Source organism: Nelusetta ayraudi, unplaced genomic scaffold (assembly GCF_046127955.1).
Source record: "Nelusetta ayraudi isolate G7.1 ecotype Tasmania unplaced genomic scaffold, CSIRO-AGI_Nayr_v1 ptg000004l, whole genome shotgun sequence".
NCBI lineage: Eukaryota > Metazoa > Chordata > Actinopteri > Tetraodontiformes > Monacanthidae > Nelusetta > Nelusetta ayraudi.
The window spans coordinates 7,458,319-7,600,519 of NW_027466054.1; the positions used below are offsets into that span (position 1 = coordinate 7,458,319).

At 43.7% G+C, this 142,201-nt stretch overlaps 8 protein-coding genes and 1 long non-coding RNA gene across 11 annotated transcripts; 3 read left to right on the top strand and 6 right to left on the bottom strand.

The window, feature by feature from the left end:
• The first annotated feature begins 16,086 nt into the window (after positions 1-16,086).
• LOC142892194 (calcium uniporter regulatory subunit MCUb, mitochondrial-like) lies at positions 16,087-31,554 on the top strand. Its single transcript, XM_076032188.1, has 8 exons — positions 16,087-16,449; positions 27,792-27,858; positions 27,978-28,145; positions 28,854-28,958; positions 29,079-29,239; positions 29,808-30,011; positions 30,747-30,863; positions 31,299-31,554. The coding sequence occupies exons 1-8, from the start codon at positions 16,342-16,344 to the stop codon at positions 31,374-31,376; spliced, it is 1,008 nt and encodes a 335-aa protein (XP_075888303.1). The 5' UTR covers positions 16,087-16,341; the 3' UTR covers positions 31,377-31,554.
• Positions 31,555-32,236: 682 nt separating this feature from the next.
• LOC142892205 (caspase-6-like) lies at positions 32,237-36,307 on the bottom strand. Its single transcript, XM_076032197.1, has 8 exons — positions 36,262-36,307; positions 35,940-35,981; positions 35,003-35,045; positions 34,748-34,897; positions 34,557-34,633; positions 33,946-34,121; positions 33,707-33,857; positions 32,237-33,055 (listed from the first exon to the last, which is right to left on the bottom strand). Exons 1-8 carry the CDS (start codon positions 36,290-36,292, stop codon positions 32,820-32,822), a joined length of 906 nt encoding a protein of 301 aa, XP_075888312.1. The 5' UTR covers positions 36,293-36,307; the 3' UTR covers positions 32,237-32,819.
• Positions 36,308-37,755: 1,448 nt separating this feature from the next.
• Positions 37,756-40,738, bottom strand: LOC142892221 (caspase-6-like). The gene is made up of 7 exons (XM_076032219.1): positions 40,630-40,738; positions 39,602-39,644; positions 39,358-39,507; positions 39,134-39,210; positions 38,753-38,928; positions 38,529-38,673; positions 37,756-38,307 (listed from the first exon to the last, which is right to left on the bottom strand). The coding sequence occupies exons 1-7, from the start codon at positions 40,658-40,660 to the stop codon at positions 38,072-38,074; spliced, it is 858 nt and encodes a 285-aa protein (XP_075888334.1). The 5' UTR covers positions 40,661-40,738; the 3' UTR covers positions 37,756-38,071.
• Positions 40,739-41,015: 277 nt separating this feature from the next.
• LOC142892231 (uncharacterized) lies at positions 41,016-43,448 on the top strand. Its single transcript, XR_012927397.1, has 4 exons — positions 41,016-41,108; positions 41,558-41,693; positions 41,847-41,939; positions 42,614-43,448. It is a non-coding gene; the product is annotated as an uncharacterized LOC142892231 (long non-coding RNA).
• Positions 43,449-43,918: 470 nt separating this feature from the next.
• On the bottom strand, positions 43,919-47,143 carry pla2g12a (phospholipase A2, group XIIA). The gene is made up of 4 exons (XM_076032208.1): positions 46,740-47,143; positions 46,114-46,190; positions 45,248-45,413; positions 43,919-44,591 (listed from the first exon to the last, which is right to left on the bottom strand). The coding sequence occupies exons 1-4, from the start codon at positions 46,948-46,950 to the stop codon at positions 44,473-44,475; spliced, it is 573 nt and encodes a 190-aa protein (XP_075888323.1). The 5' UTR covers positions 46,951-47,143; the 3' UTR covers positions 43,919-44,472.
• A 2,771-nt stretch (positions 47,144-49,914) lies between these two features.
• On the bottom strand, positions 49,915-57,084 carry dnajb14 (DnaJ heat shock protein family (Hsp40) member B14). Its single transcript, XM_076032183.1, has 8 exons — positions 56,903-57,084; positions 53,846-54,020; positions 52,451-52,596; positions 51,324-51,512; positions 51,146-51,231; positions 50,946-51,055; positions 50,225-50,397; positions 49,915-50,128 (listed from the first exon to the last, which is right to left on the bottom strand). The coding sequence occupies exons 1-8, from the start codon at positions 57,033-57,035 to the stop codon at positions 50,004-50,006; spliced, it is 1,137 nt and encodes a 378-aa protein (XP_075888298.1). The 5' UTR covers positions 57,036-57,084; the 3' UTR covers positions 49,915-50,003.
• A 1,974-nt stretch (positions 57,085-59,058) lies between these two features.
• Positions 59,059-65,507, bottom strand: LOC142892238 (tetratricopeptide repeat protein 39B-like). Its single transcript, XM_076032237.1, has 18 exons — positions 65,414-65,507; positions 63,664-63,689; positions 63,334-63,438; positions 63,101-63,232; positions 62,872-62,948; positions 62,257-62,386; positions 62,034-62,139; positions 61,851-61,916; positions 61,636-61,744; positions 61,456-61,523; positions 61,296-61,355; positions 61,048-61,209; positions 60,856-60,947; positions 60,642-60,762; positions 60,429-60,540; positions 60,227-60,344; positions 59,960-60,076; positions 59,059-59,843 (listed from the first exon to the last, which is right to left on the bottom strand). The coding sequence occupies exons 1-18, from the start codon at positions 65,441-65,443 to the stop codon at positions 59,729-59,731; spliced, it is 1,746 nt and encodes a 581-aa protein (XP_075888352.1). The 5' UTR covers positions 65,444-65,507; the 3' UTR covers positions 59,059-59,728.
• Positions 65,508-66,804: 1,297 nt separating this feature from the next.
• On the top strand, positions 66,805-74,559 carry snapc3 (small nuclear RNA activating complex, polypeptide 3). Its single transcript, XM_076032283.1, has 9 exons — positions 66,805-67,049; positions 67,763-67,846; positions 67,968-68,049; positions 68,208-68,312; positions 69,511-69,660; positions 70,110-70,192; positions 72,396-72,554; positions 74,029-74,136; positions 74,227-74,559. The coding sequence occupies exons 1-9, from the start codon at positions 66,814-66,816 to the stop codon at positions 74,372-74,374; spliced, it is 1,155 nt and encodes a 384-aa protein (XP_075888398.1). The 5' UTR covers positions 66,805-66,813; the 3' UTR covers positions 74,375-74,559.
• Positions 74,560-74,984: 425 nt separating this feature from the next.
• On the bottom strand, positions 74,985-84,601 carry psip1a (PC4 and SFRS1 interacting protein 1a). 3 transcript variants are annotated; one of them, XM_076032251.1, is made up of 17 exons: positions 84,439-84,601; positions 83,920-84,009; positions 83,710-83,786; positions 83,293-83,431; positions 82,936-83,025; positions 82,553-82,648; positions 81,653-81,712; positions 81,509-81,569; positions 81,321-81,414; positions 80,853-81,033; positions 79,770-79,849; positions 79,533-79,588; positions 79,109-79,179; positions 78,391-78,492; positions 77,339-77,540; positions 76,063-76,159; positions 74,985-75,669 (listed from the first exon to the last, which is right to left on the bottom strand). In XM_076032251.1, exons 2-17 carry the CDS (start codon positions 83,989-83,991, stop codon positions 75,639-75,641), a joined length of 1,509 nt encoding a protein of 502 aa, XP_075888366.1. In that variant the 5' UTR covers positions 83,992-84,009; positions 84,439-84,601; the 3' UTR covers positions 74,985-75,638. The 3 variants fall into 3 exon arrangements, with proteins under 3 accessions (XP_075888366.1, XP_075888374.1, XP_075888383.1); XM_076032259.1 differs by lacking the exon at positions 82,553-82,648; XM_076032268.1 differs by lacking the exons at positions 81,653-81,712; positions 82,553-82,648.
• Positions 84,602-142,201: the final 57,600 nt, after the last annotated feature.

Sequence of the window (142,201 nt, forward strand, 5' to 3'; positions counted from 1 at the left end):
CAGCGTTAGAGATGTTAATGTGAAACCCCCAGGAATTGAGACTGTGGTAGAGAATTAATCACCCTGGCTGTTAAAAAAGAGCACAATTTGTTGACCAAAGCTCATATTTTCAATTTGAAATATTTGACAAAGTCTTTGGCCGTAACTTCATGTCAAAGTTAAGCAAAATGCATTTCATATTCCACTCAAGTTTAATCACTTGCAGAAAGTGTGCATCCAACGTTCCTATGCTGCACAAATTGCCGCAAATTCTAAAGTCTCTTCTAAATTTGTTTTCCAAAAGTTCTTCTAAGTTGATGTTCAATGATCAATCAACAATAATCAATGGCCTAAAGGCCACAGATGAAGCTCTTGTTAGCAGTTAGCCTAAACAAATCACACCTAGGTATAATGGATAGACTGAATTACAAAGTAAGAGAGCAACACATCCATGCCCCAAAGGCAAGACCTCAAAGCTGATAAACAACTCTCCCTGCTACTCAATGATCTCGCAGGCACACATCAAATGCAAAAAACGGATGAAAGCCAGAGCTAAAGCACCTTCAACCTGGCTCCTGTATATGCCATTACATGCAGCAGGGTTCATTAAGTGGAGTATGTGGAGAAAGATAAAGGTCTCTGTTTTGGGGGGATTTCCCAATGTAAGCATACTGCCTGGACATGACCGCCAGTATCTTTGAATGCTGTACGGCTGCATGGCTGAGGGCATATTCCTCATCACACCTTACATCCCGCTCGCTTTTTTTCCACACATGGCTCGTCTCTTTCTGTTTCTGTCTTTTATTTAACTAGTCTGCTAGTTAAATACATGTATGGTACATACAGGCAGAAAAGTATGCCTTTGATAGGGCTGAAGAATTGATTTACGGCTATACTTTTATCACCACTCACTCATAACTGCGGCCTTCACGCGCTGCATGCTGTGGAAAGGTTTTTTGGGACGAAACCACCTGCTTTGATTTATAACCCCTATGGGTTAAAAGTGCTAGTACGGACTGCCAGTGTGTGAAATCCCTGACATCTTTTTTAAGGTTCACTCAAACTGCTGGGCTCGAGACCTTGAGCCTGATGGACTGAATTACAAGTCGGGCTTGAACGGGATGGCTAATGTGAAGAGCAAATACATGCTAACCATTAAAGAAATGTGATACACACTTTGGTGGGAAGTGGTGAAAGGAAGCAGGGAGCAGTTAAATAAGACAAGTTTATCAGTGTATAAGTGCAAAATGTACCACACTGGATTAAATCAAAATCATGCCACAGAAAATATCGTGGTCATATTTTTGCCTATATTTTGCTGATTTGTTCAAACAGCTGCAGCGCGACAGTCGGGAACTATCTCATTTAAAAAGAGACTAGAGTCAGCACGTAACAAGCTGTGGTTTTGCCTGTACTTGTCTTTACTTACATCTAATATATGCAACTCCTTTCAAGTTATTGTCCAATGAAATACCAGCTGACATTTATGTCAAAGAAAGTGAAAAAGTGGCTTTTGATTTGTGGTTCATGGGGCCATAAATCTTAATTTGTTCATGATGAAATATGTTTTTTGTTTTTTTCATTTGTCTCACAGTAGAGTACAGGTCAGGCTCCAGATTTCAGTCTGCATCTGACCGTATCCATAATAAAAGTACCTATATATATTGCTTAGAACAAAGTTAATGGTATGAAAGCGATTATGATTATTGACTGTTGTTGTTTCTGCAAATAATGTAACTACACATTTTAATACATATCTATTATCTCTAGGTTCTCAAGTTTTACTTTTATTGCACTGATACAATGCCTATATAGAACTAAAATGGTCCTTGTTTTTAAGTATTCATAAAGTCATCAGCCCACAGGGCCACAGACCCACAGATGGTATATCCTCAAGTGAAAAACACTGACGACAAGCCAACAGGGCCAACACTTAGGATCTACATTGGAAACCCAATTTGATTCCTCGGGCTGCTGGGGCTGTTGTTTCACGGCTATCTTGACACCCACTCACCAGAATGGAGGCATGCCGCAATGAACCCTGGGATCTGTGATCCTGCCACCGATAGGCACAGCAGCACCACAGATTCCATTAAGCTCCAAATTAAAGCAGGCACATCAAAGGGCCTGAAAGGAGGCAGCATGGAGATGTGACAGGGAAAGAGGGAACAAAAATGAGTGAGAGAAGAATAAAAAAAAAGCCTCATTTATGCAATCCCCGAACGTGACAGAGCCTAATCCAAATCAATATCTCTGAGTGGTGAAGTGTTGCTACAATACTCATGAGGAACATATTAGGAGAAGATGAAAGACTAAAAGTGGTTAGCTGGTCGAAAGGATGTGTTTTATATAATGAGAAATAACTGATAAAATTCAGGAATTGTGGCCTACATTTTTATTAATACGCTGGTAACAGTAGTTATCTTTCGACAATTTTGCAAGAGGAGACTCAGTGACACCTGACTGACAGCTCAGTTCAGGCAGTGTTCCTGCCATGGCCGCCAACACAAGCACATTATAAGCAATTACCTCAATGGGGTTATTTGACTTATGAAACCTTACCACAATTTCCGCAACGTTAAGAGCTGGCTGACATACCTATTTTAGGCAGTAGTTACAATTAACCCTGTGCATGTCCTACAAAGGTCATCCATTTGCATTTACTATACTGGTTTCTCGTCTCAGTGGCCTTAATTCTTCTTGCCCAATATCTGATATCTGATAGGCTTCATCTATATCTCGATGCATGGGGTAGCGTAAGGGGGACCAGTGGGATTCTATTGTCTCTGTAGATAATCTCTATTTATTTTTCTGTCCAGGGTGGAAAATTTGCAAGGAATCCCTTGGGTTTCCGTGAGTGTTTTATCGCTTGATGTTATTCATGATTAGGAACGGACAGAGAGGACTCTACGTGATAACGCCTGTATACGTCCCCAAGGCCCGCCGAAGAGCTTCCAGCATACAAACAACACCCTGGGAGCCCCAGACTCCTCCAAAAGCATCTCTTTATGGTTTTTGAACAGCAGAAGGGCAATGAGGAATATTGGACAGGAGGGGTGGGAGCACAGGGAGGGGGGGGGGGGGGTATCGTGGCCCTACAGCAGTCTGCCTGATTGCATCGCCACACAAGCGTGCCTTCAAAGCCTTCCCCTTCCCACCGCCCACTATGACCAGATAAGGGTCCCACCACGCTGTGGTTCAGCTAGGGGACAGGAAGACACACTGAGGGGTCAACGGTAGTGCCATCTGCTCCCTATGTAAAAACAAACACTATACACCTACGCCTCAAATACTTCGAACCCATCCTGCCCCACAGAGTCTCATTGTGATCGCTCTCGTAGTCTTTGCCATGGGGCATCGACGGATCACAAAGTTCGATTTCACACTTTTTAGAACTTGAATTTGGACAATGTCGCCTGACTCGCTCAGTGTTTTCTCTTTTTAAAAATAAGGGAGGGCTCTTGCCGGGAAGGCATACAGCTGCCAGCAGGCTGCCAGGTGTATACAGTGTTAACACTCTGTATTTAGGCCATGCTGATAAAGGTCAGCTCCCCCTGACACTGCATTCCTACGTGTTGCTAACTGCAATCACTCGACAGTGACTGACAGCAGGCGAAAGGCGCAAGACGACTTAGTTGTGCAGCAAAAGGCACGTTGGAATGCAATTTAATCCACATGTAGCGATTCTAAAAATTAGAGGCTGGTGTGTCGTTTGCCCCATGGCATTTGCGGGTGGGCATGCCAGGCCTGACCCCGCGCCGGCACACAACACAGATGCATTCAGCTAGCTATCCGTGCAGACAAACCTCTTGACTTGTTTCACAACCTAAGAGTCCACACATCAAGCAGTGTCTGCAGCTGTCACACTACGGCTGTATCGAGTTGCGCACTGGCTGCCAGGGCCAGCGCCTCCAGGTTTACTGCGCACTAAAGGGGGTTTTATAACGGCTTTTCATCTCCTCCTTTCATTTTTTCCAACTTGATATGTCTGTCTATCTTCCGATGCCGTTATTTCCCCTGTAGCCTCTCGGAACAGGATTTTGGCTCCCGTTGCTAAGACATTATCAAGCCAATCAGGGGATAATGACTATCATCTGGATTTATACTTAATTAAGTAGTTTCCAGTATATCCTAAGAGCACACCTCTGTATAAACCACAAGGTGCTCCTCATGACTTCACCTGAAAAGGTGGTTTCCAGTGTTTCCTAGGTTAGAACCTGAGGGCATTTGCCTCTCAACACCCCCTTCTCCACCCTTCCCTCCAGTTCAGAGACCATACTAAAACTTCAATTACTCTTGAAGGTCCAATCATTTGATGAATGAATGGTTTGCCTGCCGAGACACCAAAGACGGTAGCTGTATACAGTCCATACCAGTAACATCAGTGAGGTTTTCTGACTGTTCAAAGACAAGCAAGAACGCCTCCACAAAAGTATGAGGCTTTCCACAAGCATGCATTTCTGCAGTGAGCAAACTGTAGGGCCTTGTCAACAAGCCAAAGAAATCAGAATCAGCATTACATGTGGGAGAAAAGTTACACAATAGAGCCCATAATACCTGGTCAAACAAACCTGTGATTGATGCATCTCCGACAATGGAAGGGTTATAGAGTGAAAGGGATCATAGGACTGTGACCAAATAGCTTTAGATGATTTTACTGGGTGAGGCACTAGATGCGGTGAGAGCTTCACCCAACAGTAATGGTGTTTTGTTTGGAAAACCCAGCTTTATATTAAGACTAATGGCAAACAAATTGCCTAAACATGTAGTCCTCTTTGAACGAAGGGATTCCCAATACAAATCTTCCAGGCAAAAAAAAATAATAAATTCAAACAATTTTGGCTGGCTGATTTTCATGTCTACTTGGGCAGAGAAAAAAAGACAACAATGATCTTTTATCAGGACATGAAGATGAAGAGAAGATGATACTGAATGGTGGAAGACCACCAAATACTATAAGTACAGGGCGTCCCAAAAAATTTGACATCATTTTGCAGGCCAATAATTTGGGAAATTCTTGACAGCTCACATTTTCACAGAATGTATAGAAACAGATCAAGATTTGATATCAAATGTTTTATTTTTGTTCTGTTTTCAGGTTGAGCCATGCTGTTCACTCCCAAAGAGAAGTCATTTTGCCTCTTGGAATATGCTTGCACAAAGTCCATCAGTTGTGACACGGCACACCCAGTTGACGTGTGCCGTGTCACAGACGGTGCACATTTTGAACACTTGTGAAATCGATCCCACAATAAACTTTAGAGGTTCAACACCTAAACTGTTCAATTTCATTTGGCTAGACTTAGTAGTTTTTAAAATAATTGCTTTTAAAATGATTTGGGACACCATCTATAATACAAAGGCCATAGTACTGTAAACTAGTGAAGGAATTTTGGCCATACAGCCCAACCTGCATGCATTGAAGACAAAATTTGCAAATGTCCCTGTATGTGTATAGCTTTTTTTGTAAACATGCTTTCACGCGTTTGTATGTGCGTGCATAAGAGATGGGGAGTGCGTGCATGCAATTGTATGGTGAAAAGGGTGGAGCATTCAGCGGAGGCCCCGCGAGCCCAGACTTGAAAAGAGATTCTTTCATCATTGCTAATCTCCAAAATATAAACACGAGAGCATCCACACAGGCTCTCTCTCAGGGCCAAGAGGTGACCCTCCCATGAATGGTGGAGGTGAGGGACTGCACGAGTGCAGAAGCACTGTTTGTGTGTTTTGACTGTATCATAACAAATCACTTTTAGAACTGTCCAGTGCATTTATCGAGGTTGTTGCTGTTTTTGTTTTTTTGTTGTTTGTGTGTGTGCAAACACGTGTGTGCGTGCATGCACGCGCATTTGTCTACTTATGTAGGGTGTGTGTGTATACACTACTGATGGTGAGGTCTGCCTTAAAAACCAGGGTGTGACTTGCTGTGTAAGGCCATCATGTTTCCGCAACAACCTACAATTACTTCCACAATAACCATGCTGACCGTAACCGCATGAGGCTAAACTGGAAAAAATGAGTGTAACAATTCTCAATATCTGATTTTGTAACATTATTCTGGGAAGCAAAATTGGGCTGCTGTGTCCAACCAAAATGGAATGGGATCGTTCTGTAATGGTTGTTAAGGCTTTAGGAGCCAAGGGAAGCTGGGATGTGCACTGGTGCAAGGTGGCGCACTGTGTGCTGCTCTCGGGAATAATATGGACTGTTATTTCCTCGGCCTGTACGGCCTGCATGAAATGTGCTCAGCTCACATGAGACACACACACACACATGCGCGTAGACACCTCTGAGCCTGTGCACTGCTCATTCCTTATGTACAAGCCAAAGCTGTTTTTGCAGAGCATTTAAGAGATAAGGCCAGTGAGTTAATGCAGACGTACTCCTATAATCCCGTTTTCTCCCCTTCTAACTCCCCCCATCTCCCATCGCTCTCGTCTAACAGCTTCTGTGCACTTCAGCTGCCTATCTGTGACAGATTAGGGCAGATCACTGGGGATTACTTCCAGCAGATACAGCCTCTACACGTTGACCATGGTCACCCCAGCTTAACACCCCCATTGAGAGGGAGATTTCAAATTAATAACAGCTGAACTGATTGATTGCGTTGTAACGAAGTTCATCTTCATCTATTTTTCACAAATGCAGAGGCTGTCTTGCCAGCACTTCCTGTAAAGTGTGTTTAAGTGTGAGTGTGATTAGGTAGGATGCCCAAGGTACCTGTCAAGTCCTCTGCAGAGTCGAAATGGGTCTGATCTCATTTTGGTTGTTTGCCTTTGATAATTGAGTGAAATGTCTCTGCGGCCCTTGTTACCCGCTAATGAAAAGCCTTGAAATAAAAACCCATGCAGTTCTCTACAACCGATCAAATAACCTGACAGCGAAATTATTGTTTAATTCATTTACATTGTTCATGACTCTACTGCTTAATTTCCAAGCATCTCTGCGTCACAGTGGTGAGCTGTTTGGCTACTACACCCAGTGTGGATGGGCGCACGGTGAGAAGAGCTCATCTCTTGTACTTAGTGTGCGTATGGAAGTGATTTAAAACAACTTTCAAAACTACACTTTGATGTACAGTATTAAAGGCCGGATTCTTACTCATTAAATTTATTTATTTTCATTTCTTTCTGCACAACCGTTGGATGCTGTACATTGTTGTAATCCGCCACGGATATTTTACCCTTTTTGATTCAAAGTATGTCAAAATAAATAAGCAGCATCAAATACAGACAATTAACTGACTATTACTTTTTTATAACTAACAGTAACGTCTCATATGTTAATAAGTTAACCAGGACAGATTGGACACAATCGGCCACAGGTTTTTTAGATTCCAATTCAGATCCATCTTACACATGATTTAAGATTGACACATATCAAATGGTTTTATGTGCACACACGAAATGTTTGAGGAGGAAGACAAACCTTGAGCCGCAAACAAAAAGTTGAGTGTGTGTGTGTGAAAGAGAGACAGACCGAGAGAGAGTGAGAGAGATAGCGAGAGAGAGAGAGAGAGAGAGGTTTATGTAGCAGGTGTGTGTCAGCTAGACAGACAAGGGGGAGGGGGGAGGCAGTGAGACCCCACCTGGAGTCCGAACAAGCAGGGGACCAACTGGGGACACGGACACAAACTACAAAGGGCCGGCGGGGCGAGTTGCACGGACGCCATAACACAGCCATAGTCCCATTGTTCTACACTCGTTTCATCTCCCCTCCTTCTCTCCAAATATTTGGAGGAACGCTCTGAATAACATACTGGTACTGAGAATACTGCACTCTGTATATTGTTAAAAGGAACTACAGCAGTCTAAGCGCTTGGCTCTTCAAAGATGCATGCTTTGTTGTGTTTGGGTTTTGTTTGCTCCTGTATTTGAATTGTGCACTGTGACTTCGTGGATATCTTATTGTTCCAGGATTTGAGATTGTTGGTCGGAGGAGCGCGCCCACTGGCTCAATTATTTTCCTTGCGTCATGTGACTGACTGTAACCGCGACGCGCTGGGAAGGAAGAGCCGAAATGATGCAAAAGACAAAACAACCGGCCCCGGTTTCCTTCCCGCTGCCGCTACCGAGGAGCTGTTTTGTGGGTGAAGTTTCAGTCTCCCCCATCGTTAGCGTTTCAATTCGCTCGTTCTGATGTCGACTTCCAGGGTGCGCATTTCCATGCGTCCCGATGGGAAGTCAATGATTAAAAATACAAGGCTGCAGCTTTGCGTCGGAGTTCAAAAACACAGGGCCAAAAGTGTCGGGCTGCGCTATTAATCATGTGATCAATGGGGGATGAGCGTAAGGTCCTACGATGCGCGGTTACAACATCGTCTTCTCGGGTCGTTTGATGGCCCCTTTCTGGGGACCCCGGCGCTGATTGGGCCCTGAGGGTGCCCTGTGGCGCTGCCCCATCGCCGGGGCCTGACTGACAGCTCTAATGAAGCCTGCCATCGTCGGGATGAGGGACTGCTCGGGAGCATGCACCGTACTTCAATCGGCCCGTGTGACGTCCAAAGAGTTTTGATTTCTCAGCAGTGGCGAGGGGGTAAAAAGTACACCCCGGTGGGAGACAGGCAGCCTCGGCTCAGCCTTTGAATATTTCTCCGTTTACCGCATGTCAGTTCTCGGTGCTGGAGACACAGAGAAGAGAGAAGTAGGGGGGTAGTGGTGGCGGTGGCTGTGGCTGTGGTGAATTTTTCATAAGCAAAAGGGGGGCAGGGGGAGGACTCCCTTGGGATAAGGTTTGTAGCATGTCAAAGGAATGTCATTATGTGTGGCTGTCATTGTGCCAGTTGACAATTAAAGTTGTTTCCAAACAGTTTTGCAGATGCGCTTCAACAGGCAAAGCGAGCAACGCGGACGGTAACTTTTCTTCGGGAGTTTAGCGAGGACGGATTGAGAAGTTGCATCTATCAGCCCTAACTCTCGTTTTATCCCCGCAATGGAGGGATGTTTAAGAGCAGTGGAACCTCTGAAGGCTCATCCTCACTTTGTTCTATTATTCACCATCTCCAGCTTCAGAACTCTCCAGGATCTCCACGGGGTTACGCTCGCTATCCTGATGGAAAGACTCCTGCGCCACAGAGAGCCTGTTTACTCCCTGGCCCCGTCATCCACAGGAGTATACAAGCAGTCCCTTCACTTCCATGCTCACATCAGAGCCATCAAAAATAAATCAAACGCTGCCTGGTACAAGCCATTTGTTAAGCTTGTGTTCCCTGGCAATTTTTGAAACCAGCTTCACCGAGTCAAAAAATAAATAAATAAATAAAAAAGGAAAAGGGAAGTTATTTTTGAGAACGTCAGTAGACCTAAATCAACAAGCAAGTTGACATTCGGGGGAACGTCGCAGAAACAATCCAATCTGTCTTACACCGTCTTCCTTTTGTTCTTTTCGGGCGACACGGATCTGTACATCTTTGCCCAATATGATGCAATACCATCCATTCTCAGAATGCTCATTTGTACAAGCATAAATAGTTATTTGAAAGATAAAAGCAAACATGTTTGTTTTTTGTTTGTGTTTTTTTTTCCTCCCCTCAACTCCCCAAAGGCATTTATGAGCACTTTGGTAATAAGGACCAGAGAAGGATTTAGCTGAAGATGAGCAGAGGATGCTTTGATGTACTCTTAGACGAAGTGAAGTGTATGCAATGTCTACAAAAATACATGCAGCGTGTACACTGAGCTCAGCTAGACAGACTCCTCTGTGCTGGCCCTTCCTCTCTGGTCCCAAACCACCACAGCATTAAAGACGGTCTGTACGCTCGGTGGTAGCAGGAGACTTGTATGGACCTTGTCGACAGCTTTAGATGAAACATTCCCCAAAGAAACACAAGCTGGGGAGAAATGTTTTCCCCCCAAAAAAACTTGTTTTTTCGCTCCTGACCCAGAAATTTTCCCAAACAAATAAATCTAAACTTTTTCAAGACTGGGTTCACAGTTTTTTTCTCTGTATGAGCCATTAAAGGAATTAACAAGGAGGCAATGCTCTGAAGACCAGCTTTGCCCAGGCAACTTGACACAGTACCAGCAGAAGAGTGAGTGAGAAGAGGGGGGAAAGATAAAGCAAACTGTTTTGTAACTCAGCTTTCCCAATTTTTAATATATCTAAAATATTAAACATTGGCTGCAATGCAATTGGTTCTGCAGCAAGAGGCCACTAAAAGTCTTCTGTCTGACCTTTTCATATACATATACATATACGTGTATATGTGTATGTGCATATACATATACACATACACACAAACAAACCAACAAGCACAAACAACTAGCTAGCTTGCAAAAGGGTAAAGGAGGCAGGCAGCCAGTGTGGTATTTCTGTGTGAGAATGTTCAGATTAATTTCAAATAATTTACAGTAAGTAGATTTGTAAATCAGCACTCACTGGTAGTTCCCTGAGAAACATTTATTTGACATATTGTAACTGCTATGACTACCTACAGACAATTCAATTTGTATTTGTTTAGGGTGTTAATGAAAGGTTGTACGAAAGAAAGAAAGAAAGAAAGAAAGACAGAAAGAAAGAAAGAAAGAAAGAGCAAAGTATGCAATTCCAAATTAACTGGAACTCTACAAATACATATAGTGAGTATCCACTCCGTATGTTTGATTTTGCTGTGATCTAATGCTGACCTCTACTGGGCGGTTCTGCTGCTGACTCAAAATCCTAAAACTGACAGCATTTACTTGTGCCTCCTACATGCTGCACTCTAAATTATAATAAAAAGTTCAGGTTTTGAGAAGATAAGAACTCACAAGGACATTTTACAAGACTTTGGGTGATTTCTGGTGCCACTGCGGCAAAGTTTATTGTTCTTTTGTGTTGAACTACATATGGAGCCTTCGGGAATAAGAGGAACACATAATTAAAAAGTTTAGTCTGGTTACTGCCAAGTAGCCAATAAAACAGTTTGGGTTTTTTTTTTTTTTTTTTTTTTGGGGGGGGGGGGGGTTACCCTAAAAAAAAGTCTAACATTTTATATAAATGTTAAATTCTTATACCAAAAAACGTATGAATTTATACCAAAAATACTTAATTTGATAAATTTTTCCTTCATCACCCTTTTCTCAATACACTTACCTTTCCAACAACTCTAGTCCATTTGCCCTAAAGTGGAATCCCTACGGATACAAAACAAACCTATCTTGTTGTACTAAAAGTTCAGGGAGGGTCGAGTTCCTGCTACTGTAGATTCTCTCTCTCTCTCTCTCTCTCTCCATCTCTCTCTGCCCTCAGACACACACACACACACACACACACACACTCGAAGACGAGCTTGCAGCACTGCCACCCCACCCATGCGCAATTAACACTGTGGGTCCAGGGGTGTGAATTATTTAGTGATGAATTATTAATAAATAATAACAAAGGGGCTCGGGGGAGAAGCGGCGCGGTCAATTAGGAGAGAAGCGAAAAGTGAAGGCGAGCAGCAGGAGGGTTAGAGACAGGGGATCTGATCCAATGCGCGCCTCATCATTATCGCCGGCCGTCAGACAAAATTACCTCGGCGCTGCACTCTGCGGCACTTCAAACAACAGCCGGTCCCTCTGACTTTGACAGCCCTGCTCTTGCTGCTGGCTCGCTCACACACACACACACACACACACACGCGTGCACACACACAAACACACACACATACAATAACAGCCTATACACTAACTAAGTATACTGCTTGCTCATCAGAAGTTGCCAAATGACCTGATGAGAACTATTCTTATGACATCCAAACATTCAGCAGCTCGGGTCAAGAGTTCACGAAGATCCTGCTTTTTATCTGGGGTTTTTGGTTTATTTTGCTAATAATAATCAGTAGGAAATCACTTTTCTGTTCAATCTCTTGCCCCTATCTCTTGCCATGCATGCATCAAATGCACGCTGTCCTAAAAGGAAACACACACACACACACAAGTTTTCACTCTTTTATCATCAGATGAAACAAATTCTTAAACTGGTGCTTTGAGTAATTCTTATTTCACATAAATTGACAATTTCTTTGTGTTCATTGTTAATAAAAAAAAAAAAAAAGGAGATTGATACAGTGAGCTCAAAGACTTATTATAAACTACCGCTGTTCCACACCATGCTATGCTGCTATAAACTATTATTCATAATAGGAAGTCGACTGAGTAGCCTTGTTGAGAAGAAGCCATCAGCACTTATTGGAACAGAAATCAAAGATTTGCAAACGCACCTACTGTAAGACATGAATAAATTCTCTTGGTGCATTGAAATGGAGCAAAAGTATAAGGTGTAGGTGAATAACAAGCTCTTACAGATTTTTTTTGATTTTTTTTTTTTTTTTTTTTTCACTTACATGCTCCATTCTGTCTAATTAATTCAAGTGGATTTGACTTGCTCTGGTTCATCTATAATTTTACACAGGCCTTTGATATTCACTCTGAAGACATTAAAAATTCAGGGTTAAACTTTTCTCTGAGAATATGTGCCTCTATGTGCTGAACCAGCTCTCAATAGAGGGTTTGGACTATAGAGAAAGAACTTTAAGAACATTTTGTACAAATAAAGGTAGAAATGTATGAAATATATGAAAAACGACATATTTTATCCTTTTAAACACTGTCAAGAAACTGGGAATTAAATCTTTCAAACATGTAACCTTTTTCTGGTCCCTTACTTAGTTGAAATGTTATGCCAAAACAATGGAAATTTAAAAGAGCAATGCATGTATCTGTAAGTCTGTTAAACCAAACTGCTGTGTACAATAATAACAAAGCAGAAAGATTCAGGCGTCATCTTTACTCTTGACCAGAATTAAATTACTTGGAATGTAGTTTTGTGCAAAACCACAAGATGGGGTTAAAACTCACAAAATGTTTTACCTTCAGGGCATAAAAATAATTGTTTTGATAGTAATTTCTATTAATTCCATTGTAAAATAACTCCAAAGGTTAGGCTAATGTGCAGACTACTTCAATCTATGGTATGGCACTGCAACAGTGGCTGTTTTTTGTGATTTTGTTTTATTTTGCTTTGTTTTGTTTTGTTTTGAAATCAATGTCCTTGATGGTTTGGGAAAGTAACAAGAGAGTCCACATGGTGGCAATGTTTGACTTACAGACAAGAAGACATGGATGGAACCAGTGATGTTGTGCATGCTTTCTTTATCAATCTCTGCAACACAAAGAGGTTTGAATTATTACAATCAAGTTTAAAAAAGAAAAAAAAGAGGTATTTTCAACATAGAAGAAATTAGTTAACGAGTTCATGAACATCCACAGCTAAACAAGACTGTTTTAACTCTAAAAAGGTTATGCTCTTCTTACAAATGCTTTTGTATAACTACATGGAATACCGACTGACAATGATAAACTGGCAATTACGAACATAGTGAGAGCAATGTGTTTTGCGACTTCAGACCAGTTCCACTAATTAGGCAAAAACCGAGTCATTTGGGAGTGAAAAATGGGTACAAAATAGTACATTTGGACAAAGTCAATCTTGCTTGTAATTTTGCAAATAACATTAATGATTATACACTATTTTCTATTCACAAGTTTTTGTGTGCACACTACTAAAGCCAATGTAACAACAACAAAAAAAGTGGGTTTCCACATTGTACAACCTTACCGCCAGAACCATATTGATTGCATCTGGCCATTGTCATTCATCTCTCTTTCCCCGTTGGGAGTATCGATGACCCACCACCCTGTGAAGAGGAGGAAAACAAGTCTGACACAGAACAGAAGCAGCTGATTTATGAATCACCCAGACGCCTTGGAGATATGTGTTTTGGTATTATAAATTGGTAAATTTATACCATAATTTGTTGCTTCGTTTTCATAATTGCATGGCATGAATGCATACATAAATTGATGTGACCTAAATTTTAAGGGTTTCGGTCAGGTGGAATTAGAGAGGAGTAGCTCCATCACACCAAGTCTACACATTGAGGTTTCAAACATTAACAATTAGTATGCAGACAAACGATTTACTCTGCTGCTCTTGACGAAGTCAGCTTGGATTTTCATACAGGAATAATCATTCTCTGATTTACAAATTACAGTGATAATCCTATGCTGAATCACAATTGGAAACCAGAATTCTGATTCTTCTTCTTCTTCTTCTTCTTCTACCGCTTTATCCGGGGTCGGGTCGCGGGGGCAGCAGCCTTAGCAGAGATGCCCAGATCTCCCTGGCCCCAGTCACCTCCTCCAGCTCATCCGGTGGGACCCCAAGGCGTTCCCAGGCCAGCCGGGAGACATAGTTCCTCCAGCGTGTCCTGGGTCTTCCCCGAGGCCTCCTCCCGGTGGGACATGCCCGGAACACCTGCCCAGGGAGGCGTCCAGGAGGCATCCGGAACAGATGCCCGAGCCACCTCAGCTGGCCCCTCTCGATGCGGAGGAGCAGCGGCTCTACTCCGAGCTCCTCCCGGGTGGCTGAGCTTCTCACCCTATCCCTCAGGGTACGCCCAGCCACCCTGCGGAGGAAACTCATTTCGGCCGCTTGTATTCGCGATCTTGTTCTTTCGGTCACTACCCAAAGCTCGTGACCATAGGTGAGGGTGGCAACGTAGATCGACCGGTAAATCGAGAGCTTCGCCTTTCGGCTTAGCTCCTTCTTCACCACGACGGACCGGTACAGCGACCGCATCACTGCAGCCGCTGCACCGATCCGCCTGTCGATCTCACGCTCCATCCTCCCCTCACTCGTGAACAAGACCCCGCCCCGAGATACTTGAACTCCTCCACCTGAGGCAGGATCTCCCCACCGACCCGGAGAGGACAAACCACCTTTTTCCGGTCGAGAACCATGGCCTCAGACTTGGAGGTGCTGATTCTCATCCCAGCTGCTTCACACTCGGCTGCAAACCGCCCCAGCGCACGTTGGAGGTCCTGGCTCGATGAAGCCAACATGACCACATCATCTGCAAACAGCAGAGACGCAATCATGTGGTTCCCGAACCAGACTCCCTCCGGCCCCTGGCTGCGCCAAGAAATTCTGTCCATGAAAATGATGAACAGAACCGGTGACAAAGGGCAGCCTTGCCGGAGTCCAACACGCACTGGGAACAAGTCTGACTTACTGCCGGCAATGCGAACCAGACTCCTGCTCCGATCATACAGGGACCGCACGGCCCTTAGCAGAGGGCCTCGGGCCCCATACTCCTGGAGCACCCCCCACAAGATGCGGACACGGTCGAACGCCTTCTCCAGATCCACAAAGCACATGTAGACCGGTTGGGCGAACTCCCATGAACCCTCGAGCACCCGGCGGAGAGTATGGAGCTGATCTACGACCCGGACGGAATCCGCACTGTTCCTCCTGAATCCGAGGTTCGACTATCGGCCGTATCCTCCTCTCCAGCACCCTGGAATAGACTTTACCGGGGAGGCTGAGGAGTGTGATCCCTCTGTAATTAGAGCACACCCTCCAGTCCCCCTTTTTAAAAAGAGGAACCACGCGATGTTACAGAGACGTGTCAGCCACGACAGTCCCTGCACATCCAGAGACTTGAGGTACTCGGGGCAGATCTCATCCACCCCCGGAGCCTTGCCACCAAGGAGTTTCAGAATTCTGATTCAAATTTGAAAAGACACAGAGAGCAATACAGAAGTTTGACTTCAATACAATAAGATGACAACATTATCAACAATTCAAGCCTAAAATGAACACAACCGGTATTTTAAACCACTCAGGTCAAATAGAGTATGGGCTGATTTGGGGCATCTTTGAGGCTTGATGGAGGGTTTCTTATCACAAATCCTACGAAATCATATTACTTGCGTCTGTTTAAACATTGCTGTCATGATATATTACTTTCTTTTACAGTCTATTCTTTGCAGACTTAACAGACTTCATACCCTGGGCTCAAATTAAGATTACATTTTATAGCGGACGGTGCTGGTAGAAAAAAATAATTATAATATATAATAAATAATATTTACATCAGGATGAGCCTCGTTGTCCCGCTGGTTTACCGTATGGCGCGTGTTTTTGCAAAAAAAAAAAAAATGTCCAACGTCGTCTTCTTTTAACGTCTGCTATTATACATTTTGCCACCTAAAGGTTGCGCCCCCTGTCGGTCGGATACCGTAAAAGCAGTCCGGCGAGAAAAAGGAAGGAAGAGGGTTGACGTGAGGGAACGCGGCGGAAGGAAGTACCGAGCGAGCGCCTGTGATGTAGGAGAATTGGTATGCAGTTTGGGCTGGGCCGTTCCCGCCTCCGGCCGCCCTCCCTCCTCCTCCGTCCCAGATACCGACTCATCTGTTGTCACTTCCATAAGCAACAGCCCGTTTAAGAACGACAAGAGCGGGCGCCGAGAAGCGAACTGTGGAGCCGTTTATTTCTACGCGTAAACTGTAAATGCCTCGCCCGCAGAGCTAAAGCGGCTCCCCATCGTCGAGGAGGATGGCTTCGGTGCGGATGTTTCACAAAGTTGCGGCGAGACTTCTGGGAAGTGCCCAGCCTCTCCACGGCGCTCTAAAAACTCGCTGCTCGGGCGCGTTGCTCCAAAAGGTCAGTTTGTCGCGAACTTAATCGGTTTTCAACGTTGTCACACTTGACTGTCTTCAATGGCTCAGCCGCACAGTAGAGAGAATTAGTGAGATGCTCGATTCACGGGTTCTGGTTTTGGTTTTAACGTAACAGCCGCTAAACAACCACTTGGGTTTTATGAATAGCTGACACCAGTGTTTTAGCAGCGTAGTTCTTTTCTTGCTTGTCGTTTTACTGTCACTGTTTTTGTCTAACACATATAGCAAAACAAACAACATACAATGTATAGTTGTAGAAAAATATAATGTTTTTTTTTTTTTCCATTCATGCATTACTGTACTTACATGAATCTGAAAATACTTCCTGGATGTTCTAATCTATTTATATGACTGTCAGTGTTCTTTAGAAAGAAAAAATAGATTACTTAAAGTGCATTTCCCACACGTCTCATGACTGACGTGGCTTAAGAGGTCTTAATATCCGATGGAATATAAAGAGGTTGTGTTGGCATGAAGCCATATGGCTGTACTCTGCAACCTGTAATTTTTCTGTAGAGATTTGCATCTTGCATCCTCAAATCAAGTGCATGACTGTCACAACACACATCAGTATAAAAACACTCTTCTGCAAGGATGCAGTAAATATCCATCTGCTCATCCTAAGATGCATGCATACACGACTTTCTGCAGATGGGAAAGGCTGCAAAAAGTCGTGTAGATGTATCAGAATCTGCAACAAGCAACTCCAACGTTGCATCAGCTATGTTTCATTTATTTGAGTTGTGATCTATTGCAAAGGGATCTGCAGAGGTCGGGTGAGTCGTGAGCAAGCAGGTCCCTCGTTGATGCCTCCACCGGTACAGGGAGAGCAGTGGACGCTTTCCTGCAAGGCTCTGCTCTGCTCTGCTCCAAGTGAATAATGATAGTTTCCAATGTTGAAAAAAAATAGCATGTGTTTCCAGTTAGATGGGCAAGCTGTCATGAGTCACTCCAGTTTGCCCTGGTGACTAAGCTGAGTTCTATTTTTAGACACATCCCTATATACCATTTGAGCTGCAGTTGTGCCCATCTGATAGTGTTCTCGCGCAAAGTTGCATTCGACCACCCTCGATAAAACTACAGTCATCACGTCAGAAAGCTCAGTATTTCTTGCCACAAGCGCAGGTTTATAAAGATTTTTTTCATGTAATTAAATCCTAGCTCAGTTAATATGTCATGCTTTGCATAAGTAATGTAATGTATGCTGCATTCTTCAAGGGGTTATACTCAATATTTTTCCACCATGCTGTGGCAGAGTGGCTGCAGTTCCAAAGACGGGGAGAAAGGGCAGAACCTTTTCAAATAAGGCGTATGATTCAATACCATTAAATGAAGTCTCTTTGTCCTCTTTGGTGTGTGGAGGGGATGCACATCCAAGCACACATGCACAAGTTATTCAAGAGGAGCTGAAAAAGGCACTCGGAAGTGCAAACAGACTTTAATTGACTATCGAGCTGTTGTTGGACAACATTGACTAATCACACCTGAGATGAGTCCCGAAGGGGGGTGGTCAATGGAATGGGTGTGTTTTCTTTTCTTTTTGTCAACATTCATTTAAGCAATTCTCAAAGCCATCATTTACGAGGAGTGCACACGAGCCCTGAAAACAACACTCAGGCATCTGCTCCAGGGAAACAGAAATTGTTAGCAAACCATTTCGCTTTATTGGAAACCTTGATAGAGTCTGGCTTTATTGTCAGAAAGTGATGATGTTGTTGTGTAATTTCTTGACTGCAGTCAGTACTAGCAACAGTTAGCAGGGAAATACTTCCTCCCACAGTACAAGGACGTGCATGTTATGCTAACTCGGAATTCTAGAACAGGCTCCAGCACCTTGGCTGCCACAAGTGCATGATAAGCAGTGACAGAAGATGGATGGATGGACATCAAAATGATAGAGCCTGAACCACTACTGCGGTACTGAGAGTAGCTTCTGACAGACGTGCGGCTTTAGCATTTTTCTGCTGGTGTAGTGATCAGTGTCAGATCATATGTCAGTTTGATGGCTGTGCCCAACGTTAAGGGGCCGTTATAAAGATCCAGGTGGCGAAACAGAGCAAGGATCGGAGATATTGCTTGCTTATCCCGTCTAGAGGTAATTTTCATTAATAAGTTGCAAGTTTGCTTTATCCACCATTTGAAGGTATTGAAGAAGACTCTCTGGTGTTGCATTTTTAGGTACCGGAGGGGCAGGGCGGCACTTTTTGCAAATTACTTCCGCAATGACGGCACTCATAAACACAAAACGTCCTTCTGTTCAGTTTGGATGCAAATTTTATGCACAGTCGTCAACTCTGCTCTGGACAAAACCCCATGACACTGTGGTGTTGTGAGTGTTTGCCCTGCCAACAACACACAATATCAGAGACTGATACAGACACAATGCTACGGCCGTACTAAAAACAAAACATGAGTTTTCCCAGCACATTGGGATACATTACTGTTGTTTCCTGTCGCAGTCCCAGCTCTGTTATGGTTGGATGTGCAGATATGAATGAGCCCTACATTGCTGAAATGAAGGCAAAGTGTGGCAGAAATGAGCATAGTGGTGGAAATTTTTTTTTTGACACCTTGTGCTTTTGTGACATACTGGATCACACTAAGAATTGCTCTACAGTCTTCAAGTGCAGTTTATTGTAGTGCAGTCGCCAACATTTACCCACATGCTGCATGTGCACTGTTCCAGAACAGAAGGCAACACATCCAGAGGAAAGGAACGACAAGAATTTAGTTTTCTTATTTTTGTCTCATTAACAATAAACAACTCCATATTTTCCATCTGCTTTTGTGCCTCTGATGCAGCCAAATATTTTTAATCACAAAAAAATGTCTGGCAAATATTTAATGACGACTAAAAATGTACAACTGTAAATGATTGGCTTGCTGACCTGACAGCTGGCCCCATCTGTTGGTTTTGTAGCTTTCACCAGCATGACTGGCATTACACAGTAAAATGGAAGAGGTTTAGTTTCAGCACAACTGGCTGAGTACAGAGCTGCCCTGCCTCAGTTACCTCACAAGACCAAGTTACTGCACAGAGAACTGGACATTGTTTGGTGAGAGGCCTTTAAGGAGTGTTTCAGTACATCTAAAGTTACTTGTCACTTTGCAGTGTATTGATCGCAGGAGATTTGGTGCATTTAGCCAGACAGTTTGGTTTTCAGCAAAGAGATGATCAGCACACTGCAGGTTTCCAGCAGCCAGTGCCAGCGCACTGCAGGCAGAAGAATGTTTGGCCCTTTTGTCTCTTCCCAGAACCCCACCAGTCAATATGGCATCTTGGCAGGAAAGTAAAATGCAATACTTTTTTATTCTTGCACAAATTTTGAACTGACATCTTTATTGGGTTGTTTTTTTTCCCCCCCTCTGAACGATTTGCTTTCTCTCTGAACGGCCGTGGACCTCGACAATGAAATGTTTTTATATGCAAGACTTTTAGTCTGCCTCCTTTGTTTATTCATTCTTGATGAAATGATAGACTTCACAAATGTGTCATTGTCTAACGTTTACTGTTCTCACTTGCGAGACATAGACAATAATGACTTTGCAAACTGTTGTTTATCTTCCTTTGCTTTATTTTTGAAGTTGAAAGCGCTCTTTAGTTGACAACTCCACTACTGTGTTTCCCACTTCTGCCTTCCCGTGGTGATTAATGTGGTCCCGTCAACCTCCGGTGCTCGTCTTGACTCGGTTCTCTCTTAAATTGGTCTGCGGGTATAAGCTTGAATTGCCTCCGCGGCTCATTTGTTCGATTCTCTCTCGAGCGCTGCGTCAGACTTTAATCCCCGCCACTAAATAAAAGTGGCCGCAGATCATTTTGTGCTGCCCAAAGTGGTTGTTTACCGATGAGAATAACAACATAATTCTCTCTATACAGCCACCGGCAATATAAGGTCCAACCATCGCTTAAAAGCAGTGGTGATGGGGGACATACTACCCTGTTGTTTTAGAGACAATTTCTTTGTCCGTCACGACGTTGCCAGCTACAGTACGTGTACTTTTTAAATTTTCCATTTTTCTTTGCGTGTTGTCTTGGGCTTGCAACCGAATTTCGGTACTTTTCAAATGCTCCAATCCTACCCATATCCTACAGATATCGACAAATGAATCATCTTTTCAGTATCCAAGAAAGTCAATCATAGCATCTAAAGTCACTGTCGATTGGCTTTCACATTACAGCGACGTGAACTAAAGACACTCACAGTGAAAATTAGCATCATGCCGAAGAAGTCCAGAGCGTGACTGCACTTCATTAAGGTGGATAAAAATAAAGCAAAATACAGCATTTGTGCCGAAGATGTAGCAACAAAGGACGGGAATACAACAAAATTGACTTGGATGAAATTCTGATTTGAATCACCGGTGAAACCAGAAATTAATGTTTTGTGCTGTAATGAATATTCATTTTTGTAAAAAAAAAAAAAAAACTATCCAACTGAAGTATTATATTTGGCATTATATCAAAAAATGTTGAATGATACTCAGTTCTCCTCTTGTCTATGGATATAGTCCTTTGTTTTGTGATCTTCAGTTATGATCATCCCAGCATTATTTTGTCAGACTTGACCACAGGAGCACTCGCACCATTCACATGATTAAGATAACGGGTTGACTAGCAGTCACTATGATTCACTCAATGGCCACCAAGAAATGGAACCAGGTTCAACTTTACGCCCCAGACTAATCACCACTGGATGTTTCAGTTGCGGTGTTTATTGATTGTGGTGATAACAACAACAGGGTGGTATTGATCCGTCATTATTTCTGTGGCTTGACAGTGATGCGCCTTCGTATTCTGTTTCCCAGCGAGGGAGCTGGATAGCTTCCTGCTAAACAGCAGCATTGCACACACACGTGGAGAATCATAACTACTGTAATAAAAACCCATAACGTTCATAAAGCATCATGTAGCTTATCAGTTCTAATTAAAGCTAATGCAGGGACACTTGAGGAAAATTGAGGAAAAAATGGCCAAGTAATGATTGTAAATGGTAGAATTGTTCTTATTGTAATTGCTCTGTAATATTGAAAAGGCTATCTATCTGCAATCTGAAACCCATGTGATTATCTGTCAGCGCAGCAGTTTTCTGTCGGCCTTCCCTCCATTGTACCGTAACTGATGGTTGTTTCTCTTTCACCAACGGCCGTCCTTGCATTCTCCGTGCGAATCCAATCAAAATCTGCCTCTTCCCTCCGAGTCTCACCGCAGATCTGCTGTCTCGCTCCATTTTCTTTTCCTTTTCACGCTGACGTAGCGCATCCGTCGCCTCCCCACTTGCTTCGTTTCCTTCTCAGCTCCCCCTGAACCTGACAGGGTCATTATGTCGGTAAAGACGGATGCCTCGATGTAAATGATTTTCACGGTACGGTGCACCTGAGTGGCGGCGGTGGCCGGGCTCGGCTCATTTTCTGACCGTGGCAGCCTTCATTTTTCACAGCCGCGTTGAGGCCATTTGTCACTCACTGCGTTTCCCATCTCCACCTGCGAGAAGTCCCGGTGATACGGCAAATCACAGCGGCCGTCGCTTGCTTGCGTTTCCCAGACAAATGGCCCCCTCCTTCTGCTCGGTGGGATCAACCCTTGAACAAGAGGGGGTTGGGGTAGGGCTGGAGATGCCTTCAGGAGGTGGCGATGCAACAGGCCATAGCTCAGCTGTGACAAAGTTCACCGTGGCCCCCTGGGGGAATCCTTGCTTATTGTTGGGGGGTGGAACCCTGCCTGCTGTACTGCAGAGGAGAGACGTTGCATTTTTTCCCTCCCCCTCTCCCGTTGCAGTTGTTAAAATGGAGGATCTCGTAGCTTAAAGTGTGTAATATTTGGAGCTTTTTAGAAGTAACAGCGGACACCAAGTGGTTAGATTTTAGATTGCTGCGCTCACCCTCTCACCCTCCCTCTCCCGAGCTTTCCACTGAACTACGGTGGCCTGCGCTCACAAACCTGGATACCTCGTCCACCTTCTTCTTTGTTGCTTTATTTGAGGAAGCGAGCATTCACCCGAAATGTTTTGTTTCTTCAAATTTCAATCATCCAATCCACCAAACAAGAGTCACCAGCAGAATAAGTTGTTTGACTCGGCAGAGAAGATTTGTCACATTTTTCATGGGTGCAACCCAGATACTCACCCCACAAATGCATGTTCCTTACAAGTGTGGCACCATTTAAAAGGGGAATAAACAGGTTTTCCAACAATATAAGATTAATTTCCAAGAAGCATTGTTCATTCATTCATTTTTCATACCCGCTTAGTCCCGAGCTCAGGGTCACGGGGGTCTGCTGGAGCCTATCCCAGCTGTCATAGGGCGAAGGCAGGGGTCAAGAAGCATTGTTGCAACAAAGAAATAATCTACCAAATACAAATTTCCTTACTTTTTGTGTCATGTTTATAAATAAGAACCGTTCCAAGAGTATTTCATTCATTCATTCATTCATTCATAATTCTTAATGTTTTTATGGGCAGTATATTGAACTTTTAGCAATATGAAAATTGTAAATCAGGCCAAATGTTACACAGCGGACCTTTAAGGGGAAACACACACGCCCACTAATTGCCGAGAGTCAGGGAGGGAACGGTTGAGTGGGGGGAAGCAGACGTGCGCCGCCACTTCTCTCTGCAGAGCCACGCTGACTTCTGGGTACGTGTGAAGGACGACGAGTAGACGGCGGTGCACTCGCTGCATCTAGCTCGGTAATTGGCAAGTGTGCTCTGTTTTGATAAGCAAACACTTGTTTACTTTCAGGAGCCCTCGGTTATCGCAGACACTCCGATCCCACCCAGTGGCCCGTGACATCCTGGAGGCTGCACCGAGTGTCTTGTGACTCAGACTGGGTGCGGCTGCCGCAGCTTTTGTGTTTGCCGGGCCGGGACTCGCTCAGTCTTCAGCTCTGAGTCTTGCTCTGCAAGCCCATCTTTTACATGCTTTATTTGTAATGTGTGGGTGTGTCTCTGTTTGCACAAGCGCAGAGCATGTTAGACAAATGCATGGTACACAGCTTTTAGCTCAACAGACTGCACAGACTCCACAAACTGTTGAATTAATTAACAGAGAATTAATCTTCAGGTGCCCCAGTCAGGATTCTACCACTGAAGTGTAAATGCACATTTGTCTCAAAACAAAATGTACATACAGTATATATCACATCATTAATGATACAACAGGTTGTTGTCAATAAATAAACAGCTAAAATGTTGAGTAAGCACTGTAACTATACACCTGTCATACATCCTCTTCATCATGTGACTCCCTTTTTGTCACATGATCAAGGCTATAAAACAATTCAACTAGTCCTCCAGCACACTAAGTAGCGCTATATTTTGTAAATCACATTTTATTGTGTGGTCTAACTTCTGAAATACCTTTCAACGTTTACATTTGCCACATCTACTTCCTCTTCACGTTGTGCTCAGTAACAGCTACAGTCACGTGGCGGCTCTGTGCCGTGCCCCTGTAAATGTCGTCCTCGAAACAGTGTAGGGAATCACCAGAGATCGTTCGATTTATTATTTATTATGATATGTAGGCCACAGTACCATTATGCAATAGTAGTATGCTTTGTCTTACCGTTTCTGCTGCACATTTTGAAGCTTTTCGCTGGCATGAGTTGCATTTGTGTTGACGACATTTCTTTAAAATTTACGACACATCGATGTATTATTATCACACAAAATAATGCAGCATTATGTTGTTATTATCATTGCAAAAACAGAGGAGATGCCTCTTGCAGAATGACGGCTTGCTGTTTAGTTGGGTAGCGAAACAACACAAGGAAATATAAACTTTAATTAACAACTTTGGTTTATGATGACCCTGGCTCAAAAGGAAGCAGCACAACAAGTCACACTCCAGCAAGCTGACGTGTTAAGATATTTATTAGAACACATAACGAAACTGAAATGAAATAAATTGATTAGTTAAGGTCTTGGCAGCAGCAGCAGCAGCTCATATTCTGACTTGGACCTGTAGCAAAATGGAGACAGAGAGAGAGAGAGAGAGAGAGAGAGAGAGAGACCTGTAAAAGCTCAATACAGTGCACATAAATACATTAATAAAAGTGTATTCTCGCAGTACAATAAAACTAATTTGGTTTTCCTCCCCTTAAACGGTTCTCATATCAATTCTCGGATTTCAGAATTCTGCCAGTGATGCATGTTGTCGCTTCTCAAATTCAGTATGGAATGCAAACGCCTTTGCTTCAGTACCTGATATACGACGTGCGCTAGGTTATGACGTAGCGCATGTGACGCGCAACGTCACCCCGTGCGGCAGGTAACAAAGGTGGTGTTGTCCCGGGTGTCCCAATTCCATCGCAAGCCGATCGGTGCGGAGCCGATCGGTGCCGATTATTACCCGGGTCGCTTGCCGGGTTGTTTGACCCGTTTCGTCGCGCAACAGCACGGCTCGGTGAGCAGATTCCACTGCCACCAAATGCCGATTAGTAGCGGGACATCACCACGTTTTTTGGCCGGTGGAATTGGGGCTATACATATATGAGAATATGCACAGAGCAAGGGTCTTGCTCTCACTTGCCATCTTGCACTGTCATATTTCTAAGGGAGCCCGGTTTGGACAATCCAGCCAACCTGAAAACAAGTTTCATATTTGGGGTGAACTCTCACGTCCTCAAATAAACTAATGAGAATTTGAAGAAGAACATGAAGAAGATGAAGAATAAGGTGTACGAGGTCTCCAGGTTTGGATGTGCAGACCACCATAGTTCATTGGCAAGCTCAGGAGAGGGAGGAGGAGGAAAATAGTGCTGCAATCTAAAATGCAACCTCTTGATGTCGCTTTTTCTTCTTCAAAATCACCAAATAACACACACTTAACCTTCAAACGAAAGGATTGGACCAAAAATGTAATTAACAACGCCACCGAGTCTAACGAGGCCGGCGGTGCCTTCTGCCAAACTGTCCCTCGGGGGTTCCGTGAACACCAATCCCCTTGCTGCACTGTCACTGGCTGACACATTGTGGTTAAACGGTCACTTAATGTTCCAGCGCTGAATGGCTGGCGTGTGTTGCTGCCGCATTATCGGCGGCAAAGTGCTGTGGAGAAAGACGGCTACTGGTCACGTTCCTCTCCGGCTGCCTTTTGTGCCACAGTGGCCGGCGTCTGTTTGATTTATTTTTACGCTGGAGTGCGGTGTGAGTGTGGCACGTGCGTGGCATACTAAACTGGCCAGAGTCAGTCAGCTGTTGAATTGATTCCGGTCAATGATTTTTACAAAGACAAACGCACGCACACACACACACTGCCTGATGCTGCCTGGCTCCACATTAACAGCCTGTGACCAGACTGTCTTGAGCTGTTTGCTTACAGCAAGAAAACACAAGGTGTTGTTTATTTTCTTTTGGAAAACATCTGGCCACCCACTCGCTGCATTAGCTGTGCTTGGCCGCCCCTGCCTCTACATTTTTCCATATGGTAATCTCCATCGTGAGGAAAAACTGTCTTCTGCGGGACTGGTGATGAGTGAGATGCTGCTCCGGGGCTCCCGGCTGATGTGTTTGCACCGCTGGAGGTTCAGTGTTGAGAGGATGGCGTTCTAGCGTGGCAGCCACGGTTATAAATGTCTGTACATTAACCGCAGCGCCACTAAACGAGGACAGATTGGATCTCCCGGGATGAGAATGAGATGCATCCGTTTTCTCCGCGTCAGGTTAGACCTTTTGGTTCTCACTTGCTGAGGCGTGAGGCACTTTAACAAATCACTGCTACATTAAACCGCTGCACTTCACTGGAAACCGCCTTTTTTAAAAGGTCGTGTGGATGCGACACGCATGCAGTGAAACCAGTGAGTCATTTATCTTTCGTAAGATTGTAGTAAATGTCATAAACACATGTTGGAATCTTATTTGTTTTGGTTAATGCTTTGCCATTGAAGGTTTATGTCCAGAGGAGCCACCGGTTATAATCCACATTAAACAAAATAATCCAGCGGATGTTCTAATAACGGTCTATACATCAACATACCTACTGTCAGCACTTGTATTACAAGCCCACAGAGACCTAGAATCCTTCACACAATCCTTCCCAAAGATAATCACAATTTAGATCTGCCACTTCAACTAACCTGCACGACTTTGGACTGTGTGAGAAAGTCCAGCGACTATGCGGAAAACACAACACAAACTCCGGTGTGGAGGATTAGATTCCCGGTGTTACACTGCGAGCTATGGAGGACCATTCTCTGACGTTTCAGAGTTTGTTTGTTAGTGGCGTGTCGCTGTTTGGGACACAAAATCAACAAAAGTCAGGTCTTCCTTCACGGTGCAGTGCACGGCCTAATGAGCAGGCCGAGAACCCTTGTAATTCAGCGTCTCCTGCTCACGTTCAATAACTTCCTTTTCACTACTGATCATTGTGCCGATGCTCCGTCCCAACGGCTTCTCCTCTGCCTGTCTGGTGCCGGCTCAGTAAACGCTGGCCTCTAGACGTTGTTTTCCTCGGCAAAGCGTAGTAAAAACGAGTGGCTCCCCCTCCGCACAGCAATGTGACACTTCGAAAGCTTTACAGGTGGATCCTTCTTCACTGTGGATGGTGCTCCAGTGGATTCCTCTCCGGGGAGAAACGGCTGCACAGTGGTTCTGTTTTACAGGTTCGGAAAACCGAGGTGATCCAACCCCAGGACGCCTGTTTGTCGCACATTTTTTATGGAGCTCTGTTCATATAAAATTCAGTACGTGAACGTATTTGTTGTCACCGGAGGCACAGCAGCATAATTCACCAGCAGCTGCAGCAGCGCTGGGAGACGCTCGCGGCCTTGTGCTCACCTCCAGAGTTGAGCCGTGTTGCATTAATACAGCGGCACCCGGAGTTTAATTAACGTAATGAGAGGAAAAGGTTCACGTCAGGATTTTGCACCATCAGCTGCGCGGTTAAATAAAAGTGGTGTTGAGAAGAAGCCAGCCAACCAGCTAGATTAATGTGGCCGCTTGGCAGCTTGCTGCTCCTCACATCCCGCCAGGTTACTGCGGATCCGTTTGCTCTCTGCCATCAGCTGAAATGACAGTTGACAAAGGGCGGGGCGTAAGGGTCGAAGGGGGGAAGGGCGGGGCGGGAGGCTAACAACAAGAGTTAGCACGGCGCTAACGCTTCTCTTCTTTCCCTGTGTTTGCTTTGTTGTCTTACTGGGGGGTAGAACGAGGCGGGAGGCTAACAACAAGAGTTAGCACGGCGCTAACGCTTCTCTTCTTTCCCTGTGTTTGCTTTGTTGTCTTACTGGGGGGTAGAACGAGGCGGGAGGCTAACAACAAGAGTTAGCACGGCGCTAACGCTTCTCCTTGTGTTTGCTTTGTTGTCTTACTGGCTCTCCTGGCTTTTCAGGTTCAGCTCAAGCCCTCGCTCAGAAACCCCGCTGTACTGTTTTGCAGCACACTAGCGCCCCCCGACGGTAAGACATTGATATTACATATATTTTGTTTTGCATGCTCTTTGCATTTTTTTTTTTTTTACTAAGGAATAAGAAAAAGACAAGTTGCATTAAAATAGGCTGCAACTCTTCTATAGCAGACGTCTCCTTGAAGTACAAATACGGCCGTTTGGTGCTGGAAGTCCCGCTGCCCTCCAGGAACGAGAAATGTCTTTTCTTCCTACGGCCCATGCTGATGAGCGTGGGAGACCTCATCGAGGATGTGCAGAGAGAAGACCCTGGAGTCACCGCCTCCGTCTTTTCCAAAGGTGGGAAGCCTCAGCAGTTAGCACGCACACACACACACACACACACACACACACACACACACACACACCTGACAGACTATATTGTGCTGGCAGAAAAGTGTGCGAGTGTTGCATTGGCCCATAATGTCTCCTGCAGTCAGTGAGGGAGGGGTGTGACCCACATTCATCAGACTTGAAATTCACGTTTTGTTCTTCTTTGCTTTTCAAACAAACCTTATCTACGTCTGGACCTCGCAGCGCTGAAACGCTGGTACCTGCTTTACTAGTTCCTGGAAACAGTCCAGATTTGACAGTCAGGATTCATTCAGATACATTATACTGTATGTCTGAATTACATTATAATTCAGATTCGTTATAGGGAAGGGAAAAAAACATGTTTGAATACTTGTTATGAATATTGAATATTTAAGACTGCACAACTTCTATCTTTTTAGTTGCTCAGAATTGATTAAACTGTACAGTAATACCACATGTAAGTGTACCACATCTGTATCAACTGAAAATCAATGACTTCTGCTGCAACAATGAAATCTTCTTAATGAACTCCATGTCTGACCTGCTAGTGCCTGTAATTCATTTTGTCTCATTTGTGGAGGGTTTTGGATTTATTCGGGCACCGTGTCTGAAAACTGTTCTGCTGGGTCACGAAAAAAAAAAGAAAATGAAATGGCAATTTAAAAAAAATGTTTCCTTGTGTGTCGCCGACAGACGGAGAGCGTATAGCGCACACCACGCTGATTGACGCCCTGCTGGAGAAGGACTTTCAGCTCGTCATTAATAACACAGTTTACAACGTTTGCTCACCGCAAAAGGGTACGGCCACCCGACTGTCTCACCTCAGCCATAGCTGCAAGGGTCCGACATTCATCATCTGACAGGCTGCTTTTTTTTTTTCTTCTTCTATTCTTTTTTCCATCCCTCTGCTGCACTCAGTCTGCACGTCCAGCGAGCACGCCATGGAGCTGGAGGACATGAAGCACGTGGTGCACCTGCTGCACACGGCGCTCCACCAGCCCGAGCACCACCTGCTGCAGGAGAGGCAGCTGCTGGAGAAACTGGACAACCTCAAGCAGCAGCTGTCCCCCATGGAGAAGGTACATTGATTGACTGATTGATGGATTGATCTGTTTATTTAACCCAGATTGGTGCCCAGCCCCCATGAGCTTATAAGACACTGATCAATACATTTGTCGATAGAATTCTCACAATTACATCCATGATAGCCACGTGACTACAGAAAAAAGCAATCCATCCATCCACCATCCATCCATTTTCAATACCCACTTCTTCCTGGGCTCTGGGTTGCAGGGGTCAGCTGGAGCCTCTCCCAGCTGTCTTAGGGCGAAGGCAGGGTGACACCCTGGACATGTCGCCAGTTCATCGCAGGGCCACATAGAGACAAACAACCATTCCCACTCACATGCACACCTATGGACAATTTAGAGTTTCAAATTCACCACACATGCATGTTTTTTTGACTGTGGGAGGCAGCGCTAACCACTGTGCCACCTTGCCACCAGCAAGACATAACACAACCTATAGAAATTGGAACATGTACAAATAACACAAGACAGCAGCGCCATGGCGTCTCCATCACCGTGGATTTAACCGTGTCCACTGTTCACTCACCCGTCACTCCAACCTCTGTTGCTCCGACACCAGGTGAGGGCCCAGCTGTCCAAGACGGCCGAGGCCCAAAGCTCCAGGGTGGTGTGGACCGGCCTGGCCATGTTGTCAGTGCAGGGCGGAGCTCTGGCCTGGCTCACCTGGTGGGTGTACTCTTGGGACGTCATGGAGCCAGTCACCTACTTCATCACCTATGCCACCAGCATGGGAGCCTTCGCCTACTATGTCCTCACCAAGCAGGTTGGTCTGAGAGAAACAGAAAAAAAAAACATCCATCTGGAGCCTATCCCAGCTGTCATAGGGTGAAGAAAACTGGATAATATTGCCAAGGGTGTGCATTCAGTAGCCCTGCAGTTCATCACAGGGCCATATAGAGAGAGTCAACCATTCGCACAGTTTTCAATTCACCTCACATGCTGTGGGAGGAAGCCGGAGAACCCATGCAAACACAGGGAGAACATGCAAACGCCACACAGAAAGGTCCCATGCCTGGAATTGAACCCACAACCTTCTTGGTGTGAATTTCTGCGCCACCGTGTCACCCCAGAATAAACAGTCTCACTAAAATCCAATGGTTTCTATATTTCAGATGTAGTAGCATTTAGTAGGCGGATAGCATATCAAAAACGATGTTAATCAGTGTTTTCTGATGTTCGTCTTTATTATAGCACGTCAGGGTAGGGCACGTCCACCGTTTGGGCTACTGTGTATTCGGAGTGGTGAAATAAGGCTGCATCGTTACAAGTGGACCCACTTTTTTTACCTATGAAATGCTTGCAAACAGAAAACAAAACATATTTCTATTGACCATCTCACTAAAACATTAACATGTATTGGTATAGAGCCCTTGAACACTGTACAGGTTACGGGTTGTGACGCTCATCTCCTCCCCTTAGAATAGAATGGAAGCCTTTAATAGTCCCACATTGGGGAAATGTGCACGTTTATAACAGGCGTCTGTCTTTGTTCCCACAGGACTATGTTTATCCAGATGTTAAAGACAGACAGTTTCTGCGTTACTTTTACAAGGGTGCCAACAAGAGCAAATTCAGCGTGTCAAAATATAATGAACTGAAGGATGAACTTTCTCAGGTGGGTTCATTTTTTTTAATCTGAACAGTTGCATTGCGGCTTGTCGTCCACATCCTGTCAAAAGGCCCCGACTGTATTTGTCTCCTTTAGTCATTAAATTTCTGTTTTTCTGTTTTTTGTTTTTTTTTAATTGGGCTGAACCAAGTTTTGAACAAACACAAGTCACTAATTCAGAACCATAATCAAATAATTGAAATCCATCCAACACTTTTCAAACATTTCACAAATATCTGACCCATAACTACAAATGGAAAAAAATAAATCCTCAAGTATCACAGAGAGAACCTCATTACATGCACGCCATGATAAAAACAAGTTGAAGGGAAATTTTATGCAATTAATTAAATTTGAATAAACAGTCAAATTACTTTACAGTGGTGTAACCAGTTGAGCGCATAGATGTGTGACTGCATGTCTTGTGTGTGTTGTTGTCAGGTGGAGGAGGACCTGAGGCGTCTGAGAAATCCCACTGAACTGCAGCTCCCTCTGGAAGAGATTCAGCCCAAGCCGTGAACCACGGCCACTGGCACCAGGAAACGCCGTCTCTGCTTTATTTTGATATTGGCAACTTTTTACTCGGTATCAAAAAAATCGTTGTTGTTTTTTTTACAGTCATTCATGATTCCAGTTAATGTCTTTGAGAAACAAACAAATAAGACTTTTGAAATAAAAGCATTCAACCCAACACTGAGATGCTCTCTTGTCTGCCAGAGTTCATTGTGCTACTTGGGGCGGACAGACAGTCAGACAGACGTTTAAAGAAATGACATGAAATCACAGTTTTGCCACAAGCAGAATTGACAATCGTGACCAGCAAACTGCTGACCAGAGTGTCACTCTTACTTTATTACACAGTCAAAACAGCAAAAAGACAGGATTGATAGATGTTGGTCGCTTTTAGTTCCTGAGTCAAAGATCATGTGACACAGCTTGACGTTTTTCGATGGCCAAGGCACAGTTATAAAAAATAAAAAAAATTAAAATAACACACCCCTTCCTCCCTGAGGTACATATCATACTGGTGTTTATCGCTGTTTTGGGTGCAAATGCGCATGAAAATGTCCATACTGCAAACTTGTTCAACACAAATAACAGCACGAACAGAAATTCCCTTTTCGATGGAGCAACTTGAAAGACAAACAGCATATTTATGTGGGCTTAAAGAGGGTTTGCTATGTGGGCGTGACACATCAAAGAAAAGCGGTTTTCATTGTTCGGCTACCAAAGTAGAAATCATGGCGTCATCGGGCTCAGGAGGTTACGTCACTTTTGACATCCCAGCAACTGACTGTAGAAACCATGTAGACTAAAGGACAACATTTCTAGCTTTCCGTGAGGTGATGTTCAGTTTAAGCAGTGGCAGCCAGTTTAAGGCCAACAGGAATGTCAACAACTTGTGTTTTATGGTCATAAACCGATAACGAAGCACACCAGCCGCAGCCTTCGTGGTGCAACTGGAGTGCAAACGAGCAAAGACGAAAGGAAGGTTTGCAAAAGTGTCATTAATGAAGAGATGGTCCATAATGCTTTGACAGTTATTAGTGGTGTGGCTCTGAAAAGTGCAAAACATATGTGCTATTGTACAGGAAGTGGATGAATAAGGGGAACAGCATCGACCACAGCGCAACCAGAAATTGGCCTTGTTTTTTTTTTTAGTACCATATTTCACATTTTAAAAAGGTCTTAAATGGCTTTTGATTTCACTAAAATATATGACACATGATGTTTAAAAAGCAAAATATCTGCTCTTTCACCCAAAATGCTGAACTTGAGGGTGTGAAGAGTCAAATATGGTCACTCAACATGGGACCACTGCACCCTCGAGTTGCCTCGATGGTACATTGAACTAAAGAAAAAAGAAAAAAAACAGATGAATTTTGACACTTCCTGAAGTAGACATGGTTTCAAGGGCAGTCAGATAAAACCAGCACACTTTGCCGCACAATTCTGATTCTGCTACTTTTTCGGCCGGAAATACAGCTTTTTTGTGAGCATTGAAGCGAAGCAGGGCACCTGCTTCTTCCCGATGGCGTTGGTGTCCCGAGAGTTGCCCACACTCCTCATCGACACCTTCCTGTTGACCAGGGTGAGCAGCTCCGTGAATTCCAGAGAGTTCCCGTACTTCTGGAGCAGCTCGCATAGATCCTGAACGTACCAGGAGCCGTTTATGGTCTCCCGGTGGGAATAGTAACCTGGATTGAAGTGCAACATAGTTCCTGGTTAAACGCTGAATGGGTGCAGTAATGTTGCAAGCAACCAGTGAATAAGCAGCTTGTGCATGAGTAAAGTGGAGGTGCTGGAAACTCTGGTTTCTCCAGCAGATGTTTAACATTGCAATGGCACATTTAACTTTACCGCAGAAGTTAGAATTCAACGCGAGGGAAAGACATTACATTCGACTTGGAAACGTTCCATTTGCACTCCAGCAAATTGAAATGGTCTGTTGTTTGCATCAGAGATGTCTACCTTGGTTTGCACAGAACGTCACAGTACAGTGGCTGAGACATTTTACTGGCAGTAAAAACAGGAATGTTCAGATGATAAAGGGGTTGCTGGATGAAACTGCCTTTTGAGGGAATGTTTCTGATAATATCAGTGAGTCATGAAGCGAGTCAAACTCCGACTCGTAAGGTGAACATTAGCGGGCGCCACTTCACGGACGCAACTGAATCAAATGGAGTGCAAATTGACGGCCGCAGACCAAAGACACTCCCAAAATCTCACCTTTGGGAAAATGAGGTAAAAACCATGTTAAACTGTACAGTACAGAGTCCTCAATATTCCTCCAGCTTCACCAGAGGAATCTAAATATGATGCTTCTCCATCCATCGACACCACCTCACCTTCAGCCACAGAGTAGCACATTATGAAATCCGCGCCGGCGGGAAGGGTGTGCACGGCGCTGGCGTCCACCACCACCTCGTTGGTCTTCTGCTCGCTGTCCACAGCGTCGCAGGCCGTCACCGGCTCGTCGTGCTTGTCTCCTCGACACGCCTGGGGGGAAAAAAACGCAACAGTCGCTTTATTGCAACGCAGACGCGTGCGGATGTCTTCGGTCCGCCTGCCGCTACTTGACACGCGCCTGCAAAATGAAGATCTTGGGCTTCCCCACGAGGCTCTGGCACTTGTCCCCTTTGAACAACGCCGTGATGTCCTGTATGCTGATCTTGCCGTCGTAGGTGTAGACGTGGTCGTTCTCGCCGTGGCTCAGGAAAACCAGCAGGAAGCAGTCCACGTCAGAGTGGTCTTCCATTGCCGCTGATGGAGGGTAATAATGATTATTAGTACGATTAATAGTATGATACCGATATCGGTACCGACACCGTTGCTCGTCGCTGTAAAATTAAAATAGGAGCCAATACCACAACACGGATAGCAGTTAAATCCTGTATGTACGCACATGAAAATTTTTGTTAAATTTGTTTGTACTGCAGTGAAACTTGTGACAGTCGGTGTTCTCTAGAACAACATGCTGAGGAATGTTGTTCAAATAACAGAACATCTCTGGAAAAAGAAAAATCCACGTAATTGCAAAGTAATGCAAGTACTCGTACTCTACTCGTTCTGTCTAAGAGTGGTATTGGTGCATCCCTAATCATTACAATAATTATAGACAGTTGTAAATGAAAGAGGCCGTGACGTCACACGCTGGATGGTTTCCATGTCAGCAAATCTGACTCCTGACATGCGCACCTTCGCCAATTTTATCCAGCACTTCCTCCTGTTTGTGGTTGTCATAAACCTTCACCTCGAAGTTCAGCTCTTGCAGCCTGACGGAGAGATAAAATAAGATGAGTAAGACGGAGGAGGAATTCTTCCAGATTGCTACCCGGCCGCTCAACAAGCGCCCCAAGTTGAGAATGACAGAGTTCGCTCCGACTCACCTCCTCTCTAAGTTGTAGCGGTCCGCGTTGGTCCCGTGCCTGTCGCTGAGCCCCAGGCGCCAGAAGAATCGTTCCTGGTTGAAGATGAGCGCCAGGCCTCGCCGCTTGGAGTCCATCTTGTACTCCTCCGCGGGGTCCAGGTCCATGGCGCTGTTCACGTTGAGGTAAAAAAAAAAAAAAAAAAAAATGAAAAGGGATCGTTTGAGAGACTGAGACCTCTCAGTCAGATCACATAACCAGGAAGAGGCAGCTCACCTTCTGATGAAGGCATCGGTTTCCGTCAGGTTCTCCGTGCACGCTGTGACAAAACAACACCGCGTTGATCAGTGGTGGTGTATTCTATTCTTTAATTTGCAAACATGTGGCTTTGGCCAACTTGAAACACCACAAGTACGCCAAATAAAATTTGCACAAATAGTGAAAATGTCTTTGTTGTGCTAGTTTCTGTTGGTGGGGGGTTGCTGCTTTGTCTACAGGTGCCACGGCTACTGCTGTGGGGTCAAGCAGCTATTGTTCAGCCAGATTAGAGTCCTCGTGGCCCTCAATAGTTTGGTGTCAGGTGGAGAAGGTTGGCAAAGGTTGCTAAAAGTGACACCTCCGCACTACACCCTACACAGGAAGGTGCCTTTGGTACACATAGCTCTAATTGCGCTGCCAGTTTATCTTAACTCATGTTCCACGGCAGGTAAACCTGAACTGAAAGTGGAACCGTCTCATCGAACGTTCCCCTGATGAATCATAGTTTAATTACTGTCTTTATATCATTAACCTCTGGTCAAAGTGGTTGCACTTCCTTCCGAAGATAAAACTAATATCCTCGCAGCACATTTATGAAATTGAACAACTTTAGGTTAGGCTTGATGTTCCCAAAAAAAAAAAAAAAAAAAAAAAAGGAACAGAAAACACGCTGATGTACATGTGAAGACAAAACAAGACTGACTCATGCAGGTTTCACTCCGCCCAGAAGAACTAAATTCCAAGACCATTTTCTTTGTGACTGACAAACAGGAGTATTGGACAGGGCATACGAAAAGCCAATCATCGGTTCAGTTAATAATTAATCTCACTCTTGACTTTGAAAGGCACTGAGACAACTTTACAAACGCAAGTTGTCGGTTTTGGCTTGACAGGACTCATAGAAAGCGCAGAAACATGATTCCTTGAGGAAAACTTGATTGTGTCTGTAACTCACCCGCCCTGTCGGTCGCTGTTCTGCTGTCCTTAGCAACACTTCCTAGGAAGAAAAGAGGCAGACACTGAGCCACTGAAAAAAAAATTTGGCAAACCCGCAGCCGTGCCCTACATATGTTGTGTTACTAGTCTGAAAAGCAAGGCGGCGGCTTTCAATAAGACCGCCGTAAGAACACAGTAACGAGAGTAAACCACTTCAGTGAACTTGTTACAGAAGTTTCAGCGCTTATCTTGGGCATATTTTGCGAATGTACCCAACTTGACATGTGCAATTCAAACAGAGAAATATTAGCGAGAGAGTTACGCGAGTTTGAGAGTGTTACCTCCACTTCTGTCCTCACCTGTGTTAGACATGATCACAGCTTCAACTTCTCCGTTGTCTGCTTTCTACTTTTGCTTCGTCAATCCAACCCCTGCGAGCCGAAGCTAAGTCCCGCCTCTCCAGGCATCCTATTGGTTTGATGTGACAAACAGAATGCACGGTTTGACCTGACAGCCTGTCGTCATTGGTCAACCTGCTCCTGACTTCCGTGTTTTATGCTACGTTTGCGACGGGTGCCCCTGTCACATTGAGTTCTGTCACCGCCTGAACATGACATGAAAACTGAATTTAAAAAGGATAAAACTTGGCTTAAAAAGTCCTCTGACGAACCAACTCTTAAGAATTAAGTCGTATTGCCAAAGTCACATAAGGAGCAGTTACTTCATCTACTTATTAATTAAGCACAGTCTCTATAACAGATGTTGTGGGAATGTCCACATTTGTGCCAGTTATTTTTATGTACATTATTGCTTGGGATTATTTTTAACATTTCAAAAACGAGTACAGGTTACGTTTGGTAAAATTTTATACCTAAATGGAAAGTATGACCACTCTTTGTATAGCATATAGAATTAGATGCTTGTAATATGGACCGTTTCTGAAAGGTTTGGTAAAGCAGCTTTACAAGAAATAATAAAATAGCACTACTAGTTTATCACATTAAAAAATTATAAGAGTTACTTATCAACACCAGTAATAAAATAGATAAAATACAAATCGTTGACATCATAAACAAAAGATAAGTGTTGCATCACATTAAATAGATGTAAATTATAAACTCTCTACAGAGGGAAAGGTGGGGGGATTAGATGTGTGCTAAAACTTCTCGACGAAATTGGAATTCAGAATACACCTAGAGTCATCACATATCAACTAAGTTTTAACAGATTTTATAGTCTTGTATATATATTAACTATGATCTAATATCAGTAATAACGTACAAAATAAACACGTTGTTTTAATGGGAGTCATTACTGATTCTGATACAGACGGGGGGGAAATAATGACTATCGGTTTTAAAATGGGCTGTTTCCCTCTGCTGGACATAAAGTGTAATAGCCCATTTTTTAACTGAATTAAATTAAACTGAATTAAATTGAGGCCTGGTGGCGCCACAAGGTGGTTTAGTGGTTAGCACTGTCACCTTACAGCAAGAAGGGAATGGGTTCGATCTGGGGACCTTCTCGTGTGGAGTTTGCATCTTCTCCTTGGTGTCTGTGGGTTCTCTCTGGGTACTCCGACTTCCTCCCACAGGTCAGAAACATGCATGTCAAGAAAAGTGGGAACTGTAGATTGTCGGTAGGTGTGTGTGTGTGTGTGTGTGTGTGTGTCAAAGGATGTTTGTGTTTGTTTGTCTTTCTTCGTGGCCCTGATAGCCCCAGGACAACTGAGATAGGCTCCAGCAGACCCCTGTGGCCCAGGGGGAAGCGGGTATAGAAAATGCATGGATGAATGAATGTACCTTGATGAGTGAAAAAAAAGAGCCACTCGACCATTTACACATTTTACTTGGTCCTGAAATTTAATTTATTGCATTCAATTTAGCAGTGTAAGCAGGGTAAGAAAAAGGTAATCAATACAGAGTGTGATCTATGATGAGAGCTTTGATAGTTTGTCTGAAAAATGCATGATTTGGTTGTTGTATAGAAACAACCATCAAAGTTTGATTCTGTTACCTCAGTTCAGTTGTGAAGTTACATTTTGTCACTCAAGCATATGATAATTCCTATACATATATGACAAATTACATTTGTAGGTGAGGTGCAGGGTTTTTGTTATTGTTGTTATTCAGGAAATTAGGTCTGATTCTGCTACTCTTTTGGTCGGAAGTACAGCTTCCTTGTTAGCATTGAAGCGAAGCAGGGCATCTGCTTCTTCCCGAAAGCGTCAACGTTCTGACACGCAGTCAAACTCCTCATCGACACCTTTCTGTTGACCAGTGTAAGCAGCTCTGTGAATTCGAGAGAGTTCCCATACTGTTGGAGCAGCTTGCACAGATCCTGGATGTACCAAGATCCGTTGACTATCTCCCGGAAGGAATAATAACCTGGATTAAAGTGCAAGATAGTTACTGGTTAAATACTTATTGAGAGAGTGAAATCAAATTATGTCTGAAACAGAAAGGAAGTCAAGCATAAACCATGTTAATCAGTAGTAAAGAGTCCTCTAGATTCCTCCAGTTTCACCAGAGGAATGTAGATATGATATGCTTAGATGGCAACTTCATAGAGTGAAGTGATGGTTCTCCATCCATCAGCGCTACCTCACCTTCAGCCACAGAGTAGCACATGATAAAATCAGCGCCAGCTGGAAGGGTTTGTACACCGCAGCCATCCTCCACCTCCAGTGCTGGCTCGCTGTCCGGACCAGATGCAGGAGTCACTGAATCCTCGTATTTGTTTCCTCGGCACGCCTGATGATTCACACAACAATCTTATACATACATATACATACAACAATACAGCACGGTCTTATATTTCAGATATTTGTACCTGAAAAATAAAGATCTTGGGCTTCCCCACGAGGCTCTGGCAATTGTTTCCTTTGAACGGCGTAGTAATTTCCTTAATGCTGATCTGTCCATCGTAGGTGCTGACATAGTCATCGTCACCGTGGCTCAGGAAAACCAGCAAAAAGCAGTCCCTATCAGAATGGTCTTCCTTTGCCGCTGTTGGAGAATAATAATAGTGAAAAATAATGTTGAAATAAAAGCTGTGCAGCCTTGGAAGGGACATGCTTGATGTATTTTCAGACACAAAACAGCATGAAAACAGATGTCAAGTACATACGCGCTGATAATGCCGGATTCAGAATGAATGAATGAATAAATGAATGTCATTTAAGTGTCTTTGTGTGACAATGAGCCTGCACACCTTTGTTGAGTATATCCTGTACATCCGCCTGTTTGCTGTTGTCATAAAACTTCACCTCGAAGTTCAGTTCTGTCAGTCTGATGGAAAAATCATAAAATAAGCTGGACAAGCTGGAAGAGCAGGTTTTGCACATTGCCAAAGGAAAAGACAGCGCCTAAACAAAGGCCCACATGGTGTTGATCACACACAGTTCACCCTGACACTTGGATGTGAGGTAATAATACCTTTGGACCAAGTTTTTACGATCAGCTGTGGACCCAGATCTTTGCTTCAAAGGACGATCCCAGTGGAACTTCTCTTGGTTGAATATGAGTGCAAGGCCTCTCTGCTTGTAGTCCATCTTGTACTCCCGTGCAGGGTCCAGAACCTTGGCACTGTTCCATGTCGGAATGAAAGAAAAGGGAGTATTAGACAAGAGGGGAATTAGGTCATTCAGTTAGATCTCACAAACAGGCAGAAGCTGTTTACCTTCTGGAGAAGCCATCCGTTGTTGTAAGGTTCTCTGTGCCCGCTATCAGTGGAAAAAAGATGGGTGTGTGTGATGCAGTTAAGATGCACACAGCTATTTCAAATAACCCACATAAATAACTGACTGAACTTATAAAAAAATAAATAAAAAAAAAATTGTTGAAAATACAGACAAGTTCTTTGTTTTGGTTGTTCCTTCTGCTGGCATGTTTTTTTCTGCTTCGTTTGGTGCCACTTCTGCTGGTCAAGCAGTCATTATTCAGCCATAGCAAAAACCTAATATTCTGAACTGTGCTCAAGAGTGATGGATACAAAGTCCAAAGTGAAAAGTCGGTTGGTTGCGCTGTTTAATCAGGTGCCACCCCACAAAGAGGAACTAAACACCTTTTGTTCCGTCATGCACGTGGGCAGGAATATACGACAGTAGCAAAAGTCAATGATTAAGGGAGTTCATGTCCAGTAACCTATCATCGACTTTTACTTTCACTTTGTTATACATAATTATAAACAGCATTAGAAATTATTATTAATATTCAGGAAATTAGTCCATCATGTATTATTTTGTTACACATACACACACAGCTCTGGTTGTATTTATTTCGCCTGCCATTAAATGACTAAAACAGACGTTGGACAATCTAAAAGAGGGAAATCCAAGGCACTCTTCTTTAAATTTATATTCAAAGAAGATCGCCTTCGATTTCCCTTTTGTTGATATCTTTGTTTTGTCACGTTTTAGATGAATGAACCTTCTGAGCACTCTGCACTTCCTTTTTTGTCTGAAGACACTGGACAATATTCCAAGGAAGTTTTAGACAAGAGTTAAAAAAAAAGAAAATAAGGCAATAAAAGTTTTTAATTAAATTAAATTAAATCATCAATTATTCCTAAGTCACTTATCATTTGTTTAATTTTTTCCAATCATATCCTGAGTTTTATTAGGTTTTATCATTGTTTTTCTGTGTGTATTAATGCTTTCAGATAAAATAAATTTAAAAAAACAAAACATATAAAGTTCAAATTGTTACCTCGATGGCTGTCTTCTGTAGTCTCAGACATGTTTACGGTCCCAAGATGACGAAACACTGAAGGCTCAAAATGACTTGCAATGAGCTGAAGACAACACCTCCTGCTAGTAAAAAAAATTGGATCCTGGAAATTTGGTCCCTCCCAGTTTTTTCAAGTACACTGTTAACCCGAAAGTTCATTCTATGTAAAAAGATTGAGTAAATACCACTTTAAAATATTAGTTTTATCACCTTACTCAAAGAGTATGAGTACATGAAGAGCATATGAGACCAGTCATTGAATGTACTCATTTTTCTAAGTTTAACAAACTTGAACTATCAAGTTTTACCTCAGGTGACGTAGTGCCCTGTTGTGATTGGCTCAAATCTCAAGACAAGTCTGGGCTTGTTGGAGTCCGTTTGAGAGCTGCGCCTTGTCTTCCCGCTGTATTTTTTGTCTTCGCAAGTTTTCCTCGCAAAACATTTTCTCCCCGAATAAGGTGAGTTTCCTTTTACATTTTCTTTCTGTGGAACATTGTGGAACAGCATACAACCGTCGCGCTACCTGCACAAATTAACCATATCGTGGCCACGAGATAGTAACGCGTGGGCACGCATTCACCATGTCGTGAGCACGCGTTTATTATCCTGTGGGCATGCGTGCGCACGATGTAGTAATGCGTGGCCACACGTTATTATTATTTTAATCCATGTTAACAGGGTGGCTACGCACTACTCTTGTTTGAAACGTGTATTTGAACGTGGGTAGGTTGACTTTAGCAGATTCTGAGCGTTGAACAACTGCAGCGTTTTTTGTTTTTTCCCCCAGAAAAGCTAGCGACTGTTAGCTACTATATGTTCGCTACAGTTTTGCAGTGTGCTGCAGAGTTTTGTGAAGAATTTTAAAAATATGTGCTTTTGATGAAACGTTTATACCCACTTTTAACAGGGTTGCTGGTAGAAATCTTAAAGAAGAGTTTTTTGGTGTTCTTGATGGTTTTTGCCCAATCTTAATGGACATCTTCAAGAGGAAGACAGGAGGTCGGATAGGCAAACAGTTAGCTGACCTGCTACAACAGACAGCGGTGAGTTCATATTTCTGTTTTCTTCTTCTAACGATATTGATGTTAATAGTGCATACATATTCCAAGAAATAATTTCCCCACCTTCCCTTGTAGTCATTTTCTATATGAACAAATATGATGTTATAAATGTTCATGTCTTATGTCTCTTTGCAGAGCACTGAGCCAACAGCTACGAGATGCCTTATCCTGAGAGGACTTCCCATCTTTCTTGGTGATGATCCATCCATGTTTTTTAAGAGCAGTTTGGTGAGTAAAGTTACGTAATTGCTGTTTGACTCAGTTTTTCTGTTTTCCTATGTTTACCTTATTTGGGATGATGGGTTGTGATAATTAGTATTAATGAAGATGTTTCATTGAACTTTAGTTGATTTTAACAAGATAATGTGTCTCCTTCTGTTAGCAAGAGTAAATTAATTGCTGCAGTTTGGACTGCAAATTATGCAAAAATTCAAAGGGCTTGCATAAATCTAATCCATTGAGGGGCTGATGCTGGAAATTGGATTAATCCAAACATTTCTAATATATTTCTATTATTTTCCCTTATTGACGAACACACACTTAACCCAAAAATAAAATTAAAAAGAAAACGGCTCAAATTAGGCCAGACGGGAAAAAAAGAAAAAAAAGAATGCGTGCTTCTCTATGGTCAGCACCCGAAACATAATTAACCATTTCTCTGTTTGTACCTTTCACATATCAAATTGTCCAATACACCACCTACTGTCAAGACATGAGATCTACACCACAACGGACAGCTATACACAAACAGACAAAAAAATAGCTTGTTCACGTAACATTGTCTAGAACAAGATTACTGTGAATTATGAAAATCACAATATTAATGTAGACCACACAACTGATTACAGATAAATTGCTGTTAACCAGAATATCCTCTTTTTGTATTGTTTCTTCTACAATAGAATGACTCCCTGGACATTCCAGTGGGAATTGTGTGCTATGAGGACACCAGCCCTGAACACCCAGGAAGCTCGGCATCGCCACAACTAAACCCCACAAAAGTGGGGATCATCCTTGAGGGCAGTGTTGTGATGGACACCCTCACCAACTTACCTCAGGCAATGTGCCTCTTGTTTGGCTTTACTTATGCGCTCCACCTGCAGTACCCAAAGTGCTTTAAAAACACATTCGTCTTCATTCAGCAGGTGATGCTAAACTTGGGTCGAAGTGAGCTACCTCCCAAAGTTCAGAGGCTGAAAAATGATCTTGCAGTGTAAGCTCATGCCACAATTTGTGATATCTGTCCGAATTTTTTTATGCACTCTGTTCGCACTGCATAGTTTTTTCTCAATGCTGCTGTTGTTAATGCACTTTATATTGTTGTGTAGCAAGAATTTTGTTTTGTTTTTTGTTGTTGTTTTTCAAAACATGGAATGTGAAACACATTCATGCTCATGGCACAATTCTGTATGTTGATTGCTGCACAAATAGACTGCACTCAATGGAGAAAATATTCTTTCAGTTGCTCATTCAGTATGTGATATTTATAGTTTAAAATAGATCTAGTGTTCTACTGAAATAATTCTATTGGACACATGTTAGAAAGTCAAAGTTGGTCTTAATGCCACTCTTCTTGTATTTTTGTGTGGCACACCAAGCATGTTAGTGTTATATTTTTTTATTCTTCTTCTTATTTTTATTTTTTTTAAGAAGCTTGCATTGAAAACACAGGATACATGGTAGAAAGCTGCCATTTCAACATGTGCCCAACTTAATGCTTGCGTGTTGTGAGGCAAAATAAACAAATAAAATAAAGTGCATTGTGTGGTCATTGACAACAGAAGAATTAAATTGCAACTTTCTTATCCAAAATATAATATTTTGAAATTCTATTCCTAGTTTTGATAAAACTAGAATTTTAAGTTCATTTGACTCATTTTATTAAGTTATGACTGTACTAGTTTTGAGTAGACTTACTTAATTAAACCATTTAAGTATATATAACTTTTAAAATTCTGACTATTGCACATTTAAGTTGAGTAAACTCAAACAAAATAATTTTCTCTGCTGTCAATTACTTAAATCGTTCAAGGCAATCACTTGACGAAAGTGGTTTAAGTACAATCAACTTATCCGGGTTAACAGTGTACTCGTGTTACTTGTGAAACATTAACTCATTTATTTATTGATGGAAGATGAAGAAAATTAGTTTGATACTTTGTTGACATTCAAAAACAACTTTTCTTGAGTAATGAAAGATACAATAATTTTATGTTACTTTGGTTTTATTCATTTAAGACAAATCACACATTTTGAGGATCAATACAGTAAAAAAAAAAAAAATAGGTTGGCATGTTTAGTTTCCAGATGAACTTTGTTGAAGGAAAAGCATCTCTGAAACCTAAATACCCTTCTAATCTTTAATGTAGTTTAAAACCGATTTAAAGACCTGCTGACATATATTATTTAAAATGCTCTGGAAGACTGCTGTACACTAAACTAAAAGAAAAACCTAGTTACACTTGTCTGTCATTTGGAATATCTACTAAAAAAAAAAAAAAAAAAAACATTTACAAACCTCCAAAACTATGTTGTTCTAGAAGAAAAAGAAAGACAGGAAGCGCACAGTCATCTTAAAAAGCACAAATCCACTTCACAGTGTTGACAAAATAACAATAATTCATTTCATAGACAAAATATAAATTTTACTCTGACAGCGAGTGTTCTCACGTTACTTTGTCCAATAGATCTCTACGAAAGGGAAGAGGACTTGTAGCGCCTTCGAATGAGTCAGTTCCACGGTCCTGATCCTGTGGTCGTGTCACAGCTCCTTCTTCACCTCATACTGACACACACAAGCAGCTCTCTGGCTGTCCATGTAGGGTTTACATCCCAAGTGCATCACAGCATCAAAGAGCAGAGCCACTGTCGATTCACACGCTGCAGAGAGGGACAAACACAAAAAGAGGAAATAGCAGACAGGCCTTACAGGAAGGGAACATTGTTCAAGAACAGCTGCTGAAAGATGGTTCTATTTTTAAATGACTTTTAAATCAGAACTGCCAGCTGAGCATTGATGGGATTGAGAATCTAATGTGGAATAAATACTCACAATTGTAAGCTAGATTCAAAAACATCACAAACAAATTGAAGTAGGAGTCACCGCTAATGAATAACTCAAAGCTAAGGTCACTCTGATCTGCTGGATATAATGTGTACTTAAAAAAAAAAAAAATCAACACAACAACCACACTATTCTATCTTTGACCTGTGACAGAAATCAACATGTTTATGAGCTAAGCAAAACTCAAGCCAAATCGGTTTCTGATAGATTTGTGAATGCTGTGTGTTTTACAATTAACAATGCAACTAAAGCTACAATGGCTCCTATTGTGACACTACTTGTATGAATGCTGCTCAAAAAAAAAAAAAATGCAGCCATTTCAAGTTATTCTAGCAAAGAGAAAATTAGCAGCATTGCAAGAGGTCTCAAAAAGACACAACAATGTAAATGTATTTACAGTCACCTGCGTAGCGTCTACTGTTTCTGGTAACCAGTGTCATCGGGACAATGTCATAGCGGCTCCGCCTCTCACCTTGGACACTCTGGGCCAATCCCAAAGTCCTTTGAACATTCCTGCAGATGGTTTCGAGACAGTCCTGGAACTCCTCATCACAGTCGTGCTTCTGGCTGCCGCAGGTGTCGTAGCAGCGGTCGTGCTGGTTACAGCACTTGGTCATGGAGGGGATGCCCACGTCGAACTGGAAACAGACAGGTTTGGGATGGGCTATAACTGAAGTTGACAATGGTTTCAATGGTTATGCCTCTACAGGGTAACATTTTGATTAATAATAAAAGAAAGAAAGAAACCAAGACGTGGGATGTGACAGGGGCCAAAAAAGAAAGTTGATTATTGTATGATGAAGAAGATACACTTCTGTTATAAACAAATTCCCATGCTTTTCAGTAATTTCATTCTCCTCTATACCTGAAGTGAGGATATATATAAATATATATGCAGTAAGTTTTTCAATACATTAAGGGGGCTCTGTTATAAAAACTGAATTTTTCCGCTCTTTACCATGTTTTGCATTACTTGTATGCCAACCAACACACCACGCTGCTTTTTTTCCGTGCTACTGTACTGAAACGAGTCATTTAGATTTTGCTCAACTTCCTACGTCAGAAGGAGAGTTGATTTTCATAGTTAGCAGTGAGTGGCTGGCCAATGAGCCAAAGAGTGAGCTGCTCCAAGGTGGAGCCCGGGATGAAACAGTTCGGAGAAGTAGGAAGAGAGACAAACAGACAAACAATTTTAAAGGCCTTTGAAAAAGAAATATGCTCTTTCAGAAAAAAAATAAAATAAAAATGACAGCCTGGCGACGTCCAAATGAACTGAATGTGTAAAAGAGGTAGAAAACATTGCTAACTGCAGACATGAGCACGAGACACCCAACCAACCTTAAATCCAAACACCGGGGAACCGCAGCCATTGGGTGGTGGGTGCTTGTACCCGGGGCGAGACACCGGCTTGTAACCTGTGGGAGAAGAGCAAAGGTGAAAAGGTGTCTTGATATAGTTGGTTATCTGTTATCTTCTCAACTAAAACTACTACTCGTTGTCACGGATAATCTCATCAGTGCAGACCACTCCGCTCCTCGCTGTGCCACTCGGTTCACCCGATATAATAATAGGTTCACCCATAAACCTACGATATCAGCTTGATGCTACTATCCTGCAGTTAGGGTGAGGGTTGCATTAAATTTCTTCTTTAAGTGTCTTATTGTCCACCAAGAACAAAATCCAGGTCACTTATCGCATTAGAAATACATAGGGGGGGGGAATACGTGGATAAAATATACTGTCAATTTATCCCCTCCATCGGCCACCATTTACCACCACGTAGCTCCGCCCCTGCCCGTCGTGGAGGAGGAAAAAAAAAGTTAATCCCACTAATTTCTCAGGTGTGTAAAAATCTACACGACTGAACGGCGGCACACCGCTGTTGCTGATTAACTGTTCCAGGTACATGCGTCGACGGGATGAACGTTCACCTCGGAGGACTGTAACCGAGACGTTTCGCTCACCATCGCTACACCTGTAGTGACACAGGCCGTCATCGCCTCCGAACAGGTCCAGCGCCGCGTTCAGGTACGTGTCAATCTTGTGTATTCCATTGCGGATAGTTTTCAGCGTCATCCGCCAGTCTGGAGTCTCCGGTTCATGTTCGTACGCGGCAAAACACCCCGACAGGTAGAACGCCAGGGAGAAAACGCCAATAAAACTGTAGTGGTGCATAGTCCGCTTCGTGTCCCAGGAGGGTCCCGGTGTCTAGCTGCACATTTGTTTTTAGCTTCCCCCAGTTATTGCTCTTAATGTTCTCTTAGTGTCATGACAGGTGTCAAAACTGCTTTTCATTTCAGAAGACAAGCAACTACCGAGACGGAACCGACGGAACGCGTCAGTTTTCCTCCAGTAGTGGCTGTGGGGGATCACTTCCGGGTACTGTCACGTGACTGATGAGGTAATAATTTTCAGCTGGCTGGCAACAAAACTCGCAATGCCAGACAGGTGTACCTACATCGGCCTGTCTCGGAAACTCATTCATACAAAAATTCTCTCCATACAAGCCTCTTCTTTTGAACAACGGTGGCCTACATATTTAGAAAAAAGAAAAAAAAAGTATATTTTTCTTTCTAAAATAGTTCGATGGAGAAGTCAATCGTGTACTCCTCATGTCAATCTGCAACTTTCTAATTTCTTTTTCAAGAAAATGGCACAGTTCCTAGTGGAATTTTGCCGTCCGATTAAAAATATATGCTATGGTAATAGAGGTATTAAACAACACTTGTTTATTTTAAATTGTGTGGAACTACTGGATTAAAACCTGCAACTACATGCATTTCCGACAATATAATCAGAAAAAAAGATTGGCGATCCTTAATTATGGACGTGTATTGGGGGGAAACATGGTTAAATGAAAATACATAAATATTGTATCTCTAATAGAGGCAAGGACGTCCAATTTAAACCCAAACATCTTTAAATAACTCCACCAACAGTGTCACCGCGTTAAATCTTGCTTAATTTTCTAGTCGTTTAATTGAATTTGATTGCCCTTCTACATCCTAAAAAGCCCTGTACATACTTGGATTCTCACTTCGGACCTCTTGGAATATAACCCACTCGTTCAATTTGTAAAAACATTTAATTTTAGTTTTCCACAAGATGGCGCTAAAGTATCTGTAATAATTACATCACTCTAAATGCCAAATTCTTTATCCACAAATAAAAGTTGTAAAGTCAGCCCTAAACCCTAAACACTTTGCTTTGGAATTTGCCTTTGATCTTAAAAATAAATGAGAAAAATGAGAAGTTATCATGTGCCGTCGTTTCTGAATCCTCTGTTATTGTCCCAGCCCTTTGTTTTTTTCTGTTATTTAACTACTGTCTACAAAGCAATCCTTATGGAAACTTGTGAAGAATTATTCCCGAAAGTGATTGTGCACTATTCTTATACAATGGTCAGACCAAGTGCAGCATCTGATTTTAGCAAGAAACCATTTCAGATTTAGTTGATGGGAAGCCATGTATCTGATGTATGTAAAAACACTTGTGCACACAAAATGCATTTTCGCTGTTGTTTACACCCAGAGCTTAAAAACATTTGCAAATGAAAACATTCATTGTACGCAGATAACTCAAGTCCTTTCCTTTTTTAGAAAGTGAACCTGTTGTACTGACCTTGTAACTTCTGACAGTAGACAACATTTTCACCTGGCAAAATGACAGTTTCAAGATTTAAAACTAAGATGTTGAGGCCTCAGGATAATTAATGAATCACATACATTTCAAGCGGCTCATATTTGGTTTCTCTTATACAGACCTTGTTTGCAGCACATAACTTTGTTACATTGGGCTTCGCATTTTCCAAGAATAGAAATGAATATGATCTAGGTTACAGTCATTCAATGTAAATAATGTTTTGTTTCATTTGTAAATACCAATAACACTCAATATTTACACGAAGAGTAGGTCCGCTTGTGAGGAGGCAGCCTCATATCGAAAGTCGGCCAAAACATGGATCTGCTCAGGGTTTCATGATTTTACCCTGACATCAAAGCAAGAACAAGAAAGCCGTGAGCAAAAGCAGAACATCAGAAAACCGATTAACCTTGTGTGTAATATGCTTTCTTGCCATTAGATGCAAGATGTTTGGCATATCACGTTAAATGCACACTGTGGTAAACTCCCATTAGCCAATTACTATTGCCATGAAGCAGACAGCCAAAAGGCTAGGGCAGCTTTAAAGTCCTGATGGCTCCCTCCGGTGGCCACATAGTCATAATGCCAATTCAATTTAAATCGTGTTTCATGCCCGCAGCCCTGTTATGATCAGACTGTGTATTCAATACTTCATTCCATTTCGATTGTGATCTGATTCAGCACCAACTGATGACCAAAGAACCAAGATAACTAACAGGGCAGTCAGTGGGAAGCAGAGGGATTTCACAGAAGAATTGGAATTTCAATTTTAAAAATGTGATGTGTAAAATTAACATATGCCAAAAAAAATCAAAAACAATTACACCCAGTGGTCTAATATTAATAATTTTAGTTTATTTAAATGATTATTTCAGCATTGAAGAAAAACAGTTTCTTCTATAGTTACTTAAATATCTCCATTAACTTCAAACATTCAAAAAAATGAAAATGTACAACCATGAACAAAGTTTCATCAATGTCCTTCAATGTTTGTCTCAGCCAACTTGACATTCTGAAGCAGACAACATCACATGTTCTCATAGTGGCATAAAAAGAGTCCCGTCTCTATGAACCATTTGTCTTCTCTCGTTCGGAAGTGCGCAGAAAGCTGCAAGGAACTTCATATTTCTTTCCATCCTATTTTTCTGCATCTTCTGAGGGATGGATCTGACCGGACGACCACGAGAGCAATCTCCAAAGTCTCCTGATGTCACCAGGACAGTTACTGATTGTGCGAAAAGCCTCCTTGGTTCCCCATTTGTCGAAGCACATGCTTTAACTATTAAGTGTCCATGTACTTGAATTCAGGAAAGCAAAAAAAAAAAACAGCGTGAGGGGGAAAAAAAGTGAAGTGTTTTCTACAGTGAGCGTAGACGGCATCAGGAGGACGTGACGGGGCAGCATGTGGGATCAGGCTGGAGCGAGGAAGAGGAGGAGGAGAGGTAATGTTTGAGAAGACTCAGTGTTACTATGTTACTTCAGTAGGTTCTTTTTCTGCTCCTAGTGTGAAGACTGGTACTTTAAAAAAAAAAAAAAAAAAAACACAAAATCATACACATCTACTCATAGACATAATCTAAAATGACTTATCCTCCTCTGAACAGGTTATTTAGTCTGTCTAGCTCCCTGCAGTTGTCCATCGTCATCTGCTCGGCCTTCTTGCGCATTCGGTCGTCCCTGTACACCTTAGCAGCGTACAGCAGGTCTGTTTCTGGGTGAGACAAGAGGGAAGGAAAACCGAGACTTGAGACAAATTGGGGCTGGAGGAAGAAAAGCGAATGAATAGCGTGGAGCGATTGGTACTCACTTGTCTGTCTCTCTTTCCAGCAGTTATTTCTGACGTTGGATACGTAGTCATCCTCCACATTTTTCTCAATCTGCTGAAGCGCCGAGCCCTTGTACTCAGATTTGAAGTCCCGCGTGACGTAGTAGTCGACGTGTAGGTTTTCTGTTTGTCGCTTCACAGTCTGACCAGTAGACCTAGAAAAAAAAAGATGGCAGTGAAAGCTTTCTGTGAAGAATGAACCGAGTGTAGACAAAATCAAATGTTTGCGCCGCAAACGGCATTGAATGAACGCTGAAACGGAACGGACAACAAGCCAGGTTGTAGCTCTGTTGATACAGTGTTCAGTCAAAAATGAGGGGCCAATCAGAATCTAATTAGTAAAATAATTTACACATGCAAAATAAATGTGGTTGGCAAAACATTTTACCCATTTTCATTAAAAGTATGATCAAATAAAAACAAGCAGTGATGCACGGTACATGACTGCACTGTTCTTGTATGTGATGAAACATAATCGTAAACAAAGAAAAACATAATCTAATGTTAATTTATTAACAGAACAGACGTGGAAAATCGTCAACAGGTTTATAAACATAACAGTACAAAGTCAAAGTAGTAGATTCCTATTCAGATCCACTCCTGATTCAAGAGTAAGGCCTACCATCTAGTTTTGTACGCACACATGGAGTGTGTGCGTGTGTGCGCGTGTGTAAGTTGTGCGCGTGTGAGTGTTAGTGCTTACGGTCTGGAGTAGAGGCTGTAGGGAGGGGGCGACACCATCATCTGGCTCAGTATGGACACTAGAATCAGGACCACGATGGGCATCAGCTGGATGAACATGGAGAAGCCACCCTGGAGGAAACACAAGAGTGAGCCTCGACCCCCGACAGCGCACACGCACCAGGCAGCAGAAAACCGTGAAGGGCGGGTGAGGGTGCGTACGTCTCCTCTGTCGTCGGTCCTCTCTTGTCGGTAGTCCGCCTCGTGGCTGTAGCTCGTCCTGCCGTTGTTGAAGGTGTGCGGACTCGCTGAGGACGAGAGGAGCGACGTTAAAACGGCCGACGTGGCGTCACCTGGAATGGCCGCTGATAATAAATACACTTCAGAGTGGTTCGCTCACAGGAGGGGAAGCCACCTCCGAAGAACATGTTGAAGAGGTCCTCGGGCGTGATGTCGGCCTCGAAGCCCCTGTGGAAGTCGAAGCCCCCCCTGTGAGAGTGACCCGGGCTGCTGGGCTCCTCGCTTCCCATCACGTCATACTGCCGCCTCTTGTCCGGGTTGCTCAGCACTGCGTACGCGTTACCGATCTCTGAAGGGAGGACACAAAGACACACACGAGCCTTTAATCAGAAAATCAACTATTTTCCTCATTTATGTTAGACACACTAAATTAGACCATTTTAAACAACTGGTGCTGCCGAGGCGTACCTACATTGTATGATCAACTACTCTTATACAAATTGGTCTTTCACTGGAGCTCTTACACCAATTGAACAACTTTACAAAACAGCACTTAAGGTATTTGATAAAAGAACGCACTCGTATCATCACTGCAACATCCTGGTAAAATGTAATTTTCTAGTTTTGACAATCTGAAGTATTTCAAACATGTATGTGTGATCTATAAATCTCTACGTGCCCTGCACCCACCACCCCTGGAAGAGAATACAAAAAAAAACAACCAGATAAGTGTAGGGACCATAGCTGCCACAAGAGGGGACTGTGAGTTACAATTTAGACGCACAACATTTTCTCAAAACGTGTTGTCAATCGAAGGATGTTTAGAATGGAACAAGCTACCCATTAATATCAGAGTGTCCGACTTTTAGGACTTTTAAAGCACAACTTGCAGACAAACAAACTTGTGAGCAACTGTAACCATGTCTAGTCTGGGTCAATCTTGTGTGTGCAGTTGTAGGTCTATGGCTGGTACGTGTGCAATAGTTATAGTGGCTATGTAATTATTATGGACAAATGTTAATGGGCGATATGTGTGCACGAATGTAGGCATAGTTAATATGCGTGAATGTCTGTGGACTTTTTATGTCAATTGTTGCATTATGTTGTTCTATTGTACTTTTTATGTTAATTGTTGTACTGTTGGGGACTACGGATGAAATTTAGCAGCAATGCTAATTTTTTCACTATGCACTGTCCTGTCTAAATAAACTCATAAAATAAATTTAAAATAATAATAATAATAAACATCCCCACATTGAATACAACATCTAATCAAACAGCAGTTACTTTTAAAGGCATCTGTTGCACCGGGTGCGTGGTTTTTGTCTGGGTGGAACTTGAGCGCAAGCTTCCTGTAGGCCTTCTTCAGATCCTCGTCACTGACTTCTTTGTTGACGCCCAGCACTTCGTAGTAATCCTTACACCGCTTTATTCTGAAGGACGACAGAGAAAGAAAAAGACAAAACAGTGGAGAGTGTTAACAAGTGACTTCAAAGTTTAGGATTCATCCAGACAGTAAAACATTTACAGAAGACATTTGCTGGGGTAGGCTCTCCACATAGACTTGAAGGTCCAGTGTGTAAAATTCTGAAGCCTGGTATTTAAAGTAGCTCGCCTGGCAGCACGTTTCGTGCTTACGGCCTGTCAGGCAGGCTTCCTTGAATAGTGGCAGTGCAAAAGATGACAGCTAACTGGCAGCACGACCATGGCATTATGTATATTCTTATGCATATGAGAACTGTTTTCAGGGTAGGAAAACCAAACTAATTTATTGTAGGCTTTTACCAATATAAAAATCATAAATCAAGCCAAATTTTACACACTATAGCTTTAATTTTCATTTGATCTGATTTTTTTCACATTATTGCGCAAAGCAAACTTTATCTATGTGGCATCACTTTGCAAGAAGTCACAGTCAGACTTCTTGAGGTTTGAGATAACGTGAGTGATTTGAAAACTGCCTGCAAATCACTGTGTGCAGATGTGAGTATGGAAGGCAGTTTGTGTGTTGGCCCAGCTGTGAACTGGCCACTCGTCCAGGCTATGACTTGCTGCCACTGGAAGACAGCTGGGAGAGGATTCAGCACTCCTGCAAGTGGTGACAGTAAATGATGGATGGATGTTTTATTTTTGATAAAATAATTTGATAAATCTATAAATGTACATTGTAAGACAAACTAGTTTTACTATACTGATCCGATATATAGAGATCCAAGTCCAACTTTCCCTTTGAAGGAGTGATGCAAGTTTTAATCCCCGTGGATTTCTTGCAAAGACATTAGGGAGTGCGGCCGTTGCCTCCGTGCGGGGTGCAAGACGGGGCCACGGTTGCATAATGCCGAGCATCAGACGTGACCTTGAAATGAACCCAAGTTTCCATCTGCTTCCGTCTGGCACTCCGACGGAGGCTGCAGCTGCACATACAAGACTCCCTTTGATACGGTCTCTTTCCGCTGCCCCTATCGTGGGCTCTAAAATTAGAGCCTGCGGTGGTTACCAAGTGTCGAGCTGACAACTTTAAATGGCGCTCCCCACGGGCACGGCACCAAGCGGAGGAGGTTCCCCCGGCGACGGCGGTGTGTATGTGTGCACACAACATCGCGGTGACGGGCGAGGGCCCTAATTGAGCATGAGAGACTCAGTGAGGCCGTCGGCAGCGTGGAGACTGTCCCAGTGAGTCACCTTTGCACGCCGTCAACCTGCTCTTTGGTGAAGGTCTTGGCGGAGTCGCCTCCTCCCGACTCTCGGCCCTCTCCTTCCGTCCGGGCACCTGTGTGGTCCGAGCTTTCAGCCGCTCTCCTGCGATACGCACCATTGCTGGCCGAGCTCCCGTTCTTCGTCAAAGCATCCAATAAACCTGAGAGAAGTGAGGGGGAGGGGAGGAGGTTACATTGATATCAAATGGCAGATATGACCGTCCTTTTACTTGCACCTTCAGGGACTTTAGAGGAAGAAATAATGCCTTCTGTGATCAGGCAGTCTCTTTGTATTTACCAAAAGTAGCACAAAATTATTCATGTTCACATCACAACTAGAGGCTGCAGGGCCTTATGCCATGAGCAATGTACAAATTTCTCTTATGCTAATAAAAGAGACGCACTATGGCAGCCATATCTTTACGTGGCTGAAACCATTTTTTTTTTTAACTATTTAAATAGAATTTATGTGACAAAAATGTTACAATCCAAAACTGAGCAGTGGTCCAAACTTATCAGAAGGTCAATCTGCAGCCAGAAGGAAAAGGTCAAACCATTTGAATTTGAATCGTTCTTCCAGAACAGTAACAAGGATAGTAGAATATAGCTTCATTATAATTAACCTATATTATTAATGATTAAATCCGATCGCTTGTCTCATACTCTCATGTCTCATCTTGAAATAAAAAAATAAGGATTTTGACAATGAATACTTTTGCTCAAGGTTGAATGTATTATTCACTGGCTTTGCTTGTGCAACACACTGTATTACCTCTTTCACAACCATAATCCTTCTTACTACTAGTTCAAGAATGCTCAACGTTTCCTACACAGGCTATTGTTTGCCCTGCACTAGATGTGCACCTATATAGCGCTGCACCATCTTCCAAACAGATCTTTTACTTTTCCAGCATCACTGACATTTAATGTGAGTCAGTGCTCTTCTTCAGCATCTGTTTCTGCCAATACACAGGCCTCTTTGTCTATGAAATTATACTGACTCTGTTACACATCCAGTCACGTCGCCCTCATACACACTGACTTCAAGTGGAGAGCACATGAACATTAAGAAGCAACTGAATCCATTGCATTTACAACCTTTACAATACTTAGCCATACGGCGACGCCTTGTTTATGAACATATTTGGAACTGTAAATAGAAACCATTTCACGACTTAGAAAAAAACTGCAGCCCAACACAAGCTGAAATATGAAATGTTTAAACAGACAAATTGCTGATTTAGTCATCAGCAAATACCAGAAAGGAACACGATTTAAAAAAGTTGGACTTGTGTCATGTTTACCTCACTGTCGCGTCACCTCTTCATTGAACACTCAAGAGTGCTGTGTCTTCAGTTTGAGAACTGAGGACAGCAAAGGCTGTAATTTTAGAGTAGACTGTTCTCTCATTATTGCTTCACTTATAATTTTAGCAAACAGCAACAACATGGAGTTTTTTTCTGGCGTTTAACAGGTCATAATGAAACAAATGTTTCTTTGCGACATTCGTACCTATAAAATCTGTACCCAAGTCCTTCAGCATGAATCAATGTTTTCAAAATGTGTAGGTTCTGCATGCTATATGCACAACTGCACACCATACACACTATTGTGGGCTCAGGCTTTGGAACCCAGTGCTTTTTACAACGGTTTGGGTTAGACAGACTATTGCATGTGATTTCTTTTATGCATATCTCTTTTTAATGCACTGCCATCTGAAAGCCAGTGGGCACAGATAGACACAAGGTGCACACAAAGATTTCCACAGGTCCTCTGAGCATATCAACACTCTACTGTTATGCAAACAAAGACATTGAGACTGCTCACAACTTCACGTATGACACTGTTGCTGTCTCACAGAAGAGTGAGCCTCTGGCCGTCTCCTTGTTAGAACGACTCGGCCTCGCAGGGGGACTCTTAATATGTCATCATGTTGCTAACCTGTGACCAATTAACCTGATTAATTGTGAGACTTTGCACCACTGTTTTCTTCAAGCATCTGGCAACCGCTCCATGTTTTTGTCGCCACTGACCCAACAGGTTGAAATGTGCAGCAGGCAGAACATCTTTTAAAACAGGCCAATATTTCCAAAATGTAGTTACGCCAGTTAAGCATGTTGAATTTGCAGCAACTGAATATGCTGGTTTGACATTTTACATTAATTACAGCCAGTTGCCATTCATTACTCAGCAGCCCTCCAAGTCCTTATTAAATCTAATATTATTTATTTGGAAAGCCACTTGAATAGCAAACCAGTGCTAACCGTCGCAAATCCAAAACACAGTGACCAGTCGTGTCATCGTTGAACTGTTTACGACCATTTGTGTCCCGAATTAACCTGATGTGTCACTTCAAGTCTTCAGTCTCTGGGTCAATCTGTCAATTAAAGGATCGGATTAGGAGGAGGAGATGCAGGCACAAGCGCAACATCCCTCTCCTCTCTGCAGCTGTCAGTCATGCCATCACCCACATGCCAGAATAATCCGCGGCAGGCAAACAAAATCAGTCCTCGAATGCAACACCTGCAGAGCGACACTTGGCTTTGGTGAACTGACAGCCAAGAAAAGCGTATTTAAGGGCAAGACGCAGCGAACGCCGACAGAATAAATGAACGGCTGGCTTCCACTGAAGCCGATGCTGGAGTGCCTCCTTGCATCGTGGGAGACCTAAGAGAATGTATCCATATAAGGGCTTTCTTTAAACTATAAAGCCGGTTTAGGTGACTGGTTTTTCTGTCGATAATGCCGCTCCGCGAACGAAAGAACACAAGTGGGGAGTTAGCGTGCAAGGCCTCGTTTAGCCGAAGCTACTTCTGATGCACGCACACACAGTAGCGTTTCATTTAAAATAATAATAATGCATCACATACAACAATCTGGCCAACCTCTCCGCGTAACCTTTACGTACAACCGCTCAACGGTGACGTTTCGTCGAGCTTAAACCGGTTGGTCATATCAGGAAACGTCAGCTAGCGCCAGCTAACACCTAGCTTCGTGTAGTTTCGATCGAGCGAAATTGTAAATTAATCCGAAACGTCCCCACCTTTTGCTCTGTCAGTCGGGTACAGCTTCTCGGCTTTGTTGAGGAACCTCAGCGCTTTCTCTTTATCTCCGGCTTCGATGGCTTTCGTTGCTATGTGAATGCATTTTTCAGCCTCGTCCCTGTTCCCTTCCATCTTCTCTTCCCTTCCTCCTCCGCCGGTGCTGGTCAGCTGATCATCTCGCAACACGTGGTCTCTCTCGCGCTGACAGCGGTCTGTCAAAGTGCTGCTGCCATAGATATATACAGGCTGCTGCGATCAGAGTAAAAGCAGAGCTTCTCCCCATCATGTCACACGATTTATGAATTAAGTGTGTGCATTTCAGTTCACGATAAACCTGCAACGTCGACGAAATCGCAATGTGTGGGTAAAAAGTCCAACAGATTCCTATTTATTATAAAAGTATTTAAATCAAGCTATATATGTCCTATCTGTCCAACAGTATGTGCTTATTTTATTATTTTAACACATTACATTGCATTAGGTTTTTTTTTTTTAAATATATATATATATATATTTTTTAAATGTGTGGTAGGCCCCTGTCATCTCTCTCCATTCTCCCCTGGCCCTGAATCCAGATTTACCAGCTCAGATTAGGAGTGTTGGTCTGACTGAATGGACCTCTAAGGGCTTATCAAATTTTACATATCTGTTGGTCTCAGATTCAGTTAAGTCATTTGAGCAAATTAGGGCCGATTTTGACATTTCCAACAAAGACTTTTATAAATATCTCCAAATTCGGCACTTTTTAGGGTCTCCCTTGAGGACAGGCAGGATCCGCATGAAACTGTCAGAGCTGGAAAACATAGTTCAGAGCAAATCTCCCAAAGGACTGATTTCCAAGATTTATACTTCACTACTTTATTCTGACTCTTCAGACTATGACTCCCTGAAGTTGTTGTGGGAGCGTGATCTGGTGGTGTCATTTACTCCTGTGGACTGGGACAAGATCTGCAGTGGAATTTTTCCTAAATGTACCTCAATTTCAATACACGAACAGAACTTTAAATTCTTTCTGAGAACTTATTATACTCCCGTTCGCCTCCAGAGGATGTTCCCTGGCACTTCCAACCTTTGTTATAAATGTAACACACAAAGGTGTATTTATCCATTTGTTTTGGTCATGTTACCGCATTCAGACTTTCTGGAGGGGTGTTCACTCTGCGGTTCAGGATATCATTGGTAAACAATTTTTACTGACTCCTTCTTTTTACTTACTTAACCATGCTCCAGACATTTTCTTGGACACTGACACTAAATCTCTGGTGGTAATTCTTTTGTTTCTGGCCAAAAAATGTATCCTGTTACGGTGGTCAACTCCCCAGGTCCCCACGGTTGATATGTGGTTATCTCAAATTTCTGCTCTTATTCCTCTCGAGAAACTCACTCATGACCTTAACCATAGGTCAGACAGGTTCAGAAGGATCTGGGAACCTCTACTCTCTTTCTTGCAGAGACTCTGATCTATCATCTATCTTTGATTGATTGGAATTGTTTGCCCTCGCATCTATTTTATTTCACGTTTGTACTTTTTATATACCTGTTCTATTCTGTATTTACTCATTTATTTTATGTATACTTATTGCGCAGCGCTTATTGTTGTTTTTGGGTGGGACTTTTTTTTTGTTTGTTTTGTTTTGTTTGTTGCTTTTTTTTTTGTTTGTCTTATTCTAATGTGTGTTTGTATGTACCTTTAAAGTGAAAAACCAATAAAAAAAAATAAGACAAAAAAATAAAATGTGTGGTAGGAAGACAGCAAGCAAACCAAAATCAGAGAGGAGTTTGGAACCAAAATGAAAGTGGCGTCATCTGGTTTATTATTTATAATAGCACCGCATTTAATGGTCATATTAGCATAGGAAGCAGCTATCAATAAATACAATGTTAAACAAATAAAACAATATGCATTTTTGCTCATAAGATTTCTGAGCACCACGCCTTTTGAAGAAAAGTATTGATTTTCTTTTTGACCACAACAAAACACTGTTCAAGTTTATGAAGGTAGTGACATAATTTCAGAGAATACTTGGTACGATAAGTACATAAGTAGTATAAGTACAGAGTAACAAAGAGAGACAAATACTGTAGTGGGTACATTTAAAACAAAAACCTGCCGACTTGTAAACTAGGACAACCAGTTTGGTCCATAGTTAATATATTTTCATCATTGTGCTAGTGGTTTAGATCTCTAATGTGTTACTGGCTGGATGGAAGCAGGTATGAAATTGCTTGAGGAACAATACGTTGTCATTCTGTCGTTAGCCTTTTTAAAATGAAGATTACATTTTTCCCCCCCACTATATACTAATTTTGCAAATACAATCAAAAATACCCATAACCTATTTCACTTATTTACAAGATACAAGATAGACAGAATACTTTTTTCAAAAGGACATTAAAATATTAACATTTAGAGTTCAGCATCAGATGGGAATAAGGATCAATAAAATCATATTTTGAGTTTTACCTCAGGGTTTTCCTTTTTTGATCCACAGGTTTTGTTTCCTCACAGATGGGTTTTTGTTATTGTTTTTTTCACTGCAATGGTTCTGGAATGATCAGTGGGTCACATGAAGCAATTCACTGAGTAGCCCGTTAAGTAAACTTCTGATTTAAGACTGCTATTGCAGACAAAGTACACTAGAAAGCAGCTAAAAACTGTGTGACATAATAATAAAAGGAACTGTTGATGTAGACCACAATGTGTTGGGGCTCAGCGCTGATAAGATGCCCATGTGGATGATTTCAAGTACGGCCAGAGTTCAACATGACGCGTCGGCCATCAGTGTTCCCCGCCATCACTTTCTTTCTTGGTGTTATGTGCTCCTCTAAGCTGGTGTGCGTGAGGGGGGAAGTTTGGCTGCAAACGTGCCCATTGTGTTGAGTGCGGCGTGGATGCGGAAGTGTAGCCTCGACTCCATACTGTAGTCTTTGTAGTTTGCCCTGTGAAGAAGACCACTGATTAGTTTTTTGCTGTTGAGACAGGCTTTTACAAATGAAACGGTGATGTCGCTTTTGCCCATTTTTGCAAATTCAACCCACTAACTTTGGAAACTTACTTTGCATTTTCAATCACAGCGATGGCCGTGCTGATGTCACCTTTCTGCTTGTGCAACAGGCCCAGCTCGTATGTGGTGAATGGCACCAGGTAGCTGTCGTGCTTGATTTCCTTTTCACTGCAAGGAAACAAAATAGTTCAAATGACCTCAGTGGATTACTAGTAGTGTGCCAGCTTGCATCCGTCAGTCTTGAGGCCTCAACATAGATGCTTGGTGGTGAAATTCGGATTTGCTTCTTGTTGGAGTTTTATTGAAAGATGATCTCACCAGGAAATAACGTAATTGAAGCAGAGCTCAGCCTGGACCAGGCGGCCAAGATGTCTCAAACACAGGCCCTTCAGCAGCTGGACCACACACAGGTCATCCTTGTGATACTCTGATGGGTCTGCACAAATGAAATCAACAATTGTCAGAATCACTCTCAAGCAGCCATCTAACACCATCTCGAAGGCTGTGACGTGCGACTTACTCGGATCATCTCCAAGCTGCTCCTCTGCGTTCTCTAAGATGGCCAATATTCTCTCAGTCAAATCAGGTCTTTTGCCAACCACGGTGAAACCGTTCCACACGTACATCATCTCCTGTGGAGGAAAAGGAGATGGCTGTGTGAAAACGAGCACTGGCAGAAATTGTGTTTTCTTTATTATTATTGCACACTAAAGAATTTATACAATATTCCTACCAAAGCTGGGACAACAAGTTTCACAGGCTTGGGGGAAGCATAGCGCTGTGCCTTCTTTGCCGCAAACTTCTCTGTTGGGATGGACTTCCCAGCGATCCTTAACCTGAGATCGTCCACCTGCCTGCAAATCACGCGATTCATAGTTACTTTATGACTATGTCATTCATCCTGAAAGCAAACTGTCCAACCGAAACACAGCATTCCATTAACATACTTGAACAATTCTGTCACATTTTCTCCGAGAGCTTTCACTTTCTCCTCAGGTAGCATGCTCAGAATGGCAGCTTTCTGAAAGACATAAACAGCCTACGGAAAAAAAAATGGATCAAAGATTATCAATAAAACATCATCTTGACATGGGGGAAATAATGGTAATATTTGAGAGAGATATTGAGACGCGGGTCACCTGTGACCATTTGCTCTCTTTGCAGAGCAGGTCAGCATACTGGTACGCCTCTGCCCACTTTAACTCGAAGGAGTAGGCCCACATCAGTTCCCAGTAGCACAGGTGGTGGATCTGACGCCACTCCTCCTGTGCTGCGATGCACGCCAGGAACTTTTCCTGCGCCTGCAGACACAAACGGAGGAATGACGCTCTGCCGCTTTTCTACGAGTGACAGTTTTCCTCTGGTGCACGCCTTCTCAGTAACTCACAAATGTGAAATTCCCTTTGAGCAGCGCAATTCTTGCAGTGTAGAAGAGCATAAGAGCACCCTTTGAACGCAGGAAAAAATAGAGTCCATGAACTTTAGCTGACAGAGACAGGAATCCCACCATTTGCCATTATTTTTGGTTCGATCAACCTGTTGCTCACATTGGGGAACTTGGCCACGTAGGGCTCCAGCAGGGCCTCAGCCTCTGGTAGGTTTGTTTCACCAGTACCTGAGGAAAGAAGGGGATGGGACACACAAAAAGAAGTTTGGTTTTAGGATCTGTGAAATGATGAATAAAGTTCTAATGGAGATTTGTATTCACTTCACAGCCAGAGCCTCACCCAGGATGACCGTAATGTAGAGATGGAACATGAGGAGAGTCAAGGTGCTGAGGATCGACCGCAGGCTGTTGCTTGCTGCTCCCTGTCTCAGCTCTGACAAACCAACCTCCTGAAAAATGATAAGCGTGCTCAAAAGACATGACGGCTGTGTTGGAAATATCAGTGTCTCAAAGAGACGTGTACTGCATGGTTGCCGTAAAGCTAACGCCACTCACCCTGTCTCCTGAAAAGCCCAGAAACTCCATCAGCCTGAGGACTCTGGATGGAAGCAGAGACAGCATCTGATGGCACAAAAAGAAAATGTGTTTTTGAATGATTTTGTATATTTTTAATATAGATTTTTTTAATTTATATTTTTAATTATTTTGTCTGACTGTGTTGCTTCGTTCAGCCCTCACCAGATTGAATGATCCGATGCCCATGCTGATGCCTCCCCTGAAGTGAGCGTGCGTGTTCTTCTGCTTCTCTGTAATTTTCGTGACATTTTCCAGAGCCTGACAATCTCTGTTATGGAGACAACATTGTGTTCAAGTGCACAAGTCAGCTCAGAGAGATTTTGTATTATTTGTTGTGTTTCAATAATTTTTTTTAATAAACAGCAAAAACCCAACCCAAGCTTACTTAAAAATCTGATAGCTGTTTCGGATTTTCATCCCTCCTTTGATGAATCCGATGATGCTCTCATCCAGGAAAGTGAGCGCAGCTTTCTGAAGGAGAACTTCAGCGTAGCACAGCTCTGCATGCATCTCCTCTGTGAATGAAAACATTGTTGTGTTATCTCTACAGCCATGTGGGATGAGAACTGTGTTTGATTTACAGTCACAGGGAGAAGCCTAACATGCATAGCATGAGAGCCTGGGGCCTGACTAAGTGTCACAGCCACTGGATTTTCATTCTTTCTAGGTCGAGTTTGTGTTGGGAGTGAGAGCTCCCTCTAGAGGGCTGTGGCATTATTACACTTCAAGTTTCCAGGACTTCACGTTGCACGGAAATTCGGCGGAGTGATACATTATCGCTTCTGCATTTAACACAACTTTGAATGGGCAAGTTGAGGGACTCCAATGGTGCTTTAAAATAAAAACACAATTATTTTTAATTGCATTTCATATATACAAAGACCCATCCTGCCGATTCCATTCTGTTTGATATGCTGACCTGGTGCAACATTATGTCAAGTATGTGTTTCAGTGGGAAGTGTTTCACAAAATGCATCGCCTGCAGAGGCTGATTACTCACCTTCTGTAGTGTTATCAACTGGTTGTCTGTACCACAGGCTTGATAGAGTCTCCATTATTCCAGTCTTCTTCCGAAATCTATGTTAAGAAGCACATAGCAAATTATTCTTGAAATGCCTCTGGAAAAGGAGCAACACGTTTAGCTCACATTGAATGTTTGAATTGGATTCTAGATTGAATCTGTTCAACTTTAAAAGCAACAAAGCCATTACTCAGAAATGCAACAATACCTTTGACACGTCTGCAGGGCTTCTCCCAGTGATGTCATGGCAGCATCCATGTCCTTCGGGTCAAAGGTCATGCCTGCCTGCATCACCAGAATGCTGCTGTGGCCCATTGCATGATACATGCTGTCATTCTTGCTAAAGGGTGTGCAATTCAAGAAATAGGGATTCAAATTTTGAGAACATTTAAAGTGACACAAGTGTGAGGCTGAATGACCATTTGTCTCCTGCTGACTTACCACGGCTTTAGGAGAGCCAGAGCATCAGCAAACCTGTTGTTTAGGAAGAGTTCCAGGGCTGCAGTGCAATCCTTCAGAGCACTCTCTAAATCCATCTGTGGCGACCTGCGTGAAAGATATACAAGCTATATATTAAATTACTCACAACATGACCCAGGATAACTTGAGATGAGTCAGAATTCTGTTTTTGAAGGGATGTGAAATCCAAAAATCTCAAAAGTAAAAAAAAAGGAAAGGACATTTTTTAATGTATGTCAATAGTGTTAAATGACAAAAAAATATGACCTAGTGTGACTATGGTTTATCAAGACAGTATGTAATGTCACTTACTTTGCAGCATCAGTGCTTGAAGCCACCTTAAAAGAAAGAAAGGTTGGATCTTCTGTAAGTTTGATCAGTTTTCAAGGTCAAGTTGCCATTCTCAAAATGCTACAACACTATAAAATGCAAAAAATGGTCCACACATTATAAATTTATAAAAGCCAGCGTAATCCCAGATTTAACCATATCTCTCTCTTCACTGACGATGGTCCCAGAAAGAGAAGCGATCCAGTGTGTGAAAGAAGAAAATGCCATGATGAAGTCAGAGGTCCAGAGCAGAATGGATAGAGACAGAGCCAGCTCTGACCATGTCGGTGCCTTAGGCAAAATTACTCCATGTCTACGTCCCCCGTCACCCCACCAAACACACACGCACACACACACACGCACACACACACACACACACACACACACACACACACACACACACACACACACACACACACCTTCGCAACAGAATTGCTTGACACACACACACACACACACACACACACACACACACACACACCTCCGCAACAGAATTGCTTGACAACTGCCGTCCTAAACATCACAAAAGTTTCAGAAGCCATAAAAGGAAAACAAATTAAAAGAATAAATACTTAACTATAACATCACAACAGCGTAATAAGAATGTTTTACACACACTGATCCAAACACGTGCAAACTGCCTCTTGACCTCTGACTCCTCTGACCTTGAGATGAGCCACCCTCCACCCCAAACACATCTCGCAACTCGCCTCTGCAAGTGACAAACATCAGCTTTGTTTATTCATTTCTTTTTTTGGTTATTTTTAGGGATGTCCTGATCGCATTTTTTGCCCCTGATCATTTGACTGTGAGTATCAGCTGATACCGAGCCCCGATCTGATATCTTGGCAATGAAGAAAAAGAAAAACTCTGTCAAGGTTTTATTTTAATGAAGGTATGCAACATCCCCCCTGAACACAGACTACAGGATGAATCATTATCTTTCTATCCCCTTTCCCCCTAAGTACACCTGCCAAGAACACACCAAGCCAGAAAATGTTCTGAGGTCAGTCAGAGGAGCGCAGCTATAGATCTGATTGGTTGAGTGATGCTCCTCCCCTCATTTAGTAATCGCTGGTTTTTGTATTTCACTGTCAATAAAGTGTGCAAATTCCAAGATTTTTTTTTCTGAGAAACGCTCTTCTAAAATCACACCTGTTGATTCAAGGTTGTGTCGTGCTCTGATGACTCACATGCCAACAACACACAAAACCATAAAATAAAATGTTCTAATGTGTAAACGCCTTTCACAGGCGTGGCAGTCGACGCACAAACCGGCAAGGTTTTAACAACAGTATCCAACATAAAATTTTCAGATCACAAATTTTGTTATTTAGTGTTAATTCAAAAGAAACAAACGAATAAATACTTGTTATTTTCTAGGCAAGGGAGACATTGCCAGTGATTATTATTATTATTATTATTATTATTATTATTATTATTATTATTATTGTTATTATCATTATTTCGATCATAACTTTATTTTGTTTTTTCCGCGAGGTGCGGGCAAGGCGAATACATCTTTCAGCGCACGTTCTCATTTATTAATTTATTTATGTATGTATTTATTCATTCATTTTACTCGGAACCAGCCAAGTGTGAGAAAGTGGCGGTCAGAGCTGCCCATATTTATTAAGTTTTATCATTTTAAAAACTACAGGGATCGGATAATAATAATAATAATAATAATAATAATAATAATAATAATAATAATAATAATAATAATAAATACCTGCTGAAGTGATTTCTCCGTCGTTTCCATTTAACGTTGATTAAAATGTCGCCCCTTGATGCGTTGTCAGCAGAATTTCGTTCGCTACTGTTCGCCAGCGCTCTCCTCCTCGCTCGCTGTTTGACTCGGCACTTCATTTATAAGATGAGGAGTCGGGAGGAGCCCACATCTGCAGATCCATCCTCCAAAAATGTGCGCCCTCGGGGTTGACAGTTCCAGCACAGGGACCAAACATTTTGAGGTAGAAGAACACATCCGGATTTTTTCACGATGACATTTTTTTTTGCACAGATGTAACACGATTATGTATTTCCATATGTATGTATTTTTTGTTGATGCACAGCTAATCAAATGAAGCCATTTCATTCGATTTTCCAGGCTGCTGTGATTAATATAAAAAAGTTTAATGATATGTCCAGAAATTCAACATACACCTACAGTGTTAATTTGACACTCTGTAAAGGCAACCAGAGAGGTGTATTTTTCTGTAGAACCGTGACACCAATAACTTTAGCTATATTTGCCATAAAATACATGAACGGTTTAAGGGTTGAAACTAAAATCAGGAGCCATACCCGCCTCTGATGTATATCAAAAGTAAAATCTTAACACTTTCAGGAAAATAAAATACTTTGGGGAATTTATTTTTTAAACCGTTTAGGAACTCAAGGGGCTGTAGTAGAAGAGGAATAAAGGCATCACCATTACAAATGACTTATAATTTGCTTGTCCAAATTCCTTGGAGTCCTGCACGTCCGCTCAGTGATCATTTGACTCTAGTGCAGAGTACAAGGAGTGTTCATGTTCACATTTTCTTCCACTTCTCCTGAAAACATGTGATGCCTCCGCTTAATTATTTCTAGTGGTTTGTGTAATGAAGAGGATCAGAAGGAGGTGACGGAAACTACGTGAAAAGGAATGCCTGTTCAAGTACCAATAAGAGTACAAAAAAGGAATTCATCACACACACACACACACACACGTATGTATATACATATATGTATATATATATATATATATATATATGAGTGTGTATATTGTATGTGTATGTGTGTGTGTGTGTGTGTGTGTGTGTGTATATATATATATATATATATGTATATATATATATATATATATATATATATATATATATATATATATATATATATATATATATATATATATATATGTATATGTATATATGTATATATATCAAAACAAATCACAAGTATTTTTCTTTGAGCTATCTTCTCACTATACTTTATATACAATATAACTTTAAAGCTGCTTAATCTTGTTTTATGATCCGCCAATTCGATGCTTTTAGTTTTTTGAAGTGCATATGAGACGATCCTCCTCATTCTTTGGTAGTCTTAAAAACTACATTACCCACAATGCGCCGTGGCACTGAGGGAAACATGGCGGCGCCCAAGCAGCCGAAGGCACCCGACAGCAGCAGCATCCCAGATTATGAACAAATTGATGTGAACAGCAAAGCGTTTCATGTCGCCTCTTTCAGAGACGAGTGGCTGAGCAGACTTGAGCCCAGGGATTACTCCTTTAACCAGGTCGACGAGGACGCGTTTGACGCTAATTTTATGAAAGAAACTGGCGTCAGCGCTGAGACCATGAAGGACGTGAAGTCCATCTGCAGGTAGTCCCAGAAACGTACAATAAAGCGTTTAAATCGCCTTTCGAAACGTTTTCCGAAGCAGGATAAGATGTCGGGTAATAGATTAATTGACCCCTAACTCCCATGTGGTTGGCTGGAATAAGCTCAACAAGCTAAAGTAACTTAGCCGCATTGTCGAAGTGCGCAGCCAGGCTGGCAGGCAAAACAACTTAAAGATTCTTTATCTGCTGCGTCATCCGCTTGCTGCTTTCTCTCTGTACATTTTGTCACCGATAAATGTTCTATTTGAAATAGTCAGATTCTTGCAATTACGTTATTTAAAAAATAAAAAATAAATAAATGGCCCATGGGTAGCAGTCGTTTCCCGAACCTTCAGGGACATGCACATTTCCCTCCTGGCATCAGTCACTAGAGAGCCTGGTGAATAAAGCCTTTGAATCAAGATTGAGGTCAGGACCAGTGTGGCCTGCGGCGAGTCTTCACACCACAATGTAAATTGATTAGAAATGCAAACGTGAAAGTCTATACATTAGTGGCGTTTGGTCTATTTACCAAGAACCCAGGCATTTCTTGGTCCAGGTTACTTGGCTTTGTGTGAATTCTTTGTCTTATGTTGATGTCAAAGTGTCAGTTGTTTTGTTGATTTCTTTGTTGTTGTTTTTTTTAATTTTATTAAAAATTTTAATTAAAAAAAAACAAAACTGAAGTTGTTTTTCATTTTTGTTCTCCTCTAGCCTTGACTCGCTTCGTTGCCATCCTGAAGACCAGAGACCTGATCCAGACGTCATCCCTCCTAACTCCACACTGAAAACACTCATGTATGACTCTTTCTTTGCGGTTACACCCTCTTGATTTGTTACGTTGAAAATGTTTTGCTCCGTTATTGGATAAAGTAAACCGCAATGGAAATGCACTTTCATTTCATCATCTTCTTTACAGACAGAGACAAAAACAGCAAGTTTCCAAAAAAGATGCTTTGAAACTCAACAAAAACAGACACGATCTCTATGCAGAAGAACTGGTGAGGCCGTCGGTGAACGGTTTGCTTTTTGTTTAGTTTTTTTCATATGTTAACACTGCTATAGAGTTCAGATCATATATACTGCTTGACATAGACATGTTCCTGAAATATGTAATAACCATAACCAACTGCTGGCTTTTTTTTTGTTTGATTCTTAGGAGCGTCTAACTGTCGGTAAGCAACCAGAGTCAGCGGCTGACATGGTCCCTGAGGGAGAGATCATTTTAACCATCAATGTCTACTACCCAGGTGCCTCTGAGAAAGTAAGCTCTCATCTTGCTCAGTGTGCTGTGAAGATTCCTCATCTGAGGCTCGGTTCTCACCATGAGGTTCTGCCATGGTGAACACAGCATTTCCCATTTGTTTTTAGTGAGCTCCCTGTGTGTTCCCTATTTTTTATTTTTTATTTGCTTTAGAAGCCAGTCACATCTAGACAAGTCTTAAGTCCTTGGCATTTACAGTATCTCTGCTGGAGCCTACTGTCACATGTGGTATTTAGTTCATCTCTTGTTGGCCTTCCAAGGGCAGCAAACAGCAGTTTCCTGGTCTAGTTGTAACCAAAAGGACACTGACTGCACAGGAGATGAAATCCTTGCGCTGATTGAAAACACCCTCTATTGGCAAGATTGATCAGCAGAATGCAAATCTGAGCCATTTAGCTGTCACACAAGGTTAGATTCCGTCCTCTAGTGCAGTGTTTTTCAACCACTGTGCCCGCGGCTCACTGGCGTGCCGTGAGATAATGTCAGGTGTGCCGAGAAAAGTGAAGTCTTAGTAAAAACATTTAGAAACCACCACATTTCACTACATGTGTCACTAGTTTTTTTTAAACACTTATCTTGTTATGTAAATAATTGAGATATTTATTTTATTTTTTATTTTAATTTCATATTTTTTAATCTTCTCTTTGCACTGAATATGCTGCTGTAATTATGTAATTTCCCCCAATGTGGGACAAATGAAGGCATTCTATTCTAGTGTATTACAAAAAATATCCAATTTCACTTAATTGGTCAAAAAAAAACCAACAACATTCCATAGTGGTGTGACTGCTTTAAATGAAATGTGAGCCTATTTTCCACCCACAATTCCTCCCAGGATATCAGCTTTGTGTGCATCTAAACAGGTTTTTTCACGCGGAGTGAGCGTTAACAATTCAAGAGCCTAAAATATCATGAGGGTAAAAAGTGTCAATTTATAATATTTTGGGTTTGGCGGTGTGCCGTGGGATTTTGTTTTATTTTTTTAATGAAAGAAACGCGCCGTGGCTCAAAAAAGGTTGAAAAACACTGCTCTAGTGATGCAACTCCATCACAAACACGGCGAAGCAACACAAGCTGATGAAGCACAATAGGACCAGATGTACCTATCAATCTATCAATAGAATGAGAATGTATGTGGTTCCAAGGGTCCTTATAATACATTTCTTGAAAACACCTCTTCTTCTCTTTCTGCTCTCAGTTTAACTGCGTCAGGCCCCACGTGACGATGATGATGATGGGCTCCCACAGCCTAGTCGACCTGAGGGATGCCATTTGCTGTGTCAGCGACTTGCAGGTGTTTGGAGAATTCAGCCACACACCTGACATGGCTCCAGACTTTATCAGCAAGGTTAGCAATTGCCCGGCTTCTCTTGAATTCACAGCTGCTCCGCCTGCAAAATCCTGACTTGGTCTCGCTGTGCAGCCACACGTGGAGCAAGTTATTGTGGCCTGGTTACCTGTTCACGCATGCACAATTGATTATGAGGAAACTTAAGTAGAGACAGATATCATGAACTTGAAAAACCACTTGTTTCACCCAAATGTGACAATGATTATGTAACATAATTGATTTAGAAACATGTTAGCCATTGCACTGTAGAATTGCATTGCGTAGAATAGGTACATTTTCATCTTGCAAAACTTGAACCAAACTGTCAGTTCTTAAACTTCTCAAAATTTAGTGTTTGTGTGCTCAGCTGTTTCCTGTAGAAATTTCTCTTTTATTATTATTTTTTTTTCTTGAAAGTGTAGCATCACTACATGAGCATGACGGAACTTTCCTATTGTCTTTTTCAGGATCATTTCAAATCGGCATACTTCTTCTTTGAAGGAGTTTTCTACAACGACATGCGATTCCCAGAGTGCCAGGATGTCAGTATGTAAGTGTCTTTTCTTACCTCAGAAAACTTTCAACTTGAGAAAATGGTATGTGGAGTGCATGTCTTCTCATGCAAATCTTGTGTGCTGCAATATATTTTAGTATGCATTACTTATGCTGTGCGGTGAGTCAATAAGTCGAATTAAGAACAATAAGTAAGCCAAGATGTTATCTATTATTGATCGAAGCAGGAACGAGCAGGTCTTTAAGAATGGGGTAAACAAAACAAAAAAATTATTTTTCTTTAATAACTTTATTACATCACACAATATTCTGACACACCATGATTAAAAAAAAAATGCACTTGGCCTGAGTGTGTTCACATTTTGATTCACTTCTTCTTTATTCAGAGTTGTGAGGATTGACACATTTGTGTTTACTCTAGAACTAGTGGTGCGCTCATTGGTTTCCAATTTCCAAGGTGATCTCTGCCTCAAAGGTGAAAAGGGTCCTAAAAGCCAAGTGAATTCAACACATGACTGTTGAGCTAACACGTAACATGGAAACAACAGGCCATGACGGGAGCATTTAACAACTACTAGCATGTTGTCATTGGACAATTGGTCAACATTCGAAACGTAACCTGGTCACACCCTGGCTAGCTGCGTTACATTAACATTAACATTAATGACAGTTATATCCTGTTATGTTATAGGCCACTTAAAATGTTCGAACAGGGAAAACGTACAAAAGATGCACAACAGCAGCTCCCAGGTCCATGGAACAACTTATCCATAGCGTGTCTTTGGAGTAAGATGCACACAACCCCTAAAGTGAGGGCTCTAATTCACAGTGCAACAGCCGATTTGCCCTCAGCACAACTTAGGCCTGAAACTCATAAAATCAGAAGCCAAAAGGGACAGTGTCATCATGTCCATGTTAAACAGAGCAGCGCTCTTCGGAGGGCTGGGTTGAGGCTGAGTCATCATTAATGTTGAAAGGCGGCGCTCAGCTCACATGAACAATTTGGAGAAAAGGAGCCATGAACTTGGTTTCATATGATGCACGATCCAGGCGAAGGAGCCCAGAGCTCACACTTATTGACGCACTTTTTTCCCTTTCAACAGATAATGTTGAATCTGAGCCCCACAGAGTGACGAACACTGTCTTGAATCACATTTCTGTCCCCTGGGCACAAAGGAGAAAGGCCATCTGTGCAGGGATCTAACCAATTATCATGTCAAACACCCATGTAGAAACCTCAATATCAGCAGTAAATGTCATTTTAACAAAAATAATTCCAGAGCCAAGCTAACACCTTGTGCCACTCATCATGTTAGGTTTTACGTAGATGTGTGTTTCAAGGGGTCTGGTGATCAGAGGCGGGGCGTACACGCCTCACATGCAGCAAGTTCCCAGCATGCTTGGAAACTTGCATGCTGTTTGAGGGCATCAGCAACGGTGATTGGTTGGGAAAGAGTCAGTATGCATTGTGCTGTTCAAGCATAGACAATATGCACCTGAACACTCAGTTGGTCTGAATATAACTGAAGAGACCATTGAGGCAACATTATTACACTTTGCTGTTGAAAATCTTGGAAATTTTCATACCGACAAATCTGTCAGCGTCTTTATTACATCCAACCCTGTTGCATCGCTGAGTAAACCAAACTGCATTCATTAAGAAGAGAGAGAAAACGGAACAGAAGATTCCACTTATCACTGAGCGAGTTGATCACCACAATAGGGCCGATCATCATGAGGACGCCTAAAAACAGCAATGTCTCAGTTCATTAGCCAGGAGGTCAATGTCAACTGGATGTAGCACATTTACATAAGAAACATAAAAGGATTACCAAAATGTTTTACATATTAAAACAACAATGAAAGTAGTGAAAGTATAAATAAACATATACTACTACTACTACTACTACTACTAAAAAATATAGAACAAAAATAAGTAAAATGGTGTGCGATAGGCTAATCTAAATAGACCCCAGACTACCGGTCAGATTTGCTCAGTGATACCAGGTCTGTGTTACGGAAACCTTCAATACCATTTCTCATCATAATTTGCCAACATACCGGAAATTAACTCATATGAATGGGAGAACATAATTGACTGAAACATCAGTTTTAGATTTCAGTTTCCAAAAACAAAGTAGCGCTCTCCACTGGCTAAAAATTAAACAGTGATTATGAATGTTTGAAACAGGTGCTGTTTAAAGGCTGCAAGCTCACTGTGGTCTTTGTGTACGGCACAGGACTGTCATCGAATGGGCAAAATCCCACAACTTCCCAACGTTCACGCAGGCCAAGATGGAAGACACTCGGTTTTTGGACCTCACCCTGAAGGTGGGCTACCCGTACCTCTACTGTCACCAAGGAGACTGCGAACATCTGGTCATCATCACAGATGTCAGGTAGGGTTTGTGGATCTCCTCATCATAATTGATCAGGTGCTTCCCCTGTTTTTAAAGACCTCGTTAAATATCCCCCATCATATTATAGTGCCCAACAGCGGTGCATTGAAGGAACTGCGAGAGATGACAAATCTCTGAATGAACATCTGATTTCACTGGCTTGCCATCAATTTTCTTTCCTACTAAAAATCTTTATAGCCTCAGGAGGCCCTGTCAGGAGTAGCTTTCAGAATCAAACCCCTAAAATGTTCTTAGAAATTCATCACCAGGAAGAACTCCTAGTTTTAAAAAGTTGCAAAACTGTTTAAAACTAATTTGCAAACCAAGCTGACACATCTTAAAATAACATGATATTCAACCTCATGATATCACCCTCATAACCATCAATAGTTTTATATAACTAACCATTAGATCATTTTTAATTAGATGCCTGCAAAATTCAACATTTTAACAGTGTAGACACATCCGCTTGAAGATTTCAGGAAATTAAAGCCAAAACTGGCGTTGCTAAACCTTTACTGTAGATCACAAATGTACAACAGAAAAGCAGTTCTGTTGCTGGTTGATCCAGGAAGTACGTTTAGTTGCTCTACTGAGTCATCGGTTTTAATTTGACTCACACACCCTTTTGCTCTTCTGCTGTTTCACGGTGGAGAATGCAACCTTATGCATGCATGGTTTCAAAATGTGCAGAATATGTGGTTGTGTCGTTGACAGTCTATCCATCCATGTGACGGATGCGAACACCCACACAACAACTTAGGACTGAACGTCGTTATGGCTCTTCTAATCCTGGGGGATTCCTCTTTCTTGTTCAGACATGAATCTATAGTAAAGTGAATCTTTACCTGGGGAGGGTCCTGAGGGCTCTGAGTCTTTTGTGGCCCCTCTTCAGCAAGGAATAAAACCATATAAAACCATCCACCCATGCACCTTTGAAAATATTTTAAACAAAAAGAACAAGGTGTCTCAAGACAAATGTAGAGGTATCTACATGTGATACCTAAAATGAATAAATAAATAAATAAATGATAATCATAAATCCAGTAAAACATTTTTTAAAGGGCACTTCTGATCTCCATTAAAATTCATTTAATGTCAGCCTTTTGGCGCTGGTCATTCTTATTCTGTGTCTGAAAGTGCACTGTTCTACTACTAGGCAATTATGTACGGTGGGTTTGTCATAAGATGAGATTTTTTTGTGTGTGAGAGTGTTGTACAAGCTCCTGGAAGAAAGCACTTCGTTGTCAGACGGGATTTGACAGCATTCACAAGACCTTCCAGCAAATTAGGTTTCCGTGTAGGAGGAACTGCGTAACAGCGGTTCCGTCTGTGGGCCCACTTAAGAGAAGTGCTAATAAAGGCGGCACTCACTGTCACCAGCGTAGGACAAAGCTGTGGTATCATCTGACCTTTAATGCTCCTTATCCTTTTTTTTTTCTTTTTCTTAACACTCATTGTCCCAACATTGAAGGCTGGCCCACAGAAAAGACTGTCTGGACAAGAAGCTGTATCCACTCCTCATGCACAAGCACAGGGTGCCCACACAGAAGTGCTCCGTCTGCTACGTCTTCATCGGACGGTGCGTTAAAGCGTCGGCACAAGTTGAGGTTTCAGACTGCTGGCGCAAGTTCACATCTTAAAATGGTTTTATTTTTCTCCTCCCACCAAGGTGGTTGACCACCAACGACAAGCTGGCTCCGAGCGACCCGTGTCTCTTCTGTGACAAGTGCTTCCAAATGCTGCACTACGATGCCCAGGGCAACAAGATGGGAGAATTCTTGGCCTACCCTTACGTAGACCACGGTGCATTTAACTAACACTTATCATTTTGGTGAGCAGTGTCACTGATTCAATGCTGTACAATACAGCCTGTGTAAGATATTACTTTAAGAAATGTTTTTGTCACATTTCAGAAATTTAAATGCTCCCTTCTTGTATATTTGGACAGTAATGTTATTCTTTATTATTGTATTTAAAATAAAGATTTTTTTGTATAATTAGTTTTAGTGTCCATGGGTGTATTTAGGGTCCCATAATTTACACACACCCTCATGCTAAGCTTCCATTTCCACCCAGATGAGTACAGTCCATCTTTCGATTCTCTTCTCTCTGAAAGAAAAGTTCAGTCAACAAAGCATCTATCTTATAGTGTAGTGGGTTCCAAATGCTATTATCTAGACATCTATTGTCTTTTGTGATATTAACTGTGCAATGGTACTCTGCTAAAGTTTGGTATAAAAACTAAGAATCATATAAATGGTACAATCATGAAAAACATACGATTAGATATTTTAAAATATAATTGATTCACTGTAACACGTCAAAAAGCTCAGCGTTACCAAGGAGTAAATTATAGTGTATATTTTTAAGGACAATAGAAGTTCACAATCTGACATAACTCTAAATATAAAAAATATACAAACCAAAAACAGTTTGCACTACTTTATTGAGATGCTGAAGCAGGTCATTAGACAGACAAAAAAAATACTCTTATTTACAATAATGGTAACAATGACCACCTTTTTAAAAGAAGCATACAAGGAAGCAAGTATGAGAAAATAAACCTCATCTAAAAGGTAATGCGCATCTGTAAAAATGTTCACGTATCAAACTGTTGGCATGACAGTTGAGCTCTACGCAGCACCTTGTCTGCTCAAATTGTCGCTCAAATGACAAATTTTGCTACAACAAAAAACAACCAAACAAACAAAATTTGAATGCACTGGGAATGACTTGTTCAATCAAACTGAAGAAACCAGATGGTAAATTTAAAACTATTCTGTTAATCTACTGCTGGCTCTTTAACGTGATCACTAGCAGGCACATGTGAAATAAAGTGTTTAAAAAGTGAAATTCCTAAAAAAATCAAATAAAATAGAAAGGTATCTGTAAGTCAGAAAAGTAGCAGTAGAGGAGGCGTTTTGAAATACTAACTAGTTTTGAGCAACAATGCCGGCAGAAACCGGTGAGGCTTCATCATGTCAGTCAAATAAACCGGACAGAAAGTCCCAGCCAGTTCAGTTTAAAATAAGGTTGTGAGTACAGCAGCAAGTTTTCCGTCTCTTCAGGTACGTAGGTGTCTCAGGTGGACTCTTCTGGAGCTGCAGGAGCACTAGAGAACGAGAAAATAAAGATTAAATGGGCGTCAGTGCCCACAGTCCAGAAACCACCAGTGACAGATACTTTTCTTGACTCAGTGGCAAAAATTGCAAAAATTGTGTAGTTTCCCAATTTGGGATCAATAAAGTACACCTATTCTATTCTATTCTATTACACTGTATGACATGGAGCGTGGACCTTGAAACGGTTACTAAACATAGCACCAATCATGGCAAGGAAGTGGAGAAACTTGCCAAAAATACACTCGCTCTACTGTAGATTCTAAGAATTAAAGTCTTTTCAGTTTAAAGGGAAGAACTTGGATGCCACCTTGCCTCTGTGCTTCTACCAGATATTTATTATCTCCGTCTTGTCCTTGTGACTCTTTTTTTCTCCATCAGCCCACCTCTGATTCTCTCCTGCTGCCGCGTCCTCGGGCAGCTTCTCTTTTTCCATTTCCTGCTTCTTCTCCTCGGGGCTGATTTCACCGTTGGTCATCTTTTCTGCACGCAAGCGGAGCCACAGTCAGACAGTGCAACCTAAGTCACCGCGGAATAGTAAGAGGCTACGGCAGCATGTGATGAGACAGATGGGAGGCGATTTTCCATCCATTCGGCATGCCTTGCTGTAAAAAAGAGAGACCTTCTGATCAGAGTCACTACTTCTTTGCCGCAGTACAGTATGTGAAGCGGATAAAGTGAGTCAGTCAGAGTGAGGTTGTGGCCCGTGTTACAGTCTTGAGCCTCCGCTCAGGCAAGCGCAACCACAGAGATCCTGTGATGCCTCCCGTAAAGAGAAAAGGCCGTATGTGTAGCTTCAACGGTTCTGTTGCACAATAATTGATTTGCCACTAATCAGGAGCCAGGCCCGAGGAGGCACCTTCATCACCAGACCTACCCAGCCGTTAAAAATAGCAACACGAGATTCTTAGTCAGGGAAGATAGCGGCGACGCTCAAAAGGCCAAGGCAGCTAATAGCTTGGAACAGGCTCACACAATAAAAGGCTCACAATCCAATGCTGAAATCTCACTCGACCATGTAGCCGAGCTCCGAGAAAACATTTGTCGTGACGAAACAGATGAAGAAGAAATAGCGAAAGGTAGGGCTGCACCATTAATACATTTTATATAGAAATCCGGTTCATTAGCTCCTGTTGACTGAGGTTTAACTGTCCAAGGGCTTCATCTTAGTTTGGTCAAGAAGATTGTTCTAAACCCAGGGGGGATTTATCTTTCAGCTTGACTTCATTCCCTAAAGGCAATGAAGGAATTTGTTAGCTTTTTTTTTTTTTTAATAAATAATGAAAATTTATTCTGTCATATTTTGTAGTTTTACCAAAACTCGGTAATTGAAATTGAAAATCAAGCTCTCAAAGGGAAAAACAAACCGACCTGAATTTTCATGCTGCTCTAGTGGACGGTCCAGGAAGTCAAACTACAGCTGAGGAGATCAGCATTGAGGCTGCAGCGGATGTTGTTTTAGCACAACTGGCAGAACACTTTTACAGTTAAAATAAATGAATCAATGAATAAAAGAGCAATGCTTCATATTTAGATTAGATAGATAGATAGATTTAGATAGAGAATTAAGAGAGTTTTTACCTCTCGCTTGTCTCCTCAGACTGCACTGACATTCAGTTCTGGACGCTTTGTGACGTGAACGCCAACGCGTGGCTGCTCTACCTGGGTTGTTCTCCTTGGCTTGCTCCGCCCTTTTTAGCGCCCCCTTCTTGGCCTCTTCGTGCTGCCGCTGCTCGGCCAGAGACCTGTTGAGCACCTGGCTGAGCACGCAGTCGCCTTCCCCCACCAGGAACATGCTCTTGAACTTGTTGTACAGCATGGTGGCCTTGTCCATCACGTCCTGGCTGGCCTTGAATCTGCGAATCTGGAAAGTGGATGAGAAACACACACACACACACACACACACACACACACACACACACACACACACACACACACACACACACACACACACGTCACTAAGATACATAAACATTGTGTACGTGCATTGGATGCATTGCTGACAGTGTAGCGTGAATTCTGCATAGGGATGAACGAATACCACTTTTTTACAGAATGTGGAAGTACTTGCGTTTCAGTACTCAACCGACACCGAACGCTTGGTAAGGCCATTGTACCTTATAGAATTACTTTGATTTTTTTTTTTTTTTATCTACAGATATTCTGTTATTTGAACAAAAAAAAATAAAAAATTTCCAAACAAGTATATGGAAGAGAAAGTGTGATAACTGAGGATGATGAGGGATAAATCTATAAACACAATAGTCAATTGTTATATTGCAATTAAGTTGGTATATAGTATGTACTTACGGGAATAGTTATGTAGTGTGTTAGTGTATATATGTATTTATATGGATATCTGTGTAGTGTATGCATATGTATTATACTATATCATGTTATATTATGTAATGTTGTGTTAAATTGTATTTATATTTATGAGGACATGAATGTATTTAGATGGATATCTGTGCAGCGATATTTGGAGATATTTTGCTACAAAAAACTTGTATAAGTGTCGTGGTATCAACACATATTTTAAGAGTACGAATAAAGTACTTAACCCCACTCTGGTATCCCTAATTCTGCACAACACCGCCCCCCATGTCTGCTTATGGCGCACACACACACGCAACTTGTCACGACACACTGACCTGGGGTTACACACCCACAAAGGTCAGGGTTTGTCATTTTTAGTAATGTTTGGCAGGCTTCACCTTTTTGAGCGTCGCAATCAGCTCGCTGTGTTTCTGCAGGTGCTGGGTGGTGACTTGGAGGGCACCGATCTCATCCAACGCATCCAAACACTTCTTCACATCCTGGCCAGGTGTCACGTGTGAGGCCATGAACAAAAAAAAAAAAAAAAAAAAAAGTGCAAATGTAAATCAGAGAGAGTTACACGAGTTGTAGCTCCAAGGTGAACGACTAGACTCCGCTACATGTGAATCGATCTCAGGCCTCTCTGCGATTCGAGTCAGTTTGTCATAGGCGCCGAACACAGGAAGTTTGGTATCGACACATCACTTCCTGTGCGGTTCCCGGAGGAGATGTTCATCAGTTACTAAAATGAGTGTCGAGGCACAAATGTGGCATTATGGTGAACCCGGATGTCTTCTACTAATCCTCAGAGCGAGCATCCACTACACCTGCACTACCGCCGCCTTACTGGAGGGAGCCTCGGTTTTAGCAACAATCAGGCACGCTTGGCCGCGATATTTGACTGCAAAATGACCCTCCGATGAGAGGAAATCTAAATTTTGTTTCCTGCAGCTCTCGCCCGCAACAAGTTCATGAATCCTGATGCAGTGAAGCTAAAAAAAGAACCACGTGAATGAACTGAATCGAGTCGAGAGAAAACTACACCGCTGGCGGAGATATAGTATTGCGCAACACTGACCCGATTTGTCAGTGACCTGCATAATGGCACAAACTTACAGCTTTGTCTATTTTCAGTGAAATCTTGATTTCACTGTGCAGCCGCTGGAGTTTCAGGTCAGTTGACATTTCTGCGAAGGAGAAAAAGGTCACTTGTGATGCTGAGGGTTTGGAAAGACTGGTTACACAACAGCTTCCCAAACTATTTTTATTGGAATGAGCCGGCTCCATTTGCAGTGGGAGCCATCAGGGAATGAAACTGTAAATTAGAGTTCATTGGGAAAAATCAATGAATGGAGTCAGCAGGGGTGGATGGGAAAAAGTGTAGCACTGAGAAATGAATGCCAAACAACAGCCTCCATTGATTGGCATTAATTACATTTGAATTCTATTTAATTTGTTGGAAATAAGCTGATTTTAATTTGTTTAAATGTCAATTCTGGAACAAGTCCCCCCTTTTATATATTAACTACGTAATATTCACCTTTTTTCTTGACACCTGTCCTCTCTTCATTTTTCTTACCATCATCTTTGTTTGACCTGAAATGGGGGGAAAAAAGAGAACATAAATCAACTGCGGAGCTTGTGAAAAGGTGAATTATATTTAGGCGTTTTTTTCCTTGAGTTGAATCTTAAGTTTCTTTCCTTCATCTCAGACTTTTGCTCATGTACTTTAAATGCCAGAACTGGGCAGCGTGCTTCCCTGGGTATGGATACGTACTCTCTCAATTCATCTGCTTTTCTCCGACGCGCCTCCTTGTCAATGTCTTGGCTGGGGTGTTTCTTCTTACCTTTGTTCTTCTACGATGGAGAGAAAAGGAGATCATGTGAACGAAAGCATCACTCTGGCCAGTTACAGGGGAGAACAGCGCCGCTTCCGGGGGCAGCACAGACAGAGAGTGTTTTTATAATTAGATGCGCCCTTTCCCAGTAGTTTTCTATGGGCGGGAGAGCATTTTGCACGGCGGTGATGTGTTCTGGGTACCACACCTTCTCTGCGTCAATTGCATTCCATGACCCAAACCGGATACTCTTAAAAGCCTCCTTTCTCTCACGTCACAAGTAAAAGCTGCTTGGAATGAACAACAGAGCCGCTGTTGGACTTTGCTGGCTGTGAGTGTAGCCACCTGAACAACAGGCCGTGGCACCAGGAAGCAGTTTGTGGCACTTATGATTTAACAATAATAATTATTAGGGTTGTTTTATCTGTGTGTGTTTATGAACATATGTATAATATCTATCTATCCATCTAAATATATACATATACATATACACATATACATATATATATATGTATATACATATATATATTCATATATATATCTATATCTATATATCTACTGTATATACAGTACTACCCAGAAAATTAGAATATCCTGAAAAGGTTGTAGTATTTCTGCAATTCAACTTAAAAGGTGAATGTGACATATTATATAAACAAATAATATGCAAATCAATATATTTCAAGTTTTTATTTCTTTGGATTTTGCTGATCAGGTCTTGCAGCTTAAAAAAAAAAAACTCAAATTCAAAAATTCAGAAAATTAGAATATTACATAAAGTCAAATCTTTATGAAAATCTTAATCGGCAAAGTTACAACAAGGAACTGCTTGAGATATGTCAATTTGTGTGTAATGGCTTAATAAAATTTGTTGGTTTCATCTTCTATGTTAAATTGCCAAAATAAAACAACTTTTACTTGATATTCAAAATTTTCAGGTAGTACCTGTATATACACATGTACACACCATCAGGCCCATACGCTGACAGATAACAGCCTGTGTGGCAGAGACATGTATTTACCTCTTCGTCATCTGAGCTGGAGGACCCGTCATCCTTGGACTGCTTCTTCTTCTTGGCTTCGGGCTCCTTGGCCTCCGCATCCTTTCCTTTGCCCTCCTCCTTTCTCTTCTCCTCCTCCCCTCCACTCTTGGACTTGTCCTCTGGGGCCCTCTTCCTCTTTCTGTCTGGCTCTGCAGTGTCCCTTACAAGAAGCATGATAATAATAATACCCTTACAAGAAGCATGATAATAATAATGATGATAATAATAATAATAATAATAATAATAATAATAATAATGATAATAATGCAAAGATATAAACATAATAATACAATAATAATAAATGGTATTTGCAGATGCAATAGTTTGCAAGTAAACTAACAAACAATACTATGTAAAGTTTCTATTAGTAATGGCTTTTTTCTTCTTTTTTTTTTAGGACATCCAAATTGTGCATTCTGTGTGCATGTTTTGTTGGGTGATTCTTACATGTCACTTCCTGATCCTTGGTGCTCCTGCTGCTGCAGCAAAAGAAGCTTCTCACTTTTGGGCTTCCTGCCTCTTCTTTTGGGGCCTTCTCCTCCTGCTCTCACACACACAAAACCCAGTACAATAAAATAACGTGGTGATTTAAAAGAAATTGTGAATACAGAAACATCACATGGGAGACAGGCGACCTGAGGGGCTGGCGGGGCTGGCAGGTGCATCATCTTTCTCCATCTCCTGCTCAGCATCACTCTGAAAATGGCAATATGAAAACATGATGTGTCCTCACTACAGCGTCAGTGCACTGTGAAGTGAATCCATTGACAAAAACAAACCTTTTTCTTTCTCCCTCTCTTAGTTTTAATAACATCTGAGGAGTCTTTATCTGCCAAACCCTAAAATGCAAACATATTAAGTCACTGTGATGTGATGATGAATACGCACAATCCAGACTCCTAAAATGTGTTCTCAGTAGTAAAACGACAACCTTGATTTTAAACACTGGAGACCAAGTACACCAACAAATATACTCATTAAAACAAAAATAACACAATTACTTCTTTTCCCTTGCAGCCATGGGCTGTGTGTCCTATGGGCATTATCATTTTGCCTAACGGTATAAAATAACACATTTCCATGATCAAATTCAATTGTGCATACCGTGTGATGTGAAATTTAAACAGATTGATTTGTTTGATTTCTTCAATTGGATTAAGGGAAGCCATTCATGCAAATAGATCATCATATGACAGGTTAAAAGCAACTGAGTGATGACTTACCTGTTTCCAAAGCACACAGAAAGCCATGCAAAAATAAATTAGATCAACTGATTGTAAAAAAAAGAAGTTTGTTGACTATGTAGACAGAGAAAGGCAGGAAATGTAAAGCGGTAAGGAGAGAAGAGCACAGACTATTTTCTAGGAGTTGCACATTTTCACATCCCAAAATCAAACGCCATCATTCAGGCCCAGTAATTCTGATACCACTTCAAGAGGTATTATTTGACAACACAGGGACTGTTTTCTCATTTGAGTTGGTTTCAAAATCATTTGTCACCCCTGTTTTCATGACACACAAACCGCATCACTCCGAAAAAAAAAAAAAATCAAACAGCAATGTTGGGTTTGTTGACCAATGCAGAGACGAACCACCAATCAAAAAATCACCAAAGTGTCACATGCTTCCCCCCGACAGGATGACACCTCAACTAACTTTCCCACATGCAAAGTACGTACATCCTGGTCCTGAGGACCCTGCTCAGAGGTCAGAGACCCTTCCTCCTCCTCCTCCTCCTCATTCTCATTCTCCTGCTCAGCCTCACTTCCTGGAACCTGAATGCACCCGAGACACAGCACAGGGCACAGCGTGGTGGCGTGAATGGGTGTCAACAGGCAGAGGGGTTAGGGAGAATCCTGCTGCGCGCTCACACATACACATACACACACACTACTCCAATCAAGAAACTGAAATGCAACACAGACACACACGTGAGGCGCGAAGCAGACAGACTACAGACAGAGAGATCAGGGGGAGACAGAAATAGGCAGAGGAAAAAAAACTGGCGGCACAGAAATAAATGGAGAGTGGGCGTGTGAGAGTTCAAGAATCAAAATCTTACTTTGGAATTGAGTGTCTTGTCGTCCCCTTCCTCTTCGCCTTCCGCGCTGCTGTCTGAGTCCTTCTCAGCAAAAGACTCTGGGGCCACCGGCTTGAAATGAAATCATTTATGCATATCAATAAAACAAGTTAGCAATAGTGAGGTGGCTAGCCTCGCAACATTTTAGGTATTCCTATTAATTGACCATTTTGAAAAATACTCATTCAATCTTTCTGAGGTAAGATTAGTCAACAAGCATACATAAAGTGTTCATTTTATTTCAGGTGTGTGAGTTGTATTGTGACGCTGCACACAATATGGAAGCAACCAGCATCACAATATGGATGCTGTACAGGCTCGATCGTGGAGCCCAGGTACCTTTGGTGCGGTGAGCTCCACTTTTGGGTTGTTTTCAATCTCCCACAGTCCCTCATTGAATCCTTTCCTCTTGTTGGGCTTGGCATACTTCTCTTTATTGGGCAGGTAAGGGAAGATGTCTTTAGGGCCGAGGAATGCACTGTTTGAAGAAAGACATTAAACATGTTTATTAACTTTTTCTTTCTTTTTTTTTTTTTATATATCAAATTAACTATTATGTGTGATGATGAGGTGGATGCAACATGCATCTCATCTCAGCAGATAGTCTCAACAACACCTTCACGAGAGCAGGTGATTTCTCTGAGTAAGCGCCACATCAACAGTTGGCTGAACATTACTTTATGCTTTGAGATTGCAGTACATTATACTGCATAAAATATAAACAGTAAAATAACAGTGATGTGGTCAGCTACTGACGTTTCATGAGTGCCGAAGAAGAAGATGGGAAATTTGATGTTGGATGGTTTCACGGCACCATCCGGGACTTCATCAATCTACCAGGAAATGTAGGAGAGGGGGGGGGGGGGGGGGGGGAAGAGAGCAGTAGAAACAACATAAATGTCATAAAGGGTCAGACTCAGGAAATGACTGTGCTGGACTGTGTGTCAGTCAGAGGCCCAGACTCACTCTTGCAGGCCAGTGTGGATAGCCCTTCATCTTGGCAAAGATCAGATCACCGGGTTTCCAGTCTCGGGCCATGTTCAACCAGTTGCCACACTGTGGAAAAAAAAGAAAGACAATCAACTGAGCGTGGGGCGAAACTTTTTTTTTTATTTTTTATAAATAATAATCACATTTCCAGCTGAACGGTGCTTGAGGCGCATCTAAGTAGCAGCCATAACGTGGACGCTGGGGTGGCGGAACGGTGCCCCTCCCCCTTACCGACAGCCACAACATTTCACACAGACACGTTTTCATTCAAACACGACGATCGCGATGAACCTCACGCGGGACAACGCCGCGTTGCGAACACGCACCCCAACACTGCGGGTGCGTGTTAGTGTCATTCGGCGGCCACGGAAATAGGGACTCGGCGTGCGTGAACGACGCGCAGCAGCGAGAAGCAGGAGAGCCTCGTCAACAAACAGCCCTGCTAACGCTAGCAGGGAGCGAGTGGATGTGCCAGGAGCGAAACCAAACCGTTACCTTGGTCGATGTTTTTATTCGCGGATACGCCTCTGACAGGGGCCTGTTATCTTATTTGATCAGTTGGGGACAGTGTCGCAGCGCATATTGCTCTGAACAGGAAAAGCCGTCGCACGTTTTCCACTCCCGCGCAGGAGGACCTCGACGGACTGAACCATTTCAACTCAGGACGGGGGGTGGGCAATGTAACATCTTCACTATTCATAAACGCTATACATTTTGTTCACTGGTTTTTAATTTCTTCGTCATCATTTCAAAGTTCTTCGAAAGTAAAATCGCGAGTCACACATCCCCGAAGTTTAACTTTATTGTATCGGTAAAAGGACCTGTGCAGGTTGTCTACATCTACAAAGATCGTCTATGGGTCCTCAGTGAGGGAGCAGCTTGCTTGCACGTCATCACGCATGCGCCTTCGTCACATTTTTACAGAGACGATAAATTGACAGATGACTATAGCTCGTTTGCACTTATTTTATTTTAGCAGCACTAGGCGAAAAAAAAAAAAAAAAACCCAACTTATTTTTGTCATAAAAATACATTAAAAAATATATCACAGTGTGATTAAACTTATTTTTTTTATGCTATAAAATTAGGACCAGAGTGGGACCTCTTAAGCTGCTCTCTTGTTTGGTACTGATGCTGAGGCAGATGCATGGACGTATAAATGGCAAATTCTTTTGTTAGTTAAGGTCAAGTGTTGTTCTGGATTGTTTTGTCAATATCACATTCCTGACCTTGATTGATTGATGATTAACTGGGAGCGTCATACTTCCAGCATGCCAGTTTATTACGTTGTGCCCCGTTTACCTGGCTTTTACTGCCCTCCAGTGGCACAATTTAGGAATAGCATATGAGGTGTTTTTACATTTTTACTTTTCATTTTACGATCCAAAATTTACTCATATTTGAAATTTTAAATGTTAAGAAGAAACAACAACAACAACAACATCAACAATAATAACAATGCAATTAGTCAAAACAGTTTTGCTCATTGTTCACACAATATTCAGTCTTCCTGTAAAAATGCTGAATATATATGTATATTTATATGTATATATGTATATATATATTTATATAATTTCATGTAGACTCACAAGGTACACAGAGACGCGCATGTTGAGCCTTTAAGCTTTATAAAGGTGACCCCAGCAACTTTGGCCACACAGGTATACAAAGAGCATGCATAAATTCAGAACGGCTTAACGTGTGTGTGTGTGTGTGTGTGTGTGTGTGTGTGTGTGTGTGTGTGTGTGTGTGTGTGTGGTAAAGACAAAAGAAGAAGCTGAAAGGTGAAGGACAGGCTTCTCAGCCACAAGTCCCAGCGAGGGGATGAGGGAGGGGAGAAGCCAGTCAGGGCCAGAGGAGAGCAGAGAGGACAAAAGGAGAATGGAGAAGTGGAACCCAGGTCTGTACCCAAGAATAACTCTGAGGAGCCACTGCCCCCCATCACTGCCCCCCTCAGCCCTCCTGCTCAGTCTGCGAGGTGAGAGACCTCTGTGTTGGAGCCCAGCCAGCTTAGCGGGGAACCTGCTCAGACACATGGTACTAACACAGGCCAGGGATGGAGCTGTAGAAAGATGACAGTGTGCGAGCGTGGACGGGAATGTTAGTGTGCCTATCCTTCACCCCTGGCAGACAGGACGTTGGCGCGGCATCCCGACCCACTCTGTCTCGGAGGGACACCACGTCTTGCCATTCTTCCCTGCTCATTTGTTAACCCGCTCATCCTCTGTGCTCTGTCCTCGGTCACATGGTGGGATCATTTACACTGCCTATGACCAACGCCACTGAGAAGGAAAATCTGTACTTTAGCGCCCCTCCCTGGCCTTCAGTGGGAAAAGTCCACAGTCTGAAGTCCCCATTCTTTAGCGTTACTTTGCCTTTATTTGACATGGCACAGTCTTACCATCGCTGAGACAGATCAGTAGAAAGTTTAAGTGAAGTTAAGAGTCAGAGAGTGAAAACAATAACTAAAATAAACAATAACATGTATTAAAAAACCAAACAAACAGTAATTATTACAAATTACTAGAAATATCCAGTCCACTCGAAAATATTTCTATTTTCAGGCATTTATACATAATCTCGACTGAATTCTAGTGCTAAAAAAATTATATTTTTAAACAGTTAGTAAAACCTCATTGTTTAAAACTAAACAAAGCAACTCCCAAATTGCACATTTGGTGATTTTTTTTCTATTCCAAGTCGGGAAATAAACACCAACCGTCCACAATTTCTCAAAAAGAGGAACAAAGACACATCCTTGTCAATAATCTCCTGTCTATGATTAATTATTGATGCAGCCAAAACAAAAACTTGTTACAGCTTCACCAAGGTGGAAAAGCATTGATTTGGGGTTTTTGCGCCCTCCTGTGTGGCACCATGAGAAGGGCACCGTACCACGACTCCAATGAGTGATGGTGTCCTTGAGTTTGTGTGTGTGAGTTCTTCTTTAATGTGTGTGTCATACACATGGATTGGCATCTTTCCCCCACTGCTGGCAGGCCTTCAGCATATGTGGGGGTGAATGGACGGGGTTGCCACTGGAGAATGATAAACTAGTCGCAAAAAGACAGGTCAGTATATTCATTAAAGCCCAAGTGAGATTGAAAAAAAAGAAAAAGACTGCCGAACTCTGCAAGGTCTTGGCAAAGTAAAATCTAGTGAGACGCTTTTATCGAGCTATAAATTACGAGATAGACTAAAAAAAATAAATAGAAAAGGACAAATTTGAGGGAATCTGCTTTAAAAGTCCCATATTCTATCTACTTTTAAATCTCAAGTTTCTATTCTGGGCTCGGGTTGGACAGTGTTGCTTGATTAATTATCAAAAAATAAATGAAATAGAAACATAAAACAATTTGCAGAATAGAATATTTAGCCCTACACAGATTTACCTTCCTGCTGTATTTGTATTCAAAATGTTTTTTTCAATGTTTGGAAGAGGACGAAAACAAGGTGGCCCTGAGGTCGTCCCGGATTCAGGGTTGAATGAACACCTGGCTGGGGTTGTTGTCACCAACCTGGGAGATTTGTCAGTAAATTATCTGTGCCCTTTGTGACATCACAAATGACTAATTACCAAAATTATGTCTTTTTAGCACACTCTAAAAAAAGAAAAAGTGGAGCAGTCAACAGAGGTAATGGATGGATTTTGCTGGGGTTTTCACAAAGAGACTAGTGACACATTCAACTGGTCGGAAATGCTGAAAGTGAATTTTGCAAAAGTTAAAGACATTAAAGATAGATAGATAGATATATAGATAGATAGACAGACAGATAGATAGATAGATAGATAGATAGATAGACAGATAGACAGATAGATAGACAGATAGACAGATAGATAGATAGAGAGATAGATAGATAGATAGATAGATACTTTAATGATAGGATCTGTCATTTTTAGGAGGAATTTACTGGAATTGAACTCCTGTGAACTTGGAACGAGGGCCCTGATGAGGATAGGCAAGGGTATAGTTTGTGCGATTTCTTTGGGGGGCTTCCAAGCACTGCGCGGTAGTGCCAAGACAGCTCCAAGAGGCAGTAGCGAGCAGACACAGAGGGAGGAAGATGGAAAGAGTCGGGGCCCTCGGACAGCAGGTGTGTGTGTGAAGGCAGGGGGATGACAGATGCTTCTGTCAGCGTTCCAACAGTCGCCGCTTTGTGGGAGCAGCGCAGATGCCTTCGCCCAACCCCCATCTCCCCCTCCCACCCCCACCTTCGCCGGCCCCCTCCCCCATCCCCTCGACAGGGCCGTGATGGTGGGATAACAAGACAGGAGCAGTCCTCGCAGCGGTACAGTGACCGCGCCGGCGCGGCGCAACACACGGACGAGGAGGAGGAGAGGTGATGGAGAGGTCCAGGCCTCAGCCCCGAGGCTCGAGGAGGTCTCAGTGGCGGGAGGGTGTGGGGTGGCGGGGGGGTTATAAATGTGGGGGTCATCGCTCGAGGACAGGGGAAGGGCTCTCTCTCTCGGAGCTGTGGGAACCAGCTGAGACACGGGGTCCGCGGCGGTCCTGCCTGCCTGCGAGGAAAGCAGATGTTTTCGCCCGGGGGCGTGCCAAGTTTGCAGAGCAACCTTCAGCGACTTGGAGGTCAGGTCCTAAATAGAGGTGGGGGGGGCCGAGCGCGGGACATTTCGGAGGCAAACGCTTCAACTTTGATACAACAACATATTAATTATAGCGGCGGACCGTAGGGCAGAGGGTTGTAGCGGAACATCCCACCCCACTGCTTTGGAGCCGCCGTCAGGTTGACAGTAGCCAAGACCGGCTGGCAGATTTACTGCTGTCCCAGCACCGGCCCGTCAGCTGCAAGCGGGCCTCACTCACTGTAGAGGCGGAACTGGATCGGGTTCAATCGCAAGAAATCGCAAGTTTTGCTGGAGTTTCTCAAATTAGTGTTTTTCTCTCAAGAACAAACAAACTACAGGCAAATATTCATTGGGTCACCACCCAACACACTCTGTCGAGGGCCAAGCTCAACATCAAGTAGCCCAGAATGTGCAAAATCCACCACACCAGTGTAATGATGTGCTATGATAAAATTACCCTTTGTGATACAACGTATACATATAACTATATATAACTAAGGGTGGTGACGCCCTCAGCCGGGTATTCGTATCCACCCTCTGGGATCACTTTGATTGATTCAGCACCTAAACGTGTGGTAGCTGTGACAAAGGATCAGTTTTAGCACTAACCTAAAACAGAAAGAATTTTTGCTAAAGGCTGCATTATAGCTGTATAGCTAATAGAGATAAATTCATTTTTAAATGGGACTGTATGGGACCTATAACTACAAACAGTCATAATTTTTTTATCTTGTTATGTTTTTTTTGTATATTATTTCAACATGTGACTTGGGGAGGTCTCTCTTGGGATTTCCCTGAAAAAGGCCCTGCAAAGCCTTCCAGAACATTATCACCAGCACAGTGAAAGCTCTTTAAAGCTGAAAGGAGAATGAGCTCCCTCAGAATCACCAGACTGCCTGTCCGGTTTATAAGGTGAAGCGGCTATGCTCTGGCATGTGTGCAATGGGCATTACAACCCTTGAAAAGCTGTATATATACTTAAATATATATATAAATAATGCTAAAAGGATAATAAAAGCCTGACCCACGAAAAACCCACTTGCTGTTCCTTTTAGTCGGAAAAGCACGCAGGGGATTTGCAAGAAAAAAGCTCAACCGAGTGCCAAAAGACTCAGTATTGTGTCTTGTTGCCCCAATGTCGCAAAAACAAGTCAGTTTTTTTTTTTTTTTAATATGAACAATCCAATCACGATCATGATCCCACTGAAGTCAACACCCAAATGTGAAATTCTGAGTGCCGCCTTATGTTTTACCAGCCCCTGCGCTCTAACTCCAGTGGCTTTCTCTAAACTCCATAAAAATTGTGGGAACCAGTTCCAGCAAAAAAGCTCACAGCAGCCAACAGATGATACCTGCCCTGCATGAAATGGCACCGAGCCAACATAAACCAGAATAAAGCTGAACCTCTGACAGTGACCCTGATATTCTTTTCTTTTTCCCTCTTCTTGTTAAAGCGAGAGGATGGCGGAGAAGATGTCGGCCTTGCTGGTGAGAAACTGCTTTATAACTTAAACAATTGTCAGTTTGAGTTGTCTGGTCCACTCCAACTTTACAAACATTGCTCAGCGCGAGCAGCAACACCTCCGTTCATTGAACCGCCGTCTGAGTGTGTTGATAAAGGACATTGCGCAAAAAAAAGCCGTCGGGCCGCACGAAATAGGACAATTAGTTTCATCATGGAGCCACAACGATTACACAAAAGTCGTCCTAAGACTTTATCACTTCCCAGCGCGATGAGTTAAGAAGGCAGTTTCACCTCATCTCAACCTTTTGCATTGATTTTTGAGAGAGTGGGAGATCTGAGGATTACATTGGAGAGCAGCAATGAAGACCTAGCTTATTGGGTCTTTTTTGTATTTGGCAAATGGGCTTGACAAAGATGGAGGAGACAAAATCTAGGGCTTACAGCGGCGGCACCCAATCGGGGGAACTTGAAAGCGGCGCTGGGATGGGAAGCTGGGAGAGAGGGTACCTCATTTAGGAGTGGTGAATTTGGACAGGGGGGCATGGGGAAATGCTTTAAGTAAGCCACAGAGGCCCCAACAATCGTCAGGAATTGAGACGTTTTAAACCTTTAACGGGGGACTGTGATCAAAGCGGCCGAAGAGCCTCGCTTGAGTGCGAAAGCGGAACCGGAGGGAACAGAGGGGATTGTGGGGGGATCATGGCAGGTTGAAAACGTAAAATCAGCACATTAGCTTTATGAGGGCGTCAGAATATAGGATGATCAGGGGATCATTGGACCCATGGGGGGGGACCAGAAGCGGATCCGGTGTGTACCAGGCTGAGCGGAGGAAGAATTGAGGCCACTGCTGACAGGAAAGCCTCCCCATCATATCAAAGATGCAGCCGCAGCACTGGGAGCCACGTCGGCCCCCCCGCCCCCAACTCCCTCGGAAAACCACGTCACACACTCGGGGGCAGGGAACTGGGGAGTTGTGTTTTGAGTGATAAACCGGTAAACAAGCGGCCGATCGCATTGCATGAAGGAGGAGCGGCTTCTGTCGTCTAATTTGAACTTTTCTGTGTCTCGAATGCGAACTCCCCTCCCCCCTCCCCCTCCCACCAACCCTCCCGCCAACCCTTCCCCACCGCGGCTCACCCTTAAACATATATGTCATATGCTGTGATCTGATGCCTCGCAGGTCTGGGTATGGATCTCACGTCTCCTTCCCCCTGCCCCACTTTTTTTTTAAACCCACCTCAAACAGAGCGCAAATTAGTCAGGTCCACCAATAGCGGCAGCAGCGGCAGCAGTAGCAGCAGCGGCAGAGGCAGCAGCGGCAGCACCACCCGCTCGCTGCAGCCTCTCCCAGTCGCAGGGCTAATTCAGAGGAGCACTAGCCCAAGGTAGCAGGGGGTTCTCGCTGCGCTGAATTATAAATCAAAGAGCACTTACATGAAACCACTTGCTAATTACATGTTCGCGCACTGCTCAACCCACCCCCTGCCCCCATCACTACCACCACCACCACCGCCGCCGCATCCCCCCCGCACGCTATGTCACTTTCACGCAGGTCTGTGATCTTCCAGGAGGTGGTGGTAGGTGCAGGAAACCTGCAACGGGGGACGGGAGCAGAGATGAGAGCGACTGATTAGCGGACGCGACGTTGATGTTAATGCCCACCACTTGCTCGCACTTTGGGGCCTCCGTCCTTGATGATGGTGCTGACACCCCCCCCGCCCACCATGAAACAGAGGCCAAGCTGTGGCTCCTGCAGCTCTCCAGCTCGTCCACCTTTAGATATTTTTATCTGTGAGACGAAGCCCCACTCCTCCTGCCCCTTATTTGTGACTTCCTCATCACCTCCATGTCCTCTGAGTGTCATTCTTTCACCCCCCCCCCCCCCCAAACACACACACACACACGGACGCATGCTCTCCCAGCGTGCAAGACAAACCAATTCATCACCGGCCAAAGTAGGGCCTTCACTTTGTCTGTTTTGGAGGCTCTAGCTCGGTAAGCTGCTTGCGCTAATGAAAGGGGATACTGCGTCCCAGCTGGTCCGGGGAGACTTAAGGGGGCAAGAAGTCCAGTTGCTGAGACCAACCCGAGGAGGTAATTACCCTTCCGTTGCACCGCAGAGAGGAGCCCCCTTTCAGTTTGGCCTCCTGTTTTGGACGTTTCACTCACTGTGGCTCCTGGGCCGGCCGCTATCGTTAGGGGAGACCCCTGAAGTGGGATGTCACATGACCTGGACGGGGAGGGGCGGACTCAGCACGCCTTGGCCCCGGTAACCAGCACTGGCGCAAGGATTGGAGGAGCCGTGCCAAACTCAGTGGAGGGGGGGGTGCAAATGGGGAGGTGGAAGGGGAGGGGCCTTGACAGGAAGAGGGATGGCGTGTCGGCCAGAGATAAATAACGAGGGGAAGGCGGGCAGCAGGTGACCCGCGGCAGGGCTGCCTCATAGGGACAGTGACCGGCTGACCTCTGGGCTGGCTCTCGCAGGGGCCACCCACCGGTCGCCCACTTCTGTGCTGTCACATCGCCGGAGAGGCTGGAGGCGCTCGGCTGACATGACGGAGTGCAGAGGAACGGAGACCGCCGTGGCCTTTAAAGGGATGATTGCATTGTTGATGAGCTGTGGCCAGACGAGGCGCTGCAGGTCGAGCAACCAGAGCAGGGACCAACTCTGCTTATCAGATCTGTGGCCCATGTAACTAAGATCAACTCTGACCAACGAGCGCGGGCCTCAGCCTTAGTTAAGTCTTTTCTTGGTGTGATTTATTTGTCTTTGCTTCTGAAGCCCTTGATTCTTTCTTTTATTATTTTTTGGAAAAGGTTTTTAGGATTTCATTTGATATCAAAAGTGTTGCCTGTGGCAACTTCAGAAAAGCTGAAGACATCTCATGATCCTTGTTGTTTTTAACAGATTTGAGTCTGTCAGTTTTACAACCTGAAGAATGAATGCTTTCAGTGTGACCTCTTTTACATAACTACCGTCATGAAAACACATGATTGACGCATTAAGTGTATATTAAAGTAAAATCTACCTGTTATCACCCAAACTTAAAGGTCCATTCAAAGTAAATTATGAGTCATTGAGTTATTGAGACAAAAAAAAACTTTTCACCCTAAATGAGTGTCTGAGTTTATAATGTAATTTATTTTGTAATTAGCTTGGGTGAATGTCTGGGACGTCCATCAGTCTCTCATTCAGTTCCTGGTACAAATGATCTGCTTCTGTAGAGATGTTGCATCCTTGTCTGTACACATCTTCTGTCCAGGACCAACAGCACGGAGTGAATTATATTTTGGCTTCACAGGCCAGTCTGAAAACTATAATCAATTACTGAAGTGAATTTAGCTTTTAAATAAAATAGTTAGTGTTAATATACAAATAGAAGAATGTCTTGTTTCCAATTCTGAACTTTCCTCGTAACTGCATCGATTGTCTGAATCAGGTGTATTTAGTCTTTTCATAGAAAAAGTAAAACCTCTTTACATACATGTATATACATACAGGAAACTATTTTCTAGACACATTCTGCCTTTGAATATTTTATAAATGGTGTTTGTGGACAAATAAGAAATGCAAACTGTTTCGTCCAGTTGAATAATAAAATAGCGTGTCTGTTTATTGTTTTGATTTGACTCTATAAAGACAAATAGGCCCAGTTGGTGAGTCTATGTTTTTTCGTGAGCTAAAACGGAGGGATCGTGTGTGAACCGAGCTCACGTCTTAGCCCGAGGCAGTCAAACCAAACCTTTTCTCCTGGTAGCCGGCACTCTGGCCCAAGGAGAGGTGACAGCGGGCCAGCCTGGAGTCTTCATGGCGATGGCCGACGTGGAAAGTCGATACGTGGTGGGATGGGGGAATTGAGGGAAGGCAGCGGCGCAGGGCTTGAAGGAAGAGCGGATCAATTTTGCTGTTTGATCTCGCACAGACTCTGAATAAATGTATATTTTAAGACGTCTTTCTCTCCCCCACAAACATTGACATTCCTCGTGTTTATTCTTGACTCTTGCGGAATGAGGCCTGGCTTTATCCGGCGTCTTGCTCTCTCTGGTCGTGCGCTGGTGTTTCCCCGCACCCTCGGCGTCAGGGCGTTGGTGGCTGTGGAGAGCAAGTGGGGAGCAGAGCACCAAATCAACAACCTTCTGCCTCACTGGTTCTGCACGAACGGACACGGTGGCTTTTCATGGCATTAGCCATCACACAGATACACCCAGATACACATCACTTACATTAAAGGCTGTCGTTAACTGCCAATATACTGTATATATGTATGCATATATAAGAAGGTTGTTGATTTGTTGCATATACATACAGTATATGTGCGTGCGTGTGCGTGCGTGTGTCTGTCTGTCTTCAAGACGTCTCTGAAAAGCTGATTGATTGATTGATAGTCTGCTAAAGAGAACAGTTGTGTGAGGCTGCTCAAATAGAGTCTTAAGTGGAAAGTAAAGGTCTGAAAATGTATAATACTGGACTTGAAAGACACATTGTTTATCACGCTCTGACCACTGGAAAAACCGCACATAATTTCTTTATTTTTATTACTATTTAAAAGTCACTGATGCAAGAATGACGCAGAATGCGCCAATGGTTGGACGGCGGCAAATAACCAACACACACACAAACGATAAGCAGTGTTGCGCCAGGTTGCATTTTGCTGCAGCAGCACTATTGGTTTAATTAAACAAGTGATGTTAGAGTAAGATTGAATCCTTTTTGTATGAGCAGTTCCATATTATAATGTATTAATAATGCCAGTGGTTGCAAAGTTACGCTCACAGGAAAGTCTATAAATATGAATATTCTTTTACTTTTCTGTGCAGTTGATAAAATGTAACTTTTTTTTGTTTTCTTCATGAAGACATCCATGTTCAAAGTACCAAGGGTGAGTGAGGATTTACAGCCCTCAACTGCTGCTCCCTGCTACCGCATGGCTATCAGTGCTACGCTCCTCCATCCCAGCAGTCTTTCTTGTCCTTGATCTGGTTTAAATAACAGGCACCGCTGCCGTAATTATGATTTTATCTCATTTAACATCGTTGGATTAAAGTGTTTCAAGGTTGGACAGATTGGAAAGAAAAGGGGGATTTGAGTGCGAGTTAATGAATTATGCCGACTGGACATTTGCCTAAATTATTTATTGTCTCTATGATATTAGAGCTATGCGGTGATTAGCAATTTAAATGTCTTGAGGGGGAGTTTTATTACGTCCGATATAGCGTATGTAAAAAGGAAAATAAAACTGCTGCTTGTCAGGCCAGGCCTCTGTAATGTGTGTTCAAAAGGCATATTTATCCCCTCATTGCTTCAGATGCATGAATTATGTAGTCGACTGGATGTGAAATGGTTTTTATTTTCCGAAAAGCTGAAACATTCAAATGTGAGATAAAATTAAATGACGTTCATTCAAGAAAAAGAAAGAGATTTCCTACTGTGGGCTCAGGGCTAAGAGAAAAGAAAAATGGGAAGTATAGTGGTACTTCCCTTATAGTACACAACCATATCTACGCCACATCAGTCTCACTTTATGATGTGCAGCTGCTTTTCTTTTAACAACAATGAGTCACTGAATTGTTAAATGTTAGTCAAAGTGAGATATTACTGCAGGAAAACATAACTGCTATACGAGTAAAAACATTTTCCACGTGCACTACATGCACATGCATGTGTATATATGATGATTTTATCCCGCTTTTCTTGTTTGCCGTTCTCCTAACATTCACCATATGTTTTGCTCGCGAAAGCATGTGTTCAATTAGCATAAAGGGTCGGTCCTGTCAACTTTAGCATTAGCACGCTGACAGTAACAACACCTGCGAGAGGCGTGTGGGCACGACATTCAAAAGACTTATTGTGAAATTGAATTTTAATGAAAGACAATCAACCTGAATCATTTGCATCCAGAGTAACATTTGACATAGGAGGCGTGTGTGTGTGTGTGTGTGTGAGTGTGAGTGTGTGTTTGTGTGTGTTTTTACCCTCCCCACCCTCCACTTCTCTGGGAACCTGTGTTTTTTGCGCTCGCTCTGTTTCTGCAGCTCAAGCATCTGCACGCTCCGGAGTTCGCAGGGCCCCTCGGAGGAGCTGCGGTGGGCTGCCACGTGTGACCTACGCTGCATGGCGGAGTTAATAACGCGGTGGCGGGGCCTGCAGGACCCTCGGCTGCCTTGACCCACACGACCCCAAACCTGCGATAATGAGCAGGCAGGAGGGCCGAAGCCGGAGTTCTGCGCCGGGGTTCCAGGTGACAGTCGTTCCCAGCGTGCTGCTGAAATCTGACGGAGGCCCAGTGCAAAAAAAAAAAAAAAGAAACAAAAAGGAATGAACCGACTCTCCGAGTGGCCGCGGACGAACGCGTGCGAGAGCAACGCAAACAGCGAGTGCACCAAGGACGGCCGCCTTAATAATTCACCGCCGTTAATTACGACGTGCCCGCGTCTCCACTTGCCACCGCTGCCGAGGGCACGCTAATGCAGCTGTGCCTGCGAGGACGCCCCCCCTCACCCCTCCCACTCTCCCGCCCAACCATCCTCCCGTCCCGCGTCTTCGCTGTGACCAGCCGCCACTGGCGGGGGCCCGCTGCAGCCGCTGGGACCTAATTAGCGCAACATAAGTGATGAGATGCTGATAAAGCAGTCGCCGGTGCCATCGCAGGGCGGCGCGCCGCTGAGCCCGGCTCTCGCTGACCACACAGCAGAGCGCCGCGGCCAACTGAGTCTGCTGGGCTCGGCCGCAGAGCTGTGTGTGTGTGTGTGTGTGTGTGTGTGTGTGTGTGTGTGTGTGTGTGTGTGTGTGTGTGTGTGTGTGAGTTTGCCCCACGTTTGTTTATCTGGCCATCGCCACCTCGGTGAGGGCTTGATTAACTCCAGCCTGCCAGTTCACCGAGACCCTGCTAATTGCTCTTGCACTTATTTAAATAATTTCACCAATGCAGATCCAACATCCTCTTTTTTTATTCTGTATGTTGTTGGTATTTATTATTTACTTTACAAAACGAAAACAATAACTCTGCCTATTTGGTTGCTTGCAGAAGGCCTCAAAACACGTTATGATTATTGTTGTTGCTATTCAAAGCAAATGTGATCAAATATTTTCTTTAGTTTCATTTTGTTGACTGCATTTCAGATCTGCGGCTGCTGTGTGCAGCTAATGGCCAGTGCGATGAGTTGGACTTAACAGCTTGACTGTCTTGGCAACCTGATGGAAGTCAGTTGGTCTCTGCCATCACCGCAAGAATGTGTGCAAGTGACTGACGCCACCAGCTTTTTACTGACTGAAGGTAATCACTTGAACAGTCTTTGAAACTCTGTTTTCATTTGTAAAATTAAAAAAAAACCAACCGAAGCATTTACGATAGACTAAATGTTTAACAGGCTGATCCCAAGATACTGGTCAAAGTACCTTTGGAAATTGAAAGATTTATTCTTTTTATTTATTTTAGATTTTCATCAAAGAATATATTTTTTTATTTTAATTCTGATGTGGTTCACAATGTTCAGACTGGCAAATAGTTTTTCACCCCCTCCTAGATTATTGTAACAGTCTTACTTCCCTAAAATTCCAGATAAAAATACTTTTGAGAAAGGAGTCAGTATATTATGAAAAACATAACAGAACCAATTATTGATTAAAACGTCATTTCTGGAGATGTAGAAAATCAGCGTAACAACTGGAAGAGAAAAAACTAGCACATAACTAACACAGCATGTACATGTATGTAACAACAGAGAACAAAGAACAAAGAAAAAAAAAAAAAAAAACAATTCCAACATGCTTAACTGCACTCAAGCTTGAAGTATTTATTTTTTTGAAATGATTAGCTGCCATGGCTAGCGCAGCATGTTTCCTGGAACCATGAAGAATAGTAATATTACCTGGAATGGTGTTGGGAAAAGTGTGCCGGTGTGAAGAGAGAGAGTGCAGAAGGTAAAAATAAAATAACAGGGGGGACAGTGAGGCGGTGATCAATAAGCTGAGACAATATGAGGATGAAAGTCCGCAGCTGTCTGTTAGCGCTCGGCAATTGAGGAGACAAACTGCAGCCGTAGTTAATGTAGACGTGATGGGGACCAGCGGAGGGAGGATGCGGACTTAAGCAACACTAAGGGCGTGATCGCTAGTTCACAGAAATAAAGTGAACCAAACTGAGGTGTAATGAGCCATGAAAAGACGGAACCCACTGGCGCAAACATCACTGCCAAAAAAACAGGGCAGAGGAAATGTGTGTATGTTTGTGTGTGCGTGCATGTGTGTGTGTGTGTGTGTGTGTGTGTTGCGGGGTAGCAAAATAAACAAAGACCATTCCAGCAGCTCGTGGCTCTTGAGGAGAATCAGCCAGTGCTCAGGCAGCCTTGTTCTCTGTTTATCCGAGAACAACAGAGAGATGGGCCGAGGTGTGTTCCTCCAGGTGCATTGTGGGCATTGCCCACGGACGCGCTGTTTGATTTGCGCTCGGCCTTGCTGTTGTGCTTGTCTGTGGGCTCTTGACATGTGCACTGCCGCATGAATAATTGAGGCCTCGCACGCAGTCAGGGTCCAGCAAGCACTGCTTGCTCTCTCACTCTCCCCCCCCCCCCCCCTCTCTCTCTCTCTCTCTCTCTCTCTCTCTCTCTCTCTCTCTCTCTCTCTTTCCCCCTCTCGTCTCCCCTCTCGCCTCCGTCCTCCACATTCACTCTCCGCCTCGACTCAACCGTCCCTTTGTCTCACTTTCCCCCCCTTCCATCACTCTCTGGCCGTCATTTCTTGAAGGACGCCGTCGCGAAGGGGCCAAAAGATTCAAGTTTTTGTGCCATTAAAAACTGAGTTCAATTGGGGGTTTTTTCCCCCCTGCTGTGACTTTTTAGCCCAGTGATTAAACCCTGGCGGTTGTGTCTGTAATGCCATCCACCTGTTTGTGGCAGCGTCTCCTATGAGTGACTATGATTCGGCATGCAGCCTTTTAGCACTGTTGACAGACAGCGTAATCTAAATATTCAGTGTCTGGAAGCATAAAAATACAGTTTAAATGGAGCTTTTGACTGCTTTTCCAAATTGATAACATTCTTGTTTTTTTTCTCAGCTCCCCTGACTGACGCGCTCGTGGCAGGCGGTTGTCTCAACTCTGTAGCCGACTTCTCAGCTGGAGCGAGAGATTAAAATGAAAAAGAAAAAAGTAAGCTGGGTACCTGCGTCGGGCTGTTGATGAAGACGTGCTAAATCAATGTGAAAAGACCGCAGGAGATGAGAATATATGACTTGTCTGTCTGTCTGTATCTCACTACCCTCCCCCTCGCTCCCCTCCCCTTACCCTGTGCAGTTATCAGCCCCAGCAGATAAACAAGTCTGGCTGCTAGATATAACTCCAATACGGGAAACTCAATCATAACTCCGGAAGGAGAACGGCTGGGAATATGAAGGAGGGGGGGAGCGGAGAATGAAAGCTGCCGTGCCCACAGGGCAACCTCACGGTCCCTCTCGCCAAAGCAAACCTCCCTCTTTTCTATCGCTTATTTAACCTGAAAAGTTAACTAAAAAAATCATGCGGCCATCTCTTTCCCTAATTTTTCTTTTCGTGCGTGTATGTGTGAACATAACCCCTATCCATAACCCCTCTCCTTTTTTGGGGGCATAGCAACTAGTTGTAAAGAAATGCTGGGCATCTTCATTCTTGAGTTCAGGACACTGATAGCTGTAGGGTACATATTTTTGAAGTCTTCTTCGCTCTCCATCTGCTGCCAGCAGGATCTCTGTGATTTCCACTTGTCAGCAAGGGCCATTCAAGCAGAGGGGATGGGACCTGCGCATCAGAGGGAGAGGGAAAACTTAAAGGGGGGGCAGAGGAGGGGTAAAAAAAAAAAAACAAGTGTGCGCGCGTGTGTGTGTGTGTGTGTTGAAGGCGGGGTGGTGTGTGTGTGTTTGGGGGGGGGGGGGGGGGGGGACTCGCTCATGCTTTGACATTGACGGCCCAGGGAGAGGAGAACAGGACCGGCTACCCCAGAGGACTGTGGAGAGGGAGGGTTACAGAAAAGGGGGTGAACTGCCAGAGGCTGCTCTCTGCTTTGAAGCGGGGACTAGAAAGGGCTGAGGGCACTGTTAGCCCCCTTGAAGTGGTTTCAGCACTTGTCACTCTTTCGGGCATCGCCTAGAGCTGTGGACAGCTCTGCTCTTTCAGGATGAGGTCCCCCCAATGAACTCTGCAGCACTGATGCTCACCTTGATGTGGTGACTTGGATCAATAGTCAGACCAGCAAGCCACTGGCACCGATGTTGTGATGTTAAAAAAAGTAGCTGAGGCACTTCTCGACGCCTGTGCAAAAAGGGCAAGTCGGAGGAAGCGGGTTCCTGTCGAGATGGTCTCTGCAGCATACTGCGGGTTACAAAGCGGAGCCACAGATGGATTGTGCCATACAAAGCTGCGCCGGAAATAGAAATGTGGAACCCAAACTGAAACTTTTGTAGGATTTCGGGGTGAAGAATTCAAAGGGTGAACAGCAGTAGATACATAGAAATTGTTTACCATACACATTTAAAAATCTATTTCTTATTTGGTGTCTATGATGTCATGTCTGGACTTTATGTTTGTGGCACAAGCCTTTTTTTTTATATGTATATTTTTATTTAAATAATTACTGGCTAAACAAGCAAAACAAGAAACTGGACCCAAATAAAGGAGACTTGAATTTAATCCAGAAGGCAGACAGTTCTTACAATAGAATGCCAAATTAATGCTATTCTATTATTACCAACCATTATCTTAAGAAATGTAAATAAACAATATTGTACAAAGAAAAAAAAAGAAAAATAGGTCTCATATAAAAATGTCAGGTCCTGGCAGGAAGCTAAAAACCAGAATGTCTGAGGTCAAAAGTCAAAAATAATAAAGGAAAATTTAATAATAACAACGGGAAAAAGTAATACTAATATTTAAGTATCATATGGGGCTTTTGAGGTATTTATGACATCCTCTGCAGACCACCACCAGGAGGCGATCAAGATGCTTCTTCTTCTTGGGGCACTCTCATATTGCATGTAGGTGTAGATGACGCTGTCAGTGGGACGCTCTCAGCAATCGACAATGAACTGGCAGTGGAAGAGCAGAGCACATGGTCCCTGATACAAGGCAATCTTGGTTCCAATCAGGCACATTGGGGGAAGTGACAAGAAGTATAAAGTTATGCAAAGAACACAAATGAACATTTTCAAAAAATAATACAGGATAACACAGCATGGAAAATTAGCAAAATGAATGTAAAACCAACAAATACAAATGTTTTTTGCACCTTCTCCATAAACATGATGGCTATTGTCACAGCGGGCATGATTGCTTTGTTCTCTGTTTAATACAGTCAGGGGTGAATTGCACCACATTTCACAGTTTCTTGCGCCCCCTCACCTCATCTACAGTTGTCTCCACAACTCATTCGTACACAATAACTGTGCTCGTCAAGGAGACGCAGGCATGGATTGTGAATCCTGCCAGAGCACGGCCCATCTGTGTTCATCAAACAGACTGCACTTTGGGGCCAACAGCATCCGGGCCCGGGGCCCTGGTGCAAAAACACCTTTAATTCTATGTTTCATCCTATGTTTTGTAGTAGAGCCTTTATCTAGTAGATACAATATTTATCTGTTAAAAAAATGGATCTTTGTGTTGTAGCCCAGCGCAATAAATAGCCTGAAATACTTCTGCTCCCAAAGTACCCACTAAGTACTATTAGTATTTACTGCCTGTGTTTCCTCTGGCCCCTCTTTCGGCCTCTCCTTTCCCCCAAAGATAGATTACTTCCAAGACAGCCTATGACCGATGGATAGGGGGCACAATGCCCGAGCCTTTGGAGAAATATGCGCTTATGAAATCATAAATATTATCTCAAACACTAATTAGCATTAAGAGCACTGGTGATTTTATTTATCAACTTTAGCCACAATTAATAACCACAGCCTTGAGAAGAGCGTGAGGCAGATAGGCAGGACATGCCTGCCGCGTCAAGGCCATAAACCCATTACACACATAGACTGATTGAGGCAGCCCCACTGGGGGAATAAGTAATTGTGCCTGAGAAATTTTAATTGCCCTGAAATGCATTCTAAATTACACTACCTTGTTTTCAGACAGAGGTAACATGGCTGAAGGGCCGGGATAATAGTGGAGTGTCGTGGGTCCAGTAATGGGTTGCTAAATACCAAACGACCTTGTGTTTTTTTTACCCCTCATCCCAAATAATTTCACTGTATGTCTTACAAAATATCCAGCAAGGGTTTCATGTGGCCCGGAAACTAATAATGTTCACTGCAAAGTCACTTGCAGTCCCTTCTGCTTCATGCTGAAAATATCAGTCTGATGCTTTTGGAAGATCACTTACTTATAAACAAAAAACAAAAACGATAGACACAGTTTTTATGTCTGCCTGGCAAATACTAAGTTACAATTATGTTACAATTAAAAACTCCCAGGTCAAGACATTAATACGGTGAGCTTTATTTCTTGAATCTCTATAGAAAATAGACATTTTAAAATGACAAATTTGCTGGATTGTTTGCTGAACTAACTAGCAACTGTCTGCATATTCAAATCCAAGTCGAATAAACGTCTTTACATTAGGTCAGAAACTGATGTAAGAAAGTGTCCAGAGGGCAGATCCATCATTTTTAAATCTGTTAAAATAAAATAAAACAAAAAATAAAAGACTGCCTTAAAGGTGCAGATACGCAGAGAGCAATATCATGCTTCTCAATTAACTCTTATCAGACAAAAAAAGAAAAATGTATTTCAAAGACAGGAGCATGGAAACTGCAGCACTTTGCAGGAAGATTACCACACTTTTATTTACTGAACACGGTTAAACGGAGGTGAGCAGATGGAGCGGAAGAGTAAAGCGCCAGTTCCAGGATGAAGCGGGTGAGACGTCAAGGGGATACAGGGCTGCCGCTGGTGCTGCTGCTACGGGCGGCTAGTGGTCTCATTGCTAATTATCTTTTTTGTGCTTCCCTCGCAGTTTTTCTGTGCGGGGCCTGTCACTGGCTCTTGTGTGGGAGGCTCCCCTGAGCCGTCCTTAGTGGCCCCATGCTAATAATCGTGGTGGGGAATCACGACTGTCCTCTTTTAATCCCAGTTGGATTCATTGCGGCGAGGAATAAGTGAGCAAGGGCGGCAAAATGGCGAATGGACTTGCATCTTAAGAGTGCCTGTCAACTCCTCGGAGCGCTTCAGAGCACTTGTCACATTAACCAGTCACAAACGCACTAATGCAGAGGTGAGGTTGACTTCCATCAAGCGTGTCACTCTTTCATCATGAGCGGGTACCGTTTACACATGAGCACGTTTAGCTGTGCCCTCTAGCAGAGTTGTCTTCCAGTGACTTTAACACGCTGAATACAAGAGAGCCAGAGTTGGCTCGGTCAGATCCAAAAGTTAAAACAAGAGTTGTGGTCCGTAATTATTGTTTTACGGGTACTGTATTTGTTATGTTCATACCCTAAGTTGTAATTTGTGGTACTTTCACCAAAATAAGCACATAAGAATGTCAAGGGTGTCCCATACTTTATCGTTGTTCATTATAGATCCAGTGGAGGGCGATATGGTATTCCACAAAGATGGTTTGGCTACAAGTGTATTACAAGTGAAGTGTAAACAAGTGGCCTAACGCAATGTGTGTAATGTGGTGGAATCAGAGAATTTCTAATTCGATTCTATTGTTGTTGTTGCAGTGTAAGAATTGGTGTGACCCCAAATCGTAATACCATGAGCGTATTTGAGAATATCCTGTATGTTCCTTATTCAGCCTCTCTTGAAGATTCTTAAGCTCACACTCCAATAACGAATGTTGCAAACGTACACACATGGCCTGCCTTAGGCCTGAAGAAGCCATGTTCAAAAACCAAACCATGGTACACAGCTCGGCTGAAGAATCAGGCCCCGGGGGCAAGCTCCATCCCCACCTGACTTACACTCCAAAATCCCCCACGTTCACTTGTTTCTGTGAGTGTTTGTTTGGGTGGACTTGCTCGGCCTCCTGGCCTTTAAGAGTGACGACACAACCTCACGGACTGTACAAAAACCAAACGTCTCTGTTACAGAGGAAGGCCGCGGCGATTCACGTGTCCCCTTTGATCCACGGCAACCACTCTGCTAAATCACCTTTGTTCAATTCCTCACATGCACGCTCTTTGTCTAGGACTCACAGCAGGGAACTCTGAGAGATATCTGATGATAAATGGTTCTATAAGATCTCTAAGCCCTCCTCTGACCCTGTGGTTGTTGCTGGAGTTTGCATCACCCCCACCCCCAAATATTTTTTTGTGGAATCCAACAGGGGGAACCTATCAGACGGACGAAGATTGGACTGATGTGTTTGCAGAAAATCAGTAAACAACATTAATTTCATATGAACGTATGAATATGAGCAGGCGGTGGCAATTCTCACATGGGCTTTTCTTTTTTTTTAAAGTGATACTTGAAACTTTTGAGGTAAAAATGTGATATTAATCGGAGTTTCGAACTGATGACTCAGAGTCAGTTGACAGTGAGAGCTCCTTCAAGGCGTTCTCCAAAATATATTTTGTGAAAGACGTGCGGCGTTTTGGCCGCCCTCGGAGCAGCGCATGCTGACAGTGGAGGTAGCCTGCCAACTCTATGGCGGAGACCTCTGCACTGTACACTTCAACAGAATTAGCACAGGAGTCGGTTGATCTTTGTCGCTTGAGGGGAAAACACATACCACAAGTGGGGCCAGATACAGTTTGAAAGCACCCCGAGTTCATATACTGTTTTTAACATCAAAAAAGTGTCCACATGGATATACTTAATGGGCCTAACTTAGATGAATTATTTAAATCTCCCCCCCAACATCTCTCTCTGGCGTCTGAATCCACAACCACCAATCGCATCTGCTGAATCTTATCACTCTCTGCAGTCTTTGTCATTTCTGAAGTGGAATATGTTGAATTTTAATCCAAATTTTCCACCGCAAAATCGAATCTAAAAAGTGTGTTAAACTATTTTGTAGCACTAATTTTGTCCTATGTTTCTCATATTACAAAACTGAATTAGCACAGTATTTATATTTTATGCATCGACGCTGCACAACACACTCATTGTTTAAAGATTAATTAGTGCTTCATTCTGACATTTACTTTCACGCAGATTTGTACCAAAACGGCCACAAGTGCAATACTTATATTAAAGAATATGGCTTCAACTCAATGATTGGGGTCATATCGTATTCCCTTTATGACTCAACATCACACAGTGTATAGCGCACACAGTAAGAATTTGGGATTTTAATAATTACATCATTAACATTTTCATCTGCTGGTTGGCAAATTCAGTGTGAAGCTGAAAGCTTTGCAAAATAGTGGCAAATCAGTGAAGAATTGGTCCATGAATAAGAGCAACACAGACGCCCGCTGTGAACTGTCAAACCATTCAGATTGCTTGACTTTTTGAAGATCCAGCCACATGCGGTTTGCTTTTCAAGACCCAGAACTGGGGAGTTCTGCTAAAGCTCGGTGGGGAACCTACTTTGATACCCAACCCAAGATGGCTTACTGTGACATCACGTCACAGGGGGTCTCTGCGAGGCTAATCTCTAATAAGGGATGAAACACTGCTTCTGATGAGGTGCTTGAGTGTCAGGTTGATCTCAACAGAAGTGCTTTAAGATCGACTGTGAATGACGATGCCTCGAGGTGGATGGAGGAGCTTTAATGACAGACCCTCCACCCTTGGATCTTCCAATGAGGAATTTTGTTCTTTGAGACTCAAAAGCAGGGGCCATAATTTGTGTAATTATACATGTGAAAATAATACACATCTTTAAATCTCAGAATGATGGATGAAGGCACAGAAGTTAAATAGGTATTTCACCAAAATTTAAATTTTTAACTCTCAATCTATTGTCAATTGAGGTCCTGGTGATATTTTCTAAGCCACCTCATCCTACTGAAGTCTTATGGATGGAAAAGAATTCCACCTCATAGAAGCATATCATCCTATTTACATGGCTCCTGTGAATACAGCAAGTTAGTTTGTGTTCTAAATGACAGAAATCCATATTGAGCCATCCAAAGTTCATGTGCTCCGTCAGATGTATTACAGAGATATTATTTGAATATTTTAGCAATTGAAAAAACAAAAAAAGTTCTCAAGGTGTTATTTTTCAAAACAAAGACACCAAACAATATTGGTCTGGATCCCTGTGTCTGTTTGCATGACCTTATGTTCTTCATGAAATGGAGTTTTTATTTCTACAGCTCCTTGCCACCTTTAAGACACTGGATTGGGAATTGTAACTTGGGCACAGAAGGGACGCTAAGAGTCACGTGACGTTACATCATTGACATGCGGCCCTCTGCGCCCCCTGACTGGATTTTCACTCGGACTACGCACAACAGGTAATGTGTTTTCGCTTTTTTAAAATTAATTAATTAATTTTTTATTTATAAATTAAGTTCGTTTTACATCCATATCCATCCGTTTTACAACTACGGAAGCGCATTACAACCACCTTCGCCACTGTGAAACACTGAAAGTATTACGTAGGGGTGCCACCTCCTAGACTTTCAAATCCGAGACATCTGAAGATGGCGGCGGCGGCGGCGTCCCCGAAATATACGGGACAAAGCAAAGTGAAGTGCGTCCCGTATCAGTTCATTACTTATTTGACGGGAGGGTTGGCAAACCTATCTAGAGCACAGACGGAAATCAAATGAGGTTTTGTCATTTCCCCTAAAAAAACGGGACAATTCTGGGAAAAACGGGACGGGTGGCAACTGGCAACCCTAGTATTACGTGATAGTTTCACGGTTTTACGTGATAATTTTCACGTTGTAACGCGAGATTATCACGTTATTTCATGAAACTATCACATTATTTCGTGATAGTTCAACGTTATAACGTGATACTTACACGAAACAACGTGATAGTTTCACGTTCAAGGTACGAAGTTTGATGCTGGTTGATTGGAGTACTCGGAGGCACCAGAGGACTTGCTCTCAGTACCTTGACATGTTAGCCAAACGATGACGATGGAGCTAATGCTAATAGCAAAGCTAACATCAAGTGTACGTCAGAACACTGAATTGGCGGGCAGTCGACTGTTGCTCCTGCTGCTGTTGTTGACGTTTTCAAATTTCATGCTTGACTTGTTAAGCAATCGAGCTTTCCTCCGAGAAAAGGTGCATAAATAGACAACAAATCGCTTTCACCCCTTGCTACTGTGCCATTTTCTGGTAAGTTTACAATAATGTATTGATAAATTGGACGGGTAATTAAAAGTTAATTGAAGAGTTATTGCTAAATTAGGAAAGACAAGATAAACCTTATTGCCCCAATATTAAATACATGTATTCTTTTCAATGATTGATGTTGACGTTGTAAATTAATAAAAAATGAAGAAATCAACCACACCCTTAGATTAAATGAGATTAAATTCAACACATTCTAAGTGCATCGCTCCTCAATTAGATTAAGAAGTAGGTCACACAGGCATAAGAATAAATAACTTTTGTGCCCTAATGTATCAACTGCACAATTAAGATAAGAGTGGTCTATGGATGAGAGTTAAAGTAGAACTTAAATAGTTATTTTGGTATCTGTTTGTTATTCGTATCAGTGACTATGTGTCAGGCCTTTAAAGTCATAAACTCATTTATTTTCCAAGAATAATTCTAATTGAATATTCAAGCTGTAGAAAGTCTAATGTGTGCGTGCTGGACATCTGTTCCAGTGTCAAGGAGTTAATTCAAGATATTTAGAGACTTCAATGATTGCTCTAACCTGCTCTGAAAACTCAAAGAGGAAGCTAATTGCCATTGTAGACACTTCTGCAAAGGACATTAACATCAGAAGTAGACAGTAAAAATAACATTAAACAAACATTAAAATGTTTGCTAATTAATTATTCTCAATCTTTAAATACAGGTTTGCACATTGCAAACAGTTTTAGTGCAGATTTTTTTTCGCCTTCAAAACACACAGATCATGCATGTTATTTATTAGGTTCAGCACAAAACGGAAGAAACAGAATCTGTTTTGCCTATTGAAATTCTTTTATATTTAACCGAAACGCAGATCGGGTAGACAACCAGGGGCGGCGATGATCTCACTGTCAGCGCCTGTCATTTCCAAACCGAACAGATAAAATTGTGAGAGACCTTGCAGCGCAGTGCCGCGGCTCAGCGTGGGATTAGAGGGCAACTATCTCAAGGCTGTGCTTCTCAGATAACCGCACCTAAAGCAACCTTTTCTCAGCCACACAATTACCCGACTGCTCCCCCTACCCCTGCGGAACCCCCTCCCCCTCTTACTGCCTCCCCTTTGAATTTCATCAGGGGCTTAATTAGTATACAAATAAAACTTCCCTTATCTCCCTCTCGCCCTAATTGGCCTGTCTTTAGTTATGCCTGGTGAGTGTGTGTTCTCGTGTGAGAGTGTTGGGGCCCCTGTAATTAGGGTGACCGTGTTCACCTTTCCTCTCAGACGCACGGGTGCTCAGGCGGCCCGCTGGGGAAGGTGGGGCTCCGCGTTGTGCTGTGTGCGATCGTGTGGATGTACGTGTGTGTGTGTGTGTGTGTGTGTGTGTTTGGGGCCTGTGCGTTCTTATGGGGGTGCTGGAGGAGGGGGAGGAGTGGATGGAGGGGGAGGTGTGGTCAGGATTATTGCTCTGCAATCATTCCTCGACCGTCCCAGCGGTGCTCTCATGAGCCAGGAGGGCTTTGGGTGCTCCTGGTTCCCACTGAAAACAGGGGGAAAGGGGGCGGTGGGTGGTGGTGGTGGGGGGTGGCGTCTTACTTTTCGCTGGTCTCTCTCTTCAACCACCTCATCTCCCCCGCACCCCCCCATCCTCAACTAAAGTGTTTATCGATTATCTCGTCCCGCTCCTCAACAACTTAATATTGGGTGACAGTGCACTGTGTTCTCACCGTAATTAGAGTTCAGCTCTGGGGTGGGGGTGCAGGGTTGCGGGGGGCAATTAGAACCCTTTGTTATTAAACTTGATTCATCTTCCCGCTGCCCCGCTCCTCTCCTCTCCGCTCTGCGCCGCTCCTCCGATGCTTGCCGAGGGTATCGGGCCATCCAGCCTCCATAAATTGGCTAACCTGCAAATTATCATGTTTGCAACGAGTCCCCCTGCCCCCACCCCCTTTTTCCGTGCCCTCCCGCCACAGGCCCTACCTTCCAGGGTTGGCTCTCCTCGCTGTGCCAATAACAAGACAGTAATAACTGTAAAGATCCCAAGTCAAATCCACTCAGATGCCTGGACTTACAATCACAACAGACATCAGTGGCGGCCCGGCGGAGGATGAGTGGTGTACGCAATGGCCGCACCCACGCATCTTTACATAAAGTTGTTGAATGCTTATCTTACCATTTTGTGTTATTTTGCAGTTTCGTGTTTGGGTCAAGGTCCACTTAGAAACAGTTCGTTTAGTCAGAAACAAAAAAACTACTGGGACATAATTCCAGTACTCTTCAGTTTGTCTAACACAATGTCATAAAAACTCAGATTTGACTGAATACATATACCAATAATAACTTCTCATAACCGAATATCAAAGTACATAAGTAATGAAATATCATTTGAAACATAATTGCGTCAAAGTATTGTAGCCCATTCATATTTGGATATATAGCCGCTGTCCTTTCTATCTATCATCTGAATCTCTTTTAAAAAAGAAAAAATAGCAACAAAGATAATGAAAACATGGATTTCTGTCATATTTTTCAACACTGGCATTGCAGAATAAATTATTTGTAGCAAAACTAGCATATTGAGTGTTTTTGAAACACTCTTATTGTGAATGTGCAGTCAGCCTGTATTGCCACAACTACATACATGAAGCCTTTTCTGTTTGAATATTAAATATTTAGAGTTCATTTTGCCGTAATTAATTGTAGATGGTCTGCATTGCTCATTATTCTGCATTTCTGATGAAGGGAAGCTGTAATGTTGAAGAGGGCTGGCTATTATCTGTCATCTGCCATGCTTTCATTTTGAGGTCACTGGGAGTTTAGCTGTGATTCCGTTGCCAACAAAATGTTTCCTCTGTTTATTTTCCACTCCTAGGCATTGCACTTGAGTTGTAAGAGCACCCGTACTTCGTGGCATGGGGCAGGGATTAAAATACATGCAATTAAAAACTTTGTAGGAAAGTGACATAGGATATCAACTAGACCTAATTGCAAAAGAAAACGTTTTTTATTATGCCTCCCTTGATCAGATGTCATTCAGTACAAGTAGTTATTCCGAGCAGCATTTTCTAAATTGTGCTTTAAAAAAAAAAAAAGACCACAAAATACAGCTGGAGGAATATTCAAACTGGTGAAGCACTCCCTCCAAAACATTGACAAGCGCAACAATGGAGGAGTTAACTTAAAACAAAAATATCATCAACAGCAAAAGAATAGAAAGTCTTGTAGAGCTCTTACTCGCAGCTCTAATCAAAGTAAGAGATTAAGACAAAGTCTTATCCTGGGAGAAAAAAAGAACAGAAATGGAAAAATTTGGTATGATTTGTTTGGTCAATACTAATAATGTTGCAGTCGTTAAAAAAACAAAAAAAAAAAATTCATGCCGTTGGTCTGACTGTATGAAACATTTATAAATATAAACATAAAAATGGCCTACTCGCATACACATCACAATCCTTAAGGTGACAAATTGTGGAGATTGATTGCAAATGAAATGGTGAGTGTTATCTTTTCTTACTGCTGGATTAAAAAATGCGCACACAGTCTCCCGGTGTTCCACCAGTGGAAAAACAGGCCCGTTGACTGGAAGTGATATGTGAAAAGCAGATGAATGAATGTTCAAATTAAACCACCGTCTTTCAGTTGGCGTGAGATGGAAAGCTCACATTATAGTACTTCAATAAAACATCTAAATGAATTACTGTTAGATTTAAAAAAAGACAAAGCCCTTTAAAGTGAAATCATTCAAATTAGAAATTGTTCTTTAACAATCTCTTTTGTTTGTTAGTATTGTTATAGTTGTCCCTTACTGTGTTAGTCCAGAATGCAAAGTAATTGTACACAAAGGAGCCTTAAAAGAAAAAAAATTAAAAGATTAAAGATTAAAGGATATAAAATCTATTAAAAAAGTAAAAACTGCAAGTAATCACGTTCACATGTGTGTAACCTAACGTGCAGCAGTATAGAAGGATGTTGTAATGCAGTTAAAAAAAAACAACACAAGACCAAAAACTTTAACCTGTACGATTGTAAAGACTGACTGCGACAGATAGGAAAGGCCTCCTGTGGCGCTGTATCGTGCATTGGAAATGCAAGGGTCAATTACAGTGTGCTGTGACGATGTTCCAGGCCCTGATGGAGTGGATTGAAGGTGGTCAGGTCACGGCAAAAGGGTCCAATTTTACTAACATTTACAAAACTAAAATACTCAACAGATAGATTTTATTTATTTATGTTTAAAATGATGTCTTGTTGCCCTCCTGCAGTACTGTCATGGCCCTCTATACCTTGGCTATCACTGTTCCGAATCACAGCAGTGCGCTTTTGTATATTTTGGTCTTGAAACAACCAAGGTGGCCCATTTCTTTTTGCCGATACGTATTTCGCAATGTAGCTCAGCTTTTTTCACGGATGAAGACATACGCATACAGAAAAACCATGTGATTTAAAAATCAAGCTGACACCATATTTCTATGTAAACATATATGTATGTATATGTATATGTATATATATATATGTATATATTTTATATATAAATATGTATAGATATTTTTCAGCTTGATGCTGCCGCCTTTTTGTCCTCTTGTCTTCCTCGCCTTAAACAGACGTTGGTCTTTCGTTTAACCCGCTCATGCGCTTTCTGGAAATCAGAACAAACCTGTGTTATGTCTGCGCACAAACCAATGTTCGAGCTTTCAGTGGAAATGGGATTTGTTGCTGAGGTCTCGTCGTTTTGCCGTCTATTATTTACAGTGCAGCATGATGTAAATGTTTTCATTTTTTGAACCTCCTGTCGTTCTCACCATACCTCGGAGCCCGCCGTATGCGCGTTAATAGAAAACGACTGCTGTTCCTCACACTGGGAAATCCAGTGTTTGGTTTTTCATGGTGCAACTGCGAGCAACATTTTTGGGGCGAAAACCTTTCGCTTTCAGCGCCTGTGCAAAAACTCTCTATTTCTTTTGCCACACCAAACATCGTTGGTGTGAGGAGGTGATGCGAGTTGACAATATTCTCCTCTTTGCCCCTAACGCGGGCCGTGCTTCATCCGCATCCCTCCTCCGCCCCGTCCTTTGTCTCTTCCAGAGTCTCCGGGAGCTTGATACGCAGCTTACGAGGGGGAAAAGGAGGAAGATCAATCCTGGTGTCAGCAGCTCAGCGCACGTCTCTCCCTGTAACGGCAGGACAAGTGTCAGCTGGAGGAGAGGCAGCCGCCACGCAGAGAGCCAGAGTGCGAGCGAGCGCGTGCGTGCATGCGTGTGTGTGTGTGGGGAGGGTCGGAACAAGAAAGAGAGAGTCCTCCGCATGGCAGCCGAGCGAATGAGCCGAGCGGGCCGGCCCAGGGGAGAGCACCTCCAGTAGACAAAAGATCAATTCTCTCCATTTCACTCTCAGCTCTTGATAACAAGCAAAAGTTCAGCATGCCCAGGAGCTGTCTTGCCTTTGAAATGCGCATCGTGGTGCGCTAACACGCACACGCACACACATACACACAGGCACGGGCAAGGCAGCGCAATTGCACCTGCACAACCGATGACGCTTATTCGCACGCAAACAGAAGACCAAAGCTTGCGCGAGTGATTAAAAAATAGAAATTGGACGATCTCGGGGTTTGAGTCTGCGATTCGGGCGACGCCGTCCAACTGCGAGATCTTCATTGTGTTTGATGAGCGTTGGACGACGTCGGGCTGCTTTGATGTTACTAACTTTTCACTCTCTGGGCTGGTCGCCCCCCCTCAACCCCTCCTCAGACGGGTGGGATTTGTTGCCGGACGCCTTTTTCCACTTCGCAAACTGCTTCCCTTTCGTATGCACTTGGTCCAGCGCAATAACGCAGACAGCCGGGGTGGGAGGTGGCTTTGAAAACTAGACAGGAAGCCATTGCATTTGGTCAGAATCAAAAGCTAATTTGTGACAGCGCGTCATGCCAAGAGCGTGCGGTCTGTATTTGTGATTGCGGGTAACATTGTTCCTGGCGAAGCGCCGCGCTTAGTCAAACCAGAAACATGCATCTTCATCTCATTTTTCTGTTTTTTTAATTTTTTCCCTCTTCCCGCAGACATGAGCGTAATTGATAACATGACTCATTTAGGGGAGTTTATGGAATAGGTTTCCTTCCTGTTTGTGCTGGTGGTGCGCGAGTTGCAGCCGCTTGTTTTCGTTCAACATTTTAAAAGCGTTCCCTCGGAAAACCACATGTTTGCGGGTGAGCCCCAAGATGTTCCCCATTAAAACTAACAGCCTCATCAAACTTGAACTTTATTGAAATAAATATGCGATGAGATGTCGCGTTTGTCTTTGTGCCATCCCTCTTCCAACCCTGACACAATATCCATTTAAGTACAGTATTACACAGTCCACGTGTGCATGTGTGTGTGTGTGCGTGTGCGTGAGTGTGCGCGAGTGTGTGCATGAACTTCTTGTCCCCTGTCCAGTTGAAACTCGCGTCCATCCAACCGACTCCCAGTCGTGTTGCGTTGTCAAGGTTTCTTTCGGACGTGGAAACTCAACAATTTTTGCAACAACTCCTCGCGAGTTGGCTCAATTTGATCCAGTTTCCCCCGGCCGCGCCGTGCAACACGATGAGTGGCTGTTATCTGTCGCGATTGTTCATTTGCTCCGCCGACTCTCTCCCGAAAGCCCCGGAGGCTGATGGTGTGTGACAGGTTCCGTGGCTGGTTGCGTTTAAGACGACCGCAAAGCGAGAGCAGTTGAGCAGTAGAGGTTAGAACCTTGCCATGTCCAATCAGAGGGAGGGTCACTCTCCGACAGGATTTTGGGACTGACCCCCTCTCCCCCACCCTTAGCGCCCTCCCCCTTCCCCTCTTTCGCACAACTTTGGGCCCTAAAGTGTGGGGTCAGATCCCCAGAAATTGTTTAACCCGGTTCTGAATTCAGCGCTACTTGTCATAATGTCTCGACGGCGTCTGAGTTATGTAGCCCATGATGAGGTTCTCTCGCCGGGGGGGGCAGCAGCAGATGGGCCCCCCCAGAATCCCTCTCAGCATGCAGATTCATCCGTGTTTACAGACGTCGTCGTTAACTTGCACACCCAGGACGGTAATTGCGCGAAAGCTGTCACACACTTGCTGTTTGTTTTTCGCAGTGTTCCGGCTGAAAGCAGCAGCGGCGGCCTCGGCATCGCGCGATTGACCTCTTACATGATTTTTAATTACGGTGCGAGAGGGCGAGAAACGGGAGGGGTCGCCGTAGCGCAGCTGTCTCTCCTCCTCTCTGGAAAAAACAAAAACCCCACATCTGTCCCTCGAAACGTGGCACCGCCGACCGAGGCTTTTCTCCCCGTGAGGTCGCCCACCCCCCCCCCTCCCTCCCCTCCCCCGACAACTCCCCCACCCGACCCGGAATGGGCAGGTGCGCGCGTGCCCGGCCCCCTCTGTCATTAAGCGGCCCAGCTGTGCCGTCACGTCTGGCGGCGCGGAGGCGGGCGTCATCCGTGACCCCGTCCCGGCCCCCTCGGAGGATCGCGGCGCAGACCTTGACAGGGCGGCCGAGGGTAAAGCCACGCACGGAATATCGATGAAGGACGTGCGAGCGTCGTCCCCTCCTCGCAAAACCCCCGGCCGGGCGGGTGGGCACAAGCGCCACCCCCGCTCGAGAGCGGAGGAGGCCAGGCCCCTCATCAGTCGTGTCAGTCAATAAAAAAAAAAATCACATCACATCACACACCTAACAACCTCCCCCGCATTCGCCCCCCCGCTGTATGTCTTTTCAAAGGAGCCACGCGCTCGCAGCGGAAGGACAGAGTTCTTGCTGATATTTTTGCGGCAAGACCGTTGACATTTGAAAAAAAAACAAAAAACAAAAAAACAATCGCCGGTGACTTCCTGTTTGTCTAGTTTTCCTCTGCAATGGTGGCCCTGTTTTCACTTGGTCACTTGTAACTGTTTTGGGTGATTGGATCATGAGAACGGATCTCGCAGCATCTGTTCGCACTTAGCCATTAACATGCGTCTCGAGCGTGCCATTTGTGATCGCATCACCCCCCCCTGCCGAACCTATGCAAATGCAACATGCGTCATTTCCTTTTTTAACGACTGGGGGCAGTAAAGCGCAAAACCACGGCGAGTTTTACCTGACAGCGAATAAGAATCAACTTCCTTTTTGCGGACTGTATCAAGTCACTGGTTTTAATTCTACTGCAGCTCGTATGGATCCGAACGAGGAGTAACGACTGTTGGGACAGAGTGGTGACCACTTTATTTTCGGATCAACAGTGCCTGGAAAATTTTTGGATGCAACGTCGCACATTTAATCTCATATGTGGGAAACTGCGACCGCTGCTCCGCTGACAAAATACGATAATCCGGAATGAAATTTATTAGCATGCTAATAAATCAGTCTTAACAAAAATGATTTGTTTTCGCTTCTTGTTTGTAACTTTATAATGACGACGCCGGAAGTTGGGGCGCCGACCAAGTACGTACACGGGAGAGGTGAGTGGAGTAGGCGGTCCTTTATGTGGACTGAAGTCGCATTCTGTTCGCACGTCCGTGACGAATGCGTTTTTATGCGATGCGACTACCAAAACCACCTCCCGAGGTGGTTTCGGTGATCGGATGTCAAAACGGATTTGGACTGTTTGCACTTGGTCATTTCATGCGTTTTTCATAATCTGATCATCAAAAAACGCATGAAATGGCCAAGTGCAAACAGGCCCAGTATCGCCATACCGAATTGCAACATGGGACTTAACTTGATGTAAGCTTCAAAAGTCTAAATTTATCCACTTTATCGATTATAATATTATTTTCCCCGAATATCAGAAAGTCTCGGTCTTTGAGCCTTCAATCTTCAATCTAGAACTTTGAATTTTTAATAAAAGTATTTTCATTATCTACAATCATTCACATCTAACAACATCTCTAACAACAACTGAAAAGTAAAGTTAAAATATTACACCAACCCAAGCTAAAGTTTAACCTCACTTTTTTTTGAGTCATCTGTTCTGATAAAATGCTGCTGTTAACGTCCTTTAGTAAACATTTAATAAACTAGTCAATCAAATACTCAGTCAGTAGCCTTCCAGCCCTTTTCTCAATAATTTGGTCAGCACCTTGCAGTGTTGTCGCTACATGTCTCCATCGTTTGGGTGAATGCCAGTTTTGCGAACCAGGGAGGTAATTCAGAACAACCCTGTGTGTCCATCTTGCTGCAGGGAAAAAGTGTTTAGTACTAGAAAGCCATTATTGTAGCACTGTTACTCTTCTTGAATTTTACAACTGCGATCGTCAAAACAGTAGAAATTTAGTCGGACGACAGCGAGACGACTGATTAATCGACTCATCGACAAGGAGGCTGCAGCCCTGCTCTGTAGCCTGTCAGTGAAAGTCTTTTCTTTACTTCTTTTGCTGAGTCAAATTGTGAGAAACTTTGTGCTAAAACACACGTTTGTGGAAAACTCCTAGCGCTCGCACACTCACCGGCCAGGTGGGCTTGACCTCGGAGAACCACCTGCAGCCACCTTGTTTTTGTCCCCTGTCAAGGTCCAACGCTGCATCACTTTTCACTGGGATCTAAAATGGAGCTTGTTTTGCGAGAGGCTCAAAGCTGATGATTAAATATGCATGTCAGCTGGATACGTAAACCTTTTTTTTAAATTTAGAACTAGAGTTCCACTGGAGCTTGGCATCTGAAATAATGATCTCAAAATGCGTACGATGTCGGAGCTTTCGCATTTATTGGCGTTCTCATGATTGACCTTAAACATTTTTTTCCCCCTGTCAACGTCCTGTTTTAAAATATGTAAAGTCAAAACTGAAGCACGTCTCGGTTTAGTGGAAGCCTCTAAAAACAATTAGCGGGACTTAATATTCACCCATCAATTAAAAATACCAGTTATTATAAGGCAGCGATCACAGCTAATTAGGACATATTGCAGAGACGTCAGTGAAAAGGCCCCCACACTGTTAATGATGATGAGCAAATACTGCATGTGTTGCATGTTGCCATGGAAACTCCCCTGTACTTTTTGCCACCTTATACTTCCTGACACATTTCACTCAGGCTCGAGTCCTCGGCTACACGCCTGCTGTGGATCTCAGCAGAGAGATGTGAAACAGCTGGGGGGTGCGGGGTGATTTATAGTTTAGACGTTCTGCAGGTGGACTTTTCACAAAAGGTTTTTTATCAACGCAAAAAGTGTTGTGTGTCCAGTAGCGGCATCCTGACTTGACTGTTTATTTCCCCTCTAGGACAATTGAGCAGCCTCTCAGCTTGCTAATGATGTGGGTTAAAAGTCAACCCTATGTAACGTGTTGTAAATGTCTAGATTTTTTTTTTTCCTTTGACACGTTGCTCATAACGGAGATACTGACATGGCTCAACACGTGTCTTTATTCAGGCTCCTACATATGTGCCCTCGAAATATTAAGTAGCTGGTTGTGAGTGAGGAGTTTGACTTCATGGCCCGGCGGGTCCTCCTGCATCCAGAGTCTTTTCGCTCGGGGTCATTTGTCTGCGTGTTCATTTACTCTGTGTTGCAGAGTTGCTCTTTGCTCAGATGCTAAATGATTGTTTGGCTTTCTTTGCCGTGTAGATGCAGAAAAAAAGAATAGCGTTGCAAAGACAAATAGTAAACCAAATAGTAAACATTATGTCTGACACTAAAATTTAGATGGTTACCCATAAACTTAAAAAAAAATTGCTTCTCGTTATGGACAAAGAGCATGTTTTCTGATTTTGATGACAAGAGCTTCCTCATATGTTTTTTGCCATTTATCTTAAAGCCTCTAGAAAGAGCAATCTGTTAGTGCCCTTTAAAAAAAGAAAAAAACAATCTACAAATGCACACACACACACACACACACACTACAGTTCTTGTCCCTGTGGTAAATTGAAATGATCTAATTAAAGCATTCATAGACAGTGTAGTTATTCATATGTATAGTATGTGTGTATTACTTTTTATTGTATGATACAAAATTTGATTTACATTCATAAACATTTATTCTCTTTTTAATAGCTAGCCTCAGGGTCATAATCTCACTTGTAAATTGAGTCGAATGTACAAGGCCTCGCATGCTGCAAATTATCCATGAGGATTATTAGGATTACAAAGTGAGATTATGGTAACAAGCAAACCTATATCTTATCTTTCCTAATGATGTCAGTGGTGCATCTGTCATTATATCTGTCTTTAAAGTATGAGACTAAATGATTGGCAATTTATGTCCACTCTGCGTTGCAATACTGGCAGTTGAGCTCAATTATATTTACGAATTATGGTCAGGTTTAATTTTGAGAATCGGCATGGGAGCGGGAGGAGACAGGGTCTGTTTATTATTTTTTTTTATCATTATAGTTTATTGCAGATGTACATCTAGATGAATTTAAGAATAAAAGTCATAATTAATCATATTACAAATGCATTATGGATTACGAATAAGCAACAATCTAGGACTATGTGCCAGTAAGTGAATAGACTATGAAACACAAACTATGAAGTATTTGTTTAAAAGAATCATTGTGAACAAAACGTTCAGAATTGATGATCCTTCCTGACGGTAGTTATGCCTGAATAGCGACAGATAAAACACATTTTCTGTTACGGTTCAGAATATTTCCCATATATATTTAAAAACAGTATTTTGACGAGAGACTCTTTTCCTCTGCTGTCAGAATTCTCTCTTTCTTTTTCAGCCAGCGCAGGAGAATTTTTTTTCCTCTTGGTTCAGTGTAGTTTTTAAATTTTGCTGAGAAGCATGTCAACCATGAAGGGTAAAGCTGCACCTGCAGAAAAGCCTGAATGTTTTAAGTTTACCCTCAGGCTTTGACCAACTAAAAGGGAACATCCACTAAAATAGAAACACAACACAATTTGCTCCTTTTGTGATAGCTCTGATTTGTGAATTTGAACCTCTTTCTTGTGAAGCTGAACAACCCCGGAGCCAGCAAAGGAACGGCTTACAGCGAACATTTGCTGTGGAGGAGCCGGAAAAGAAATCAGATGAACGCGTCTGAGGAACAAAGCAATTATCAGCGATGTAGCTGCACTTTTAATTGAAACAGACCTTAAATAAATGTGTAAATAAATACATTAAAAGCACATTCTCAAAAATCAAAGTCCGCGTAGTGGCTCATCTTAACCCAGACGCAAGCTGAGTCTTCTTTTGACCAGAGAGAAACCCAAACTGTGGGGTTTGTTTGGTCATTTTTAAGTTATTGGATTCTTCAGTGTCAGTTGTGCAATCCCCAGCCTCACCTAGGGTGTGAGTGTGTGTGTGTATATAAACACCCGCACGTCTGCAGTTATTGGCAGCGCGCCTTCATCCACCGACACCTCCGGCGTCCCTGGTGGCCTTTGTCACAGAAGAAAGAGAATGATCAATATCCCAGTTAAACTCAACTTTCAAGGCCCATCTCAGGTTCTCGTTCGGGGGCCATCTGCTTTAATGAATTTTCTTTCATTCCGCACAAGTTTTAAAACATCAAACAATAAATTGGCCAGGGCACAGTAAAATATTTAGATCTATTGACCGTGTTTGAAAAATGTAGAGGGCAAAAACTCCAGTGGTTTGATGCTGATACGTTCTGAACACTTTAATCCACCCGAGTGTTTCCTTTTATCTGCCTGGGTTTCTCCAAAAGAGGCGAAAAAGGGCCTCAAGAATGTTCTCAAAGATCCAGCAACTCTTTCTGCAAAGCTTCTTACCGTCGATTTTGCTTTCTCCAGCGCGGTGATTCTTAACGTGCGTGGTGCCATGGCACAGTTTGTAAAAAAATATGAAATGAATATAGAAAATAAATGCACCCATGGCACATAAAATAATTGATTCTGAAAGAGGATCAGTCAGATGCGTGAGTGATGGCTCACCTTAGATGGCAGCAGGCACCTTTTTACTTTTTATGTGGAAATGTGGCGGCGCGATACAAAGGTTCACAACATCTGTTTCAAAGCGGCCGCACTTTATTGTAACTGTGTTGCATTTCCTCACCCTCCTCTTGCCCCCTCCTACAAAACAAGTCCTTTAAAAAACGCACGCACGCACACACGCACATGCGTGCACACTTTAAAACAAAGAGGTGATAAAAATTACATCTGTGCTGAAGAGGCCACTTTGGTTCAGAGAGGAGGAATCAGTGATGCCGCTGCAGAAACATCTTGGTCTTCTCTTATCATGTCTTTCAATATTGATGGATTGTTTTCAGATGGTCAAAGTCAGAGATCAAAAAGGGAGTCTGAGAATGTGCTTTTCTGCAGAAACATTTCATGAGACTCGCTGAGTTGGAGCAGGACTAGACATCAGTGTGTTGGTTGTGTGTATGTATGTGTGTGTGTGCTTGATGTGCATTTGTGTGTATTTTATTTATTTTTTTCCCGAGTCTTCCAGCTGACAAACACTGAAGATTTGGTGCTTTATTGTTTTTCCTTTTTGGCCAAAGTCGCATCAAGGAGGACATCAGCACCTTGGTCTGACCCCTCCTATTGTTCCATGTGTGTGTATGTGCATGCGTGCATTGCCCTCTGTGTGTGTGTGTGTGTGTGTGTGTGTGTGTGTGTGTGTGTGTGTGTGTGTGTGTGTGTGTATGTATGGCTGGCGTGACAGGCCGGCCTTGACGTTAAACATCTGTTGGCTGATTCATTCCGCTGCGGATGCGGAGTGACACCGAGGCACATCTGCCGAGGTGCGGGCGATCCCTGCAACCTGCCCCCGTTACGGCCCCCGCAGCCCCACCGGCCAAACCCCACCTCCATCCCCTCGCCCCCTCTCCTTTTGTCCGGTGATTGCGTCACCCCCCCCCCCCCCCCCCCCGCCGCCCCTTCCTTCTCCACACCGTGACTAGTTCGCAAAAGTGACATCCAGATTTCTTTTCCCTGGTTGTGTGCACTGAAGGCAGCAGATGCGTAGCCTTGGGGAGATTCACAAATGGCAAACACAATGAAACTCAAGAAGCTGGGAAACAAAACCCCTTAGTTTAGCCCTTTTGTGCGATGGTTGAATTTGAAAAAAAAAAAAAAAAAAAGAAGAGGAAAAAAACACTGTGCCTTTTTGCATTTGAAGTGGACTAATTGGGTTTGGGCTTGACAAGAGTTTTGCTCAAATGATTTAAGTATAAAACATGGGGGGTTTGGGTATCAACTGTAATAATTTTGGCAGGCAAAAAGTTAAAGGTTAAACAGTTTTGCAGGTTCAAGCGCCTTTCAAATGTGTATTTTTGTGCCTTTGGTGTGATTGTAAATTAAACATTCATGAGGGGAAAAAAGGGAAAATAAACAATGCATGCATGCAACAAAGTATAAAAAAAGATCGCCAAAAAATTTCAAATAAAATTGCGAGTGAAAACCTTGCGCTGCACGTTTTTCAAAAAACAAAATTTGTCCCAAATGGTCACGATCACAAATGTAACTGTCGACAAGCAGATAATAACAGTGCTCCGCTGAATGGGAAGATTAAGAAATCATTTGAGTTTCAGTGACAGATGCTTCTCCCGAAGTACTGCGCGGGGCATTGTAATCACTTGACTGAATACAGCTTGACTAATTAAGGTTATGCAGTTGGCTGGCTCTCTCCAAACAAATCCCAAGCAATGTGAATTATGCCCCAGCTCCGGCAGCCGAGTGCAGAATAGAGTCAAGTAGATTCACAGTTTAGTCTGACATGCCACTTGAAAAGGAGCTCCGGCAATCAATCAGCTGGTCGCTCCATCCCCAGCACCACTTTCATGTTTCCAATTAGCCAAAAAAATATTATTTTGTTGCGGGATATTAAGGCCGTAAATTAATTTACTGCTTGGTCTGGCCTGCGCTCTACCGCTCGGGCCCGACAGACGGCATGACGAAAGCGCTGAGGAATACGACTGCTACAAATTAAACGGCGAGAGCCGATGACTAACAAACACAGCCAGCGCACATGATGGTGGTTGAAATGTGCTGGATCGCTGTTCTCGGGCTCGCTGCTGTGCATGTTTGGCACAGATAGAGTCCAAGGACGCCGAGAGCCTTTGATCCTGTCTCTAGGGCGTCCCAGATGTTCCTGCGAAGGGCAATGTCAAGTCTGCTTTATTTGCCGAGGTAATGCCCGGCCATTATATGTACAACTCATCCGTCACAAACCAAAAAGGAACGTTTGTTTATGCCGGAGCTTTGTTTTTCCCCCCTACTTTTTGTTTGATACAACTGACTAAGTGAGGTTTTGACGGTGAGGGAAGTCTTTGCCATATCCTTAGATATTTGTGACTGCAACATTTCCTCTTCTTGTTCCCGAAGAATATATCATGATTAGCATATTTCAATCAAACTATGCTTACTGTTTTACTTTCATTGTTAGAAAAGTCTTCATATCTTTACATCTCTTATTTATTATTATTATTTTTAAAACAGGAGGACAAGATTACTGTGGTCCCAAACCGGCGGCACCTCTCTGAGGGACGTTTCAGCCAGTAGGTGGCAGTATGATACCTGAAACTGCGACTTCTAACGACGACTAAATCAAGACTCTTCAGTCATTACTGGGAACAAGCACCCTGGCTATTTCAATTGACCACTTGAAATAAACAGTTTATGCCTTTGCTAGTTACAAAAAGTATTTTTTTAAATAGTAGTAATAATAATAATAATAATAATAATAATAATAATAATAATAACAATAATAATAATAATAATAATGGCAATATTGTTTTGAGAATTTACTTGGTTAGAAGTAAACATTCTTTCCAAGATGTAATATTATACTATGCGACAAATGATACAGAAATGAATTTTTCTATGCCGACGAAAGAAAATATAAAGTAAAACTGCATTTCTAAACCCAAGGGAAAATCTATATTTCAGACAACAGTATTATAACTCCAGGATGTTTTGATTCAATAATGGGTGGCATTCTGCACTTTATTTCCAATCAGATTTGTAAAGTGTGGATGGAAGCAAGTGCTTTATTTAAGGCTTAAATTCCCCTGTAAGCTACTTTGTTTTTTTCCCCCCAATATAATGTAATAAATAGTTATGGTTTAAGATTCTGCTGATTTTTTTCTACCAAATCAAAGTTATAGAAACAATATATTTCCCACAGTTTTTCTCTTTGTTCAAATTTCTCACTATGTATTAATAAAAAATATGCTCTTATATGAACAATATTATATATAATGTTTTGACTATTATGGCAATGCATTTATTTTTTTTTCCAATTTTTTTTATTTTTTTCTATATATCTTTTTAAAATCCTGCTATATTTACAGTTGATGCTCAGATTCTTCTGTAGATCGTTATTTCAGATTTCAGCGCTATTGCTCTTCCAGCTGGCGGGAGGAGAAAAAAAGGAGGGCTTCCAAATACATATGTGACACCGTTTCCCCTCCAAATATTACTGTAACCCCACTGAAAGCAATTAGCTGTGAGCTGGAATGTAGAGAACCTAATGGGTTAATTTCCGGGCTCGTCGCTATGCCGCGCAGTGTTGACAGAGTGAAATTCTCTTTGTTTGGTTAAGCAGCTGACATCAAGGTGGACTTTTCTATGGCCTCTTGTCAAATCAGACAATAAAACTTTTCAAGTGCAAAGAGCAAAAAAAAAAGAGAAGCAAGTTTCTCAGCCCAGACGTCGCGGGAGGACGCTGAATATTTTTCTACCTCATAAAGTTGCCCCTCAAAACGTGTTGCCCGCAAATTAAAACAAAAAGAAAGGCGCTCGCGCAATCTGCAAGATTCACCACCTCTGTTCAGAATTAGAGATTTTTTTTTCAGAGGAGGAAAGAAAAAAAATCAATTAGCGCTAAATTTATTCATGGATTTCTGCGATCAATGCAAGTCCACTTAGAGGGGCTCGGTGGGACCCGGTTCATCCCAGTTAAAGTGTTTGAAGGGGAATTACCATTGATGTTGTTTTACCTTCCTCTCAGGTCATAGAGCATCTTGCTGCTGTCACAGCCCACCTGCCACACGGGAGGAACTTCCTTCGCCGTTACCCACAAGGCACCTGGGCGGCGGAGAGGACGGCGCCGAGGGGGGAAGAAAGACAATCAGGTTGGTTGGCTGCGCCGAATCCAACACGTCCACTGTCAGGGAGTCGCTCACTCCAGCTAATTGTGAATCCAATCAAGGCTGGAAATACTGTCTATTGATTTACCTCGCCAAACACACACACACACACACACACACACACACACACACACGCACGCACGCACGCACGCACGCACACACACACACACACACACACACACTCACACACACAGTGAAACGTGCACGGGAGGGAGCGCATTATGCGTAAGTTCACTCACAAATGGCTTTCACGTCCGCGGAATATTCATATAATCCGCAAACAGTGCCCGGTGAATTCCTGATATAAAGGTCCGCTGGTTAAAAATGCAGCCGCTCCGCACTCCTCCTAATTTGTAGCAACTGCTGCAACTTTAATTAACGTGACCTGTGATGACTTTTTGATTGTTTCCATAATTCTCGCATACTTCATGATGCCGCTCCGAAAGACGTGCGGTGTGATCTTCTGAAATGTGCCTTCAAGGGTACTCCGCTCGCTCTTCGTATTGATTTCAAACAGTTCCTACACACGGGCTATATTTCAGGTCAATTAGACATATTTGGGCATTTGCAAATATTTTTTTTCCCTCTCCCGCTTAGATCCTGCGGCTCTAAAACTGCACTTTTGGCCCTCAAAGAACTACTCAGATTCTCTGTGGAGCTTGACATTTTGATCTGCAACAGAGACTAAATGATAACCGCTTCCTTGTAAATACTGTTGCCTGCGGGGGAGGGCTTAAATAGACCGAGAAGGACTTTTCACTCACTCACTTGTTTATTTGCACAAAACACAACTAATATGGACAGATAGAGCATTAAGAATATTGTGTGCATTACGCGCTGCCGCGCGAGCACTGCGAGGGGAGAGACTCGTAATTATTGCAAATTATTGTTTGTAATTTTATAAATTCCTCCGCTCTTGCTCTTGCAAATGATGTAATTATGACCCATTTCCCAGACAGATAGATTAATAGGTTGGGAGTCTTCAGCTCAGGCTCTCTCCGGCAGACAATAGCGCTCCCCCATCTCTCTCTTCTGTCACTCTCTTTGTTTGGTTTTTTTGTCTTTAAAGAGAATATCTTTCAAGGCTTCTTCTTTTCAGCTCTTGCACCGTACGAAAGAACCAGCTGCCTTTTGTTTGAGGTGTTTGGTCTTGGCGGCGTCTGTGATCACTCTCATTAGGGGTCCTCCTCTGATTCATATGTGTTTTTTTTTTCTCTGTGTGAAAACCTATCGTTGACTGCTGCCGAGGGTGCGCATCCACATCTGAGAGAACGCATTTATCTCAGCCCAACAAACGTCCACCCCTTGAAAAAAAAAATTGAAATATAAATGGAGGAGGGATTGATTAGTCACCCGTTGATTTTTGTATACTCCCCCCCACCCTACCCCTCCGACCCCCCACATCCCTCCCCGTCTCTGAAAAGACATGAAACGTGTAAATAATTCCTTTTGCCAATAAGCGCGGGCAGGACGGACGGACGGACGGACGGACGGACGGAATACTTATCTCGCCTCGGGTGAAAGTCGGCGCAGAAGTTTTAACCTCTGCGCATTGTCATGACAACCTCGCGCTTTCTGACTCCTCTCGCTGCGATGACATCATCCCCACCTCTGCCGCCGCGTCCGCGGCGCCCACACGGGAGCAAGATTGACGTAAACTCTTTTTAATTGAGCTGTAAATGCTGTCAAAAGATTCATTATTTTAGTTTCCCTGAAGGGGGCGGGTGGAGCGATGATGGTGATGGTGGTGGTGGTGGTGGTGGTGGTGGTGGTTGAGGGGGAATCTATTCATGCAAAAAAAAAAAGAGAAACGTGTGATTAACGCCGCCGGTCGCACTGTGCTTCGACGTTCCGCTGCGCAGACGGGATAACGTTCCCATTTTTCACGGCCCTCCGCTTGGCCTGCTGATAGCGCTCGGCGCTCGGCGCTCCGGGGAAAGATTGCTCCTTGTCACATCCTTATCAAAGGAGTGTTTTGTACCTTCTCTCTCTCTCTCTCTCTCTCTCGCACACACACACACACACACGCACTCGGCATTCGACGGAGGAGGCCTGTGATCTGTTATACGTTCGCAGACCCCCACCACCACCTCCACCAGCACCACTCCTCCTAATGCTCCGCTGAAGATCAATTGTGTTTGCACTGTATGCGAATGTGTATCAAAGAGTCCCCGGCAGTCGATGCCTCCACTCATAACGTAATGTACTGACACGGGAGAGTCCTCCGGGATGCCGCCGAGATCTCTGTGTGTGTGTGTTGTGTGTGTGTGTGTGTGTGTGTGTGTGTGAACAGAGGCTGTGCGGCGGTGGGAAGGAGAAAAGAGCGGTGGTGGGGGGTGGGGCTGGATGAGAGGAGGGGCAAACGCGGCGTGGGAGGACCGTTACCTTCGAGTCGAAAGCGGAAGCTCAGTGCGCAGGAAATACATATTCACACGCGCGCAGGTGCCGGCGAATGCGGGCCCCTGACCCGCCGTGGCCACGCTGATAAAGCTCCGATCGAACACTTGCACCGCCTCTCGGGGCCCACCGGGGGAGCTCTGCTGTCAGTGTGAGAAAAAAAAAAAAACGACAACAAACAACACAAACAAACACAAAAAAACCCCAAAGAAAGCGGCTCGCCGGCTCGTTTTCATTAATCCCTCGGTCTTACCGAGGCAGCCGGCCTGTTATTATTCCCATGCATTTCAGTGTAGCGTTGACCTCATAAATAGCCAAGTTTAAGTCATAAATCCATAGCCGCTCTTGTCTGAGGAGCGCTCGCCCGCCCGCTCGCTCGCCCGCCTGCCCGCCTGCCGCCTGCCCGCCTGCCGCTGCTCGACGGCTCCTCCTCCCCCTCCCCTCCGCGCTCACTCGTTCGCTCGCTCTCTCTCTCGCCAGCTGAGGTGGGAGGCAGGTCAAGCACAAGGCCGGGGGTTTGGCTGGATTTAACCCAGGCAAAGGAGAGCGAGCGGTGGGTGGATGCAAAGCCGGGGGTGGGGTTGGGGAGGGGGGTTGTTCCATACGAGCGTACGGGCTGTTTCATTGCGGTGGGATCGTGGGGCCGCGCCGTCCTGGTTTGAAGCGCACCGGCCGTTCTCTGTGTGAATGAGTCAATGCTGAGGCAGTGACAGAAGGTGTCCCCCCCCCACCCCCCCAAACAACCCAAACCACAATCCCACCTCCCCTTCCCTCTCCCCCGTTCCCTGTTTGAGGCGGTTTTGCGTCCGGTTTGTTTGTCAGTCGGTCGGACGGCCTGCGTCCTGAGTAGGTGGAACAGGCCCGGTGACAGGTTCTCAAAAACAAGCGGGCCATGAATATGCAAAGTTCTTCCGTAAACAGCCGGGGTGGGAGGTGGGGGGGCGGAGGGTGGTGTGGGGGGGGATGAAATATGCTTGATGTAGCTCAAATCTGAAAATAAGCAATTTTGCCACATTCGCGCGAGCCGCATTGACACCTCCAGCGCATTTTTCGCTGAGAGTCTCGACTTGTCTCTTCGTATTTATCTCCCCAAACTCGACTCAGAGGGGGAGACTTTTTCCCCTCGACCCCCCATTTCCTTTTTTTTTTTTTTCAATCGCAAAACATTAAAGCTTGTTTCACTTTTCTGTCACAGCATAATGAAAACAGGGGAGGTGGGTGCAGGGTGGGGGGAGGGATAAAAAGAAAACCCTAATTGGATATTTTTCAGAAGTTTAGGATATTTGTGCTTTTTCTAATTACGTGGTTTTGCACAAGTAACGTGTCTTGATTGATCGGGATTAGGACCTCCTCTTCGCTCCAGACGTACTCGCGCCCTCCCCTGTTTGATGCAAATGAAGCAAATGTATGCCTTTGATATTGAAATCATCCCAGTGCTCCACCGCAAACATCTCTGCAGACGAGACGGGACCGCGCGCGCTCGCGTTCCCTTCCTCGGCGCTCACCTTCAGCCGCGGCGCCACGAGCGGCAGCACCAGCCGGAGGTCACGCTTGAAGATCGGCCAAAATAATTCGGAAAAACACAAACTTTTTCTTTTGTCCGAAAAATTGTAACAACAGAAACATTAACAGGTATTAATAGGTTGAGGCACGTATTCCAGAGCTACATTACGTCACGAATAAAGCATTTCATTCTTTTTATTATATCTCCACCGCGCTAATGAAGAGAGTGAAAATAACGCAGCTGTCTGGCGAAATCACATTTTTGAATTATAAAAAAATATCTGAGATTGCGCTTTCAGTTCTTGACAGATCTTGCTGACAGACTGAAAACAGATGTAGAGTGCAGGTGTTCTGCTGGAGCCGCTCCTTGTTGCCCTTTGCAGGGATGAATCATAATACTCGCTGAAACCAAAGAAATGCAGTGATTAGGCTTCATACGTAAGGGTTGTATTTGTTCCACCTTGACTGTAAGGTGGATGAGGGTGGGAGGGGGGCAGATTTCTTTTCTGGCCATCTGAGACTCTATGAGACTGTAATAAAGAGAGTTATTTTTCCTGTGTGGATGGAAGTGTGGAATTCTATCACGCGGAACCAGCACTGTAGGTGTATACAGGCCCGGCGAAGAGTCTCAGTGCAACACAGACACCAGGCTGCAGCTCGTGGCCTGATTTCTCTAAATAAACAAAACACAGACTCACTAATAACCTGCTGCTGCTGCTGCTGCTGCTGCTGCTGCTGCTGCTGCTGCTGCTGCTGCTGCACAGAGTAGTGGTGCTTGTTGTCATTTGCTCTTCCTGTTTTCTGCCGCATTGTTTGAAAGCCTCTTAAATACCCTAAGGATTGTTTGGACAGTTGATCGACTTTTTTTTTTTATCAAGCTTTTCATATTGCAGTAGTTGCGGACTTTTGTCCACCTTACAGGCCGCTGGCTGCGAGCAGAGCTTCAGGAAAACTCCATCAGGGTGACGATTGTCAGAAAACCCTGCCTGCACTCTTGACTCTCGTGCGGAGGAAGTCGTGTCGTCTCGGGCTTCTCCCTCTCGTTTGACGTCATCTTTTGTGTGCAACGTTTGTTTATGTGACCTTATCACCAAAAGCAACAATTCCATTACGGCCCAGAGAACCATTCATTCTGTCTTTTCTCACAACTATCTCGTTGGTTCTTTCATCTCAGACATAGATTAAGAACATTCAAGGTAAATGAACCAACGAGATTGAGGTGGTCAATGCTTCTTCTGTTACTCCACAACCTGCTGCTGCTGTTGTTGTTGAGCCATTTCTAATAATGTGCCATTTCTGCTTTCAGCCTACTAATTGGCCATCGCCATAGCGCCACCTCTTGGTTTGTATTTAATCGCGTGACAGCCTGCAAATCTTGGCGTGTGAGGATCAAGTTTAACCGAAAATAAGAATTTCTGTGTCTTTTTTTGTTGGATGAAAACAAAAATATCCAGACAGCCACTGCTAAAATGTTTGAGGATCAGAGTGCCTCTCACAATGACTGTGTAATCCGGTCGCCGCTCCGTGCCAGGGGAAAGGGCGGTGATACTTTTAACGGCGCTGCTTTCCTGTTTGAGGGACGGGGCCGCAACATTCCAGGGCACACTCACACACACACTCACTCACATACGCACTCGCACAATCGCACATTCACACTCTCGGAGACGTTCTCGCGCACGTGCGCCACCTAAACAAACTTCTGCCCGGTATGCATAATACAGCACGGGAAGCGCCTGAGTGTGCACTCCCCATTAAATGCATGTGCATACCTCTCTGTCTGTCTGTCTGTCTGTCTGTCTGTCTCTTCCCCTCCCTTTACTGGAAGGTCACTCTGATAGGCCCCATCATAAGGAAAGACACACCATCCCAGCTGATTCCAGGGGGAGTCCTTCAGAGGCAGCACTTCCAGTGGCCTCAGTGCATTAAAGCTTTTACCTTTTCGCTTCTAAAGGCATCGGGACAAAAACAGGCCCAGCTCTCTCTCCCTCTCTCTCTCGACCAGAGAGAGAGAGAAAGAGGGAGAGAGAGAGAGAATGCATTGTCTTGCGAGGACACTGATTACTTAGGAATCAGTCATCAATTATTCAAATGATGGCATACTGTATTGCCTCCACCTTTAGCGACAAGGCAGCCTTTCAAGGCTGGGAAGTGCAGAGACACACCCTGCTGCCCCGACCGTCCGCGAGAGTCAATACTGGACCGGCTAGGCATTCGTTTTCATGTCAGTCCGACTTGCTTTCATACCAGGTGTGTGTGTGTGTGTGTGTGTGTGTGTGTGTTTTTTTAAACTTGGGGACCGGGTTATTGTGCATGAGAGGAGCCTTGAACTGTCAGCTCCAGGGAAAGCCACAGGGCTGAGGCAGGCAGGCCACCGCGGAGGCCTGGAGGGGCTGGAAACCCGCCCTTGGCACGTCCCTCAATATATTCCGCCGCATTTATGTCAACTCCTTTCAACTTGCGCGCAGCGCTGGAACACTTTCCTCAGTCGCTTGGATTCCCCAAAAAATTCTCTGCGTTAATTTGTGCAACAACAATCCGTCTTGAAAACAACCCCCCCCCCCTCCTCCCCGCCAACACCGACAGTTCCCGTCGCTGTTTAATAATGCAAGGTGTCCTTTATCTTATCACTTTGTAAAATCACGCGAGCAAGCTCCAGCAACGCTTGATTACAGAAATGTCGGCATTTCTGCCGCTCTCTGCAGCGCCTCTCTTCTCTACTCCACTGATTAGCTGGAAGCCAGCCTGATGGATGTTTGCAGTTCATCCACAACACCTGGTTCTCAGGAGAATCAATGTTGAAGTTGCCTTGAGGATGGAGACAGAACAAAAAAAAAGAAAAAAAAAAAAGGGGGACTTTCTCCGAGACCGGTCTCAAGACGGGACCACCCAGGATTTGCATATTTGAGGTTTAAACTTTGCTTTTCTTTCTTGACTGCACTCAGTGGTGTTGCTGAGTTTTCCCTGGAACAGACTTCTGGCACACCGTGCTCTCCCGCTCCTTAGTCACTGTCACTGAAACACAAAGAGCCCAACATACAGCCTTGTGTCCTGTCCCAGACTGTCTGACCACCCCTCCCTGGAAGCCCTCGGTGCCTCTGCTGTGTTTGCGAATAAAATATCCTCTTACTCTTTTGCTGAGCCAGAGCTCTATTTTGCACGACCGCACACCAAAAAGAGGTCAAGGACCGTGAGCCAAAGAGCCAATTAAACAAATAAAAGGGAAATTTACACCTGATCCACTAAAGTGGATGCATTTTTCTTTGATTCTTCAAAAAAAATACATGTTTTTGTAAAACATTGGTCTTCCTCAGAGGTTTTTTTTTGCCGCGATTTTCCTGGCTACATCAAGGTCAGACTTATTTGCAGACTGCCCATGTTACATCTTGTGACATGAAAGACTGAAGGAAATGTGGACGGAAGAGAGGGGGAAAAAAGATTATTATAACGAGCAAAAAAACGGGGAGGGGAGAGAGAGAGAGAGAGAGAGAGAGAGAGAGAGAGAGAGAGAGAGAGAGAGAGAGAGAGAGAGAGAGAGAGAGAGAGAGAGACAGACTCGGGGGGTCAGTTGGGGTGGTGGTGGTGGTGGTGGTGTGAGGGGTGGGGGGTGTTAGATAACAATGGCTGGGGTCCAAAGTTGGCTAATAGTATCTGACACACTGCAATTTTCGAGGCTTATATCAACATTGTTTTTACAGCTGTAATTAAGCCACCTAATCAGAAGCACCTTGGTCGGGACAGTCTGGGGATTTGGAGTGGGGTGGGGGATTGGAGAGGGAGGGGTGGTTGGAGGTGGGAGAGTTGTGGGGGGGCAGACACACACACACAGTGAGCTGTGTTCAGCCCCGCGGCAAGGCAGCAGCACCGCGCTGGGCCTGGGTTTCAGTGGAGGCCAGCCAAAGGGAACTGTGGGTGGGAGAACGTCCTGACTGCGGTACACACACACACACGCACGCACACACACACGCACACACACACACGCACACACACACACGCACACACACAGCGATGTGGACGACGAGGGCTGTGTTTTGCGAACCAGGGCCACACCGAAAGCGCGCGGGGTGCAGTTTCTTATTGCACGTATGTGCAGAACTATATATGTGTGGGAATTTTCTTTTTTTGTATTTTTTTTTTGTGGCACATCTGTTCAAACTGTGCTCGGGGCTGTTGCAATGGTCCCCCGGTGCAGCGCCAGAGCCGCGCGTATCTCTTGTTTATCAAGCGCTCGCTCGCCTCTCTTTTTTTTTTTCTTCTTTCGCTCAAATCTCGAGTTATGCACGCATGTGCGCGAGTGCATTTCCATGTTTGTTCAGCGGACATTTTACGGTTCGTGCCTTCGGACAAAAGAGACAGTGTGGAAATGCGCGTGTCTGCGCGCGCGACACGCACAAGAAGGAAACATATGCTTGTGTGCGGTCCCCTCAACCTCACAGGGCTTTGGCTCCGCCCTTGTCAAGGACCAGTGCCGAGTCACCCGGGTCTCAAATGGCAAAAGCACACAGACAGGGCCACACAGTAACACGCACGGACACGCATACACGCACACGCACACACACACACACACGCACACACACACACACACACGCACACACACACACACACACACACACACACACACACACACACACACGCACAGGGCAGGACGCAGAGCGGGCTCAGCCGGGGCCAAAGTCAACAGATGAGCTGGATTGAACTGGCTTGCTGTGTGTTCTGATTGTAAATTGCGCTGGTGATGATTAGAGAACTCCAGCACAGGATGTCGACTCTTAAAACTGTCCAGAGAAAATAATTTTCTACTATGTTCAGGAAGCTTTTTTTTTTTTTTCTTCTTCTTCTCCCCTTTACATGGCTGCTCCACACCACTGCCACTCCCCCCTCCCTCCTTCCCTCTTTAATTTAAACATCATGGGGCTCTATGAGAGGAGGTGGAAGGAGTCGGTGTATAAATTGGTTTAAGGCCTCCGGGGTTCTAAAAAAAAAAAAGAAAAGCGCCAGACGTTGGAGGGTGTTTAGAGTTTCATCTTATCTGTGCAAGTGCACCGCGCAGGACTCGCCGGACTGGCGTTCCCAGGCTTGCACTTGCTCATGCGTGTGAATTCAAATGTCTCCAATCTCTTATCGCGCTCTGACATCAACGCGCTACTTTCCCCAGATTGGGTTTAAAATTTCTGGACCCGGCGGCGCGATATGTATACACTTTCCTGCAGCGGCCGTTTGCCTTTAGCTGCGTTATCTAGTTGTTTATTCCAACGCGGTTGTCAGAAAGTAGGGAAGGAAGATGGACGAGCGTTTGCGTAGCAGCGCCAGAGGTTGATGGGGATGACCGATTATTGTTCTGCTCTTTGCCTCCCACTCGCTGCTGCTTGAGGCGTCATCAGCCTGGGACGCGATGCTGCAACTTCCGTGTTGTTGCTCCTCTCTCGTCTGGTCACTCACCGTCTGTTGGGCTGAGCGAAGGAGTGAGGTGTCCGAGTATCAGAGCAGAGAATGTCAGAGAATATCACTGCGCCGACAGCCTGAGAAGTGGCCAGAAGCGAGCGTTCGGAACAGAACGCTGGGGACGTCGTTCCAGTGCCGAGCCAGCTGGCAAACGTTGTCCCGCATTCTTGCACCCCCGCTGCGCGGCCCGGCTCGGCGACCGTGAGCGCGTTAGCAACTACGGGCTCCTTTCACCACGTCCTTCAGCCTAATTCAGATTTATGTACTTCTTAAAGACTCTGCCAATCCCCCTTTCCCCCCCCACCCATCCCTCGAAAGATGACATCTCTGAGTTATGTGGCGTACACATTGATTCGCTATTTTTTCCTAAGTGTGGAGTGAAAAGAAAAGGACAAAAATTGGACGGATGGACAGCGAGAGGGGACGAGTTTGCGCGACTTGTCCGGAGCAGTGTCTGAAGTTTGGCAGCTGCTTCCACCCTCCACCCTCCACCCCCAAGACCCCCAGCCCGTCCACCTCCACTGAAATGTCCAGCTTGCTTTAATCAGGGGAGGCGGAGGGGAAATCAAACTGGGCGTGGGACCAAAAGCTTCCACATGGGGGTGTTGGAGGGGGGGGCTGGCCGGGGGTCCCGCAACTCCTCTGACCCAGAGGCGACCAACAAAAGGTGCTCAGTCAGTGCGAGGACCTCGAGCCCGTTTGCATTTTTTTTTTTTTTTTTTTTTCAGTGCGACTGGCTGGGGGGGGGTCGGGGATGTTAATGTGTCCCTCAGGTGGCGAGTCGCACGCACGCACGCACACACCCACACACACACACACACACACACACACACACACACACACACACAGACTTGTGTTTGACACGGAGAAGGTGGGGAGGGTGTTTTCTGTCCCACTTGACCCCCCACCCCTGCCCCCCACCCTCCCTCCCTGCATGTTGAGACATTAGCGCCGCCATTAAATTCCTGTCGACAGGCTCCAGGTGGGAAAACAGCGCCACGTCTGTAGTCACAGGCCCGGTCACCGTCGCCCACCACTGCTGCACCCCTCCCACCCCACATAACTCAAGTCTCCCTGTTCCTCTCTCTCCCTCTCTCTCTCTCTTTCAAGCTGCGTTTCCATTACCCCTAGAATTGTGCAAAACCTAAATATCGCAATGGAAACACCTGAACTTCGAAAAACCTCTCGCAAAAAGTTTTTGACGCTCTTATGAGGGGGTTTATTAGACGTAACGAGAGAGAGGTACATCGCAAAAGTGTCATGCAAATGTCGGCGGACGTCACGTCCGGGAATCACGTGACCAGTTCACTTCAAGTGACAATGGCGACTTATGTTTGGACTGAGGCGGCAAAGGAATATTTTTTACAAGTAATCAAAGACAAAAATATAACAACATTGAAATGCAGATTTATCGCAAAATGTTTTCTACCTCCATCCTCCTCAAAGTGGGGTCTCGCGGGACGAGATTTTACGAGAATCACGGCTCAAGCGCTTCACACCATTCAACGGAAACATCTGCAAATTGCAATTGTACTTTGTCGGAATTTTAGAAATATCGCTTTTATTTTGCGACAAACTTTAATGGAAATGCAGCTACACTCTCTCTCTCTCTCTCTCTCTCTCTCTCTCTCTCTCTCTCTCTCTCTCTCTCTCTCTCTCACTCGCTCATCCCACTCCTCCGCGTCTTCCGCGGTATGTTTACGTGAAGCGGCAGTCCCCTCCTCGGCTCCGCCGGCTCGCGGTCGGCTGAAACAAATAAACAGGTCCGCAGGAACGCACATTCATTCACAAGTAGTCCACGCCGCACGCCGCGCCCCCTTTGCCCCCCTCGCGAGTCCCCCCATCGCAAGATGAGAGATGGAGAGAAAATGTAAGCTGTGGGGGAGAGAAAGTAAATTAAAAACAAATCATGGCACGGCCGCGGAATGCAACTGGCGAGCGGCGGAGACAACTAACTAAACAACCGCCGCGGAATTCTCTGGCTCCCCCATCTGTGTTAAACAATAATCAGAAGTAGTCCAGATTTGAACTCTCTTGCGAGTCGCCGGGACGTGTGACTCATTCCGCTGAGTCTTGCATAAAACAAAACAAAACAAAAAACGGTCATGACTTTTCTAAATTGGACTCTATGACAGGATGTTTTAGCTCCAGCCAACATTTAGTTTTAAAGCTTCCACATTCTGCCCTACAGTTTCCATTTTTATTTTTTTTATTTTTGCCAATAATATGTCAGTGAACTTTGCCAGAATGAGGAAGGTCCATCCTTCACTTCATTTGCATGCAACACTTTTCAGACGCGCAGTGCCGAAAAATCTGCCCTTTGCGATGTCACAAAGTGCACCCAGGTTCCTGCTATCACTGTCTGCCAAGCATGTGGAAAGTCCGACAAAGGATCATATGTGGCAGGGAACTAAAATATTGTATATTTCATTATATTTCGTGTTTTTGCAAATTAACTGCAGATTTTCGCAGAGTTTTCTGGAGAGATGCAGAGTGATTTTTTTGAATAATTAATTGTGTGAATCTGGTCCACTGGAGTCTGGAATAAAAAGAAATCTAAAAATCTATGACCCTTGACCTCTAAGGTGGATTTGAACCTTATACACATAGCTGTTTTTGCCGTGATCTTTCACACGTGCTTGTTGCCTCAGCACCTGTCGAGGCTAGCTAGTATCATTGTGCCCATATGGATGAAAAAGCAGCCATACAATTGCGCACATTTTACAACCTTTAGCCGGGCTGTTTTGTGCTATGCGCTGATCCTGAAAGAAGTCGGAGGTGTCGTGGACCAAGAGGCCTGAGTGAAGTTCTTGCAGCACGTGTTGTCGGGCTACTGCAGGGTGTAGCAGCGAGGTTTGATGCTGAGGCGTAAACCGGCCTTCAGTGAGAGCATGTTATTATCGTCTCAATATAACCCAGTCAAGGTTGGCTCTGATGGGGGACCATACATTTACACTGTGTATTCTGACACGCAGACATATGTCCCGAGGGTGTCGGGTGGTCTCACTCTCTTTGTGTGTGTGTGTGTGTGTGTATGTGTGTGTGTATGTGTGTGTGTGTGTGTCTGTGTGTGTGTGAGACCTGTGCTCAGCAGAAGGAATTGGATGTGGAAAGACTGAGATTTATACGTTTTTGCTCTTGAAGTACCCCCGCGATACATTGGAGCCAGCAAGGGGATTTCTCTAAAAGTCCTCTCCGGTTTCTCTGCTTCAGCTATTTGTCGTCATGAGGACATTACGCGGTGACAACAGCCATTAAAATACTGCTCCCTCCTCCTCTTATTTCCCCGTTCACACCACTCTGTCTCGGCTCTTGTTTCTTTTCCAAACCCTCTCTGTCCCTGACAGAGAGCCTTTACCCACATCGCCTTTACCTCGTGCATGCCTGTTTTTCTTCGTTAAACTAAATACTTTTCAAAGGGACCAACTAGTAACGCGTCATAAGTGCTCCAAGTAATTAACGGGATCATGTAGGAAAAAAAAGCAGGCAATTGGACGCTCTGTCTGCTCTGACACCATTCTTTGCCACATCCCTTTCTGCAAAATAATGAGTCTTTCCCCCCACTCACATGCATTGCTACTTACAGCAAGACCTCAGTTTCAAAGGCTTTTTCCTTGAAGCTAAATACTTATCTTATTCTAATGGTACTCCGGAGAACGGAGCCGCTTATCCTGATATGAATAGAAAATTCACTGAAGGAAGCAGCTATGCCATGAACTGAGAGGCATAAAACATAAGGCGGGGAGCAATACTGGCGGGGCCAGTGCAGAAATATTTACACCGAGTTCCAGTTTTATTATTAATACACGTATGAGCAAGGTTCACTTATATTACATGTCTGAGAAGAGCTGGAGGGAAAAATGCAGCCGAAACTCAGACGCAGTGGCTTCCTGAGCGTATTTCATTATGCTCCCGGTATAAGTGCCATTGCATATGCTGTGTGTGTGTGTGTGTGTGCGTGTGTGTGTGTGTGTGTGTGTGTGTGTGTGTGTGTGTGTGTGTGTGTGTGTGTGTGTGTGTGTGTGCGCGCGCGCGCGTTTCTGTCTCTGAAGTCTCTCTTGACATTCAGCCAGATTAGAACCCAATTCATGGCCCTGGCTGCTGTTTCCACAGCGCCATAAAGAAATCATTTAGGTCAGAGGAAATGATTAAGTGTTAATAATATTCTGCCAGCGCTCTTTTTGTGGATGTGCATGTCAAATGTGAACTGGAAGACCAAAATGGTCTGTTTGGGTGGTTGACTAGATGCGAAACCACATAAGAGTCCTTGGGGCCAGTTACTTCATGAGTGTGCGCTCGTGTGAAGTGTGTGTATGAGCATGTGTGTGTGTGTCTCCACCAGCTCTGGTAGGAACTTGGGAAACCACTGGGAGCTCTTCCAATAGTTGTGGACTCATTTGTTGACTCAGAGATGGTTAGAGGGGCAAGAGTTGCCATCTTAACACCAGCATTGCCGAGTGGGACACGCACACGCACGCACACACACACACACACACACACACACACACACACACACACACACGAAAAACATCAGATGTGACTTTTAAGAGACAGTGCTGTTCACCACCTCCTCATGGTGATCCACAGCAGTTTCATACAGTTTGAATGACAAACAACTCCAACTGCCGAAGGGCCAAAAGGGCCACGTTTGGATGAGGAGAAGCCAGAGAGAATGAAACCAGAAGTGCAGCTCTGCGCAGCGCAGGTGTGCTGTAGAAAACACCGGGATGAAACCACATGCCGACTCTCCCTTTGCCCTCCCGCCCCCAATTCCCAACCCCTCCGTCGACATCGGACCTTTCAAACGGACTTTATTTTCCCTTACCTAAAATGGTCCGAGGTGCAGAAGAAGCTCCAAAACACTCATGGCAGCCCGTGTTATTTTTAATTTATTGGACAAAGCCTCTGCTGTGGAAGTCTTCAGAGAGATCTCGGCGGTTTCAAGCGAACTCAAATGTAGCCCGAACTTTGTATTAATAGTTAAAACTCGACAGCGAAAATCAGATCACCAAACCAAACAACAGCCGGGCCTCGGTAACAGTCGGCTCGCTGCGTCTCCTGTTTGACTCTCTGAGTAAATACTCGGGGTGTCCACAGTGGGCAGGATGCCTTGAGGCGCATCATGGAAGGTGTAAAGGTTCACCGGTGTTAAATGTTACAAGATTCAAACAGAACGAGCCCGTTTAATTGCATAGCATCTTCCGTCTCCATTAACATTTCAGTAATTTCCATTTGCGCATTGCGAGCGCTCGGGTTTTATTCATGTTTCGTCGTTACAAATGGTAATTTTCACCCCTAATATTTGTTTTTACTTATCAGGCGGTAATGCGGACCGCTGGGGAGCCCATTGTTTAATGGGGAGGGCAGACATAATTTCAGCGCATTGTGTGAAGACGCGGGGAGTTGCATCTGATGAATGGTCAATATCCTCGATCGATGCTGCTCAAATTTGGAATGCCATAGGGCCTGACAGCTATGAATTGTATTATTTTTGGGGCAGTGAAGAATGGATGGAGTGGGATTGTTATGCTGTGGGAATTTAAGTCCAGTATTTATTTTCTGTACATATAAGATTTGGAGTTAGACTCGCGAGACGTTTGTTTTGTGTGAAAAAAAACACCTCGGGCACATCAAACTTTGACTACAGAATTCTACAATAATAATAAGTCTGCGTAAAATTTTAGAAATACGCAATGCCCGCTGTGTGAGATTAAATTTTTTTCTACCTTCATCACCAAACTACAGTCGCTCTGACAATGCACCATCATTAAATAATGACGAGATCTCTCGCCTCACCAGGAAGGGCATCTCCTTAAAGAGGGAAAAATAAGACAGAACTGTTTCCGACGGAGTCCAAATTGCGAGAGCAGACAATTAGGCCGCCTTGTGGCTGTCAGTCAGCCCGCCGTTGCGCGGTGTGAGGTGAAATCAAGCAGGAGAACTCGGGTGGAGGCGGTGTACTGAGATGGGGAGGCCCTCTGGCAGCCGAGGGGCTGCACCGGGGTAGACGAGTGCTGGGGAGGAAAACACCATTGTACTGTTCGTTTGGAGACATTCCGTCAAAGCTGGCCCGGGCCTGACACCCCGGATCACAGTTTGATCGACGGAAAGAGTAGCTCTTGCCGACTCGGTCCTATTAAGGTGGATATTTTTCAAAGTTTAGTCCTGGCACTTGGGAAAAAATAGGAAGGACACAGAGGGGAAGCGGAGCCTGAGCGGAGCTGACATGCTTCAAGACCCCTCCTCCCTCAACGCACAGCTGGGGGTCAAATCGTTCTCCTCCGCCTCCTCCTCCTCCTCTTCTCCTCCCCGTCTTGCTTGGTGTCCGGCTCGCTGAATGAGTAATACAGAGAGAGAGAGAGAGAGAGGGAGAGAGAGAGAGAGAGAGAGAGAGAGAGACGGAGGTAGCCGCGATGCCATACGCTCGCCCGGTTGCATTTGGTGGGGGTGAAAAAACCAAACCCATAAAACAACAGCCAGAGTCACCCACGCACGCGGCAGCCATGCATGCGGGAGCCCTAACGGCAAAGCGTGCATAGATGCGTGTTTTACACGTGCTCACGAGCGTTCATGCAAGTACAGTGGGCACACATGCTGCATGTAGCCCCCCCACCCCCCTCACATCTGCATATGCAGTGTTTTTGGTCCGGCAGGATCAGCGGGTGTCGGTGTCGCTGTAACCGCCCCCCCCCCCCACTGAACCCCGCCGGCACGCCGACTGCAGCCTCCTCGCCCGGATCAATGCTCTCCTGCTGTCACAGCGCCGAGAGTGGGCAGAGGCAGCCGAGGGAGGCCCCGCCGAGCCGAGCCGAGCCGAGCCTGCAGCAGAGAGGGAGGCGCGAGAACCATGGAGAGGCGGTGGAGGGGGAAGTGCGTGTACTTGTGTGTGTGTGTGTGCGTGCGTGCGTGCCAACGCCGCCAGTCGTCAGAGAGAGAGAGGGAGGGGGAGGGGCGAAAGCAGACACACTGCACCTTGACCACCTATTATGAAGCTCTTTGCCGCAATGTCAAGTGAAAGCAAGTTAATTGGGTGAAGCTGTAGAGCATGTTAGGGCGGCGGCTGAGGGCTCGCCCGCCTGACAGTTGAGTGTCAGCGGGACCCAGTCAAGTGTGGCTGAGAGACAGAGCCCTGTCACCGGGCCTAAAGCAGGGGCCGCTGGGGCTGTTAGGCAGAGACACCGGCCCCTCCCGACGCACGGACACACATACGCGCACACACGCACGCATTACGCCGCACCACACGGACACACACACCCAATTACATTCATTCATTCCTGCTGGTGCACAATCACACTGTCACAGACGAATATTATTTTAGAGTTGCTCCCTTCAGGTTAAAAATAATTCACAAATAATGGGGCTGTTAATGATTGATTAAAAATTCACTAGTGATTATTTTTGATGCCTTCTCCTCTGGCTAAAGCCGTTTAAACCTGGAAAAAAAAACAGAGGAAGAAGTTTAAACTAAAATTTGGTTTGGTTATGGTCTGAACTGTGTCTAATTTTATTTTCTTTTTTTAAATATCATATACATCATTTGACATTTAAAATTATTACTATATTATAATTTCACAATCAAATCACAGATGTTTAGCTGCAATTTAACAGTTTCTAATTTTCTGTTTTCGATTTCCCCTGGCTAATAACATTGTCTGCCCCGGTCCACGTTTTGAGCGTTTCCACCTCAATGTATTTGCTAATCTAAAGGCAGGGAGGGAGGGCATCTGGCAAGTTATTGACAAACCTAAGCAGAAGTTAACCAAAGAGCCCGGGAATATTCACCTTTAAGCGATTCCCAGCGGGGCGGGTTTATAGAGCAGCTCCACAGATAGTGTCGGAGGGTTGCGGGATACCCATTTATCTTCCTAAAGCTCACATTCAATCTCCATCAGCCTGTCAGATGGAAATGAGACCCCCTCTTTGTACCATTCACTCCTCTGCAAGTGCTACTCCGTGCCCCTCTCTCGCTATGACAAAAAAAAGAGCCTAATTATAGACGACTGAATGATAGATGAGACGACCGGCGGTCCCGAGATCATTGTGTTTTACACCATGTTATGTCCATTTGTGTAATATTTGTGCTGAGTGGTGTGGGAATCGGGCAGCAGATCCCTGCCATGGGTGTCTCAACGTACTCAACGATCCATAATGTGGGCCTTATGAAACTGATGGGCCAGAACACAGTCTCTATTCTGAAAGGCACAAAGCATTTGACAAGGTTGTTAGGACTTTGTCCGGCCACAGTCACCGATTAGGCTAATCCTTTGGTTGTTTTTTTTTCTTTTGGAGAAGGCAGTGCGGGGTAGTTCTTCCCTCAGGTTTAAATTCTGAATCTCTGAGTGCCCTCTCATCCGCAAGTTTTCCGAAAAACTAATTACATAAACGGCTTTTAAAAGAAGCGTGAAGTTGGTTTTAACATTGGCAAGCTTCAGAGCTGAAGAACTTAATACTTAATACACTTCTGCAGAGAGACGCGGGACCTTTGACTCGAAACGAACCACAACTTCCCTCTAGTTGTAAAATTCTGGTCATTTCATTATTGGGCTTTGATGAAAATTACATTGATGAAGTAATTCACATCTCCGTGAATGGCATTGCCGGATTTTAAAGGTAAAAGTGGTAGGAGAATGTTCGTGGTAACAAACGCAGGAGGCCCGTCTTCCCTGGGAGGCTTCCTCTAATTGGTCTTTAGCACTTACTGAGCATTTC

Coding starts and splice junctions, on each gene's coding strand:
- LOC142892194 (XM_076032188.1), top strand. CDS start 16,342: ATGGCTTCGGTGCGGATGTTTCACAAAGTTGCGGCGAGACTTCTGGGA. Junction 29,240..29,807: donor AGCTGTCCCCCATGGAGAAG/GTACATTGATTG, acceptor CTCCGACACCAG/GTGAGGGCCCAGCTGTCCAA. Junction 30,864..31,298: donor TGAAGGATGAACTTTCTCAG/GTGGGTTCATTT, acceptor TGTTGTTGTCAG/GTGGAGGAGGACCTGAGGCG.
- LOC142892205 (XM_076032197.1), bottom strand. CDS start 36,292: ATGTCTAACACAGGTGAGGACAGAAGTGGAG. Junction 35,046..35,939: donor AACAGCGACCGACAGGGCGG/GTGAGTTACAGA, acceptor GTTTTGTCACAG/CGTGCACGGAGAACCTGACG. Junction 33,858..33,945: donor CCAAGATCTTCATTTTGCAG/GCGCGTGTCAAG, acceptor TTTTCCCCCCAG/GCGTGTCGAGGAGACAAGCA.
- LOC142892221 (XM_076032219.1), bottom strand. CDS start 40,660: ATGTCTGAGACTACAGAAGACAGCCATCGAG. Junction 39,645..40,629: donor TACAGAAGACAGCCATCGAG/GTAACAATTTGA, acceptor TTCCACTGATAG/CGGGCACAGAGAACCTTACA. Junction 38,674..38,752: donor CCAAGATCTTTATTTTTCAG/GTACAAATATCT, acceptor GTGAATCATCAG/GCGTGCCGAGGAAACAAATA.
- pla2g12a (XM_076032208.1), bottom strand. CDS start 46,950: ATGCACCACTACAGTTTTATTGGCGTTTTCTCCCTGGCGTTCTACCTG. Junction 45,414..46,113: donor CCCCGGTGTTTGGATTTAAG/GTTGGTTGGGTG, acceptor GTCTGTTTCCAG/TTCGACGTGGGCATCCCCTC. Junction 44,592..45,247: donor ATTGGCCCAGAGTGTCCAAG/GTGAGAGGCGGA, acceptor CCCTCTCTGCAG/CGTGTGAATCGACAGTGGCT.
- dnajb14 (XM_076032183.1), bottom strand. CDS start 57,035: ATGGAAGGGAACAGGGACGAGGCTGAAAAATGCATTCACATAGCAACG. Junction 54,021..56,902: donor CCCGACTGACAGAGCAAAAG/GTGGGGACGTTT, acceptor CACTTCTCTCAG/GTTTATTGGATGCTTTGACG. Junction 51,056..51,145: donor GGACCGACGACAGAGGAGAC/GTACGCACCCTC, acceptor TGTTTCCTCCAG/GGTGGCTTCTCCATGTTCAT.
- LOC142892238 (XM_076032237.1), bottom strand. CDS start 65,443: ATGGAAACGACGGAGAAATCACTTCAGCAG. Junction 62,949..63,100: donor GCCCTGCAGACGTGTCAAAG/GTATTGTTGCAT, acceptor TTCTTAACATAG/ATTTCGGAAGAAGACTGGAA. Junction 61,917..62,033: donor GCATCGGATCATTCAATCTG/GTGAGGGCTGAA, acceptor TTGTGCCATCAG/ATGCTGTCTCTGCTTCCATC.
- snapc3 (XM_076032283.1), top strand. CDS start 66,814: ATGGCGGCGCCCAAGCAGCCGAAGGCACCCGACAGCAGCAGCATCCCA. Junction 67,847..67,967: donor TCCACACTGAAAACACTCAT/GTATGACTCTTT, acceptor TCTTCTTTACAG/ACAGAGACAAAAACAGCAAG. Junction 72,555..74,028: donor GTCATCATCACAGATGTCAG/GTAGGGTTTGTG, acceptor CCAACATTGAAG/GCTGGCCCACAGAAAAGACT.
- psip1a (XM_076032251.1), bottom strand. CDS start 83,991: ATGGCCCGAGACTGGAAACCCGGTGATCTGATCTTTGCCAAGATGAAG. Junction 81,034..81,320: donor CAAGGATCAGGAAGTGACAT/GTAAGAATCACC, acceptor GCTTCTTGTAAG/GGACACTGCAGAGCCAGACA. Junction 79,180..79,532: donor GACAGGTGTCAAGAAAAAAG/GTGAATATTACG, acceptor TCTCCTTCGCAG/AAATGTCAACTGACCTGAAA.